The sequence below is a fragment of the Mastigoproctus giganteus genome, chromosome 8, assembly GCF_048544385.1.
Source record: "Mastigoproctus giganteus isolate SK-2022 chromosome 8, ASM4854438v1, whole genome shotgun sequence".
NCBI classification, from domain to species: domain Eukaryota; kingdom Metazoa; phylum Arthropoda; class Arachnida; order Uropygi; family Thelyphonidae; genus Mastigoproctus; species Mastigoproctus giganteus.
In genome coordinates this window covers 161,160,727-161,282,622 of record NC_143582.1, presented here as the reverse complement: position 1 = coordinate 161,282,622, position 121,896 = coordinate 161,160,727, and the positions used below count along the sequence as shown (strand labels likewise).

At 36.8% G+C, this 121,896-nt stretch overlaps 2 protein-coding genes across 2 annotated transcripts; one reads left to right on the top strand and one right to left on the bottom strand.

Moving 5' to 3' along the window:
* The first annotated feature begins 16,492 nt into the window (after positions 1–16,492).
* Positions 16,493–89,076, top strand: eIF3k (eukaryotic translation initiation factor 3 subunit k). The gene is made up of 8 exons (XM_090379855.1): positions 16,493–16,719; positions 28,421–28,519; positions 41,187–41,307; positions 50,508–50,582; positions 67,615–67,681; positions 76,321–76,398; positions 85,429–85,554; positions 89,045–89,076. The coding sequence occupies exons 1-8, from the start codon at positions 16,667–16,669 to the stop codon at positions 89,074–89,076; spliced, it is 651 nt and encodes a 216-aa protein (XP_090235981.1). The 5' UTR covers positions 16,493–16,666.
* Positions 89,077–110,776: 21,700 nt separating this feature from the next.
* LOC150081964 (tRNA-specific adenosine-34 deaminase catalytic subunit ADAT2) lies at positions 110,777–111,439 on the bottom strand. Its single transcript, XM_090380383.1, has one exon. It carries the CDS (start codon positions 111,248–111,250, stop codon positions 110,777–110,779), a length of 474 nt encoding a protein of 157 aa, XP_090236509.1. The 5' UTR covers positions 111,251–111,439.
* Positions 111,440–121,896: the final 10,457 nt, after the last annotated feature.

Here is a 121,896-nt window from a genome sequence, read left to right as displayed (position 1 = left end):
CGACCATTCGTGTCATCCTGAGTGCCTGGCACTCAGTAGTTGACCGATTTATTTACTTATTTTATTCATATTTTTCTGTATTTATTTGAATAATTAATTTATACTTAATAACCTTGTTAATATACCAAATTTGTTGTTCTTATTCCAAAAACATTACTACGAAAGTAACATCAGGAAAAGTTTTTTAGCATACTTTTCATATCCTTTTAATTTTCAATTTTTCGTGATAGTAAAGAATGAATACCGGCACCTATTTTTTTACAAAAAAAGCACTGGTTATTTGTGTAACCTTTCGAACCCCCTTTGTGAATTGGTGACGTTTGTGAATTGGTGATACATTTGTACACCTCCCCTGAGTCCAAAAAAAACTCTCATAATTATGGCTAATGGTTTGCTTTCTTCCTTTGCTTCCTCCTTTAATATAACTAGATAGATCTCATCCATCCCAGGTGCCTTTTTTATGTTTAACTTCAATTTCTCCTCCACTTTGCTCGCAGTTATTACAAAATCACTTAGCCCCTGTTAAGGGTTTGATAAACTTCTGGCACTCCCCCTCATAGAATAACTCCTCATGTGTGAGTGTAGATGCAAAATACTCATTCAGTTTATCAGCTACCTGAGCACAATCATCAATAGTCAACCTATCTATGTTAAGTGGTCCAATCTGATTCATCCCTTTCCTTCAAGAATTTACATAAGTAAAGAACTCTTTGCTGTTTTTCTTTGCATCCTTTGCCAAATATTTCTCGTAATTTGCCTTTGCCTGCCTAACCTCCTTTATGATATTATTACAGACTAGTTTATATCTGCCATAAGCTTCTGTGTCATTTGATACTTTATATGCATCCCATACATTTTTCCTTCTCTGCCACGAGCCTCATTAATTCATCTAACATCCATTTAGTCCTAAACCTTGAACAGTATTTCTTAGTTGGAATGAAAAGCCTCCTAAATTAAGTTCCTGAAGGCTTCACTTTTAGAATTCAATGTTGGTAACATCGTCAGTTGATCCCACTGTACAGAATTTAAACTGTTTGAGACCCCTTTAATCCCTTTACAGCAAAAGCCCTTGCCTTTATGGTATTAACATCTTTAAGTAAATCCCACATCAGTACATTGTGATCACTGTCACCCAGTGGTTCGTTTATCTGCAAATTTGTAATGCACGAATAATCACCGCTGATAATCAGATCACTCCCTGTGGTTGCCTCTCGAACATGTTGCTCTAGAAAACTGTCATCCAATAAATCCACAAAAGTCTTGCAAGTGACCACACAAGTTCCAGTCAATATCTGGAAAGTTAAAATCCCCCATTATAAGACATTTTGATTTACTGGCCATTTTATTTCTGTGCACAATTGCTCATTATATTCATCAGATTCATTAGGACCATAACACACCTTCTCTCATGTTTCCTTTACTAGTGCTTATGTCACATTAGACTCAACATTGCATAGTCCACCAACATCAATTGGATGAACTTCCTTAGATTTTGTGTTTCTTAACTAACAGCATAACCCCTCCTCCCTCCCTCCCTCCCTGTCCTGTCTATCCTTTCTATACAAATTGTACTCCCCAAATTCCAATTCTCCACTGCTTATATCTGTGTGACACCACTCTCTGATATCCCAACAATATCTGGCTTTGATGTCTTGACTGGCAGTGTCCATTGATTACCACTCTCTGTCTTCTCCCACTCAACCATCCCTTTATCCATAGCAGCACCTTTCCCTTAATGCCATACTGCTCCAGTTTATACAGTAGTCTTCCATGTGCAACAATCTCAAAAACTTTCCTAATATCTAAGTAAAAAAAAAGGTAAACTGCAGCCATTATCAACCCCCACTGCAGGATGAAAACCTCCTCAACAATTCATGCTGAGGGGGGAAAAAAATCCAAGTATCTGCTATCAAAATATTTTTTTGCATCCAGTTACTTTGTGGCCACATCATACTATCCAATCAAATTTGTCAGACAAGACTTCCCCTTAACAAACCCATGCTGTGTCTGAACTATAACTGCAGTCTGGTCTAGCAGACTGCAGTTATAGTTCAGTCTGGTCTGATCCTGCATTGCTTCTTTAACCAGTGACTCAATTATTTTCTCTGGAACAGAATTTAAACTAACAGGTCTAACATGTAGGTTAGTGCAAATGCATCATTTTAACATAGCTATCTACCAAAGTAGTTAAATTAATTAATTTAACCAAAACAATGTCAATTTAATTAATTTAACTACTTTGGTAGATAAAATGTTAAAATGATGTATTTGCACTAACTATGTTAGTGCAAATGCATCATTGGGTTGTTAGTGCAAATGCATATAATTGGGTTGTTACTATTGCAACACCAGGGTACCTGCCCACCCACCGAAGAAAAGCCAACAAGCTTTGAACTGGTGCCGTCTGGGTGGTGGTATCCGCTGAGAATAAATAACAATAGTCTTCTCCATTGGTGAAGTGTTATTTATTCGAGGTAGTACGATACCATGGCAACTTGTTGTAAAGGCAGTCACAATATGAGATATAACCAAAACAATGCCAATTTAATTAATTTAACTACTTTGGTAGACAGCTATGTGAAAATGATGCATTTGCACTGACCTACATGTTAGTCATTCTACCTCGTAGCATGAGGCCTTTTCCCCTAAATACTTTATAGACTAACTAGTCTGTAATTACTCGTGTCACCCTTTGATCCCCTTTGTGAACTGAAGACACATTTGCACATCTCCAGTCCATGGGGACCTCCCCAAGTCCAAGGAAGCTCTCGTAATTATGGCTAAGGGTTTGCTTACTTCCTTTGCTGCCTCCTTTAATATAACAGGATAGATCTCATCCACCCTGGTGCCTTTCTTATGTTCAAGTTCAAAAATTTCTCCTCCACTTTGCTCTCAATTATTGCAAAATCATTTAGCTTCCTACAAGAGTTTGATAAGCTTCTGGCTTCCACTTCCCCACAGAATTCCTTATGTGAATGTAGATGCAAAATACTCATTCGGTTTGTCAGCTACCTCAGCAGGATCACTAACAATTGAACCATCCATATCAAGTTGACCAATGTGATTCAATCTAGAGTCTATATTAGTAAAGAAGTCTTTGCTGTTCTTCTTTGCATCCTTTTCCAAAGATTTCTTGTAATCTGCCTTTGCTTACCTAATCCCCTTTGTGACTTGATTACCCACTAGCTTATATCTATGATAGATGTGTCACCTGATAATTTATGTATTCCATGCATTTTTCTTCTCTGATACAAGTCTCATCAGTTCATCTGACATCCATTTAGGCCTAAACCTCGAACAATATTTTTATTTGGGACGAAAAGCCTAGTAGCTTCTAAAATTGCATCCCATTTAGAATTGCTGTTGGCAACATCATAAGTTGGTCCTATTGTATAGAATTTAAAATATGTTTGAGACCACTATAGTCACCTTTACGAAAGCAAAACTCCTTCTCTTCACCCCTGATGGTAGTTACTTGGAGTAAATCCCATGTCATCATGCTGATCACTGCCGCCTAGTGTTTCCTTTATCTGCAGATTCTTAATGCATGAAAAATCACTACTGATAAATCGGATCAAGAGTATTTCTCCCTCTGGTTGCCTTTCGAACATGCAGCTGTAGAAAATCATCCAATGATTCCACAGAAGCTTTGCTAGTGTGTGAGTGACCATCCCAAGTTCGAGGCAATATCTGGGAAGTTAAGAAGATCCCGTTATAAGGCAATATGATTTACTGGCCCACTCTATTTCTCTGTACAGTTGTTCATTGTACTCATCGGAGTCATTAGGCCCAGAGGTGAATTGCGTAAAAAAAAACAGTATCAGAACGCTCGTTCTCCAGAAGACTATATGATAACAGCACATTGACTATACAGTAACTGAAACAGACTTCAGACTCACGGTTTACAGAAAAACCAGTTCTAGCGTTCAGCTCATGACGAATCAAAATGAAGGGTTCGCGCACATCACAGTATATCATTCGTTGGATCTCTTTAACACATTCATTGCAAAATTTATATTTTTGTTTTTAAATAAATTTTCAAAGAAATATATTAATTTTAAAGATTACTATTAATATATATTTTTAGTATCTACGGGTAAAATAGATATTTCTCCCTCCTCTGATTATGCCATTGTTTCATAATATTACGTATATAAATTTAATAATTTTCTATTATGACATTTAGAAAAAAAGTACCGGAACGTTGTTCCAGTCCGAATACGCCACTGATTAAGCCTATAACACGCTCAATTTTGATTTCCTGGTGCTTATGTCACACTCGTAAGTATGAAAGCTCTATTTAGCTAGAACATATATGTCCATACTTTACCTTAGGGGATCAATATCTTTGAACCCGGTCCTCTCTTCTGTGGTCCGTCTTGTCAGATGAAAAAAAGAAAAAAAGTAAAATCTTTCCACTGTGGAAGTCTAATAATGCCTACTAACATCAATCTATGAATATCTGTTTATTATATCGTCATTACAGAGTGTTTAAGCAAAATTACACAGTATTAGCCGCTAGTGCAAGGAAGCCACAATATTTTGCAGCATCAGCAATAAAAAGTAGATAAGAAAACACGAGTTATACCCTTCTATCTTCATTTAGGTAACATCCTCTTGACCTTTAAATTTCTTCAAATTCTCAGCCTCTTCTACTTGCTAATGCTACTTGTTCCAGCATTCAACAACTCGCCGGCTAAAAGAAAAGTCCTTACAATCTAGTCCAAGTCTGTCTCCCATAATTTGAATTTATGACCCCTAGTTCAGGAATTCTTTATGGCAATGAAAATTTCACCTTCATTGATTTTACTAATCCCTCATATGCGTATAAACCTGAATCAGGTCCCCTCTGAGGAGCCTGATAGCCAAACTCCAAAGCCTACATAACTGAAATTTTTCTCGTACGTCATTTTTCACATGACGTATAAGGACAAGGAAAATTTATTTCTGATTTAGCACAGAGTGTGTTCAGCTTCCACAACAAACTGAAACTATTCGAGGACCTTGTTTCTAAAACCTTCACTCATTTCACGTGTTTGGGTAAAACTTTGCAAAGTCTACTTGGATTTGAAATAATAACTAGAGATTATGCATGCAAGTTACATTGACTTGCAGGTGAAATTGATAGATTTCGTGATTTAAGAGTAACCATCATTTGCATTTTTTTGGAAAATCCTTTTCTTTTGGCATTATGAAGAATGGCTGTCCCGTCTAACCGCCAATTGCTGGGGATAGCAGCTGTAGAGTAGGAGCTCCAAGAGGATGAAAGATTGAAATACTAAACGGAAGTGGCTGCTCGTCTATTGAGTTTTGGAAGCGGGTTCCAGAACAAAAATATTCTAAAACAAAAGAGTGCGCACAGAGATTAATCTTTATTTTCGGTACGACATATTCTTGTGTCTTTGTATTCAACACTTAAATTTGTTAAAAATAAGTATCGGTCTGTTTTGACTAATGATCATTTAAATGAGCTTGTACTGCCCTAACAAGTCATCAACCAAACTTTCAGCGGCTAACTGCTGAGACGGACAACACCCGTAAAGAATCGCATCGACAAACAAACCTAATATGTAAATATTTAAGGGTGAACTAAACAAACATTTGGAGTGACGGGATAGATGAAATGGGGAGATTTTTTTTGGCTAATGCTGTATAAGCTTGCTTTCTTGCATTATATGCCTCAACTAATGCTAATGCTAATATCTTCTGTGAAGTACTGTCTATCAGAATTTGTATTTTGAGAAATTTGTGTACCTTTTTTATGTTTTTGAGAAAAAAAAAAATTGGAATACGAAATATGCATACTTAAAAAATAAAGTTATTATTTTTAAACTTTAATCAGTGTTATATATAAAATTTTGATATAAATAAAAAAATCAAATATATCAGCATGAGAGCTGCAACACAAGCCTGCGTGAACCGCATGTGGCTCGCAAGTTGCGCTGTGGCCACCGCTGGTATATGCCATCAAATCCACGAACATTACTTGTCTTTATGCTCGAAAGTTTTTTCTAATACACAGTCATCTGTAATTTTTCGAAATTATTAATTTCATATGGTTCAGACTCACTCTCACAGCCCCTTCACAGAAGGGTTTTTCACCAGTAAAGACCAATATGAAGTACCTATTCAATTCATCAGGAACCTTAGCTGGTTTATCAGACTTAACCACATTGTGTGTGGGAATCTGATAAACCAGCTGAGGTTGCTGATGAATTCGTTTTCCCCTTTGTATTTACATACATGAAAAACTCTGTATTCCTATTCTTTGCTCTCTTAGTCAGCGATTTCTCATACTCCGCCTTGGCCTCCCTTACCTTATCTGTGATACTACACTGGTGTGCAAAACTTAAGGACCAACACTATTTGTAAAGGTTGCAACCACGAAATCTTTACTTAAGTTACTCTTTACTGATAAGAGTAGATTCAGTCTCAGCAGCGATTAGGGATGTCAGCTAATCTGGCGAGAGGTTGTCACACGGTATCATCCCGCAAACACTACTGAAAGGGATCGATATGGCGGTTGAGGTGTGTCGTCTAGGGAGGCGTTATCTTGAATTGACGTACACAAAATTTAGGTGTGCCAAGCCTATACGCACTATATGTGAGTCCATAGGGGCTAACATCTAGTGAGTATGGGCTTGGCACACTCAGGGTCCTGAGCTAGATATCATCATTCTTCTCTTTCTTGTTGGTGATTCCTCTCTCTCTCTCTCTCTCTCTCTCTCTCTCTCTCTCTCTCTCTCTCTCTCTCTCTCTCTCTCTCTCTCTCTCTCTCTCTCTCACAGGGTACTCAGGATTTTTTTTTTTTGGCTGGTGCAGCATAAGCCTTAGGCTTTCTTGCACCATATGGCTAATCATAATAATAATAATAAACATTGTTATAAGTATGGACATGCGGTGCAAAGCCTGCATCGACATTAGGGGTGGCCATATCTCCTACTGAGGGCCACGTCTTCCCTTTGTTCCATCTTTGGCTGTGATGTATCTGTATCATGGCAGCCAGTGCTATGTTGTCATTTTTGAATAAAGTCCCTTTGTACCGTTTTGTTTCCGTTGTTGTGTCTGTGTTGTTTCCTTCATTTCTGTACCTCGCGAGGTTCCTTTGGTATGCTTTTCCCATATCTGGGCCACTCCTATGAGAAGCTACAGATGAAAACATGACTAGTCCTTAAATTTTGCACACCAATGTATTACTGATCGAATTGTAGCTTTTGTGGGCTTCAGTACTTTTTTATCCCTCTCTAACTTCCCCATGCTATATTTTTTTGCCCTATTAAACTGGCTAGCTCCATATTCAATAATCCCGGCATCCTCCTCACACACACAAGGTTTAGGCATAAATAGAAACTGCGCCAAGCCAGCCCTAAAATTTGTGGGACACTGGGGTCTGTGCAAAACTTATACCAGGTTTTTTGTAATAATGATTTATTAAGTTTTTATATTTTCAAATTTTACAGTATTCAAATTTTACAGCTCTTGTAATGACGGTAATTTGGTTAACTAGACATTAAGATGGCGTTAGGCTCGTTGATAGGAATGCAGAAAAGGGGCAGCTGTTATTTAGACAATTTGAGCGTGGGGCCCTATTCGACAGACCACTGAATATGCTTGTGGCCGGCTCTGAACTGCACCACTAGTACAAAAGTTCCAGAATGGTTGTGTTTTGCCTGTTACAGCCATTAATAGTGGCACAAGGGGTGAACATGAAAAACATTAAACAAAAATTAGTGAAGAAACCAATTGCTAAATAACTAAATATGAATATAGAATACGAATTAACATATATAAATAGAGAGAGTAGAGGTGGGACCGCTAGTCAATTTGAGTCCGCACAGTAGCACAAGGGTATCGTCACCCTCCTGTCAACACTTGGTAGAAAAGGCGCGATTTCGAATTCTATCGGTGACGCGAGGAATTTTAATGGGATTTTTTTCACTACATAGCCGAGTTCGTCGGTCTCAAGCTTAGATAGAAAGGTATTACCTCGATAAACAGGTGTTTCCTTAGCAAAACAGGCAAGTCGACCAAAGAACGCACGTAACTGACAGACATAACACATACAGCACGGCATATGAATATAAATATTCGGGTGACCTAATATAATAATTTGTTTTGGTTTTTAGTCAATTTGAGAGCTATTTATGACTGTGTAAAAGCGTTTTCGGAGAACTCTGTCAGATTTTATTTTTAGTGATTAGCATAGTTAAATCAATGTTAAGAATATTTTCATCTTTAATCATTTTGAAAGGAATGTGGCGTTCCACTGTCAAAAATCTGTTATTGATGGGATCAGGGAAGGTTTACTTCTAATTGATTTGCAGCGAGCATTCTATCCAATGGGGTTCACGTCTCTGGATAATCTCTTTCCAAATGATAATGTTTGGCAAGGTCTAAATTTTTCAATAAATTGGAAATATTCAATTCGGAATAACCTAGGAATTTAACTGTAAACGATCTGGATACTATTGCGGATACTATGAAAACCTGTTTAAAGTTATATTTAAAGAATGTCCAAATATTCTTTAAAGGTTTGGACATTTAAAGATGCTAAGAAAAACAGCAAGGATTTCTTTACTTATATAAACTCTAAAAGGAAGGAGATTAATCTGATTGGCTACTTAACATCGATGGTTCGACTGTTGATGATCCTGCTCAGATAGCAAACAACTTGAATGAGTATTTTGCATCTACATTCACACATGAGGAATTATTAAGGTTTGAAAATGGCAGAAGGTTATCAAATTGTAGCAGGATACTTAATGATTTTGTAATAACTGAAAGCAAAGTGGAGGAGAAATTGTTGAAGTTAAACATAAGAAAAGCGCCTGGAGTGGATGGGATCTATCCAGTTATATTAAAGGAGACGGCAAAGCAACTAAGCAAACCCTTAGTCATAATTATGAGAGCATCCTTGGATTCAGGGGAGGTTCCCACGGACTGGAGATGTGCAAATGTATCCCCAATTCACAAAGGGGGATCGAAGGGTGACACGAGTAATTACAGACCAGTTAGTTTAACTTCTGTTCCGGGTAAAATAATGGAGTCACTTGTTAAAGATGCATTGCAGGATCATCTAGACAAGACTGCAGCAATAATTCAGACACAGCATGGGTTCGTTAAGGGAAAGTCTTGTCTGACAAATTTGATAGGATATTATGATGTGGTTTCAAAGGAACTGGATGCAAAAAATAATTTTGATATCATATATTTGGATTTCAGGAAAGCTTTTGACACTGTGGCGCATGGAAGACTATTGTACAAATTGGAGCAGAATGGTATTAAGGGTAAGTTGCTACAATGGATAAAACGATGGTTAAGTGCGAGAAGACAGAGGGTGGTAATCAATGGGTGCTGCTCTTCGTGGACTAATGTTATTAGTGGAGTCCCACAGGGTTCGGTGTTAGGTCCACTGTTGTTTTGTATATTTATCAATGATATTGATTAAGGTATATCGGGCTTAATGTCGAAGTTTGCAGATGATACAAAGGTTGGCTGGGTTGTTAATGACAGTAATGGCAGTGTGCTACTGCAACAGGATCTAGATAATTTGGGCAGATGGGCTAAGAAGTGGCAACTGAAGTTTAACCTTGACAAATGCAAAGTACTGCATATGGGTAGAAGTAACCCCAGAGAAACGTACCAACTGTGTGGTACTACACTTAAGGTGGTAGAAAATGAAAAAGAACTGGGAGTAATTGTACCTGGGAGTAATTGTGCAGTCAGATATGAAGTTTTCTGAGCAATGCCAGGGCAGGTCATGGGGTTTTATCAATGATATATAGGAATTTTGCTAGCAGGGAGAAGGGGGTGATTGTCCCTCTGTATAAGGCAATGGTCAGGCCACGCCTTGAGTACTGCGTACAGGTCTGGAGGCCTCATTTTAGGAAGGATGTAGATTTACTTGAGCGTGTACAGAGAAGGGCAACAGGATTGGTGAGGGGAATGAAGGGATCCTCTTACCAAGAGAGGCTTAGTAAGTTCTGCAAATTGCAGTGGCTGGAGACTAGACACCTGCGCGGTGATCTGATTGAGGTGTATAAGGCCTTGAATGGGTTCAGCACGCTGAATTCTGATGGGATCCTTCCACTTGTTCAGATTACGAACCTAAGGGAGCATAAATTCAAATTAAGAAAGGACAGATGTAGAAAGATGTGCGGAAATTTGCCTTTATCCAGCGGGTGGTTAATTGCTGGAACAAACTTCCATCTGTCGTTGTGGAAGTTGACAGGTTAAATAAATTTAAGGAGGAACTGGACAGGCATTTGGAGGGAATGGTGTGATTTTTTTATTTTATTTATTTATTTTATTTTTATTTTTATTTTATTTATTTTTTTTTTTTTGGCTGATGCTGCATAAGCTCATAGAGTTGCTTTCTTGCATCACATGCCACTACTACTACATTCAAAGGAAGAAAATTTTTAGAAGTATTGCACAACACTAGACCTGGTAGAGAAGACATATAAACGTTGGATTTAATCATTGCACTGAAGTATTAAAATCGATTAGAGGAGATCATTTTGGGTCTTGTTTTAGAGACAAAATTGCTTTTGTGAATTAATTAGCCAAGTAGGTCTGTTATGGTTGATGTATGGTATTACATGCATTAGCACCAATACCAGGTTGGATTGTGCATATACCCTAGAGCTAGGCCATATTGCACCGTATATATAACAAGACTGTAAATCGTGTTTTCTGTTGTCGATTTTCCTGTTTGCTGCTCTTAAAAAAAAAAAAAAAACTTTTTCACCCGGTGTGGGGAGGGCGGTAGTTATACGCGCTTGCTACTCGCGACAGTACCATACATTGCAATGGCAGGGTGGTAAATTTTGAGTTAAAAAAAAAAAAAAAATCCTAAATCTTTGTGATAATGAGATAATGAATTACGGGAATCACTTCGGAATTTAAAGAAGTCCAAATTGAAAATGGAACAGTTGTTTGGGTGAGGGATTCACGGGTTCGTTGGTAGGATGTTTTTCTCCTGGAAACTCAAGTTTTTCGTACAGTAAACAGGAAATCGACCAAAGAACATATGCTCTTTGTAGGCAGTATAAATAGCATATAAATAGTATAACAAGGATCCTATTGTAGGATTCTTGTTGGAATCGGTGTTAACAATATCAACCTGTTTTTTTTATAATTCACTATATTCTTCTGAGGCCGTATTGCTCTTTGTATACTGTCTACAAATTGCATGTGTTCTTTGGTCGATTTCCAGTTTTCTGTACGAAAAACCTGAGTTTCCAGGAGAAAAAAAACCATCCTACGAACGCCTGAGACCAACCAACTAAACCACATTGCGAAAAACGGCCCATTAACAATTCCTCATCGACGCAACTCGAACTCAGGTCTTTTCCACCCAGTACAGGATCTACGGCGATTCTATAAACTGTTCTCAGTGCCGGATTCTTGCCCGGGGCGCCATTCTTTAAGCGGTACCAAAAGCAGAAGAGCAAAAAAATATATATCCTTAGTAAAGAACGCCGAAACATTTTTCTGCCCTGGGCGTGTAAATACCCTGGTCCGGATCTGATTGTGCTAATCGCAAGGGTAGTAGTTTTATTACTTTCACCAACCAGGAATACCATAGTGGGAGCGATCAGTAAGCACAGGAAAGAATTGTTCAGATAATTTGTAAGAATGCATCGTTCAAGTAATTTAAGGATGGAAGAGAATATACGAGGGGAATTTGAAAAGGTTGTGGTCTGAGTATGAAGGGTTTATTTGACGATCTGGTAACATATTGCTTTTCAACATAAACGCCTTTAGGGTCAATGCACTTGCCACCGATACTTCAACGCATTGATTCCAGCAGCGAAGAAAGTTTTCTCTTGGGCCTCCGGCAAGGCGTTCATTTGAGCAGTGATGTCACTGTCGTTGGGAAAATAAATGCCAGTCAGCTTTTTTTTCCAAATTAGCAAATAAGAGAGTCCGATGGCACTAGATCTGATGAATGTGGTCCAAGATTTTAAAGCTGCGCTCATGCTGCAATGCAGTTATGGTAATGACAAACTTGTGAGCAAGCACGTTGTCCTGGTGTGGGAACAGCATACAAGAAACAAGACTCCTTGGCTGAGTTTTCCTTGGCGTTTGGCTTTGATGTTTTCACACAAACGCCTCACAAGGTCTACGTCGCATGCCCTTGCAAGCAAATATTCTGGATATGCTTGAAAACAATGCAAATTTTCACAACTCTTATGCGACTTTTATCTGCTGTCAACAACTTCGGGAACTATCTCGCTGACACCTTTTTCATAGTGAGAACCTCTGTTATCATGTGATCCACACCTTCAGATGACATTCCCAAGTAGCTGACAATGTCTCTCGTTGAGCTCTCATCACAAGATCATGTACACTGTCAACAACTTCTGGGTGATATAAGTTGCAGGTCTTCCCCAGTGTGGGTCACCTTCCACGTTCTTCCTCCCGCCTTTAAATTCTCCTAATCATTTCTTAACCATGGAACAGTAAGGGGCATCCTCCCCAATGAAGCAATCATATACTCATGAATTTCGTTTGTTGATATTGCCTCTTTTCCATAATATTGAATTAATAGCATTAGCATTAGCATTAGTAGAGGCATTTGATGCAAGAAAGCAAGCTTATGCAGCATCAGCCAAAAAAAAAAAAAAAAAAAAAAGTAACATAAATAAATAAAAATAACCACTTCCACTTCACCCCTCTGTTCGTTCGAAATACCTGTCCAGCTGAGCCTTAAACTTATTTAGGCTATCAACTTCCACGACAAGGGATGGAAGTCTGTTCCACCCACCCGCTGGCTAAAGGCAAATTTCCGCACATCTATCCTACATCTGTCTTTCCTCAATTTGAATTTATGCCCTCTCAGGTGATTTTTCTGAGCTAGAGGAAGAATCCCATCAGCATTGAGCATGCTCAAACCATTCAAGGCTTTGTACACCTCTATCAGATCACCCCGCTGGTGCCTAGTTTCCAGACACTGTAATTTGCAAAACTTAAGCCTTTCTTCGTAAGAGAACCCCTTTGTCCCATTCACCAATCTAGTTGCCCTTCTCTGTACTCGTTCCAGCAGCTCTACATCCTTCCTGAAATGAGGCCTCCAGACCTGTATACAGTACTCTAGGTGTGGCCTGACCATTGCCTTATACAAGGGAATAATCACCTCCTTATCCCTGCTAGAAAAATTCCTATATATCATTGACAATACACCATGAGCTACTCTTGCAGCTCGTCTGCACTGCTCAGAGAACTTCATATCTGCCTGCACCACCACCCCCAAGTCCCTTTCATTCTCTACCACTGTCAGTGTAGTACCACAGAGTTGATACGTTGCTCTGGGGTTGCTGTTTCCCATATGTAGTACTTTACATTTGTCAATGTTAAACTTCATTTGCCACCTCGAAGCCCATCTGCTCAACCTTTCCAAATCCTGTTGCAGCAGCATAGTGTCAGTAGTGTCCTTGACAACCCTGCCAACCTTCGTATCGTCTGCAAACTTGGACATTAAGCCTGATATACCATCATCAATATCATTTATAAATACAGAAAACAATAAAGGCCCCAATACTGAACCCTGAGGGACTCCACAAATAACATTAGTCCACGATGAGCAGTGTCCATTGATTACCACTCTGTGTCTTCTCCCCCTCAACCACCCCTTTATCCATAGCAGCAACTTGCCTCCAATGCCACACTGCTCCAATTTGTGCAGCAGTCTTCCATGTGCAACAGTATCAAAAGCCTTTCTAAGATCCAAGTATATAATATCAAAGTTATTCCCTGCATCCAGTTCTTTTGTGACTGCATCATAGTATCCAATCAAATTGGTCAGGCAAGACTTCCCCTTAACAAAACCATGCTGTGTCCTAGCTATAACTGAAGTCTTGTCTAGATGATCCTGCAGTGCTTCTTTCACCAGTGCCTCCATTAATTTTCCGGGAACAGAAGTTAAACTCACAGGTCTATAATTACTTGTGTCAGCCTTTGATCCCCCTTTGTGAATTGGGGTCACATTTGCACATCTCCAGTCAATGGGTACCTCCCCTGAGTCCAAGGAAGCTCTCATAATTATGGCTAAGGGTTTGCTTACCTCCTTTGCTGCCTCCTTTAATATAACTGGATAGATCCCATCCACCCCAGGTGCCTTTCTTGTGTTTATCTTCAACAATTTCTCCTCCACTTTGCTCTCAGTTATTACAAGATTCTCTAGCTTACTGCTAGGGTTGAATACACCTCTGGCATTCCCCTCGCTGAATAACTCCTCATATGTGAATGTCGATGCAAAATATTCATTTAGTTTGTTAGCTACCCGAGCAGGGTCATCAACAGTTGACCCATCGATCTCAAGTGGACCAATCTGATTCATCCCCTTCCTTCTAGAGTTTACATAAGTAAAGAACTCTTTGCTGTTTTTCTTCGCATCCCTTGCCAAGGATCTCTCGTAATCTGCCTTCGCCTGCCTAACCTCCTTTGTAACTTGGTTACAGATCAACTTGTATCTATCATAGGCGTCCGTGTCACGTGTTAATTTGTATGTATCCCATGCATTTTTCTTCTCTGCCATATGCCTCATTAGTTCATCTGACAACCATTTAGGCCTTCTTCATTCATACAACTGTTGATTGCTGTCTGTTTGCGTAGCACAGTGGTATCGTCACCGTCCTCCCCACACCGTGTGGAGAAGGTCGACGTTCGAATCCCATCGATGACGCGAGGAACTTTAATGAGCTTTTTTCACTCCTTGGCTGAGTTAGTCGGTCTCAAGCGCAGATAGCAAGGTTTTTCCCTAGAAACTGAGATACACGCAATTTACTGATATAACATATGTACAGGTATGTATAAGAAATTATGAATGGCCCTAATTTAATAGTTTGAGAGTTTTTTTTTTTTTTTTTTTTTTTGTAGGACCTGCACATCTACGAGGGTAGCACAGTCGTATCGTCACCGCCCTCCCTACATTCATATGCGACTGGTGGAAAAGGCACCGGTTCTAATCCCGTCGATGACGCCAATAACTTTAATGGGCTTTTTTCACTCCGTGGCTGAGTTAGTCGGTCTCAGACGTAGATAGACGGTTTTCCTTCCCAGAAACTGGGTTTTTTTTATCCAGCGAAACAGGCAAATCAACCAGAGAACGCGCATTTACAGATACAATACATTTATGGGTATATAGAATCAGTTCTGAGTGATTTTAATAAAATAATTTGAATTTTTTTGGAGGACCTTACCCTGGGGGGGGAAGTCTGGTCTTTCTTCGATTTTGGATGACTTTCTTCCATTGTTCCACTGTCCACTGGCGACTTTCTCGGAACCACTGAAAGGATATTTTTTTCTGTTTTTCTCTGGAACAAGTTGCTTCCGAATAGGCAGGTCGCTGCCAATGTCCAATTTTTTCAGTTCCCTGTACATGGTATGGGTTGAATTTGGGCAGTTCTGTACTTGAAGTCAGGTGTTCTTTGTTGCTCACTTGATATCCTATTTATTCGTACACTCCTTTTTAGAGTACGAAAGCTTTGCTCATGAATTATTATTTTCCTGCTACATTTAAGTCTTTGAGATGCAGAATAAACTCTTGCTTTGAAGTGATTAAGAATCTCTGAGATGGATGCTTTTGAGGAACCAGTTATGTCTTTCATTTCTTGAATCGTGGCGCTTGCTAAACGTGTAACCACGATAAGACTTTTTTCAAAATTGGACAGATCATGCGTTTTCCCCATTCTGATTTCAGATTACTGATTCGAACAGTCTATGTAGTCTTTATACTCAACCAGAACAGTTCACAGTTTTCTTTGCATATATATATATATATATATATATATATATATATATGCAAAGAAAACTGTGAACTGTTTTATATATATATATATATTTTTATATATATTTATATATATATATATATATTTTTATATATATATATATATATATATATATATATATATATATATATATATATATATATACACACATTTATTTGTATTTCTTCTGTCTGTGACTATCTTAATGGAAAGGTTCGTTTTTGTTTGTCCAGCGTGTGTGGATTCAATATGGCTTCAGTTTCCGATGTCCCTAAAATCCTACAGTGACATATAACGAACTTTTTTATTATGGGCTTTTTTCACTTCATCGTGGAGTTAGTCGGCGTCAAGAGAGGACAGCATGGTTTTTTCCCTCGGAAACTCTTGTTTTTTTTTTTTTTTTTTTTGTCGTGCGAAATAGGTTAACCGACCGAGATCACGAAATTTATGGTCATAATACTCTGGTAGGACAGCTCATCTAATAGGACAGCTCATTCTTCCTAAGGATCAGAATATGAAATAAGTAGAATACGTAATAATGGCATTAATGAGCAATCACGTCTTGTACAACCGTAGTGCTAAATGTACTTTAAATTAATATTTCTTGTCTTTGTTCCTTTTTATTTATTTATTCATCGGCGTGATTGGGCTTACTTATCATGTTTTTATACTGGGTATGAAAACAAAACATAGCTAGCTTCAGATGGCTCTTTAACACATTTCCAGTGTACCACGTGGTAAGCTCTGCGTGAGAAAGTTAAAAAAGTTGGTAATATGAGGGTTGGCTGGATTTGCTTTCATTACGTGTTGTAGTTTTTCATTCTGTGAGAAATTTAAAAGGCTATTACTAGTAAGAAGTTTAGTTAGAATTTCCTTGCAATTTCACACTTGGTATGGCTGAAGCAATGAGAGCGACAGTTGCAGCAATGCTGAGGGGTATTGACAGGTAAGATGGCGTTTTTGTCACGTAAATAATGACATTTATCATCTATTTTCAGCTATTTTTTAAGTTGTGGTAACCGGGAGCGGTCCAGGTTTGGCAAATTGCTCATTTCCCCACGTTCAAAATAACGTTAATTTTTTACTGCAACATGATGATTAAAGCTTAATGACTTCCCCGAATACCGCTTTATGCCCTCCATTTAGAAAATCCTAGGGCTGCTACTGGTGACAGATTTGAAACAAAGAACGTTAATACTTGATTACAGTTACATTACACTTTATAAAAAATATGAAACAAAGAATTGGGTCTTTTTATATAATTCCGATCTGTCTGAGCTGGATTACACGCAATTGAATTTACTCAGGATGTTGATGCGAGAAAAATATGTAAAACAGCTTTTCACCCAATAGTTGTGAAAAAAGTCTTTACATGTTTCTAAGTGCTGGATGGAAACCTCCTTCAACCCACTGCTGGATGGAAACCTCCTCAACAATTCACGTTCAGGGAAATGGACAATAATCTGCCACGCTGGTCCAGTGTGGGTTGGCAGATTGACCGTATGGAGTACGGTCATGGAGTATTGTCAATGATATACAGGAATTTTTCCAGCAGGGATAAGGAGGTGATTATTCCATTGTATAAGGCGATGGTCAGGCCACACCTAGAGTACTGTATACAGGTCTGGAGGCCTCATTTCAAGAAGGATGTAGAGCTGCTGGAATGAGTACAGAGAAGGGCAACAAGATTAGTGAATGGAACAAAGGGGTGCTCTTACGAAGAAAGGCTTAAGTTTTGCAAATTACAGTGTCTGGAGACTAGGCACCAGCGAGGTGATCTGATAGAGGTGTATAAAGCCTTGAATGGTTTGAGCATGCTCAATGCTGATGGGATTCTTCCTCTTGCTCAGAAAAATCACCTGAGAGGGCATAAATTCAAATTGAGGAAAGACAGATGTAGGATAGACGTGCGGAAATTTGCCTTTAGCCAGCGGGTGGTTGGTTGGTGGAACAGACTCCCATCCCTTGTGGTGGAGGTTGATAGCCTAAATAAGTTTAAGGCTCAGCTGAACAGGTATTTTGAACGAACAGAGGGGTGAAGTGGGTTTTTTTTTTTTTTTTTTTTTTTGCTGATGCTGCATAAGTTTGCTTTCTTGCATCAAATGCCTCTACTAATGCTAAAATGCTAAAAGTTTGACCCATGAGGGTAGCTCATATGTAAATAGCAAAAGTTAAAGAAGCAAATTATTATTCAAATTTGTTATAACGATTTTCATTATTTTTCAGCATGTTCTCCTCGTAATACATGTCTTCAATCATGAAACTAATGATTAGAGAAGAATCTACTACCAGTAGACCAACATAAGGGTCCAAAAAGTTTATGGCTATTTCAGAAGGGTAAAAATCGTAGTAATCTAGAATTTTAGTATGGAGGGAGGTGAAAAATCTTGACCTAAAATAATGTAACTTTTTTATAGTGAACATTATGTATTTAAATATGGATTAATACATATAGTATTTAAAAAGGATTTTATTTGTCATAACTTTTTCTCACATTTCCTAAACTATCTTTAAAACAACAACCCACTTCAGATTTAAAGCAGCAGAACAATGGGATGGGGTGTTTAAACCTCCACCACCTTGGCTGCATTTGGAGCCAAGTCAGAAATAAAGGGCTGGTATTACTTATAAAGTTCTTAAATGCTGTCAGCAGTTGTGCAGGCACTGTGGGGACAGATGTTGTTGGCCAGATATAAACCCTTATAGAGATCCACCTTAGATATCCAGGTTTTGTTCTTGATTACGGTTATGAAATGGCTAGTGGTCATGTTACTTGTATGAAGCCATGCTTCATACAGTAACATTAGCAGCAATCCTTCATGTAACTCTCCAAACCGGCAAACTGACCACAGAGTATGCAGTTTGCAAGTGCAATATATCCAAGCCTTAAGTTGATTTGGTGGGAAAACAATAATAAATAGTAATAATTTGTTATTATTAAATAAAATTATTACTTAAAAAAATTATTAAATAAAATAAAAAACTAGATTTTCAATTCTGTGTATTTGTTGGAAAGTCTCATTTTAGGAAAGATTGCAATTTGCTTTAAAGGGTACAAAAGATGCCTCATTTCTGCCATTTCAAGTTATAAATTCAAAAAGATATTCTTACGGGAAGAGATTCAGATTTTGGGAAACAAAGTTTAGAAATTTTTATAAGATTGTGTGGGTGGGGGGGGGGGGATCTCAATGAAGAGCATATTTTCCTGTTCTAGACTAACACAGCCAAGGGGGTATAGATTGAAATTAAGAAAAGATAATTATAGACTGGGCACAAGAAATTTTGCCTTTAGCTAAAAGATAATCAACAATTGGTAAAAGTTATTATCTAGCTTTATAACGTAATAGAGCTTATATAGATTTAACCTGGCACCTTTCTCATAAATATCAAAAAAAAAAAAATAAAGGTAAACTGCAGCCATTATCAACCCACTGCTGGATGGAAACCTCCTCAACAATTCACGTTGAGGGAAATGGACAATAATCTGCCACGCTGGTCCAGTGTGGGTTGGCAGATTGACCGTATTTAGCAGTCAGGGGCTTGAACCCCGGTCTACTCAAGGAGCATGTGCTACTGCACTCCCGCTCCGACCACTGGGCTACGGAAACCATACAAAAGTTTACTTGCATAGTTTTAGAAATGAACAGTTATGTTTACTCAAAAGTGCGTCAGAATTCTACAGGAGAAAAACCTGTCATGTTGTGCACCACTGTACTGTTGAAATTTTGCACACATTAGCATTAGTAGAGGCATATGATGCAAGAAAGCAGGCTTATAACTGTCCAGCTGAGCCTTAAATTTATTTAGGCTATCAACTTCCACAACAAGGGATGGAAGTCTGTTCCATCAACCAACTGCCCACTGGCTAAAGGCAAATTTCCGCACATCTATCCTACATCTGTCTTTCCTCAATTTGAATTTATGCACTCTCAGGTGATTATTCTAAGCAAAAGGAAGAATCCCATCGGCACTGAGCATGCTCAAACCATTCAAGGCTTTATACGCCTCTATCAGATCACCTTGCCGGTGCCTAGTCTCCAGACACTGTAATTTGCAAAACTTAAGCCTTTCTTCGTAAGAGCAACCCTTTGTTCCATTTACTAATCTTGTTGCCCTTCTCTGTACTCCTTCCAGCAGCTCTACATCGTTCTTGAAAAGAGGCCTCCAGACCTGTACACAGTACTCAAGGTGTGGCCTGACCATTGCCTTATACATGGGAATAATCACCTCCTTATCCCTGCTAGAAAAATTCCTGTATAGCATTGACAAGACACCATGAGCTATTCTTGTAGCCCATCTGCGCTGCTCAGAGAGCTTCATATCTGCCTGCACAATTACTCCCTTTCATTCTCTACCACTGTCAGTGTAGTACCACAGAGTTGATACGTTGCTCTGGGGTTGCTGTTTCCCATGTGTAGTACTTTACATTTGTCAATGTTAAACTTCATTTGCCACCTCTCAGCCCATCTGCCCAACCTTTCCAATCCTGTTGCAGCAGCATAGCGTCAGTAGTGTCCTTAACAACCCTGCCAAACTTTGTATTGTCTGCAAACTTGGACATTAAGCTTGATATACCATCATCAGTATCATTTATAAATACAGAAAACAATAATGGGCCCAACACTGAACCCTGAGGGACTCCACTAATAACATTAGTCCACGATAAGCAGTGTCCATTGATTACTACTCTACCTTCTCCCCCTCAACCATCCCTTTATCCATAGCAGCAATTTGCCTCCAATGCCACACTGCTCCAATTTGTGCAGCAGTCTTCCATGTGCAACAGTATCAAAAGCATTCCTAAGATCCAAATATATAATATCAAAGTTATTCCCTGCATCCAGTTCTTTTGTGACTGCATCATAGTATCCAATCAAATTGGTCAGGCAACACCTTCTCTTAACAAAACCATGCTGTGTCTAAGCTATAAGTGAATTCTTGTCTAGATGATCCTGCAGTCCTTCTTTAATCAGTGCCTCCATTAATTTTCCTGCAACAGAAGTTAAACTCGCAGGTCTATAATTACTTTTGTTTATTGTTTTGTTTTGTTATTTGTTTTGTATATTTATCAATGATATTGATGAAGGTATATCAGGCTTAATGTCGAAGTTTGCAGATGATACAAAGGTTGGCAGGGTTGTTAATGGCAGTGTGCTACTGCAACAGGATCTAGATAATTTGGGCAGATGGACTAAGAAGTGGCAACTGAAGTTTAACATTGACAAATGCAAAGTACTGCATATGGGTAGAAATAACCCCGAGAAACGTACCAACTGTGTGGTACTACACTTAAGGTGGTACAAAATGAAAAAGACCTTGGAGTAATTGTGCAGTCAGATATGAAGTTTTCTGAGCAATGCAGACAGGCTGCCAGGGCAGGTCATGGGGTTTCGTCAATTATATATAGGAATTTTGCTAGCAGGGAAAAGGAGGTGATTATCCCTCTGTATAAGTCAATGGTCAGGCCACGCCTTGAGTACTGCGTACAGGTCTGGAGGCCTCATTTTAGGAAGGATATAGATTTACTTGAGCGTGTACAGAGAAGGGCAACAAGATTGGTGAGGGGAATGAAGGGCTCCTCTTACCAAGAGGATCTGGATTAAGTTCTGCAAATTGCAGTGGCTGGAGACTAGGCACCTGCACGGTGATCTGATTGAGGTATATAAGGCCTTGAATGGGTTGAGCAAGCTGAATGATGATGGGATCCTTCCACTTGTTCAGATTACGAACCTAAGGGGACATAAATGCAAATTAAGAAAAGACAAGATGTAGCACAGATGTGCAGAAATTTGCCTTTAGCCAGCAGGTGGTTAATTGCTGGAACAAACTTCCATCTGTCGTTGTGGAAGTTGATAGGTTGAATAAATTTAAGGAGGAACTGGACAGGCATTTGGAAGGAATGGTGTGATTTTTTTTTTTTTTTTTTTTTTGGCTGATGCTGCATAAGCTCATACACTTTCTTTCTTGCATCACATGCTACTACTACTACTTGTGTCAGACTTTTATCCTCTTTTGTGAATTGGGGGTCACATTTGCACATCTCCAGTCTATGTGTACCTCCCCTGAGTCCAAGGTATCTCTCATAATTATGGCTAAGGGTTTGGTTACTTCCTTTGCTGCCTCCTTTAATATAACTGGATAGATCCCATCGACCTCAGGTGCCTTTTTTGTGTTTATCTTCAACAATTTCTCTTCCACTTTACTCTCAGTTATTACAAGATTATATAGCTTACTGCCAGAGTTGAATACACCTCTGGCATTCCCCTTGCTGAATAACTCCTCATGTGTGAATGTCGATGCAACATATTCATTTAGTTTGTTAGCTTTCTGAGCAAGAACATCAACAGTTGAACCATCGATATCAAGTGGACCAATCTGATTCATCCCCTTCCTTCTAGAATTTACATAAGTAAAGAACTCTTTGCTGTTTTTCTTTGCATCCTTTGCCAAAGATTTCTCGTAATCTCCCTTCGCATGCTCTAACCTCCTTTGTAACTTGGTTACAGACCAGCTTATATCTATCATAGGCTTCTGTGTCACATGTTAATTTATATGTATCCCATGCATTTTTCTTCTCTGCCATATGTCTCATTAATTCATCTGACATCCATTTAGGCCTAAACCCTGAACAATATTTCTTAGTTGGTATGTAAAGCCTAGTAGCTTCCAAGATAAGTTCTTTGAATGCTTCCCATTTTGAATTTGCTGTTGGTAACATCATCAGTTGGTCCCACTGTATAGAATTTAAATACTGTCTCAGACCATCGTAGTTGCCTTTACGAAAGCAAAAACCCTTCCCTTTACCCCTGATGGTAGTTACCTCTTTGAGTAAATCCCACTTCAACACACTGTGATCACTGCCACAATCAGAACAAGAGTATTATTCCCTCTAGTTGCCTCCCCAACATGCTGATATAGAAAACAATCATCCAATAAATCCACACAAGCCTTGGTAGTGTGTGAGTGACCAACCTACAAATTCCAGTAAAAATCTGGGAAATGAAAATCCCCCATTATAAGACACTCTGATTTACTGGCTCACTCTATTTCCCTGTACAGTTTCTTATTATACTCATCAGAGTCATTAGGCCTATAGCACACTCCTTCTCTCAATTTTGATCTCCCTATGCTTATGTCACACCAAACTGACTCGACACTGCACTGTCCAGCGATGTCAACTGGCTTCACTTCCTTGGATTTTATGTGTTTCTTAACTAATAGCATAACCCCTCCTCCCTTCCTAACCTGTATATCCTTTCTGTACACATTGTACTTCCCAAATTCCAGTTCTGCATTCCTTATATCTGTGTGACACCACATCTCTGATATCCCAACAATATCTTCTTTGGTGTTTTGAGCAATACCTCAAATTTATTTACCAAACTCCTAGCATTGGTGTAAATGCAAGTATACATGCACCTGTTCCTATTCTTAGCTAACATAACACAACCCATGCGTTTACTTGTACCGCAATGACTCCCAGCAGTCTCTGAAATATCCTGCATCTTGTTTGCCAGTGACTCTTGCATTGCTTCTAGAAGCAATGCAAGAGTCACTTTCACCTCTGCCAGTGGCTGCTGTTAATCTATTAGTCCTTGTATCCCCCCCTCCCAAGCTAGCAATTTTCCGACCCACCTAACACTGCCTCGATAGCATCAGCAAATATTCTTGCACCCTTTCTATTTAAGTGTATCCCATCCCTGTAAAAGCAGTCTCTCCTGTTTCCAAGTACAGACCAGGCTGAAATATTTTTACCCCTTTAGCCTTGCACAATCTTTCCAGGGCCGAATTGATCGACAAGGCTCTCATCATATACTCTCTCCTATCGTGTCTGGGCAGAATTGCAAATTGTTTCGAATTCAACCCTAATTCACTGCTTTTTTTCAACAGTGACCTGTACTTGTTAAGTAATTCTGCTGGTCTCCTACTCTTATGAACTTGAAAATGAAAGTGACCAGTTTCTCATATAATTTAATAAGCTAGAAGCATTGATAAACTTTAATGCTTCTAGTTTATTAAATATACAGTATGAGAAACTGGTCAAGTTTAAAAAATTGATTTTTCCAGTGGCATCAAAGGGCTAGTATGCACTGCAGTTGTGGCATGATATGCTACTAGTCAAAAGTGAAGGAGAAAAAGCATGAAACCAAAAGATTAGGTTTTTGAGGAAAGTGAAATTTCTGTTTTCCAATGGGCTACTATGTTTTGTGTATTTTAGCATAACTATTAGACCTTTAACCTTTCTCTTCTAGTGTATGTACCATCTATCACCCAATTCTCAATTTAGTTCCTCTTCCCATCCTTCTTTTGTTGTTGCTATAGTTAAATACACGTTTCCTTCGTATTTTATTTGTAACTGGCAACTGGAAAATCTAACTTTATAAACTTCTACATGTATAATTAATAGTTACTTCTGCTGATGTAAAAACTGGTATGGTATCTACTTAGCATAAATTTTAATTAAAAAATAGTAAACAAAAGGAACTAAAAACAATAGGCACATTGGTACCTGTAAATTTTATCTACTGCACGTTGCCAAAATATAGCCCAAGTAGAATATGTAAATTAAGAAAATATTAATAGTATCATAAGCCAATAAGAAGCGAATACAAAGAAAACCAGTATTTAACTAAAGCAACAAAAGGAGCAGTGGTGTGGGGAGTTTAAATTCAGAATAGGGTGTTGCAGAAGGAAGATGTAGCAAAATAATTTAGATTGAATACCAATTAACATAAGTTCAGTATTGCCGTAGGATGGCACCAGATGACATCTACGTGAGACCACTACTGCAAAGCAACTAATTTAAAGTAGACTGACCATTAAGCAACACTGTCAGAAGATCACAAAGCTAATGATGGTCATTAAAATTGCTATATTTCAAATGTTAAGCAAGCAAATCAGTATATTGCTAATCAGCCCATCAGTGCAACAAGTTTGAGTAAGAGTGTAACTTATTGTGATTATTATTAGTAATAGTAGTGGCAAATGATTTGGTAATAACGGATAGCAAAATGGAGGAGAAATTGTTGAAGTTAAACATAAGAAAGGTGGATGGAATCTATCCAGTTATATTCAAGGAGGCAGCAGAAGTAAGCAAACCCCTAGCCATAATTATGAGAGCATCCTTAGATTCAGGGAGGCTCCACTGATTGGATACATGCAGATGTATTCCCCAATTCACAAAGGGGTATCAAAGGGTGACACGAGTAATAACAGTCCTGTTTTCCACAGAAAATAATGGAATCACTTGTTAAAGAAACATTGCAGAATCATCTAGAGAAGACTATAGTTATATTCGTACACAACATTAGCATTAGTAGAGGCATTTGATGCAAGAAAGCAAGCTTATGCAGCATCAACCAAAAAAAAAAAAAAAAAACCCTCCATTTGTTCCAAATGCCTGTCCAGCTCAGCCTTAAATTTATTTAGGCTATTAACTTCCACAACAAAAGATGGAAGTCTGTTCCACCAATCAACTATCCGCTGACTAAAGGCAAATTTCCGCACATCTATTCTACAACTGTCTTTTCCCCTTAAACACGGGTTTGTTAAGGGGAAATGTTGTCTGACCAATATGATTGGATACTATGATGTGGTCACAAAGGAACTGGATACAAAAATTAATTTTGAATCCTATGCTTGGATTTCAGGAAAGCTTTTGATACTGTTTCACATGGAAGACTGCTGTAAAAATTGGAATGTTAGGTGTTAAGGGCAAGTTGCTGCTATGGATAAAGGATGATTGAGTGAAAGAAGACAGACGGTTGTAATCAGTATCCTCTTCATGGACTAATATTACTATTAGAGACCCCCAGGGTTCTGTGTTGGGCCCATGGTTGTTTTCTATATTTAGCAATGTTATTTTTAAATATAGAAAAAAATAAATTAAGCCTGATATGGGTATATCAGGCTTATTGTCCAAGTTTGCAGTTGATAAGAGGGTTGTTAATGACAGTATGCCTGCAACAGGATTTAGAAAAGTTGGGTAGATGGGCTGAGAGGTGGCAACTGAAGTTTAATATTGACAAATGAAAAGTACTGCATATAGGTAGTAGTAACTCCAGAGTAACATACCAATTGTGCAGTACACTCAGGACATACCAATTGTGCAGTACACTCAGGATAGTGGAGAATGAATAAAACCTCAGGGTAATTGTAAAGTCAAATATGAAGTTTCTGAGCAAAGAAAGGAAGGGGAGATCCCATTAGCTGCTCTAGCAGACAGGCTGCTAGAGCAGCTAATGGGATCTTGTCAGTGATATACAGGAATTTTGCTAGCAAAGATAAGTGGATTATTATCCCTTGTATAAGACTATGGTCAGGCCACACCTTGAGTACTGCATACAGATCTGGAGGCCTCATTTTAGGAAGGACGTAGAGCAGCTGGAATAAGTACAGAGAAAGGTAGTGAGATTGGTGAGGGGAACAAAGGTTTGCTCTTACCAAGAAAGGCCTAAGTTCTGCAAATTGCAGTGTCTGGAGGCTAGGCACTTGCTGGGTGATCTGATTGAGGTGTATAGAGCTTTGAACAGTTTGAGCAAGCTCAATGCTGATGGCATTCTTCCTCGAAAGAGATTATGCCTCCTTAAGGAGGCATAAATTTTTATCAACTTTCACGACAGATGGATGCCTTTAACCAACAGGTGGTTGATTGCTGTTGGTGGAACAAACTTCCATCTGACATGGAAGTTGATAGCTTAAATAAATTCAAGGAAGAACTAGACAAACTTTTGGAACGAATGAATAGGTGAAATAGGAAAGGCTTTTTTTTTTTTTTTTTCTCTAATTTTGCTGATTCTGTATAAGATTGCTTTCTTGCTGTGGTTGGTTTTTATTTCCAATTACAATGATATTTCATGCAGTTTGACCTTGGTTGCCATCACAGTAGACTCTCGATTTTCCGGGATAGATGGTAAAAAACAAATCCTGGATAATCGATTTCCCGGTTAATCCAAAAATACAAAAGTCCCCGACATACATAAGAGATACGTTCCACGACTTTTTACATAACTCGGGAATGACTAATAACGTATTGCTACTATATTATTATTGACAAATCTGAATTCTGTGTGAATTTTTTTCCTTCTTCTTTCTCTTTTCAATGTTGAATGAACTAAGTGTCACAATGGATAAAGTGGAATACAGAGCAGTGATTCCATTCCTCTTTTTTCAAGGTAAAACACCCAGAACAATCCACGAAGAAATGGTCACTGTTTATGGAGATGGCTGCCCACGTTACAGTGTTGCACGTTGGTATAAACATTTCAAATGTGGAAGAACCTCATTCGAAATGTTTATACCAACGTTTCAAGTGAACCTCAGTGTATGATAAAGAAATTCCAAGATGCCTAGCAACTGCTGTAACAAAAAGTTGAAAAAATTGAGGCATTAATTCTGAAAAATCACTGTATTAGCATCAAAGAACTAGCTGCAGTGTTCCAAATTAGTGCAAGGTCTATGAAGAACATCAATCAACAGTTGAGTAAGGTGTCTGCTAGATGGGTTCCCAGACTTCCGTTCCCTAACTAGAAGGGAAAGGGCACAATGTATACATGAAATGTTGTCTTTGTGTCAGGAAAGCGAAGAGTTTTTTCACAGCTTGTCACCATGGATGAAAGTTGGATCCGAAACTAAACAAATGTCAAAACAATGGAAACATACAGTATCCCCCTTCCTAAAAAAAAGCAAAGGTGCAACTAAGTGCTGGCAAGGTGATGCTTTCAGTTTTTTGGGATCAGTACAGTGTAATATTAACAGATTACCTTCAAAAGGGCTATATTGTGATGGCGAAGTATTATTCCTCTCCTCTCCTTATAAATTCCTCTCCTCTCCTTACATTCTGCTATAAAAGAAAAAAATATGGGGAAAGCTATCAAAAGGTGTGTGCCTGCTCTACATAATGTTCCTGCACATTCCTGACATGCTGCAGTGAGGTGTGCTCACAAATGTGGGTTTGAAATATTGATGCATCCTGCTTATTCTCCCAACTTTGGACCCTAGGATTTCTTCCTCTTTCCTTCCTTAAAGTTCTTTCTTTGTGGGAAAACACTTTGCTGCTGATAATGAAGTAATTTCTGCTGCTGAGTTGTGGTTTCAAGGACAGTCAGAGGACCTCTACAAAACTAGCCTGCTGAAGTGTATTGAGATGTGGAAATAATGTGCCATTTTGTCTCGTGACTGTGTTGAAAAAGTCCAATAAACTTTTTCAACATAGTCTTGTGTTTTCAACCTTCTATCACAGTTACTTCTGGATGAATACAAGTATTTTTTTTTGAACCCCACCCACTCCTCACTTGTATAATGAGCTTAATTACTAGATAGTAATTAAGTTTATTATACATTTTAGTATTGGATATTATTATAATATAATATTAGCTCTCATTGCTTTACTATAAAACTAACTCCTGCTATTCTGGTTTATGGATGATAAATAAAGGCTTGAAATCGTAAAATATCACACAATTTCACACACAAAATATGTACATCAGTCACATGTTTAATTGTGTTATTGTGGCATTAGAATTGCTTGGGTAGTCTTATAACCAAATATGGTAATACTTTTGATCATGTAGTGCATAAAAAATGCATATACATGTTTTATACAGTTTTGTATTTCTTGATTATAAGATTTGTTTTTTAATATGTAGATATAATCCAGAAAATTTGGAAACACTGGAAAGATATGTTGAAGTTCAATCGAGAGAGAATGCTTATGACTTGGAGGCAAATCTTGCTGTGCTAAAACTGTAAGTAACTTACACCTTGTTGAAATAATTAACAAATACAGTGTATTGAATGTTATCTTTATTTGATACAATATATAGAATATGCATGCAAAAAAAATTACCATTGTTAAGGTAGATCACTCTTTCACATTCTGCACTGTCATGAATGATAAAAGGTATTTTGAACACTAAATGCTACTGCTGGGTCAGGCTTTCCCTGCTTGACCAAACAACCAGCATATTTAACCAGCCATCCAAAAAAGATGGCACAAATGTTAACACATTTAAATGTTTCTAAGAAACTCATTTATTAGTTTGTTTATATACAAATGTTATGAATTTTCATTCTTGGAGTCTTGTGAAACATTCTTATTTTATCACATGTTTAACATCCTTCAATTTGAAGTTCCTTTAAGCCTACACCAACACTTGTAATTATTTGATGACAGCTCTTTCAATTTCATGACAGAACTGATTATTCAACTCTGTCATGAAATTTAAAATAGTTCTCAAGTCCATGAGTATAGTTGGTTTTCTGTGGAACAGTTTCTCTTTCAGGAAACTCTACAAGAGAAAGTCATGGGTTCAGGCTTAGACTCAAAGATGGCCAAAAATAATTGCAATTGTGATCATCAAGATAATTGTATGACAATATGCAAGGGTCAAATACAAGAAAAAATCGAATACTATGTTACTATGTTTGTAGTATGTGGCGTGGTGTATCTTGTATAAAGAACTGTGTATCCTCTCTATTACTTTACTCTTTCATTCCAACTCTTCCTGCTAGAAACCATCACTTCCTTTCTCAAGGGCTAAGCTGTACCCTAGACTAGGCAAGATTCTGAGTGGCCGAGTTAGATGTTGATAAACAGTAGCTACCTGAAGGGCTTGCCTTCCAAAACCGTAGAGTAGAAAAATGCCATATAAAACAGAGTGGATGTCCATGCCTTCTTCTGGCAGGGATGGAAACTAGCCAGTAGCTCTCCCAGTGATTGCTGCTGGATGATTGCTAAGAATCCATTCATACAATACAAAACACTGCACTAAACATGAAACTCGTTCATGTTTAGTGTGGTGGAATTTTGAACCCTACATAACATTCACAAACTAGCTTAGCAGTGTTCATGCTTCTTCACAATGTCATTTGGTGGATTTGTGGGAAACCCCTTGTAATACTGTGTACCTGTGAAGCATATGCAGGTACTTCTGTTAACAGTTTAGTTGAAAGAGGGCCCAATTAAACTGTGGTTTGACAGAGCTGCCAATGTGGTCACTTTCCATCTCTGGCTCCTTTTCTTGTGAAGCTAGCAGTGAGATTTTGTTGCCCTCTGCATGTAACGAATTAAAATATTATCTGCATATCATTTTTGGGAAGTTTATGCAGAATTGTAATCTATATGAGAACATTTTTTAAATCTATTTTGAATTCCATTCATTGTGGATGGAACGTTGTGATGTTTAAGTTCATGAGCTGCTTTTCTTATTGACTTTCTTGGACTATGCTGCATTGCAACTCTGGGCTTCAACATTTTCTGGAGAAAGAACACTATCTGCATGAGGTCATTTTTGTCGTTACACTTCCACTTCACACTGAAGGGATAAACTAAGTATCATTGATTTATGAAAGTGCCAAGTGAGTTTGAAAAAAAAAAAAAAAAAATAGAGATCTCTGCTTGTTTACTGTGGGAGCATGTGAGACTCACAAGCATGTAAAGTACCATAACTTACACCAATGAGCCAAAACATTATGATCACCTACCTAATATGATGTTGGTCCTCCATGTGCAGCCAAAACAGCTCGTACTTGGAGAGGCATGGATGCCTTAAGGTGCTCTGTGGCCTCTATTACCTGGGTAGATATTGCACAGGGACCAATACAATTTAATTATGGTATACCTTTAAAACATTAATACTTTGAATGTTTATATACCATTAAAAAAGTACTCCACAAGGAAGATTCCAAGTGAATGAATAAGGAAGTTGCCAGATTACTTGAGCAGAAAGACTGCATGGAAACGTTAGAGCAATAAAAAAATACTGAAGCCTATTACAGCTAAAAATTGATCTGTAATAGTGCCACTGAAAAGGCTGGGGTAGCAAAGGCAGATTATGAGAAATCGCTGGCAAAGAGTGAGGATAAAAATTTCTTCACATATATAAATGCGAAGAAGAGAAGGACAGATCAGATCAGATCAGATCCTTATGTAATGCACGTGGGATAGTATTAGATACCCCCAGCTGAAGTTGCAAATGAACTCAACAGTTACTTTACATCAATATTTATAGGAGAAAAATCCTTTGTGTCAATGAAGCATTAGTTGAGGCATATGATGCAAGAAAGCAAGCTTATACATCAGCCAAAAAACAAAAAAAAAAAAAAAAACCCCATCCCATTTCACCCTTTCGGTCACTACAAATGTTTGCTTGTTCAACCTTAAATTTATTTAAGCTATCAACGTCCATAACAACAGATGGAAGTCTGTTCAAGCAATCAACTACCTGCTGGCTAAAGGCAAACTTCTGCACATCTGTTCTACAACTGTCTTTCCTCAGTTTGAATCTATGCCCCCTCAGGTTCTTAATCTCAGCAAGCGGAAGTATCCAATCAACATTGAGCCTGCTCAAACCATTCAAGGCCTTATACACCTCAATCAGATCACCTTGCAGGTGCCTAGTCGCCAGATGGTGCAACTTGCAGAACTTAAACCTATCATCGTAAGTGCATCCCATTGTTTCTCTCACCAATCTTGTTGCCTTTCTCTGTACTTGTTCCAGCAACTCTACATCCTTCCTAAAATGAGGCCTCCAGACCTGTACGCAGTACTCAAGGTGTGGCCTGACCATTGCCTTATACAAAGGGATAATCACCTCCTTGTCTCTGCTAGCAAAATTTCTATATATCATTGACAAAACTCCATGATCTGCTCTGGCAGCACATCTGCACTGCTCAGAGAACTTCATATCTCACTGCACAATTACCCCCAGGTCTTTTCATTCTCCACCTCCCTGAGTGTAGTACCACACAGTTGGTACTACACTCAAATGCAAAGTACCCATATGCGGTACTTTGCATTTGTCAATGTTAAACTTCAGTTGCCGCTTCTCAGGCCATCTGCCTAACTTTTCTAGATCCTGTTGCAGTAGCATACTATCTTTACTGTTATTAACAACCCTGCCAACCTTTGTATCATCTGCAAGCTTGGACATTAAGCCTGATATCATTGATAAATACAAAAAACAACAATGGGGCCAGCACCGAACCCTGGGGGGGGACTTCACTAGTAACATTAGTCCACGTAGAGCAGCGTCCATTTATTACCACTTTGTGCTGTCTCCCACTTAACCTTTATCCATTGCAGAAACTTTCCCTTAATGCCATACTGCTCCAATTTGTACAGCAGTCATATGTAGCAGTATAAAAAGCTTTCCTGAAATCCAAATATATGATATCAAAATTATTTTTTGCATCCAGTTCCTTTGTGACCACATCGTAGTATCCAATCAAATTAGTCAGACAAGACTTCCCCTTAACAAACCCATGCTTGTGTCTGACCTATTGCTGCAGTCTTGTCTAGGTGATCCTGTATCAACTCTTAAACAGTTACTCCATTATTTGCCCCGGAACAGAAGTTAAACTAACAGGTCTATAATTATTTGTGTCACCCTTTGCACCTCATTTGTAAATTGGGTTTACATTTGCACATCTTCAGTCCATGGAGACCTCCCCTGACTCTAAGGATAGTCCCATAATTATGGCTAAGGGTTTGCTTACTTCCCTTGCTGCCTCCTTCAATATAACTGGATAGATTCCATCTGCCCCAGGTGCCTTTTTTTTTTTTTTTATGTCTTTTTTTCTCGTCCACTTTCCTTTCAGTTATTACAGTCACTTAGCTGCTCGTTAGAGTTTGAACAACTTCTGCCATCCCTTTCCCTAAAGAATTGCTCATGTATGAATAACTGTCTGAGACCTCTGTAGTCACCCTTACAAAAGCAAAAGCCCTTCCCTTTATCCTTGACGTAGTTATGTTTTTACTTAAATTCCACATTAGTACACTAATCACTACCACTCGGTGAATCTTTTTACCTGCAGATTCTTAATGTATGAAGAATCACTGCTGATAACCAAATCAAGGATATTGCTTCCTCTTGTTGCCTCTCCAACATGCTGCTTAAGAAAACGATCATCTAAGAAATCCACAAAAGTCTTGCTAGTGTGTGAGTGACCAAACCGCAAATTTCTGTCAACATCTGTAAAGTTAAAATCACCCGTTATGAGATATTTTGATTTGCCTTCCCACTCTTTCACTGTATAGCTGTTTGGGGTACTCATCACAGTCATTGGGCCATTAACACACTCCTACTCTGTTTTGTTTTACCAGTGTTTATATCACACAACTGAATCAACATTGCACCCACCACCCAAGTTAACTGGGTGCAGTTCCTTAGATTTAATATTCTTCTTAACTAACAGCATAGTTCTTCCACCTCTCCTGTCCTTCCTGTATACGTTGTACTCCCATATTGAAATTCAGCATCACTTATGTCTGAGTGGCAATGTCTGCTATTCCTACAATGTTCTGTACACAGAGTACAATGTCTACAGGAAGGATAGACAGGACAGGAAGGGAGGAGGGGTTATGCTGTAAGTTAAGAAACATAAAATCTAAGGAAGTGCATCCAATTGATGTTGGTGGACAATGCAGTGTTGAGTCTGTTTGGTGTGAAATAAGCACTGGGAAAGGAAAAAATTAGAGTAGGTGTGTGTCATAGGCCTAATGAATCTGACAAGTATCATAAATAATTGTGCGGAGAAATAGTGGGCCAGTAAATCAGAATGTCTTATAATGGGGGATTTTAACTTTCCAGATATTGACTGGAACTTGTGGTTTGGTCACTTGCACACTAGCAAGTCTTATTGGATGATTGTTTTCTACAGCAACACGTTAGGCAACCAGAGAGAGTAATACTGTAGATCTGGTTATCAGCAGTGATTATTTGTGCATTAAGAATTTGCAGATAAAAGAACCACTGGGTGACTGTGATCACAATGTATTGATGTAGGAATTACTTAAAGATGTAACTACCATCAAGGCTAAAGGGAAGGGCTTTTGCTTTTGTAAAAAGGTGACTACAGTGGTCTCAGACAGTTTAAATTCTGTACAGTGGATCAACTGATGATGATGTTACCAACGTTGAATTCTATATGGGAAGCCTACAGGGACTTAATTTTGGAGGCTACTAGGCTTTTCATTCCAACTAAGAAATACTTTTCAAGGTTTAGACCTAAATGGATGTCAGATGAATTAATGAGGCTCGTGGCAGAGAAGACGAATGTATGGGATGCTGCAAATAAAGTATCAGGTGACACAGAAGCCTATGGCAGGTATAAACTAGTCTGTAATCAAGTCACAAAGGAGGCTAGGCAGGCGGAGGCAGATTGAGATATCTTTTGCAAAGGATGCAAAGAAAAACAGCAAAGAGTTCTTTACTGATGTAAACTCTAGAAGGAAAAGGATGAATCAGATTGGACCACTTAACATAGATGGGTTGACTATTGATGATCATGCTCAAGTAGCTGACAAACTGAATGAGTATTTTGCATCTACATTCACACATCAGGAGTCATTCAGTGAGGGGAGTCCCAGAAGTTTATCAAATGCTAACAGGGAGCTAATTATTTTGTAATAACTGAGAGCAAAGTGGAGGAGAAACTGTTGAAGTTAAACGTAAGGAAGGCACCTAGGATGGATGGTATCTATCCAGTTATATTAAAGGAGGCAGCAAAAGAAGTAAGCAAACCATAATTATGAGAGCTTCGTTGGACTCAGGAGAGGTCCTCATGGACTGGAGATGTGAAAATGTATCACCAATGCACAAAGGGGGTTCAAAAGGTGATACAAATAACTACAGACCTATTAGTTTAACTTGTGTTCCAAGGGGAAATAATGGAATCACTGGTTAAAGAAGCATTGCAGGATCATCTAGCAGTAATAGTTAAGATATAGCATGGGTTTGTTAAAGGGAGGTCTTGTCTGACCAATTTTATTGGATACCATGATGTGGTCACAAAGGAACTGAATGCCAAAAATAATTTTGATATCATATACTTGGATTTCAGGAAAGCTTTTGATACTGTTGCAAATGGAAGACTACTGTACAGATTGGAGAGGGATGGCATTAAGAGTAAGTTGCTACAATGGATAAAGGGATGGTTGAGTGGGAGACGACAGAGAGTGGTCATCAATGGACACTGCTCTTTGTGGACAAATGTTATTAGTGTAGTTGCCCAGGGTTCGGTGTTGTGCCCATTGGTGTTTTGTATATTTATCAATGATATTGATGAAGGTATATCAGGTATAATGTCCAAGTTTGCAGATAATACAAAAGTTTGCAGTGTTGTAAACGACAGTAATAACAGTATGCTACTCCAACTGGATCTAGATAAGTTGGGCAAATGGGCTGAGAAGTGGCAACTGAAGTTTAACATTGACAAATGCAAAGTACTGCGTATGGGTATCGATAACCGCAGAGAAACGTATCAACTGTGTGGTATTACGCTCAGGGAAGTGGAAGGTGAGAAAAACTTGGGTTTAATTGTGCAGTTAAATATGAAGTTCACTGAGTAGTGCAGATGGGCTGCCAGGGCAGGTCATGGAGTTGTGTCAATGATATATAGGAATTTTGCTAACAGGGACAGGGAGGTGATTATCACGTTATATAAGACAATGTTCAAGCCACACCTAGAGTACTGTGTACAGGTCTGGTGGCCTCATTTTAGGAAGGATGTAGAGTTGCTAGAATGAGTACAAAGAAGGGGAACAAAGGGGTGCTCTTACCAAGAAAGGCCTAAGTTCTGCAAATGGCAGTGCCTGGAGAGTAGGCACCTGCGAGGTGATCTGATTGAGGTGTATAAGGCCTTGAATGGGTTGAGCAAGCTGAATGCTGATGGGATTCTTCCTCTTGCTCAGACTAAGGATCTGAGGGTTGCACAGTTTCAAATTGAGGAACGATAGTTGTAGAATAGATGTAGGGAAATTTGCCTTTAGCCAGCGAGTAGTTGATTGGTGGAATGAATGGAGGGGTGAAATGGGAGCTTTTTTTTTTTTTTTTTTTTTTTTCCTGCATAAGCTTGCTTTCTTGCATTGTATGCCTCTACTAATGCTAATGCTAAAATATTAAACAGTGTATAATGAAAAAAGCAAACACAATGAAGTACCCATAATACACCTAAAAACTTTTAACTGAGAAGTTTCAAATGTGTGACAATCTAGTTTTCTGAATGGTACATATACTTTATATGCAATGTGCATTCAAATTATATGGTCTCCAGATTTTTTTCCCCTCATAAAATAATTGAAGTATACACGTGGGACTGCTAATTAGTTCTGAATGTTTATAATACTTAAATGGTGTCCTTCACACATCAAAAAGACAATGTCAACTTGTAGGAAGCACTACTCACACGAGATGCTGCAGTGAACGGATCTTTCTTTTCGATTGTCAAAATGGATAAGACGTAGGTTCCACTCTTCAATCCAGAAATGAAACAGTCTGTCCAATGGAAGCACACTGATTCACCTCTGCCCAAAATAGTTCCAATGTTGTTGCAAGTGCAGAGAAAATGATGTTTGCTGTTTCTTGGGATGTGGATAGAATTATCCTTACACAAAATTTGTGCCCAGGTGTACTAAGGTGACAGGAAACTAATGAAGAAGTTCTGAAGAAAATGTTTCTCCCAGTGCTTCAGAAAAAAATGCCCACATGGACTGAATCACGTTTGTTTCCATCAGACAATGCTTCACATTTTGTTCTGGAAATGTGCAAAATTTTTAAAAAAACAAGAACATTGAGTTATTCCACATCCTCTATTCTGGCCTGACCTTGCATTTAGTGATTTCTGTTTGTTTTCAATGATGAAGGATGCGCTTCGTGGCAGAAGATTTTCTAGCTGACAAGCAGCTTCTACTGCCATTTACCAGTGGGCTGAACATATCTCCAAAGAAACCTTTGCTGCCATCTTCATAACTTGGAAGAACAGGTGTGAAAAATGTCTGCAGCTTCCGGGAGACTATGTTGAAAAGTGAGGCAAGTGTCACCTCTGTATCTTTTATACTTTATGAGAAATAAATTTGGAGACCTTATAATTTGAATGCATCTTATATATCATTATCCAACTTTATTCTTCCTTGTTGATGGGAAGCAGAAATTGAATAACGTTCTCCATAGCTCAGTTACATTTAATACAGTACACACTGCCTGTTTGACTTGCCAAACAGGCAGTGTGATTAAAAAGACAAATATAACTGTAATAAACACCTGAGAAAAGTTTGCTACGATTGTTCAGTAGCCATTAAAAAATATATATTCTGCAGATTTTTCATTTCTAGTGCAGTTCATAGATTATTACAGTCCAGGTATGATTTCCTCTTTCAGTTTAGAAAGAAATAAAGGTTAATAAAGAAAATTTAATTTATCAAAAACTAAAAAAACTAATATCAGTGAAGATTTATTTTTCAAGGAAAATTAATAAATATACAGGATAGAAATTTCTCTAATTCATGTTGCCTGTAGAGTTGAAAGTCTACGCATATGATCCGAAACAACATCCTCTTGTCAGTAGATTAGTAGAGGCTGCCTTAAAAAAAAAAAGAAGCTGCCTCACAATTATTAAAGAGCAAAGAGAGAGAAATCAGAGACAATACATCACAACTATCAAAACACATTGGTGGGTGACTAACTGATCCTATGCACTAGGTGCAACATTTATGGCAAACTTTACATTGTTTTATACATAAGGTAAAAAAGAAAAAAAGTTAATGTAATTCTATCAGTGTTGTGGTGATTTGTGCATTGATATGATCCAGTGAAGTGTTTGACCTCCAAATATTTATGGACTTGGAGTAGAAGCTGTATAACTTTATAAATAAATTTGGTAAATTGTAGACTTAGTTTTGTGGCCAGCTAACTTTATATCATGAGTTCCTAAGACCAAAGCATGTTTCCTAACAGCACTATCGTCTGGCTCCAAACAGAATTCTTAGATATCAAGTTGCCATTTTTGGAAGTATTAAGTTAACTTTAACTTAAATATTAGTGTATCTCTGTATCACCAAAGATAAAGAAATAGATGTTTTGCAGCATCAGTTGTGTTGATATCAGTGTTAAAACCCACTAGAAGATGATATGGAAGAAGAAAGAATTGGTGTGCAGTAGTCCTTTGAGAATAGCTAAGTACACAAGGAATCTTGAAATATAACAAATTATCCCAAATCATGCTTGGCATTTTAACAATTTCTTGGCAGTGCTTAGGGTGAGAGGTTATTCAGTCAGGTTAAAAAAAAAAAAAAAAAAAAAAAGCAAAAACATGCTTCAGATTTTCCCTTTCTAGTGATGCCTTAGAAGCTCTTGACAGCTCAGTCTAGATAGCAGGGCCATATTTATAAACAACAATTTGATTCAACATTTCTGAAGAGGGCAAAGTCTGCGATAGTATACTTCTTGAAGCAGTCATAATCATTAGTTGTGTAACAAACAGAAAATTCCTAGTTAAGTTAATATTTGAAAGCATACTGTACTGATGAACAATACTGTGGCTGTATTTTAATATAAAATGTGTATGTTGTTAGTGAAATTTAAATTCAGTCTGGATTTTAAAAATCTCCTGCTTGAAGTTATTCTATATGCAGATGTATCAGCGTTTTGTGCAGTACCCTGTATGTGGTGTTTGTAAGAATGAGGATTCCGAATCATTTACAATGTTGTCTGCCTCAGCGGTATCTCATGGAATTGGAACTTGAGCCCACTCCAGGGCTCAAGTTCCAATTCTGCATTTTATATAAAATGTGCTACTCAATTTTTGAAATTGGAAAGAAATAGTTTTAAATTATGCACATTGTTATTCCATTTTTTATTTTAACATTGTAATGGATATACTATGAATAATATATGTTTTAAAATTGCAAACTTATATTTTTAATAATAAATGTACATTTTATTTACAACTTTAAATGAGTTGTTTTCTTTGTGGGTTTCTTTATGTTATCCATAAAGGTTGCTACAGTGACTCTCTATACCACATTAAGATCATAGATCTCTTTTGGGAATTAAATTTTTGTTTTTTTCAAACTCTAATAGAGTTTGCAAGTGATCAAGGCTAACTCTAGTAAGGTGCTCTAACCTATTGCTAAATTATCATCTGTGGACCTTGGAGGTCTCTTGCTGCCTTTACATGCTTCTGTGCATCTTTCTGACTTCTGCTCCCTATTGCCCATCTACAATTCCAAGGTTTTTTGCATCATTCCTTGTGCTATCTTTCCATCTCTTCCTGGGCCTTCCCTTAGGCTTTCTCTCATCAAGATTCTCTTTGATATTCTGTTCCCTGGCATGCAGGATACATGGCCAGCCCACTGGAGTCTGTTGCTTTTGGTATAGTTTATTGTCAGAATCTGGTGTGTTTATGAATTTCTGTATTTTTTCTGATTCTCTGTCCCATAGCTGTTTGCTGCACATTCAGAATTCCGAGATCGCCTCAGATCCAAATCAGTATCAGAGACAATTATAGATTAATACCAGCATTAATAAAAAAAGTGCAGATTTTTTTCAATTTGGAAAAAAAGAAAAAGATAATGAAGACAAAAGAAAAAATTACAAATACTAATAAAATGATCCTTGCCAGCTAACAAAATGATAGTAAACTTTATTAGTTAAAACCTCCATAAATGTTTATTTAATTGAGAAACAAGAAGAGAATGAGACTCAGTATAAGGAAGGTAAGCTTAAAAATTGCAATTGCATCATTTTTTAACTCAGGCACTCAAGGCTGCATAATGGCAAAATCTTATAGGTGCCAGTGCAAAATTCAATTTCTATCCCCCCCCACCACCCCAGGATCAATATTGAAAAACATCAAAATTGAAAATTTATCATTCCTCCACTAAAGGATAATCTTCGCAACATAATGAGTGTTTATGCCCCATTGAGTGATAACAACAAATGCATGCCTCTACAGCCTATTGAAAAAATACAAGACAAAGGATATTTTTAATCTTCATTAGACAGGTATATTTCATAATTTGCTGCAATGCAGAGATGGCAGTAAAAACTGAACCAGCTTGTGATTAGAAAATTTTCCAAGTCAAGACATTTCAAAGTAGTTAACCAACTTCCATGCATATATGAAGCAATAAAAGTTGTTTGGCTTGCAATCAAAATTTTTCAGCATTGATTACTGAGAGTGGATAGAAGAATGGCTTCAGAAAAAGGGAACATTTTTATTACTGTTCATCATTGTATAGCACAATCTACTGAGACACAAATGCCAAAGAACATACATTCCAGTACCACTAATTTTATGCAGAAACTGGATTAAGGCATTATTTATCAAGAAAGCATGTAAAACCTGTATGATAAGGTATATGATCCTCAACATGGAAGGAGGGAATAATCTGAAGCCTGGGAATATCTTTGACACTATTCATAATGTTATTTCTAGAGGTGGTATTGCATAAATGGCTTAGTGAAGTAACAGCTTTATATTGCATCAACAACTTGGATGAGAATATCATTGGAAAACAAATGAATGTGGTGGAAAGTTTGGGACTTTGAAAAAACATTTGTATTTTGTTGAAGAATTTGAGAAGTTTGTTAAGGTGGATGATGCTAATGTTGCTACTGCAGCAATGTTAACATTAGAAGAGTTACTGATCACAAAGTAAAATGAAGTTTTTGTTGTTGTGTGATGAAAGTTAAAATCTGTGCTGTGCTGTACTTAAGAATGAAGTTGGATTCTTTTAAATTATTTTATTAGATTTAATTGGTTTCGTGTTTATTTTAATTTTAATACTGTGAATCCATGTTTGCTAGTTTGTAATACTAATTATATATTTTCATTTATATTGTTTATTTTTGCTTCTTATAAATAAATAAAAAAAAAAAAAAATATATATATATATATATATATATATATATATATATAAATATGTTTATATTTATATATATAAGCTTAAACTAATATTAATAGATACCGGAGGGCTTTGCCCCTTCGCTGCACTTGCTTCTTTTAATAAAATACTTACAGAAGCTTTCGACACTGTGTGTGTCTCTTCTTTTAGCTGTAATGTATTTTTGAATACATAAATACGTTACATGTGGAAATCAAGAATGGTACTGTGTGGCCATTATAAAGTGCATGCACAAGGTTTATCTGGCATGATTATGCTAAAACAGAAGGTTGTTTTACAACAGCAAAGCAAGCTTCTCTTACATATTTTAGTATTTATTATGTATTATCACGTAACCTGCATCCTTCTTCTCCCATTGGCTGAATAAATATCACTGGGGGGAAATTATTTTAATGTATAGAAAGATGTGCCATTGAAAATGGTCAAGTTTTGATGGACCTTGTTATTATAAATCTCGTTGCAAAACACAAAGCTTTAGGTCCCCTGAAAATTGAGATTCTACTGAAGTAATAAGCAAAATTTTTCAGGAGCTTAAAATAGTGTTCATGTAACAGGATACTACTGTTTCAAACACAATAAGTTCTATTTGGAATAATTGTAATTAAAAGATTAATTTTATTAGTCTGTTAATTAGAGACTAAATTATTTCAATATTTCTGCTAACAACTTTGTTAACTTAACTATAAATAATTAAAGAATAAATATGATTATAACATTTATTTCTGTAGCTATCAATTTAATCCTGCTTGCTTTCGAGAAGCTGTTGTGGTACAGATACTTCTGAAAGCCCTTACGAATCTCCCTCATACAGATTTTGTACTGTGTAAATGTTTAATTGATCAAGCACATGTATCCTTTGATAATAGAATATTTGTGAATATGTGGAGATTAGTATTAGCCATGTAGTACAAGGAAGCCACAGGCTTTTGCTGCACCAGCTAAAAAAAAAAAAAATAATAAATAAAATAAACCCATGTATTTCCCTACTCAACTAGATAAATATCTGACTTTTGAATTTCTTCAAGCATAATATTACATGTTGGTTAAAGAAAACTTCTGTAATCTAGTCCAAATCTCTTTTCCCCATTATGGTCCCCCATTAATTTCAGAAACATTCTGAATTTTTCCTTGTTAGGTATTGTTATCAAATACCTGTAGGACTGTATAAAGCATGATGATTGTGCTTTGATTAACATTAGGGACTTTAATGAATAACTTTAATGGACATATACAGGGTGATTCACTACCAGTGCGACACACTTGCAGGAGGTATAGGGGGCACAAAGACGAATCGGAATCACATAGCATCGCAGGGTCTGAAATGCCTTCGTCATGCAGTAGAGGACGTTGAACGGGAGGTTTCGTGAACAGCGATCCCACTGGAAATCAGCATTTGCGAACCGTTTCTGTTGAAGAAACCAAGTAGCAAAAGTCCTCCGGAGCGGATAATCCGCAGGCTCCAATGATTGGACATGTTGCAGATGGTATGAACTCATTTGGTTTGTTGACAGTATCTATCCTCCATACAGTGGATTGGAAAATATCCAATCGTTGGCCTATCGCTCGAGTACTCGTACTCGGATTGCCTTCTCCAAGATGTAGGACATTCTCCTCATTGTCTGGCGTCCTCGTTGTTCGCTCTCGATTGATGGTACCCCTCATGAAACAACCAGTCTCACATAGCCTTCTGTACACACGTGCGAAAATCGTATGATGAGGAGCACGCCTGTGCGGGAAACGTTCCTGGTACAAGCACAGAGCGGCGCGCCTGTTACAGTCCGCAGCTCCATACGCGAGGTGCATGTCGACCAGTTCAACGTTTGAATATTCGTCCATCCTACTGCCTCGGGAACCAGTTCGCAAATGCTGACTTCCAGTGGGATCGCTGTTCACGCGACGTCCCGTTCAACGTCCTCTACCGCATGACGAAGGCATTTCGGACCCTGCAATGCTATGTGATTCCGATTCGTCTTTGTTCCCCCTACACCTCCTGCAAGTTTGTCGCACTGGTAGTGAATCGCCCTGTATACCTAGTTAAATCTATGAGGTATGCATAGGTTAAGTTCATGGTAGAGATTTTTTTAAAATATATATACAAAATACCTACAGTCTGGGTCTTTTTCAGAGGTCAACCACCCAGATTGAAAGGAAAAAATACAATGATAAGGGGTGCTCTCTTTCTGTGATAATGTTTCAATTTTATGAATTTTTTTTGATATGTTATAAAATGTATGCATTATCGTGTATCCAACTGAGAATTAATGAACTAAAATCCAAAATCAAAAATTTAACAAGCTTAACTTGTGTTAAAAATTTAACTTGTGATTTAACAACTCGTAGCTTGTGTTAAATCACAAGCTATGAGTTGACTTACCATGTCCACCCTAAAAACCATGTGTGGGCCTCGTTATATATGAAAGGAGATTCAGTGTAAGCAACCTCATGTAAGAATAGTATAAATTTTCTGTTTATACTCCGGGACGACCAAACGGTCAGAGGAGTTCACAAGATAGACAGAATATAAGAAACAGTACCGTATTTAGCAGTCACAGGCTTGAACCCCAGTCACTCAAGGCATGTGTACTTATGCACTCGTGCGCCTGACCACTAGGCTATGGCGGCCTTAAACAGAGGTTTGAACTGACAAGAAAGAAAAGGACTGCTTTTAGCATTACCCCGCTTCTATCATAACCGTTATCATAACAAAGGCTTGAAGAGTGAAGACCCCATATTGGACATGACAAGATGTCTGTTGCTGTGCATTAATATAGGCCATTATGTGAAATATTAATTTCAGGCATAATGAAACAGTGATAGCAAAGTGTCGAAAATTTCTAATGAAGCAGGAAAGAAAGAACTAGAACCTTATAAAGGCAATGAGATAGTAGTAGGTTTAGAAACAGTTTTTTCCTCCATCCTTGATAAATCTAATAATTTTGAAAAATGAAAATGAAGAGTATGTATAGTATAGCTGAAAGTGGGAGCTAAGATATTAGATAATGTTCAGCTAAGCCCATTCTGTAGAAGGACATTGATCTGAAGTTGCAAATTATGTGTGAACTCAACTATAGTGAATTTATGTATCATCTTAAATGATTTTCATTATCTTTATATTACCAAAGTTAATGAAAAAACAGAAATTTACAAATATATAGAAAACAGGAGTTAACAGAACATAAAACAAAGGACAGCACAAATTAAGTAGATACTAGAACTAAAGACTATAGCTATTTCAGCTGATAAGATTTAATGAAACATAAAACTTCAGAGTAAAAAAAAAAAACGAATAAGACATAGAACAGAGAAGGTATGGTTATACTTTTAAACTATAAAAATGAATGAAGGAAAGTGAAATAACCTAAAAAAGCAGTAGCCCAGATTGTAGAGCATACAATGACAGGCATTTTGTATATTATTTTGTCTATATTTTTTTAACAGTCTCTAAAATGAATTTACTTATGTATACTCCATAGATTTATTAACTAAGGTATGTCTATCAGTTATTCACTACTCTTCGTTAATGCTAACACATTTAGTCTAACATAAGATACTACGTACTTTACACTAATACTGTAATTTAGTGTACAGTATCATAATACTGCAGGATGGAAGCCTCCTCAACAATTCATGCATAATACTGTACACTAATACCATAGTGATTTTCACTATGGTATGGTATTAGTGTACAGTATTGCTACAGCAATGGAACTGGACCATAAATCCATATAATAAATATAAAAACTAATTAGTTAATCTTTATTGTATCATCATGAATCCATATAATCTACACCTATATCATAGGATGGCACTGACTTGATAAACTATACTTTTTTTGTAAACAGAACCAGTTTATGGTAGCTACAGTATAAGTGCACGCTGAAAAACATCATTGTGAAGGATGAGCTGCTAAATTAACAAAGGAATAAAAACAGTTTTTCTAAGTTGCTCTCCACAGGATTAAGGTCAGTTGCAATTGTTACACCAGTTCAGAGTTCTTTGCTACAGTATAATCTATTTTGTGCCATTTTATCTGAGCCAATGTCTTTAAATTAATTAATTTAAAGTTGGTTTATATTAAATCTCATCTAGCAGTGTTATGGTGACAAAACATAAATGGACAGAACTAAACTGGAATAAGTCTCTTTACCTACTTATCTACAATACTGAAAAACCAAGAAAAAAAAAAACATGAAGTGTGTGACATTGCAGTAATGATAAAAAAACAGGAAACGAATTCATGGTGCAAAACACAAGGAGCTTGAAACAAAACTTTTAAAGTGGTACCAATAAATGCGTGCATCTAATTTGCCAATATCGGGTCGAATTTTGCAAGGAAATGCAAATTATCTAGATCAGCAACATGGAAATGGTGTCTTAAAATGCAGCAGTGGCTGGCTCCAAAGATTTAAAGACAGGAATAACTTGGTTTCACAAAATGTTTGCGGCGAGTCTGGATTAGTCGACAAAGAAAGAGCTACAGACTGGTTGTGTTCTGTATGGTCCATTCTTGAAAAATATGAGGCAAAGGATATTTTTAATCTTGATGAGACAAGTTAATTTTATAATTTGCTGTTCAAGGAGAGTCTTGTCATGGTGGAAAAATTAAGTAAACAAAGGCTCACTCTTCTGTTATGCTGCAGTTCAGATGGCAGTACAAAACTATGCCCACTTGTGATGGGTAAGTTTTCCAAGCTAGGATGTTTTATAAAGAATCTAACCAACTTCTTTGTGATTGACACTATAGAAGTGCTTGGCTTATGGTCAAAATTTTTCAGTCTTGGTTATCAAAAGTGGACAGAAGAATGGCTTCAGAAAAAAAAAAGTAATGTTTTGATGATTCTAGATCATTGTACAGCACATTCTGCTGAGGCACTTAAGTTTACAGATATATGACTGTTGTTTTTACCTCCCAATACCACCGGTTTTATGCAGCCACTGGATCAGGACATTATTTATAGCCTCAAGAGAACAATTCGGCTGCAAATTGGAATGTTATCCGTAATCTTGTCATTGCTTGGAATAGTATTGCATCAAGTGTAATAATCAACTTCTTCAGAAAGAGTGGCTTTGGAGAGAATATCATCAAAAAACATGGTCCAGCAGATGAATGTAATAGCAACATTGAGGAATGGGGGAATTTGAAGGAGTATATGGATTTTGTTAGCGAATTTGAAGTTTTTGAAGGTGGATGATGAAGTTGCTACCACAGCAATGCCAACACCAGAAGAGGTGCTGAGCACCAAGCAAAACGAGATGGTCTTGTTAAGTGACAACAACAATAAGAAGCGTGCGCGCACACACACACACACACACACACACACACACACACACACACACACACACACACACACACACACACAGCCATGAATTGAGTATAATAGAGAATGTGTTGTAGTTAAAAATGCATATAGGACAAAAACTGCAAACAACACCAGATTCTTTCTTTAAATTGGATTAATTTATTAAAACATTAATGGGTTTGTATGTTTCCTTTTATATTAAGATTGTAGTTCTTTTTACTGTGATACTAAAATATTCTATATATCAAAATATATACTGTACAATATTTTCATTTCCGTTAATTGCTTTTTCTCTTAGTTTATCTTACAAATAAATTGTGGAGATATTGTGTCCACAAATTATATTGTGGAGATATACTTCATAACTGTTTTGTCATCATTACATCACTTGGGTACCCACCCGCCCACCGAAGAAGGGCTAAATAGCCCTGAAACAGTGCCGTCTGGGTGGTGGTGGTATCCACTGAAAATAAGTAACAACAGTCTTCTCCTTCAGGTGAAGCATTACTTATTTGAAGTAGTGCAATGTCATGGCAACTCGCCGTGAAGGTAGTAGTAGCAGTGGCATTTGATGCAAGAAAGCAAGTGTATGAGCTTATGCAGCATCAGCCAAAAAAAAAAAAAAAAAAATTACACCATTCCCTCCAAATGCCTATCCAGTTCCTCCTTAAATTTATTCAACCTATCAACTTCCACAACGACAGATGGAAGTTTGTTCCAGCAATTAACCACCAGCTAGCTAAAGGCAAATTTCCGCACATCTAATCTACATCTGTCTTTTCTTAATTTGAATTTATGCCCCCTTAGGTTCATAATCTGAACAAGTGGAAGGATCCCATCAGAATTCAGTGTGCTCAACCCATTCAAGGCCTTATACACTTCAATCAGATCACTGCACAGGTGCCTAGTCTCCAGCCACTGCAATTTGCAGAACTTAAACCTCTCTGGTAAGAGGATCCCTTCATTCCCCTCACCAATCTTGTTGCCCTTCTCTGTACACGCTCAAGTAAATCTACATCCTTCCTAAAATGAGGCCTCCAGACCTGTACGCAGTACTCAAGGCGTGGCCTGACCATTGCCTTATACAGAGGGATAATCACCTCCTTTTCTCTGCTAGCAAAATTCCTATATATCATTGACAAAACCCCATGACCTGCCCTGGCGGCCTGTCTGCATTGCTCAGAAAACTTTATATCTGACTGCACAATTACTCGCAGGTCTTTTTCATTTTGTACCACCTTAAGTGTAGTATCACACAGTTGGTACGTTTCTCTGGGGTTACTTCTACCCATATGCAGTACTTTGCATTTGTCAAGGTTAAACTTCAGTTACCACTTCTTAGCCCATCTGCCCAAATTATCTAGATCCTGTTGCAGTAGCACACTGCCATTACTGTCATTAACAACCCTGCCAACCTTTGTATCATTTGCAAACTTCGACATTAAACCTGATATACCTTCATCAATATCATTGATAAATATACAAAACAACAGTGGACCTAACACCGAACCCTGTGGGACTCCACTAATAACATTAGTCCAAGAAGAGCAGCACCCATTGATTACCACCCTCTGTCTTCTCGCACTTAACCATCCTTTTATCCATTGTAGCAACTTACCCTTAATACCATTCTGCTCCAATTTGTACAATAGTCTTCCATGCGCAACAGTGTCAAAAGCTTTCCTGAAATCCAAATATATGATATCAAAATTATTTTTTGCATCCAGTTCCTTTGTAACCACATCATAATATCCTATCAAATTTGTCAGACAAGACTTTCCCTTAACGAACCCATGCTGTGTCTGAATTATTGCTGCAGTCTTGTCTAGATGATCCTGCAATGCATCTTTAACCAGTGACTCCATTATTTTACCTGGAACAGAATTTAAACTAACTGGTCTGTAATTACTCGTGTCACCCTTCGATCCCCCCTTTATGAATTGGGGATACGTTTGCACATCTTCAATCCGTGGGAACCTCTCCTGAGTCCAAGGATGCTCTCATAATTATGGCTAAGGGTTTGCTTAGTTGCTTTGCCGCCTTCTTTAATATAACTGGATAGATCCCATCCACCCCAGGTGCTTTTCTTATGTTTAACTTCAATTTCTCCTCCACTTTGCTTTCAGTTATTACAAAATCATTAAGTATCCTGCTACAATTTGATAACCTTCTGCCATTTTCAAACCTTAATAATTCCTCATGTGTGAATGTAGATGCAAAATACTCATTCAGTTTGTTTGCTATCTGAGCAGGATCATCAACAGTCGATCATCGATGTCAAGTGGACAATCAAATTCATCCCTTTCCTTTTAGAGTTTATATAAGTAAAGAAATCCTTGCTGTTTTTCTTAGTATCTTTTGCCAAGGATTTCTCGTAATCTGCCTTCGCCTGCCTAACCTCCTTTGTCACCTGATTACAGACTAGCTTATATCTGCCATAGGCTTCTGAGTCGCTTGATAATTTATATGCATCCCATGCATTTTCTTCTCTATTACGAGTCTCATTAGTTCATTAGATAACCATTTAGGCCTAAATCTTGAACAATATTTCTTAATAGGTATGAAACTTTTAGTAGCTTCCACGATTAATTCCTTGAATGCTTCCCACTTAGAATTTACTGTTGGTAACATCGTCAGTTTATCCCACTGTACAGAATTTAAAAACTGTCAGAGACCACTGTACTCACCTTTACGGAAGCAAAAACCCTTTCCTTTACCCCTGATGGTAATTAAATCTTTAAGTAAATCCCACATCAGTACACTGTGATCACTGCCACCTAGTGGTTCCTTTATCTGCAAATTCTTAATACACGAATGATCACTACTGATAACCAGATCAAGAGTATTGCTTTCTCTGGTTGCCTCTTGAACATGCTGCTGCAGAAAACAATCATCCAATAAATCCACAAAAGTCTGACTAGTGTGTGAGTGACCAACCCACAAGTTCCAGTCAATATCTGGGAAGTTAAAATCCCCCATTATAAGACATTCCGATTTACTAGCCCACTCTTATTTCTCTGTACAATTGTTCATTGTACTCATTCAAGTCATTAGGCCTATAACACACTCCTATTCACAATATGAGATGTAACTTAAAGGATGCCACTATTGCAAATTTGCTAATCTATAATTGGCTGTGTATAAATGATGCAAGTGCACTAAGATATACATAGTCTTGCAAATAAAATAAAATCTTCAAAAAAATGTGTTATTCCTATTACTGTATTGCTAGACAGGGCTTTTGTTTTTATTATTTTTTATTTTAAATTAATTTATTTTTGATATTATTATTTATTATTCTTAGATTTATAGTATGTACCAATAAAAAAAAAATGCGGTAAACATTTTGACACTTAGGGGGACCTTGTTTTGTGTCAAAGTTTCAGTCATTGGAACTTCATATTAACAAAATTCGCTGTAATTTTATGTCAATTTTTTAAATTTGATTTTGTTTAATGGATGCTGAGATAGTTTTCCAGACATAAAAGAAGAGCAACAACAATAGGATCAAATGGAAGGTGACAATATAGAAGGAATTAGAGGACTGATACATTTGTGCTCAGACAGGTAGTAAGCACAAATGTATTGGTGGTCTTTCAGATGCAATACAAAATAAATTTTCTGCACTAAATTGAGGACATTGCAGAACATAATCAAAGAAAATGCAACAGACCTTACTGAATGTTTAAAATGAAATCAGTGTTATAAGTTTATGGTTATATTTTTAATATAGTATAATACTGTTCTGAGGCTGTCACAGACATTCAGATATGACAAGCTTGTCTTGCTACTTGGGAGTCTAAAACACAGGTGGGACTGATATTAATGTGAGTAAGTGAATTGAATTTTGGCAAAGTCCTGTTGTTCTGTGACAGCCAAATCTTCTGCTTGCACTTTCATGATGATTGAAATGTTAATAACCCAGAGTATAACCCCTGTGTGCAAGTCCTGAAATATGGCACCTGGTATACTGCAGGTAGCTATCCAGGTGTGAACCAAAGTAAATAGGTGTCCCAGTGTGTCATCCACACGAATGTGGTGTGGATGCCACACTGGGACACCTGTTTACTTTGGCCATTCCTGTGTTACCATGCATATTAGGTGGTAGATACTCACGTCACCTGGCACAATACCACCACTTTGTTTGTTGGAGGCTTGAATTGGTGGAACCCATGTTTAGTATCCAGAGGAAAGCTCCCACTACCATCCTATCTCTTCCATTATGCAGTATGGTTGATGTCTTTTGAAGTTGATGGACATCATGGAGAGATCCAATCTTCCTTTCATTTTGAGGGTACAGCTTTAAAACGGAGTCCACTAGACTGAACCTATTGGTAACTCTAGGAGGCTTCTGGATCAGCTAGTGTAGAGGTCTGCACAGGCCTGGGCTTGGCTCGGCTCAGGTACAAATAAACATAATGAATTGTCATTTTAAACTTTTCTGACTTTTCCGGGCTATTTCTTAAACACACACATATATATATATATATATATATTTAATCTTTTTTTAATTTATTTAAATTCCTAAAGGTTTTGTAGACTTTGCCAATGTCTCTGAAATTCAAAACATGCAGAATTTTTAATGAGAGAGAGAGAGAGAGAGAGAGAGAGAGAGAGAGAGTTGTGAATTAAATTTAGATAGTTATGATTGATTTTAAGTTTAATTTTTCAGTTGAGTTTGAGTCTTAATATTGACTCATCTTAGTAGATATATAAATGAAAGTTACATTTTCTTAACTTAATTGACAGTTTGAAAATAATACAATTAAAACAATAATGTACCTTCATGACTTGCTGGAAATGTGTCAGTTTAAAAAATTTTGGGTAAGTACTAAATTAGATTTTATATATATATATATTCTGATAATATTCTTATCAGAACAATAATATAAAGTTGAAAACAAAATTCCAAATATGCTTTTAACAGCATATTTAGATTTTTTTTTTTTCAACTTTGTCATCAAAAATGGTACCTTTTAACAGGTACCATTTTTGATGACAAACCATTTTACATAATTTTTCTTTGTTATATGGCACTTTTAATAAGGGATTATGAAGTTTATATTTTTAGCCTATATCTGAATTCTGCTAGATTATGGGGGGGGGAAAAATATATGGCATACATTTTACTTTAGTTTTTATATATATATATATATATATATAAAATATCAATGTGGATACACCATAGATAATTCTTAAGAAAAAATTGCAATAGTAATGTAGGAGGCATCATTTCCTCTGTATCTCATGTTGTGTGTGATTATCTTCGCAACTGGGTCGTCATCTCTCTCTCTCTCTCTCTCTCTCTCTCTCTCTCTCTCTCTCTCTCTCTCTCTCTCTCTCTGTGTGTGTGTGTGTGTACTTTGAAAGACACCCTGATTTTAGGAAGGTAGGTGGGTCACTGACTGCATGTTGATTGATTGCGCAGAGAGAGAGAGAGAGAGAGAGAGAGAGAGAGATGGAACATACATTACATTGTCTTGCATGTTGTTCAGTATCATTGTTGACTCTGAGTCTGATGGATGTTATTGTTATATCACTTCATTTGCATTCTTCTTTATACATATATATGTACATAAGTTAACATATTTTATATTTGTAATTATGGGTTCTAAAGAATTGAAAAGTGGAGTGAAAAGAAAACGCATTACTTTAACTATCATTAACAAGCTCAAAGTGATAGAACAACTTGAAAATGGTGTTCCTGGAGGAGAAAAAAAATTGCTGAAGAATTTGGTATTGGCCAACAGACTGTCGGATATTAAAGAACAAAAAGAATTTATAAAGGCATTTGCTTTAAAATTTGATGTAGGAGTGATAAAAGCAGTGTATCAAAGAAAAATCAAAATTAACACAACCACTATAAAAATAGTAACAGAACTAAAATATCTTGGAATGGTCTTTGATTCAAAATTAATTTTTTACCTCCATTTGATCTACTTGGCGAAGAAATTATGCAGGTATGATTTCCAGGATCAGTCGAGCAGACTGGTGACTCAAAAGAAAGACCCTGGCAATCATATACCGTGCAATGTTCCTACCTGTTATGACCTATGGAGCCGGTGCGTAGTTCATCCGCTCGGCCATAGTAAGAAATAGGAATAAATTAGATTCGATACAAAGGACAATACTTCTCACTATTACCAGAGCATGTCTACAGTAAGCACACCTGCACTACAGTTGCTGGCCGGAGCTCTCCCACTTTACCTGGAAGTAACCAAAAGAGGCTTATATTATAGATTTAAAAAGGGCATGCCCACAGAATTTCTGAGGATAGCCCTTGATACACCCAACACCTTCAATGATGAAAGAAAAAGAATAGCCACAAAGCTCCATGAGCTATGGCAAACAAAGTGGGAGCAGGAAACCAGAGGTCTGGTTACCAAACGGTTTCTGCCACGGGTGTCAATGGTTAGCCCAAAGCCACCTAAGTGGTACGCCCCTGGACTTTTTACAACATTTATATTGACAGGTCACGGCTCCCTAAAGGTAAAACTAACCTCCTTGGGGCTGATTGATACCCAAACTGCACCTGTGGCAAAAGTGAAGACTGGGCACACATTCTATATGAATGTATAATGTGTGACATCCCCATAACAGAGCTAATAGCACAGATTGGCCCCCTTCCCATGGGAAAAGAACATCTGTTCATCATAGAAGAGGAAAATTATAAAGCTTTTACATCATTCACACAGAAGGTATTCGAAATGCGCAGAACAATCCAAAGAACGGCAATTCAGCCCCTCCAGCAATTAAACAATAATGAATAGTTAAAATTGCCCAAGTTTCCCACCACGCCCAGACGATGACTTAAAAATTGTCAGGATAGCAGTATTCTGCACCCTGACATGACAAAACTCCCCAAGACTACCTTGCCATGTGTAGGAACCTGGGGCCCCACACCATGTAGGGAAGGAAGATGTACAGGCAGCCAGGGAAGCAGATTAGCTGAAAAATATCAGTAAGCTAGTAGCAAAGGGATGCAATGTAGAATGAAAGAAGAATGAATGAATGAGAATGAAATAGGCTGGGCACTGAGTGAACTAGGAATTATGGTAAAAGGGAATAAATGGCAGTTTTGGTGAAAGAGAGAGAGTGAATGGGAATGAGTGGAAGAGCAAATGTAATTGGCCGAAAGAATACAAAGTTAAAAATAACTTACATTACTTTATATATACTGTACTAACAAACATTTACTAACCACATAAACATTATCACTGCATTCTCCCCTGGCCTGCAAAAAAAAAAAACTTGTGGCTAGGCCTGCACCACAACTGAAGAATAACAGTAAGTTGAGGTGCCCAGGGAGTGCAGTGCAGAAAGTAAGAGTCGAATAAATGAGATGAGAGCTAGAAGAATGAATAAAAGTGTAAGCGTGTGAGAAAAAGAACACAAACCATAAATGCTACAGTTATGTACACTAACCCTAATTTTAATTAGTATATAAATTTACACTAAACATCATTGCATCCCAGCTTGGTGTGTGTGAGAAAAAGATGAATGAGTTGAGTGAAAAAAAATAAATAAATAAAAAAAAAATATATATATTATATATATATATATATATATATATATAAAAAACTTGGGGGGAAAAAAAAGAATGCAAGTAGAGTGAGAATGCAGATTATGAATGATGTAAATGTGTGTCTCTCCCACCCCTTTGCCTGGTGGGTTCCCCACTGCCAGCTAACATATCCCACCCCCGGAGTGGGATGGGCAACTTGACCATCGTACCGGATTTGACACTGCTTGGACATGAGACCGACGAAGACATTCTGCGGATTTGCTGCCAACACACCATTGGTGATCTGAACTGGGTACACTAACCCAGTTCCCTTTAAAACCCCATCTCCAGGCAGGGGATGGAGGAGACAGGTCTCTGTCTCCTCTCCTCTCCTCCCTGCCTCCCCCCCCCCACACACACACTTTGCCTGGTGGGCTCATCTCCACTGACCTCTTTGAGGATGCCTACTCTATCGTCCCTATTCTTCTATCTGTTTTCCTCCTAGTCTTCAGTCTTCCCCCTCTCACTAAACTGACCGAGTACACCCCTTAACAATGCCGCCAAATTCTAATCAATGTCTAAATTCTACCGGTTTCATGTAAATCTCTAAGACAACTAACAGTATTATCTTTCATCTAGCGTATAGCCTCACACGTCTAAATTTAATAATCTAAATTTAATAACATCAAAATTTTGCCCAACCTATTAGGCCTTTAACACATCTCTTTAGCATTCAACCCCAACCAGTGATTTCCTGACAGCAATCCCATTAAGCATTAATGTCAAATTAGTCACTGAAATCCCAGGAAACTAGGTGGCAGGACCTGCCAGAGCAATTTGTTGTGATACTGGATACACCTGGCTAGCCTCCATGTGGCGAGGTATGGGCAACGTCGGGCCCCACTAGGGGCCTGGCGGCCAATACGCCGGACAAACAATGGGCACAACATATCACATTGCACAGACATGGCCCACACACTTTCAAGTCTCTGGCTTGACAGTGTACTGCCGTCTGACACAAACATACTTTGTATCAAATAGACAGACATTAAAAAAGCCAAAAGAAGTGTTGCTGAAAGAAACTGTATTTAAGTGGTATTCACAGCAACGATCAAGTGGCATTGGCATACGTGGTGTAGAGCTAATGGCAGCAGCAGAAAAGTTTGTAAAGCATTTGAAATTGCACAATTTTACTTGCACTGCAGGATGGCTGTGGCGATATAGATAAAGGCACTATCACTAATAGAAAAATTTTTGGTGAACCCCTAAGTGGCAATGTTGAAGGTGTTGAGCCATTTAGAAAAAAATTAAATGAAATAATAATGCCATCAGATCTTTGTTATTCTCAAATATACAATGTAATGAATTAAAGTAATGGGACTGTTTTGGTGTGGTCAACCAGAAAATACACAAGCCTCATAAGCCATCAACACCAGGTTGGAAAAGGAGCAAGGAAAAGTTTTCAATACTTCTTTGTGCCAGTGCAGATGGAAGTCATAGGCTAAAGTCTGTTGTGGGTGGCAATGCTAAGAATCAAAGGGCTTTAAAAGACTGTATACCCATATTGCCTGTTGTCTGCAACAACTCTTAAAATGCTTGGTTCACACAAAAAATTACAAAGAATTGGTTCCATAACCACTTCGTATCCGAAATCAAGATGTACTAGAAAGAAGTGTTGTAATTTTCATATTACCCGATTAAAGCACTTCTAATCCTTGAAAATGCCCCTGCACATTCCGATGTTGAAAATGTTCAGTAGGGATGGTAAAATGAAGTGCTTGGCTTTGCTGCCAAACACAACTACCTTAATGCAGCCTATGGACAAATGCATCTTTATGGCCTGTAAGAGGCTCTATAAGTGCAGTGCAAGTTCCTTGATGGAAGGCAGAATGGATGAAGACAACCACACAAGAGAATAATGCTGAAAAATATCAAATCATACAATATCAAGTCTGCTATCTTCAACTGGACCAATGCATTGAGACTAAAAAGAAAACTTTAGTGAATAGCTTTGAAAAACTCTTGCAAAATGTGGATGGTGATATTGACTTTAAGGGATTAGAGGACTTCCAGATTGTGTTGAGGGCAGCTGGAGAAACTGAAATGACTCAAGAAAATATCCAACATTGGCTTGAACTGTAAGGAGATCCTGGATTTCAGCTTCTGACAGGAAGAAATTGCAGCACATCTTATTAAGAATTCTGCTGTGGAAGAAGAATCCGATAATGAACTAGATGAAGTACAAGCATCTACAATTAAGAAGAAACTTCTTAGCTCTGCAAGAGATGGCATTGATGTAGTAATCAATTATGTGGACTCTTCAACAAATAAAAAATTGCAGGAGTATTATGAACACCTAAGAACTGTGAGGGAGATCCTAATTAAAGAACAGCAGCAGGTCTGTTCAGACAAAACTTAACCTGCATTATTACATTTAAAAACAAGTACAACTTCTGATAAATGTATTGTCTTTTTATAGTTTTTAAATAAAGGCTCTACAGTGATATTTTATTATTTATTTTCAATAGCAATCATTAAATTTTCCATTTATTTGTGTTCTAAGTTTTTTTTTCTTTTATGGCTATCTTTTGCTTCACTAATCCAAATTATTGCTTAATCTGGGTGACCTCCCCCACCCAATTAATCTGGGCTCATCATCATCAGCCATTTTCAATCCACTGCAGGATGAAGGCCTCTCCAGCAACTTTCCAGTTTCTTCTGTTTTGTGCAATGGCCATCAATTTACTACTCACAAACACGTGAATTTCATCTATCCATCTCCATTGTTGTCTTCCAGGTTTTCTTTTAGCTCCTCTTGAGTACCATTCTGTTATTTTCTTAGTCCATCTGTCATCATGTCTTCGAGCTATGTGTCCTGCCCAAGTCCATTTCAGTTCTTTAGCTTGTCCTTTATTTGTGTTTGCTGCCTAATCCATGTGTTTCTCTCCTTATCTAACAGTCTGATTCCTAATTTTCTCTATAATTTGTTCCATTCTTCGCTGTGTACTTTTCAGCTTCTCTTCCATTCTTTTGGTGAGTGCCCAAGTTTCACTTCCATAAGTCGTGGTGGGGGGGGGGGTATACATTGGTTCATTATTTTACATTTTAGACGAATTGGGATATTGCTCCTCAGTATGTGACTATATTTCCTAAACACTATCTATCTGAAATTTATCCTTCTCTTGATTTCCAGCCATTTATCATTATTAGAGCTAATGACTTGTCCCAGATAAGTATATTAATCCACCTTTTCAATTACTGTTCCTTCACTGATTATATACCTTTCTGTGGCATACTTGTTCATCATTACTTTTGTTTTAGCCATATTCATCTTTAGTCCGAAATCCTTACTAACTCTGCATAACTGATTAAGATTTTCCTTTAATTTTGTTGGGATCACATGATCACAATGTCATCTGCAAATCGTAACTGGTTTAGGTACTCTCCATTTACATTGACTCCTTTCATTGACACCGACGTAATGTAAGTTTAGCCAGCTTATATAGACAGAAAAAGGAAAATTATATAGATGGCGGCACAGGTGCTGCTTTTTTTTGCATATCAACCCTCTATATAACTGGCTAGGCTTACATTATGTCGGTGGTGTGGCTCTGCTCTAGAGTGCTGTCTGTTCTATAGTTTATTTCTCTATGCATAATTTGCATAGCAGTGGTCTATGCAAATCCTCTGCATTTGTGGATTGATCGGAGGAGGAAGGGGTGGTTTGGTCCTTCGATCTGTTCGCCTTTGCGACGATTTGTCTAGCAATTGAAATGCAGCGATTCCATGACCATTATTGGCCACGTGGTCCTCCGTCGACATGGGGCATAATGGTCAGTCTATTATTTTGTTACTTTTTCTTTTAGTAGTTCGTTTTAGTCCCTTTTTGGTGATATTTCACGTCTCTTGGAACTGGTACCTTACAAGGGGGGTACCACTAAATTATTATATAATTGGCATCATTTTAAATTTAAATTGGATTTAATTGAACTCTTTCCGGTACGGTTTCAGTCTTGTTACCTTTACTTTCCCCCTCTCTGTTGATTTAATTTTTAACTTTTGCTCTACAGTTTTGCCTCTCTTCAGATTTCTTTATTAGTTTTCGAAGCCCCACTGACGTCAAAGGTCCTTTATGCAAACCATTCAGTTTCTGATATTCACGTAGTGCTGCATTAGCATTACTATTATTCTGGTAGAACAGTTTTACTAAAAGAGCACATTCCTTTTTTGTAAGAGCTATAATGGTTATTGACGGTGGCATTGGCCTTTCTGCTTTTATCTAACAGGATGTCATTTGCGTAAACAGTGTCGCTTGAAGTAAATGACAACTTTTACATATGTGCAGTGTCGTTTTTCCCCTGGTGGCGGAAATTTGAACAAATTTTATTTCTTCTACAAATTGCCTCCCCATATCCTAAATGACATACACACCGATTTTCACAGCGCCAACTCTGTTTTGACACTAGGGTCTCCTGAATAGGGAAACTCATTTTATAACCACCTGGTATATGCAAGGTATGAGCCAGACGTGTCTAGACTGAGGCAATAAAATTAATTTAGAATTACATTACATGTCGGCATTGTCCCCTTCAGAGTTTATACATCAATCCTAATGCTTCTTCCACTGTTTCAAGCATCTATGGAAAACTCTTTTGTGATCTGATACTGTCCAACAGTTTCTGCAGTTCAGCTTTACTCTCTGCAGTGTCTTTGAATCTTTCATTCTTTTAATTGGATTTTAATTTTTGGAAACAGGAAGAAGTTTCAGCAGTTTTAGCCAAATACAAAATGGTAACTGTCCCACAGTCACCATTTTGTTCTGTTCTTACTAAAAATTGCTGAACTGAAAAAGCCATGTGGACTAGTACATTGTCATGATGCAAATTCAATCCTGAGTGCCTCCATTTGTCTGTGCATTTTCTCAGAAGAAAATGCCCAGACAAAAATAAGATTCTCCACTTTTTACTCATTGACTAGTTAATGGTTTTCTCTGCACTGGTTGCTGGTCTGTCTCTTGCTTTGCAATAATGACTAATTTCTTTTTGTTATTGTGAATTCCTCTTTTTCTATTCCTTTTTTGTTATTTCTGTTTAGCACAATATTCTTCACTAATCAAAACACCAACAGATTTTTTGAATCACACTGCACTAGTTGTCATTGCAGCAAGCAAGACCCATTAATTTTGTAGTGCATTAATTTTGCTCTTGTCTCAATTGAGCCTGTTTTTGTTTCTATCAATTGTTTTAAGTTTCTTGGAGTTCATCTGAATACCATGTACAGATTTCTATAGTTAGTTTTCCAGTCACCATGCTAAACTCTGTACTCCAATTCTTTCGGCAGCATGGGATATGAAATGTGACAGGGTGCTTGTAGGTCAGCATATCATTATTAAAAAGTGATTTTTAGTCTATGTTCTTCCCCCATCCCTTATTTATTTGATTTTATAAGCCATGAGGTCTCAATCTAGCCACTCACTCCTTTCCTGTCTGGACAGAGTGATGGTCTCAGCATGTGTGAGCTCCTGCTCTGGATGATTACTGATGCTTCATGAGATTTTCCTTCTGTCAAAGTTTTGTTAGCATCAGAAAGTTGAATTCCTGTTTCATCAGTATTGCTGGCTGATACTACAATCATTATGCCTTGGATGCTGACCCCTACTACTGTTATCCTTCATTCAAACAAGACAGGTTACTTTTGTTTGTGCCACTGCATATCGGCATGCCATTGCAACTTTATAGTTTTCTGACTATTTTGATATGCTATGAGAAACTGTTAAGACTCAAAAATAAAAATGTTTCTCTCCATTATATACAGGGTGATTCACTACCAGTGCGACAAACTTGCAGGAGGTGTAGGGGGCACAAAGACGAATCGGAATCACATAGCATTGCAGGGTCTGAAATGCCTTCATCATGCGGTAGAGGACGTTGAACGGGAGGTCGCGTGAACAGTGATCCTGCTGGAAGTCAGCATTTGCAAACTGTTTCTGTTGAAGAAACCAAGTAGCAAAAGTCCTCCGGAGTGCATAATCCGCAGGCTCCATTGATTGGACGCATTGCAGATGGTATGAACTCATTTGGTTTGTTGACAGTATCCTCCATACAGTGGATTGGGAAATACCCAATCGTTGGCCTATCGCTCGAGTACTCGTACTCGGATTGCCTTCTGCAAAACATAGGACATTCTCCTCATTGTCTGGTGTCCTCGTCGTTCGCTCTCGATTCATGGTACCTCTCGTGAAATAACCAGTCTCACGTAACCTTCTGTGCACACGTGTGAAAACTGTATGATGAGGAGCACGCCTGTGCGGTAAAAGTTCCTGGTACAAGCGCAGAGCGGCGCGCCCGTTACATTAACTCCATACGCGAGGTGCATGTCGGCCAGTTCAACGTTTGAATACTCGTCCATCCTACTGCCTCGGGAACCAGTTCGCAAATGCTGACTTCCAGCGGGATCGCTGTTCACACGAACTCCCGTTCAACGTCCTCTACTGCATGACGAAGGCATTTCGGACCCTGCAATGCTATGTGATTCCGATTTGTCTTTGTTCCGCCTACACTTCCTGCAAGTTTGTCGCACTGGTAGTGAATCACCCTGTATATATATATATATATATATATACTCTTTAGAAATGGATCTAAAGTCCTTTATCATTGCAGTTTGCCACTTTTGCTGAAATTTTTGTAATTCTTCCACTTTGATCAAGTAAAGGGGCCTACCTGATTCATTCAGCCTCTTTTTTTTTTTTTTTTTTTCCCCACATATAAATAGAACTCTCTTTATCCACATTCTTAGCTCTTAGTGATTTCTCATACTCAGCTTTTGTCTGTCTTACTCCATCAGTAGTTTTGTTATGTATGCTTATAATTTTCATATGAATCATTCAAAACTACATGAATATTTAGCATAGTAATTAAAAAGAAATTTAACTGATTCATTCCATGATGCTCCTTCAATCTCAGAAACAGTGCATCAAAATCATTCTCCATTTAATTATAATATCAGAAAATGCATGTGAAATCGTAATAGTTAAAGTAACTACCTGTTTTGTCACAAACAAATCAATTGATAGATCCCTTGAGAAACCCAGCACGAATATCAGTGATAACAACATCAAAGAAACTAGAATCCACTGAGACAGCTTACGAATAGGCACATAATGGCCTTAGTAGCCAGTGTGCCAAAAAACAACCACATCTACAACAACTGAGGCAGCTTTATATCCGTTAAAGAAAATTTTCCCTGAAGCCAGATTAAAACTTTTCCCTGATAATGAATAAATATTATTCATTGTCAGGGACAAGAATGAAAATGACAGTATCCTTTAAAAGAGGGTTGATGGAAATTACTTCTGACATAGACCAACATGCATCAGACAGAGTTCATCTGAATACCATGTACAGATTTCTATGGTTAGTTTTCCAGTCACCATGCTAAACTCTCTACTACAATTCTTTGGGTAGCATGGGATATGAAATGTGACAGGGTGCTTGTAGGTCAGCATATCATTATTACAAAGTGATTTTCAGTCTATGTTCTTCCCCCATCCCTTATTTATTTGATTTTATAAGCCATGAGGTCTCAATCCAGTCACTCACTCCTTTTGAATGGATGACAAACATTAATAGTACTGTTGTATATTTTGGTAGACTGGTAGTCCAGTACCCAAATCTGATCAAATTTGAAATGTGGCAGAAGGATACATCATGTTGTGGAAGTTCCAAGTCTGTGGAACAATCAGCATTAGTAGTAACAGAATTTATTTTTATAGTTGTTAGTTTTAACCAGATTTATCAATAGATTAAAAATAATGTTTGTAGAGTATTCTTCTTCTTTTACGACATTGTAAAATCTTCTGGGAAGAAATGCACATTTTGCTTCTGCATCAGTTGAAAAATCAAATATTACCTTTTGATTACATTTTACATATTACATTTTGAAATACTTAAATAGCATATTGTGAAACGGTTTAAGCACAGAGTACATTGGGTTGGCACCTGATATAAGAGGATACAACCTGAGCACTCCACATGATATGCTACACAAGCAAATTTATTTCTCCAAAGTTTAATATTTTTGCACTCACCATTTAACATTTTGCTATATGACTAATTACAGGTGATTCATATTTTTTTTTTGACAAATATTCTGTCCCCCCCCCTTTGTGTATGGCACCCAGCTAGACAAAACAGTTGGACAGCAGTGCCTTAGACTAAGAAATTTCTTGCACTGTCAAGTTTTTGATCTGGTTTGGAACCTTGTTGAGAACCAAGATCAGTGATTTTAGAACCTTCTGTATTTTATCTGTCTTAGAATAAATAACAATTACCCAAATGGTTCAAAAATGTTTCCATGTAGTATATTGCTAATACACGATTTCCAATTTATAAGAGCAAAGTTGAAGTTCCTCAATGAGGCAGTCACACTTTCTTGTCCATTCAAATTGCCTGAAGAAAATTATCTTCCTTTTATAACAATCTCATCACACAGACTCAACATCATCTGAACTTCATCTAATTCTGGGAATAGTCTTTTTGCCTTCTGTAAGCCAAAGGCTTACTATATAAAAAAAAAACAACACTAGGGGGACGAATGCTACTACATCATGCAAATTTTGATGGACCTTTCTATTAAAAGGGGGAGGTCGGTTAAGGGCTCTAGGTATGCCGGGAAATCTACGGCATATATAATATGCCATAGATTTCAGAAGGAATAGCGAGTGTTAAGTGTTGGAATGGTGAGGAGAGTAGGATTAGTGTTAGTGTCGGAAGTAGTGTTGTGTTGGAGTTAAGAGTGTTGTTGGTGGAGTAGTGGTGAGGTAACAGATAAGACGTGAGGGTTAGTTAGAGGTAGTAACAGAGTTAATGCGGTTACTTACTTCAACCCTGCCATTCCTTTTATCATTGATGATAGCAGCGATAATTAGTGAGGAAGAGTTCTTAAGTAGTTAGGTCTTACAAAGAGTGTCCGTGAAGTTATTGGAGTTAGTCGGAAAGCGGCAAGCTGTTTGCTGAATTTCTACAAAGGAGAAATTCCCAGCCAAGGAGAAGGGTTATTCAGATAGTTGGGTTCGGGGCAGTCAAGAGGTCTCATGTTAGAAGCTAGAGGAAGAACGGAATTTAGAAGCCGGATAGTAGATGAAGAAGTCATCACAGAAGGTGTGGGAAGGTCAAAGCACTGATCCTAAAACATTGAATAATATAGCTCACTGTAAGTACTGTTTGATATTATTTCGAATCCTACTATTTGAACAGGAATGGCATTCTGGAGTCCTAAATTACTACTGGTTTATTAGCGTAAGGAATTGTTGGACTAATAAGTTTGAGATAGCAAGAAACCATTAGTGAGATTGTAAATCAAATTAGTAAAGTGAATATTCTAAATTGTTGTAATCGCTTTAGAGAAACTTCAAATAGGAAGAGTTGTAGATGTATACTTGTGTAAATCTGTTTGTTATTTAATTAAACTTAAGTTTATCAGAAGTTTTGTTCATTGTCTCATTCTTTCTCTAGCAAAAGATTATAGATGATCCTGAACTTTCTGATGCAGTTGGCGGCCCAAAAGTTAACTTGTGTTACCTTATTAAAAATTAAAGTAAGAATTCTCACTATAGATAAATTTACAGAAGCCAGTGCTTACAAATTTGGGCACCCGTCAGCACATTGTAAATAATAGTGGAGCATTACACTTCTCACAGCTTTTAGTTACAAGTCCCCCCCCCCCATTGACTCCCTGTCACTCCTTGTGTTTGCAACATTAAAATTTTCATTTCCTGTAGCTGATTGGCACTAGTTCACTTTACTATATTAGCATGTATTGAACAGGTAATGGTCAAAATTTTTTTATTTGACATTATTATATAGACATAGGGAAGTTTCAATTGGTCGGTGATGTTGACATTGAAATTTAAAAAGCATCCAGGTCGGTACCTTCTGGCAGTGAGAAGAGTATGATAAAAAAGGAAATAGGTTGTATAGACAAAGATTATTTTATTATTTATTTTTATTACTTTTTTGACTGGCACAACAAAATCCTAATTTTCTTGCATCTTTTAGCCACACTAATACGGTGATCTCCCAGTTTATGAACATCTGATTTATAAACTTTCAGTCATACAAACTCGTATCTTGACCTTTTGAACCTTTTCACAACTTCATAAAGTATCATCTTTTGAAAGTAAAATGGTAAAAAAAATTAAATATTTGGTGGTGGTTAAGTGTGAAAGCCATCCAGAAATTTTTTTTCACTTGCAATACACATTTTGTAGATTGTGTTGAAATTAAAAAAATAATAATAATAATAATTTGGTAAATTATTAAGAAAAAATTATAGAGATTATTTGCATAGATTTCTAATTTCCTTTATCATTTCACAACCTGAAGACTGAACATGGCATGTTTAAACCCAAAGATCCTGGAGAGGGTGTAACTATAGTAGAAGAGACCAACTGTCTCTTCTACTACAGTTGCATACAGTTGGTTAACCAACTGTAAGCTTGAACTAGAAAGTATTATTTTTACCATTATTTATTTCTATATAAATTACAATAACAACCATTCTCCGTACACAGCTATGGCGCGGAGATGGGGGAACCCCTGGTGCCATCACACAACTAACACACTTTACACAGCTATGGTACTGTCATGATTCACCCCACTCCAATGTTCTTATGTAATTGTATATTTCATTAACCCTTTGTAGAATGATAAGAGAAGTTTATCTCAGTATAGTACGTAGAACACTTCCATATGATACTCTCCAGAAATTAAAATGAAAAACTTACATTAGAGTAAAAAAATAATTAAAACTCAATTTAACGCAATTAAAAATGAGAAAAAATCTATCGACAATTTTTAACATCTATCGAAAACCTACAAACACTGGTATGCTTCTACATTATAACAGCTATCACCCATTCACCTACAAAAGATTGATTACCTTTAATCAATTTCTAAATGCCTACAAATATTCAACGTTGGAATCTCCTTTGGGCTCAGAAATACAAATATTAACTAGCAGATTCTTAACAGGGGTTATCCCCTTGCTACAATAAACTGAATTAGGGTACAAGCTAAGGATAGGATACAAAATACCACACCAACCAACAATAGTATATCAAAAAATACAGAAATTTATTTGTCCCATATGTTGAACAGAGGCACAAACAGCTTAACAGATTCTTTAAATATGCCGAATTTAAAATTGTGGCCAGGCCAATACGGAAATTGCACACTATACTGAAAAATCGCTCAGTCCTTTCCTCGTTCGCAACACAAATTAATGACCTGGGGTATACAACACTGTTACTTTATACAATACTTTGATTGCGACCTCAGTTCGTGCTTCTCGTTCAGCAGTGTCAGAATTAGCCTTTCACGCCATTAACGAAAAACACTTTTTTATTTAAAGAGGCCAAAATACTTAGTGTCAACATAATTATATGCGACTGTTAATTGCAGAAACCATAGAAATTAAATTACATGGAAATTCCATTAATGTTCGTCAGCCATATCTCATCTCCAATTCATGGGCTTTTTCGTGCATGCGTGAAGACAAATAATCCCTATTTAAGTTTCATACTTGCCCCATTCAGTAATTTTCATTCCTGTGATCACGACATACGATCGAAAAGCATTGTCAGCTTCAGAAAGGAAAATCGTTTTGCAATTTTTTCGTAAAATTCTTTTAATTTTCTTATTTTTAATTGCATTAAATTGATTTTTAATTGTGTTAAATTTGATTTTTAATTATTTTTTTAAAATTATTTGTTACTCTAATATAAGTTTTTCGATTTTTTTTTTTGTTTTAATTTCTGGAGAGTATCATACTGAAGTGTTCTATGTACTATATTGAGGTAAACTTCTCTTATTATTCTACAAATATTAATATCGACGTAGAACGTATTGAGCATTACAGCTCTGGTTCATACTATCTATTTCATTGACCCATACATATTTCAATAAAGATATCATTTTAAAATATACAGGGTGTTTCAGTTAAACGTTTCAGAACTTCTAAGAGGGGTAGGGTACATCCTGACAACTCGAAATCATATAGCAATGTGGGGTCGGAAATGCTTTCCTGAAGCTGTGTTGTACACAGAAGCACCATAAAGAAAAGAGACCGTAAGTGAGAAATCGTTTTAATAATACATGAAAAGAAGCAAAAGGTACATGGATTACCGTAGGTACATGGATTATCAAGTAGATAGGTCTAACCGGACCTATCTACTTGATCTTTCTGCAGCAAGTATTGCCACAACTTTTGAGAGATGAACAGATTTCTGCATCGACGCAACACACAATGTGGTTCCAACACGATGGAGCCCCTGCCCATTATAGCGGAGATGTTCGTAACTACCTGGATGTCACATTTGGTCAACAGTGGATCGGACGTGGTGGTCCCGTGCGTTGGCCTGCTCGGTCACCCGCCCTATCATGTCTTGATTTTTATTTCTGGGGTCATATGAAATCGCTAGTTTATGACACCCCTGTTGACAATGCTGAGGAGCTGGTTGCAAGAATCGCAGTAGCTGCCGAAGAAATTCGAAATTCGCCTGGAGTATTCCAGAATGTTCGGATGTCCATGCGTCGGAGATGTGAGGCGTGCATTGTAGCCCGTGGAAGAAACTTCGAACACTTACTTTAATCCATGTACCTTTTGCTTCTTTTCATGTATTATTAAAACGATTTCTCACTTACGGTCTCTTTTCTTTATGGTGCTTCTGTGTACAACACCGCTTCAGGAAAGCATTTCCGACCCCACATTGCTATATGATTTCAAGTTGTCAGGATGTACCCTACCCCTCTTAGAAGTTCTGAAACGTTTAACTGAAACACCCTGTATTGTTTGTACAATATATATTACTATTACAGTATATAAATTTTGTGGCTGTCCCAGTTGTCATGCATTTTTTGATGAGAACATTTTACTTTTTTGGAGCACATTCTCTCATATCTATTGGAAATCGCCACCCAAGATATGAACTTTTTTCTTTATAAAAACTACTTTTCAGGAATGTGTGCTGTTTGAAGATCAGCCGATTACTGTACTAGACATTAAATTTTGCACTTTATTGCTTTTTATATTATCAAACGAATTAAACACATTCTCTCCTGGTGCTTAATGTAATTGGGAGTTGCACACAAGGACTAAAATAAAATTACTTATGCCAAGTAAGTCAAGTATGTTGAGAAAAGCTTTTTCCCCATAAGCCTTGCAGAGTCCTTCAAGCATACAATCCCTCTGCCCATGTCTGGACAGAATTGCAGCCACAAGAATGTTAGCACTTCTGGGTTTCCTGAATACAAAACAAAAATAATGAACAACCTAAGGTTGGTAACGTATGCTGTGGCTACTGCTGCCTTCTATATTTGATTGTCACCCTGCCAAATGATGGGTCTAAACCAAATACAAAGATACAAATTAATTTTAAATTAAATCAATTGTGATAAGGTCATTAAGGCTTAATGACCGTAAGGATAATTAAGTGATGTTATGTCCATCTCAAAAGTTTACTATAAAGTCACACATGGTTGTGGGTTTCCTACCTTTATTTATTACAATCAACATTACTTCTGGCCTTCTGTGATACTTGTATAGATTTTACGAGTATACTGAGTGAAATTCCTCTTTTGCATATTCGCACAGTTAAATGCTTGCTTCTGAAACCTTTTTTGCAGAAAATGTAATTTAAATAATGTGATATAACCACACAATGCCATTTTCCTTCCAACTTTCAGCATTTTAGGTCTAATTTTGTGTACCATGACCTTTTATATCTCAATAATAGAAATGATATGCTGATTTTTCACTATTTTAGTATTTTCCTTTACTCTATTCATCACTTGTGTACAGCAGTTCAAAGTATTTACTCAGCACTTCTAAAATATCCATATCTGGCAATAAGTTTTATTGCCAGATTTTCCATCTTTTTTAATCATCCATTTTTGATTGAAATCAAAATGAGTAATTTAATTATTCACTTAGGTTTTTTTAACCTTTTTTGCATCAGAATTAATATTAAATATTGTATTATTATTGTTGGAATAGAAAAAATTAAAAAAGGACAGGAGTTATCTGTACAGTATTACTATGATGCTGGAAAAAAGCAGATTGTTAACCTTCTTATTTGATAGAAACCAAAAAACAATTCCTTCAAAAACATTTAGAAAAAATATTTACATTTAATTTTTTATTTCTTTGTGTTTTGAAAAGTCACCTGATTTCCTAATGTTGTTATTGAAGTGTTTGTGTGCTTAGAGCTAGATTAAATATATTATTCCACATTTATTATTGTAGCTGCATTTTGACAGCCGGAATCAATTTTTGATAAAATTATTCTTTATTTAGACAGAAATTGAAAATATACGTGATGTTGTTAATGGGACTACAGGCTTTGATGATTCCATTCGAAAATGTAAGTTTGCAAGTATTGCATTATTTATCGTAGGAAAGTGATTTTTTTATTTTTCCCTAATATTATACATGAATCTAATAAAATAACTCCTAGAACTTCTCACATATGACCAGCTCATTAGTAGCCCTTTGGCTTAATGCAAGTATAACATATAACCTATTAATGTGTAGCAGTTTTTGTTTATTGTACTTTATTTATCTATTTATCATGTTGTTTCTTGGATAACCGTACAGCCAGCAGTGTTTTTGATCCTATATAATATGCCGGATGACATACCTAGAAATTGATTGCTCTCTTTTCTTTTCCTTATTATGGTTTTTGTTTATTTGATTTAGCATAAGTCATCCTATCTTCTTGGTCTTCTGCTAATATCTACTACTAGACTTGCCTATGGGTCTCTAGTTCTTTTAATATTTTTTGTTTACCTCCCTTTTTATGTTATATATTCACTCATTAATAGGTTGTATTATACATAGTTTTATAATTTGCTCCCTTTTAGCTTTATCTCTTAATGCTTTATTTGTTGTATTTTTTCCATTGTTCAGTGGTGTGCTGGAGCCAGCTCATGCGAGCTGGTTGTTAAACTAACAAAATGGCTATAAACTGTAGAGTGGCATGCACTTCAATCCACAATGACTAGTGGTATTTGGACAATGAGCTTGTATATGGTGACACAGAAAATCCAGCAGACATGCTTATTTTGGCATCCTTTGTGCTTCCTTTTCTCCTCTCGGCCTTCTGGCTTAGATTGTATTGTAGTATTTCCCCTGAGCCCTTCCCTACATGGCAGCCTGTGTAGGGATTATCTCTGCTAGCAATTTTACAGGAATATTATTTCCAACAAACATCTGCTTAATTTTGCCTGTGCAGCAGCTTCTTAAGGTAATGACATTCCCCTGCTCGACATCTGTCAAAGATTTTGCATTTCTAGAATTGGCATGAATCTAAGGTCATTACCCTAAGAAGAAGCAGCTCAATCGCAACCATAAATTGGCTATGGATGCAAGAGCTTGACAAAAGTCAATGAAAACATTTTGTGAGAATCAATTGGATGTATGGAAATTACAATAAAAAATTAATATTTTATTGTTTGAAATTTTTGTATTTCAAATTGTTGTAAATCACTAAAACTTACAATAAATATACATACACATTCTTGGTTTTATTTTTTATTTTATTTATTCATTTTTTATCAAGCCAGTTAAAAATTCACCAGTGCACTACTGCTGTTGTTCCCCTTGTCTTAGTTATATGTTATTGTAGGTCTTATATATTTTAACTTTAGTATCTGGATTAATGTTTTGATTGTTCCAGATTATATTTAAGCTGGAACAATTGAATTTATATTTAATTTCCCCCCTCTCAATTGATTGTTCTTCTACTTAAGTTATTCCTAAACTATTTAACTGTTCTTAAACAGTTACTCTTCTAGTGTTTGACAATCTGCTGAAAATAGATGAACTTCATGAGATCTTGTTATTCCCTGATATTTTATATTTGTATTTCCCTGGTATACGTTTCACCCATGAGGGAGAACAGACTTTTCTCATTCATTTTACTCAAATCCTTCAGTGCCTTATGCACCTCAGTCAGATCTCTCATTAGATGTTTAGTTTTCAAAATTTGCAGTCCACACCTTCTAAGCTGTTCTTTCTATGTGCGTCACTTTGCACTCGTTGCCTGATTGCCCTTCTGTAAACCCTCTGAGGATGTTCTGTGTCAATTTCATACCTGAATACAATATCACAAATGTGATCTGATCATCACCTTATAAAGAGGAACAATGATGTCTTTCTTACTAGTACTAGCAAAGGTTCTGTAAATCATATAGAGGATACCATGTGCCTTCCTAGCTACCCGTTTACACTGCATGGAAAATTTTATGTCACATTGAATCATAATACATGTCTTTTTTGTCTTGGCCCATCTGTTAACCCTCTATGTGACTCCAATATTTTTGTTCCCCAAATGCATAAACTTGCTAAGATAACAATCTTAGCCGGCCAATAAAATCATCAGCAAACTTTAACAGCCTACCTTGGGTACCCTCGTCAGTATCATTTATGGAAAATTATAAATAGAGAACTCAACACTGATCCCTGAGGGGACCCTATTTGTCATGCATCCACCCTAAAGATTGACCATTTACACTTCAGTCTCCTACGTTTTAGCCTGCTGCAAGGAGGCCTGACATAGCCAAGTGGTCAGGAGCGAGAGTGCATAGCACGCATTCTTTGAGTGAACCGGGGGTTTAAGCCCGTGACTACTAAATACGATAAATATATTTGTATTGACGATTTATTGTAAACTCTACTGACTTGGTTGTTGTGCCGGAGTATAAACAGGAAATTTAAAGCAAGCTTATACAGCATCAGCAAAAAAAAAAAACACACACACTTCCCATTTCACTCATTCATTCCAAAAGTTTGTCCAGCTCCTCCTTGAATTCATTTAAACTATACACTTCCACAATGACTGATGGAAGTTTGTTCCAGCAATCAATCACCTACTGGCTAAAGGCAAATTTCCACATCTATTCTAGAACTGTAAAGCCTCAACTTGAATTTATACCATCTCAGGTGCACAATCTGAGCAAGAGGAGAATCCCATCAGCTTGCTCAAGCCATTCAAGGCCTTATACACCTCAATCAGATCACCTCACAGGTGCCTAGTCTTCAGGCGTTGCAATTTGCAGAACTTAAGTTGTTTTTGGTAAGAGTAACCCTTTCTTCCCCTCATCAATCTCATTGCACTTCTCCGCACTTGTTCCAGTAGCTCTACATCCTTCCTAAAATGAGGCCTCCAGACCTGTATATTTTTCTTGAAAGCATTTTTCCATTATAGTCTTCGTTTGCTGATGAGTTTTGCTTCTATTATTCTCCTTTTCTGTGTTTAAAGTTATTAATAGTTGCTCACAACATTCTAGTAAAAATTCAAATGTAATTTTGTCCCATGCCACTGACCTGAGCCAACTTTACTGACTTTCCTAACTCCCTCCACTAGCAGTTCCCCTGTATTCTTAATGCATCCTCATTGGCATTATCAGTAATTTTTATATCTCCTCTTATTAAGTAAATAAATAATGCTATGCCAAGAAAAAATTTCCCCCATAAACCTTGCAGAATCCTTCAAACCCTAGAGTTAATCCAAATGGCTTTCATCATAAATTCCCTCCTGTCTGTTCAGAAGTACAGCAAAATAACATTTTCTCCTATCGCAACATGACCTTATGTTTCAAATTTACACTGACATATTTTCAATAGATTTTTTTAATTTTTTTTATGCTACACAAATGGGCATACTGAATGATCCTCTGAAGAGGGGGGAAAAATTCTCAATGTGGTTTTAATTTTTGATCTATCATTGATTATTTTTTTGCAATGTTGTCCATGTTTGTTCTTATGTATTTGGAAATATATATATATATATATATATATATATATATATATATATATTTGAAACAAGGCTGCTAGAACTACTGAAGATACATTATTATAACTTTGACTTATTTTTAACATTTTATTATTACTTTGGCATGCCTACCAGAGTTTAGGAATCAATTGCATATATAATCCATAAAATACAGTTCACAACATGGATTACCTTTTTCAAACAGAAAATCTCTCTTACAATTTGTCATAAACATTGTTGCATAGAAGTTATTATTATTATTAGCTACATGGTGCAAGGAAGCCTGAGGCTTATGCTACACCAGCCAAAAAATAAAAAAAAAAAAAAGATTCACGAGTTACAGAGAGAGAGAGAGAGAGAGAGAGAGACAAAAGTAGAAGGGAATCACCAAGAAAGAGAAGAATGATGATATCCAGCTCAAAACCCTGGGTGTGCCAAGCCCATACTCACCAGATGTGAGCCCCTGGGGTTAATATGCACACTATCAACAACTTTTGAGGTGATGGATGTTGCAGGTCTTCCACAGCAATGGTCATTTTTTAGGCTATCCCTCCCATTTCTTAAACAAGGAATAGGAAGAGGCATCCAGTTCCAATAACCATATCCTCATGAATTGCCTTTCACATTGTTCCTTTTTCCCCAAAATTCTCTAGCATTCCCAAAACTAAAGAATTCCAGAACTAGTGGGGGGGGGATATAAATTCAAATTAGCATTAGCATTAGTAGAGGCATTTGATGCAAGAAAGCAAGCTTATGCAGCATCAGCCAAAAAAAAAAACCCACTTCCACTTCCACTTCACCCCTCTGTTCGTTCAAAATACCTGTCCAGCTGAGCCTTAAACTTATTTAGGCTATCAACCTCCACGACAAGGGATGGAAGTCTGTTCCAGCAGCCAAGAGTTCTGCAGCACTCCGTTGTTATGGAGTTCAGTTTATACTTAAACAAATTTCTGAGAATATTTGTATAAAAGTTAATGTCACTGCCATTGCCAGTAATATCGATAATCTTTTCTGTGTATATAAAACAGTAATTTTTTGTTATTATTGACAGTTTTAAGTTTGGTGTCGATATTTAACAAAGATATTAAAGTTGACAGGCAGTAACTACATTTCTACACCAAACTTAGATGAATTATGCTACTGGTTGAAAAAGTGACAGTTAAGCATTAATGCTAGTAAATGTAAGGAAAACTGTCAACAATGACATTAACAAAAATTTAGTATTTTTTTTTACATCCAGGAAAAGATAATGTGCTAATATCAGTATTATTAGCAATGCTATAATAGTTTAAATTTTATACAAATGTTATGCTTAGAAACTTTTAAGACAACAGAACTCTTTAATCTGTGCTAGTACTTCTGCAATACATTACCATCCAATTCTATATATTTTAAAGTGAAGGTGTGAGATTTTTTTTTTTTTTTTTGTTAAAAAAAAAAAAAATGTATATGTACAGGGTTGTTAAAATTAAAGTATCCCTATGCAGTATCCCTCATACCAAAGAGAAATTTGGACAACAGATACAATAAATAATGCGCTCATCATTTATTGATAAAAAAAATTAGTTACAAAATTTGTCACTGTATGGCACGTAAATATCTTAGTTACGATTATGCAAATAACGTAAGTTATTGCCACAACGCCACTACTCAGCTCTACTGTAATGAATAAAAGTAAAGCAGTCTCTTCAAAATCATACAGATGTTTGCCTGCACTACAGCAGCAATGCCAACATTGCAGGAAAAGGCACAATTAGTGAAGCTGTACTATCAGAACAGCAACAATGCAGCTGTGGCTATCAGAGAATTCAGGCGTCAGAAGCGCATAAGGCGTGGACCTATGACTGTTTGTGCTGTCTGCAAAATGATTGCGAAATTTGAAGCAACAGGACATCTTGGTGTTCAACCAGGTAGAGGTTGGATGAAGTGGACTCCTCTCAGTTTTATTTATTATTTTTTTTTACATAGACCTCACTTAGCTCAAATTTCATCTGGTGCTTAACAAGTGTCTGTTGCCTTGGAAATGGTCATGTTGGGAGGGGGGCTCGGTGTATAGACTGAATTGATTGCAGTCCCAATTCACAATGGCAGTTAACATCACTTTAATGGCTGATGCTCTGAAGTTTAATTATTTTTGTAAGAAAGAAAAATTCCTTGGACTGTTTTTCAGAATATAGTTGGTGAATTTGTTCTTAATTCAGGATTTGGTGGGTTTTAAATTTTCAGCTCAGGATCAGTAACTCTCTTTGTTTTTTTTTTTTTTTATGAAAACCCCAAACACGAAAGGTATCAAAACCTATAGTACTTAGTACTGTGCATGGGTTGGGGGAGAAGTATGGGGGGGAGGGGGATGCCGGCAACTTTGCTCTAGAGACTAAACATGGGTTTCACCACTTCGAGCCTGAACATGTTCAAAGATGTTCCATTAAAACAGTATAACTTGTAAATGGATGAACACACAAAAACATTATTGTATACATACTAACTACAAACTATTAGCAACATAGAGCCACCTAGTGCTGAAGTTATGAACTAAAAGCAAGGTCTTTCTGCTGCCTGCCCTCTTAATTTTACTATACAGGTCTAGCAGCCTGTTTCCTTAGGCAAGATATTTACTTGCTCAAAAGGGTACAAGGAATAGTTGTGAGTACAAAGAAATTTTTTTACAGGAAGAGATGAGTTCTGCAAACTAAAAATCTACATAGTGGATTTTTGCTTGAGGTGTTTTAAGGCTAAAATGGACTGAGAAAAACTTAATGATGAGGCACATTTTTTTCTTTTTAGAATGACATTTAAAGGGGGGGGGATAGAGATGCAGCGCAAGAAAATTCTTTGGATAAAGACCTCATAGTTGGAAATCTTATGAAAATTTAAAGGGGAATTAGTGAAAGAAAACTTTGCTTTCATATGAATTGACCATCCAGTAGCAAAGATTGAAGACTTTAGATGATAAGCTATCATCATCATTAAGTTTATTCATCACATAAGGGAACAAACTCAAATCGAAAAGGATAGCTGTAGGATTGATGTGAAAAAATATGCTTTCTGCCAGAGTAATTAATCATTGGAACAACTACCATCTGCTGTTGCAGAATTGGGTAGTTTGAATAAATTTCAGGAAAAATAAGACATTGTTAGTTTTTTGCTGTGCTGCATAAGCTTGCTTCCTTGCATCATTTGCCAGTACAATAATAAGTATGTTTTAATCTCTCTTGCTACACACATGAGGATAATACTGATAGCTGAGTTCAATATTTTTAAGCATTTGCTGGTTTATCTAGTCAAAAATGTTTATTTTTTATGAATTGTTTCATTTAGTAAACACAGACAATATCGGTTTCATATACAGCAGGCCCCCCGTTATAACGCGGTTCGCTTTACGCTGATTCACTATAATGCTGTTCTTATATTATAACCCGTATCTGACTATAACGCTCTTTTACAGATTACATTTTTGACATATTTAACGAAATCGTTTCATTTGATGGAGGCGATAGCTTGAAAATTGAATATCAAAACAGCATTAAAACGTTTCCCACGCCGACTTGAAAAATGTTCCCACGCTCAGTTAAATTTTCTCGCACGCTAATTTAATTGTAGTACAGTCACTTGTTACGTAGTTCTGAGATCAACATTTTAAAAAATGATCAAGTATATTGCTTGTAATATTTGCGTTATATGCATTTATCCGAAGACTGGTCATCACTCAGTACAGTATTAGACATCTTGCAAAATGGACAGTTTACTTGAACATTGTATCGTAATTAATGCAACCAATGCAGTTACACTTTCAAAGAGTTAATAATGGCTGATAGGAATGAAAAAGCAACAACGTCTGCGCAGTATGAAGACTATAAATGTAAGAAAGACTGAATTTGAAAATTAAATTAGACGTTTTGAAGCAAATCGATTCCGGTCAACGACAAGTAGATATATGCCATAATTTAGGACTTGCAAGTTTAACTGCAAGAACAATTATAAAAAAATAAAGAATTAATTTTAGCAGCGGGAAAGATAGCTGTTCCACTGCAAGCAACTAGGGCTAGGCCGGCTATTAGGATTGAAACGGAAAGACTAATTTTATTGAAGATAATATCCAGTGCAGAATTCAGTTAAGTTAAATATTATAAAAAAAAAAAAAAAAGAGAGAGAGAGAAAAAGATCAGCCAATATGATTATCTGAAGAAAACTCACTTAAAAAAAAAAAATGTAGAACCATTTAAATCTGGTAAGGGCTGGTTGAATAGATTTAAAATCCAGGGAGAAGCTGCAAGTGCAGATCAAGGAGCCGAAACTTCAAAAAAGAACCTGTTAAAATTATTGAAGAGGGGTATTGTGTTATACTTCTCAAAAAGTTTTTAACATAGATGAAGCAGGACTTTTGTGGAAACAAATGCCTAAAAGAAGTTTCATATTGAAAGAAGAAAAAGAACATGCCAGGTTACAAAGCGGCGAAGGATCGGTTGACTTTATTGTTGGGTGGTAACGCTGTGGGGGATTTAAAATTAATATCCCTTTTAGTTTATTTGGAAGAGGGCCAAAGTTCAATCCAAAATTGACACATTTTTCATAATTAAATTCATGATTTTAATTGGAATTTTAAGTTTAATTTTGATACGTAAATAGTTACCACATTATTATATACGTATGTAATAAAGAATATTTTGACCGACATTTGTGCATCTTTTCACTACCGTTTATTGATTAGGAAATATCCTATGGCACTGATGCAACTCACAAATACGCATTCCCATATGTTACCTTATGGGAATGCGGCGCTTGCTTAGTGCGAATTCATTTAGCGCTCTGTTTTTCCGGAACGAATTATCAGCATTAAGCGGGGGATCACCTGTACTGTTGTTGTATTATTTATTTATTTCCCAGGTAGATCTCACTACACTCATTATCAAGTAACTGTGAAGTTTCATCAACATTTACAATAATTCAAGTATGTATTGTTGGGAAAATGCGAGCAAGTTTGACAAACAAACTTGAATTATAAGTAATCAGATTACAGAGTATTTTTGTATTAATTTTTTTCATTTATTGTTACATGTTAGGGAAAATATAACATTAAAAATTATGTAGCTTATGAATTTTGGGTTATCAAATTTGAATTACGAATTCTTCTATTCTAATACTTGCCTGTATTGGAATTGTTTATTGATAGCTAAGAAAATAAAATGCAAATAGATATTTACATTGTATGATTCTTTGTTTATTTCCAGTTATTTGTCATGTGATTAATATCACATACCAACATATCGAAAAGTATGTTTTAGCTGAACAGCTGGGTTGCCACTCAGGTATGAGTTATAGAATTTTCACTTTAAAATAATGGACATCATTTTGTGATGTGTATATTCAAATAGCATGTAAGAATCATGTGATAGAGGCTGCCTGTTGTTTAACACTAAATAATTAAATATATGAAATAAGAATACAATGATTAAATATTAGGCCCTTATGTAATGGATCTGAGACAATCTAGCTGATGTTGCTAAGGAATTGAATGGATAATTCATATTGCTCTTTATAGACTAAAGTGCCTTCATAGTAAGGAAAAACTGTGGAAGTAAAGTGAGCAGTATATTAGCAACATTTAAAATATTAGCATAGTTAATATAGAGACAGGTGTCTTTCGTTGTAATGTCAACTTCTGGTCTTGCAGTGCAGTAAAATTTATTTATTTATTTTTTTTTAATTTTTTTTTTGCTGGCCTGCAGTTTGTGTAACAGAAGAAGTTTGTCTAACAGAAGATATATTGTGAATGATGTCACTGTCCTGAATAAGGTAAATGTTGGAAGTGATCACAGAATGGTAAGATGTACACTTGAAATAGATGTAGGAAAGGAAAAAACTGACTCGAGTAAATAATACAAAGGTCTTTGAGATAACAGAGAAGGGGAAAAGCAGTATGTACTGGAACTTAAGAACAAGTTTGAGCTTCTGCAGACTGCTCAGGACCAAGATATCGACGAGGAATATTACAACTTTCTGAAAGTGATAAAGTCCAAGAAACCTATAGGTAAAAAGAAATCCAAAGAAGAAAAAATTAGTCAAGAAACACTTGTTATGACGAACCGAAGACGACAAATGAAGAGAAACAAAAACACTGACAGGGAGAAAATTGAGTATACTGAGTTATGCAAAGCCATTAGAAAGAGGCTCAGAGAGGACATAAGAAGATTTAACACAAGAAAAGTAGAACAAGCATTAAAGGAAAACAAAGGATTTAAAATCAGCAGCCATGAGCAGTAATACAGAAAGACAAATGATACTGAATAGCGATAGTGTACTTATAAACAGCAGAGAAGGCATAATTCAAATAGCAGAAGATTACTATAGAGAATTATACAAGGAGCGAGGGAATGATGCGAGCAGTGGGGAAGATGGATTGCAAAGTAGCAACACATACGACATACCCAATATTCTTCCTGATGAGGTAGAACATGCATTGAAGAATCGGAAAGCCCCGGGGGAAGATGAAGTTACTGTACAGTTGTTAAAATTGGGAGGAAGAGACATAACACAAAAACTCGCAAGGCTCTTCACAAAGTGCATTAGAAAAGGTGTGATGCCTAAGCAGTGAAATAATGCAATCATAGTTTTGCTGCATAAGAAAGGAGATAAATCAGAAATTGGAAATTATAGACCAATTAGCTTGTTATCCCACATCTACAATTTGTTCACAAGGGTCATTACTAACAGATTAGAAAGAATACTTGATGAGAATCAACCGAAAGAGCAAGTTGGCTTTAGGACAGGATTCTAATCTCACAGCTAATGGAGAAAGCAAATGAATATAAAACACCATTATGCCTGGCATTTGTGGATTATGAAAAGGCATTTGACTCCATACAGCATAAGGCAATGTTTCGGGCACTGGAAAGACATGGCATAGATACCCCATATATTATGATTTTGAAGAAAATATATGAGAGTGCTACCTCCTTTATTAGACTAAACAGTAGCAGATTTAAAATCGAGAAAGGAGTTTGACAAGGAGACACAATATCTTCGAAGCTGTTTACTGCTGCCCTTGAGGAAGCTTTCAGAAGATTAGACTGGTCGCAGAAAGGAGTCAATGTGAACGGAGAGTACCTAAACCATTTACAGATGACATTGTGGTCATAAGCCACGATCCCAAAGAATTAGGAAAATCTTAATCAGTTATGCACAGTTAGTAAGGATTTTGGACTAAAGATGAATATGGCTAAAACAAAAGTAAGTAATGATGAACAAGTATGCCACGGAAAGGGAAATAATGATTGAAGGAGCAGTAATTGAAAAGGTGCAGTCATATACTTATCTGGGACAAGTTATTAGCTGTAATAATGATAAATGGCTGGAAGTCAAGAGAAGAATAAATTTTGGATGGATAGCATTCAGGAAATAGTCACATACTGAAGAGCAATATCCCAGTTTGTCTGAAATGTAAAATAATGAATCAATGTATACTCCCCACCATGACTTATGGAAGTGAAACTTGGGCACTCACCAAAAGAATGGAAGAGAAGCTGAGAACTACACAGCGAAGAATGGAACGAATTATATTGGGAATCAGACTGTTAGATAAGAAGAGAAACACATGGATTAGGCAGCAAACTCAAGTAAAGGACATTCTTATCAAAACTAAAGAACTAAAATGGTCTTGGGCAGGACACATAGCTCGAAGACATGATGACAGATGGACTAAGAAAATAACAGAATGGTACCCAAGAGGAGCTGGAAGACAAAGGTGGAGATGGATAGATGAAATTCATGAGTTTTTGGGTAGTAAATGGATGGCCAATGCTCAAAATAGAAGGAACTGGAAAGTTGCTGGAGAGGCCTTCATCCTGCAGTGGATTGAAAATGGCTGATGATGATGAGGTGGGATATTATGTATCCCAAGTTTGGATTTATATTCCAAGAGATATGACTTTTTTTTTTTTTTTGCTGGCTCTCAATTGCAATCTGCATGCTGGCTAAAATGTGCACATTGCAATTGATAAGTGGGATTGCTGGCTTCCCCCCCAGACTGTTAGATAAGAAGAGAAACACATGGATTAGGCAGCAAACTCAAGTAAAGGACATTCTTATCAAAACTAAAGAACTAAAATGGTCTTGGGCAGGACACATAGCTCGAAGACATGATGACAGATGGACTAGAAAATAACAGAATGGTACCCAAGAGGAGCTGGAAGACAAAGGTGGAGATGGATAGATGAAATTCATGAGTTTTTGGGTAGTAAATGGATGGCCAATGCTCAAAATAGAAGGAACTGGAAAGTTGCTGGAGAGGCCTTCATCCTGCAGTGGATTGAAAATGGCTGATGATGATGAGGTGGGATATTATGTATCCCAAGTTTGGATTTATATTCCAAGAGATATGACTTTTTTTTTTTTTGCTGGCTCTCAATTGCAATCTGCATGCTGGCTAAAATGTGCACATTGCAATTGATAAGTGGGATTGCTGGCTTCCCCCCCAGACTGTTAGATAAGAAGAGAAACACATGGATTAGGCAGCAAACTCAAGTAAAGGACATTCTTATCAAAACTAAAGAACTAAAATGGTCTTGGGCAGGACACATAGCTCGAAGACATGATGACAGATGGACTAAGAAAATAACAGAATGGTACCCAAGAGGAGCTGGAAGACAAAGGTGGAGATGGATAGATGAAATTCATGAGTTTTTGGGTAGTAAATGGATGGCCAATGCTCAAAATAGAAGGAACTGGAAAGTTGCTGGAGAGGCCTTCATCCTGCAGTGGATTGAAAATGGCTGATGATGATGAGGTGGGATATTATGTATCCCAAGTTTGGATTTATATTCCAAGAGATATGACTTTTTTTTTTTTTGCTGGCTCTCAATTGCAATCTGCATGCTGGCTAAAATGTGCACATTGCAATTGATAAGTGGGATTGCTGGCTTCCCCCCCCCCCCCCCCCCCCCCCCCGAGATGTGCGAATTTATTTTTTGCAGGCTCTTGGGTGTGGGCAACCTGAGAGCGGGCACCTGCCTGTTTTGCCCAACCACTGGTGGGTGCGGGATTTCCTGGTGCTATTTAGGTGCTAACTTAGAAGTAGATCGAGGGTTGACTCCTTGTGCCAGTGACATGGGTATTGGGTGGTATTTGCCGATATTGGTGGCTACCTCCTGATGGCAGAGAGGCCTGGTAAATTTACACTTACACTTCAGGCCGGTGTGATTAAAGATTTTTTTTTTTTTACATAATTGGTAGAGATGGGCAAATAGTCCTGGTGCCACTGTGAGACAGGTATACATATATGAAGTATATGGACCCCAGGTTAAGAACCCAATACAAACATTAAGTAGAACTCAAACACTAAAGAGCCTCAGGCTCTGGTGTTTATCTTCTATTTAATATTTTAAAATTTCTGGTAGTTATTGACTAATACAAATTCTGCACTGTGAGAATGCAATTCTTTGAAAAATAAAGATAATATGCTCAAAGAATTTATATCATTATGGTCTAAATGTCTTTAAAGATTCATGTTAGTTGCACTGATTCGTCTATTGATGTGACATTGTGTATTTGTCATGGTTGAGGGAAATTTCAAATTAAGTAGTTCATGATGCATTAACCACTAGCAATCATTGTGTGGCTACCTTTTGCAATTTTACAAGTTCTCAAATATTATTTATGAAACAAGTGTTTCAGTTTAAATCCATGAATTGAGAGAATTTTGATAATATTCTATGTGAACAATTGCCACTGGGGAGAAATGCTTTAAAGTGTACAAGAAGAAGTGTGCCCCGTGGTATGGAGTTGTGATCTCACAGTGCTCCGCACATCAAGATTGCTGATAAATATTTAAAGTCCTGGAAATTTCTTGTTGGATGGTGGCAAGATTCAGCCATCGTAGTTTCTTGTTGCCCTTCTCTGTACACGCTCAAGTAAATCTACATCCTTCCTAAAATGAGGCCTCCAGACCTGTACGCAGTACTCAAGGCGTGGCCTGACCATTGCCTTATACAGAGGGATAATCACCTCCTTTTCCCTGCTAGCAAAATTCCTATATATCATTGACAAAACCCCATGACCTGCCCTGGCGGCCTGTCTGCATTGCTCAGAAAACTTTATATCTGACTGCACAATTACTCGCAGGTCTTTTTCATTTTGTACCACCTTAAGTGTAGTATCACACAGTTGGTACGTTTCTCTGGGGTTTCTTTAACCTTTGTCAAGGTTAAACTTCAGTTGCCACTTCTTAGCCCATCTGCCCAAATTATCTAGATCCTGTTGCAGTAGCACACTGCCATTACTGTCATTAACAACCCTGCCAACTTTCGTGTCATCTGCAAACTTCGACATTAAGCCTGATATACCTTCATCAATATCATTGATAAATATACAAAACAACAGTGGACCCAACACCGAACCCTGTGGGACTCCACTAATAACATTAGTCCACGAAGAGCAGCACCCATTGATTACCACCCTCTGTCTTCTCCCACTTAAACATCCTTTTATCCATTGTAGCAACTTACCCTTAATACCATTCTGCTCCAATTTGTACAGTAGTCTTCCATGCGCAACAGTGTCAAAAGCTTTCCTGAAATCCAAGTATATGATATCAAAATTATTTTTTGCATCCAGTTCCTTTGTGACCACATCATAATAACCAATCAAATTTGTCAGACAAGACTTTCCCTTAACAAACCCATGCTGTGTCTGAATTATTGCTGCAGTCTTGTCTAGATGATCCTGCAATGCATCTTTAACCAGTGACTCCATTATTTTACCCGGAACAGAAGTTAAACTAACTGGTCTGTAATTATTCGTGTCACCCTTTGAACCTCCTTTGTGAATTGGGGATACATTTGCACATCTCCAGTCCGTGGGAACCTCCCCTGAATCCAAGGATGCTCTCATAATTATGGCTAAGGGTTTGCTTAGTTGCTTTGCCGCCTCCTTTAATATAACTGGATAGATCCCATCCGCCCCAGGTGCCTTTCTTATGTTTAACTTCAACAATTTCTCCTCCACTTTGCTCTCAGTTATTACAAAATCATTAAGCACACTGCTACAATTTGATAACCTTCTTCCATTTTCAAACTGTAATGATTCCTCACGTGTGAATGTAGATGCAAAATACTCATTTTGCTTTTGTTTTCAGGAAATTCAAGGTTGAAACAAAACCTAATTCAATGCAGATGTCAAGCTTTGGAGTGATAGACATAAAATGACAGCCTTTGCAAAAATTGTGCATTTAAAAGGCAAACTAAGTATCAGAGGATATCCTTTAACTTATTCTAGGAATGTTTAAAAGCAAATATTAGGGCCCCTCTTTGCTAAACTCAGAAGAATAATTTATGTTGAATGAGAGGTACATTGGAAGATAGACCCCTCAAAATTCTGTATGAATATCGAGGGGTACACTTGCCATATACTTATAAGACAGTGTGAGAGAGCCTTTAATGTCATAAGTATCAGTTCAGCAGTTAGGCTTCTAGGTCTCTTCCATGCTTGCAGATCTAAGCTATATAACCAAGAGAAATCTTGCTGCAGAGATATTAAAAATCTCTGTCCACAGTACAGGAATTATGCACAAATATCGATTGATAATGCAGGAGCAATATGACCCAAGTGCTAAAGGTGAGGCTACACAAGTTTATCCGTGATGTTAAAGATATCAGTAAGACATAACATCTCAGGGCATGCTCTGTGGTTTGTGGGGAGATTGAAAGTAGTACACATGTTATTTTGAATCATTCACCTAGATCTCAGTGCATACCTTCAAAGTGCAACCTACCTATTCAATGAAGATAATCTTTTTATCATGTCCGTATTGTTCAAAGTACCTCAGTACTCTGGTAGAACAGTGCTTCTCAAACTACTGAGATCTATGCTCTTCAGAAATGAAAAAAAGTTTGTGTTACTGTGCGTGTGTGTATATATATATATATATATATATGAACACTGCATTTTCTGGAAAGAAAATTCAAAGTTTTATGTTTAAAAAACTCCACTTTATTCTTGTTTTTACAAAAATATATAATAACTTTATTTATCAATCATAGAACAAATAATTTGATTAGTTCCAGAGGGTCATTTCGCAGACTCCAGTTTGGGAACCACTGCGGTAGAAGATTAAGATTGTTTGATTAGTAAATCCTGATATAATTAGGTTCACTGGATATGAGTCTCCCCTCCCCAGGGGATGGCTAGAAACTGTCATGGAGGTTTATCTAACATCTCTTGTAAGAGGCTAAAAATTAACCAATGTAAATGTCTTTGTTTGTAGTTATTTTTATTTCTGATTTACTATAATTTTATTTCCAATTTTGGAAGACCAGACTTTTCATTTTAACTTTATACACCTCGTTGTTCACCAGCTAAAAATATAGTGGTCAGTGCTTTTATAAGATATTAGAAAATAGTGTGTAAGTCCAGCTAGTGCTAGGTTTATGTACTACAATAAATGCATACCATTTAAGGCATTAACAAGCATCATTATATAGTAGCTGTGATAGAGCTTTGTACAGTTTTTTTTTTTTTTTTCTATACAGGCGGACATGATCTGTGCCCCCACTACCACATAGCTTGTATATATATACGCGTGTGTGTGTGTGTGTGTGTGTGTATATACATACAGTGGGTCCTCGTATAACACGTGTTTACATTACACGAATTTGAGCATACATGATCTATAAATAGGAGAACGATATCTTATATAACACGAACCGAATTCGCTTATGCACGATTCGCCTTTGTGTTTACAAGAAATGGCAGTCGAACGCAGAATCACCCCAACTGAACGCAACACGATAGGAACGAAGAGAAGATTCTGAAAATGTATTTATGTTTTTTAATATCAGTGAACAGGAAACACATTTCACCATAATAACGTAAAAACCAACACAATTCCAGCTATCGATATAATCGCAAATGCAATTAGATGGAGTTTACTACCAGTTTATAACAGATTCAACTGGAAATTGTTTTATGGTAGTAACCCCCAGAAATGTGCTTTAGTAAAATGTGAGGTGTTAATAGCGTATCTCGGCCTTTACGGTGTTGTTTATTCAGTTGCTACACACGCGCAGCTTTGTTTGTGTGTGTCAAGCGTGCCTCTTCGTTTTGTAATTGTGCTTTATTCCCTAAAAATTAGTAAAATACTTAAAAGGTGTGAAAAGGAAGCGTCCTGGTGAAGACACTGCAGATTCAGACAGAAAAAAAAAAGCAATATTGATAAACAGAGGTGGACTAGGTCAAAAATTCTTACCCAAGAAAATTTGTAGTGGCCTCACACTAGCGTTTATGGCCAAAATCACACCGGCCTCCAGCCCACCGGGATTTCCCGGGTAAGGCTTATGGCCAGTCCGCCTCTGTCGATAGAGAAAAAATATGAAATTGTGAAACGCTTTGAGCAAAATGAAAGACCATGTGATATTGCACGTGCTACAGACCGAAATGAGGCATCGCCGAGAATTAGAAAGAATGCAGAGAAAATAAAAACAACTTTCATAGCAGGAACAACACAAAGTGTAATTAAAATCCATTAGATTAAGACAAAAAGAATTGGAAAAGATGGAATGGCTGTCATCTGTTTGGATAGAAAATCAAACAAAACACAAGTTTGCTTACGATAGAAGTAAAAGCATTAGCAATATTTTATTACGTAATAGTCGTAATAAAATACGTAAGCATTTTATTTAGTATAATAAATTTTTATTACGTATTTTAATCGTTATAAAATACGTAAGTATTTTATAACGATTAAAATTACTCTATTATTTATTGTGTTTGGTAATGTTTTGGTTCCAAATGTGTGTTCAATCTTGGGTGGTCGGCACCTAACCCCATAGGGCCTGTTGTTTATATTGCACGGTTTTGCATTGCACGAGGGTTTCTAGGAACACAACTATCGTGCTATACGAGGACAGACTGTATATATATGTGTAAAATCACATTAATTTCCAGAAAAAATGTCCCCAAATTATATTTTAAAAAATAAAGTTTTGAAACAACTTCTACAGTTTAAAATGAAATAAATGGTTATCCCTTCCATTACATCTAACCCCATCCCCCAGTACATATCCAATTAAATTTTCTCTTGCCTTCCTAATTTTAATTCCTTCAATTATTAGTCTGTGTTATCATATTTTTCAGTGACCACATTAAAATTTATCTAGGTCTTGTTGAAGCAAGACTTTTGCTGTCCATTTCAGCCTTTTAATCCCTCAAGTGTCGTTTAACAAGCATGATAATCCATATGTTTAACCTTCTCAAGTGCTACCTTAGCCGATTTTTTATTATCTACAATGTTACAAAAGTACCAGTATAAGAGGGGGGAAAAACTTATTTTTCTTTCTTTCTCTAAGATTTACAGCTGAAACACTGGATGAATAAATATGACTGGAAAGATGTTGGAGAAGGATTGATTTTCATAGCCAATCAAGAAGAAAATATAAAAACAAAGAATATAACTGAGAAAATAGACTTCGAAAGTAAGTGAATCACTATTTTTTAATTTCCTTTGTTGAAAATATTAATTCTAAGTATGTATCGCAGAAGATTCCTCACATAACAAGCACAATTTACTGTGAAGAAAAGTACTTTAAAAACATTAAGCTGTGGTACATTATCAACCGTTACTCCTGTATCATCCTAACACACACACACAAAAAAATTTCTTCCCTGCACTAGAAAATGACGAGCAACAACAAAGCTTTTAATATGAATTATCTTTGCAGATGAGCCTGTACCCAAATGAGAATGGCAAAGTGCAGCATGTTTGCTCTCTGCTACTACCAATTGCCATAATGCAGAGAAAATGAAAAAACCTGTTTTTAAACAACATTTGACAGTCATGCAAATTAATGCAAACAAAAATGAGTGATGATTTAAGCAGAGTAGAAGTGGCTCTGAATAGAAGCAAACAAAAAGAAACCCAGTGAAATGTTTTAGTGTTCATAGACTGTACTTTGACCTTACACGAACATACTTCCCTTACTCAGAGGAAGGTAGAAAACAGTAAAAAATTTGAGTTTTTAACAAAATAAGCTGAAACATGAGACAGGTTCATATCAAAGAAAGGGCCAATGTGGATGGAAAATATAAGCAGCACACACCCCTTATATGTATAATCAGAATAAAAATAGACCCTCATATGACCACTTCTGACTTACATTAGGATTTGCCTGGGGGCTTCTCATTGGTAAACCCTGTTACGTCACTTAGGTGGCAAAGAAGGGGTAGAGTGGTTCTCTTCATGGCCCTTATTCTCCAGTCTTTTTACTCTCCCTCTTACAGCAGGAAGAGGCTTAGAGTGGAAGCAGAGAGTGCAAAGAATCTCTGGGTACAATTAGGCTACCATGCACAGAAACTGAACTTGGCCTGTTACACCACTCATCGGTGAAGATATGATATTAGAGCTGGAAACAAAATTAAAAAATGTGAATTAGAATATTGTCAGCTTGGCTGAAACAAGAAGAAATGAATCACTTACAAATTTATCAGGTGGAAAGAGTGAAGGTGGAGTTGGCTGTCTTGTCCCTAAAGATATTAAATATAACATTTTGGAATTTAAAGGGACATCGCGAAGGTGTCAAGACTACTAATCTGGATTTCTAAGAGGTACAAACTAAAGATTATAATAATATATGCACCAACATCGAGCCATGATGATAAAGAGGTTGAAGAAATGTACTGAAATTGAGACTTCTAGATGAACAGAAAAAACTCACTACACCATCAGTATGGGGGACTTCAATGCTAAGGATGGAAAGAGACAAAACAGCACAGAAATGAAGACTTGTGGAATTTACAGAATCTCAAGGAATGTCAGTGATGATTTTTTTTTTCCTTCCCTCAAGAAAAGGGTGACCAGGAAGTGGACATGCAAGAGCCCAAATGGATTACCAACTAATGAAATTGACTTCATCCTCACTAAAGATATAGGTAAATGTTGGAAGTGATCACAGCATGGTAAGATGCACCCTTGATATAGATGTAAGAAAATAAGGGGGGGGGGGTGGAACTGACTAGAGTAAATAATGCAGGTCTTTGAGAGAAGAGGAGAAAAAGCAGTGTGTACTGGAACTTAACAAGATTAAGCTTCTGCAGACTGTTCAAGACCAAGATATCGACAATGAATACGTTCTGAAAGTAATAGAACCCAAGAAACCTATAGGTAAAAAGAAATCTAAAGAAAAAAAATTAATCAAACACTTGTCATAATGAACCAAAGACAACAGAGGGTCCTTACAGACCCTGGATGGCTGATCCTTCCCAACCCACATCTATAGACATGCTCAGGTAATCATACAATTTATTTACCTATGAACCAAACCATACCTTAATTCTCTTAATCTTTTCCTTGCCAATGACCCTTTCAGGTACAGGGCTTGAACAGGTCTGCTGTTCAAGATACAAGTATTTCATATCACAATTGGCTTGTCTCTTTACAAAGCACTAGCAACAACTTCTGCCCATCTATCCTTCCACCTGGTTATGTTGTGATGGCTTTATTGCACCGTCATCTAAAGATAAAAACTAACGTCGCCATCTTACCTTCCCATTTTCTTCCTGAAAAGAAATATACGGCTGTTTATCAAATGTAGTATTATTCCTTGGATAGGCATTTTAGTGGAAGGCCAAGCACTTAATGCACCACTTCACAATGATGGTTTAAGCTATCTGTACAATAGTACCACATTATTATGTCTCTCTGGAAAAGCTACATACCTGATTAAAAAATAAAAATTATACAAACATGAAACTAATTTTATGTTAACGCTTTCACTGCTTCCTGAATGCAAATATGCAGCTTCAAGTTCCCATTCAAGTGGAAATCTAAAAGGTTTCCACTTGAATGGGAACTACCCTATGTTTAGAGCTTTTTCTTGCAATTTGGCATAAGAAACACCAGATATTTCTGTCAAGCAACCTTCACTGGGAACTGATTAATTCAGTTATAGTGAGAAGAAATCTCAGAAATGCTTCTGCTCTTTTCAGTCCAGGGTCAAGAAAGGTTGTTGGAAAAGCCAGCAGCAAAAGTGTTAACAGAATATTTTATAAACAAGCATTTTGGTTGTAGAAATGCTTCAAACTGTACTTTTTTTTTTATTAAACATATTACTGAAAATTTTGCTAGTTTACTTCTGTAAATAGCAACTTGCAGTATACAGTTTCTAGATTGGTAAATAAATCTGCTATACAAATAATATATAGACTAGTGCTAATTTGTTTCACTTCCTTAGCAAAAAAAACTTTCAAGCAAAGCCAAAAAATATTTCTCACAAACTTTATTATAAAAATAAGAATTTTTTTTCAATGTGTCAAATAATAATATTGCATTTCTTATATACTATATGTTTTACTTCTTAACACAGTACAGATTCCTTTTGTAATCTGTTTATAGCCGCCACCACCACCACCACCAGTGTGAATACTAGAGACCTCAGTTTGCATTATCTGGTTAATGCTTTTGCAGGTGTATTATATGTTTGTGACACATGGACTCTGTGCAGTATAAGTTTCAAGGGCACATCAGAGATGGTGCATCCATCTCTGCCACACACACACACACACACACAGTCTAGAAATTTTGGAATAAAAACTTACTGAGTGTTGATTGCCCAATTTGGGCATACAAAAGCTGAAATTCTTGGAAATCCTTTAAAATTTTCCATGCTCAGCAATAACAGTGGTTAGTCTCCACTTGACATGGTGTGGGAAAGTACTGAATTTGAGTCTTTGAGATGGAAGGAACTTATTGGCTTTTTTCAAACCATGACCACTTACTTGCCCTTGAATGAGTTAGTTTTTCACTAGAAAATGGACTGTACAATATACTGATGCTCCTACACTTAGTTTTGCCATGGCAAAAAAAACCCTAAATTTTCCAAATGCTATCAAATTATAAACATTTAAATATATTACATTAAATATACAGTAGCTCTGATTTATTAATGTAATCTCTGATTTATTTTTCAGGTATTGCAGCTATTATGGCCTCTTCTCGTTGATATTATGTAAAGCTATCTCAAAATAAATTTCCTTTTAATGAGTACTTATTATATAATTGTGAAACCATTTTTAAATTGCTAAAGGAGCCAGATTCAAACTTTTTATCTGGAGAGGAAAGGCTTATTTTAAAAAAAAAGCATTTGTAGAATAAGAGCAATTTACCGTAATATAACACGTAGAACGTTTCCATATGATACTCTCCAGAAATTAAAACAAATTAACACAAAATGATTACAGTAAAAAATCAGTTGAAAACACTTTAAAAAGTTTTAACATAAATTTTGCAAGACAAAAATAGTTTTTTCAAAATTTAAGTTACAAAGTGTTCTACGTATCATATTGAGGTATGTTTGTCTTATTCTTCTACAAATAGAGTGCATTGAGCATCATAACTCTGTTATATACTATTAAAAAAGGTATATAAAAACCACGGAAGAAAATAATTTTCTACATTTGTAAGAACAATAATCAGAATAACTTCCTCTGGTCATTACTACTTTTCATGTAATGAAAATTGATTCTCCCAACTGAATGTATTTCTGGTGCAGTCTCTATCACAAATGTGTTTCTGTTTACACTGATTATAAAAAAATTTTTGGGATTTTCTGACCAACCTGTACAGGTCTTGCTACACCCCCCCCCCCCCTCCAATAAAAATAAAACATAATAAATGAAGAAAATCCTGAACACTAGCTAGCCATAGTCTGAATGCCGCAGAGAAATTATGGTAGACTGAGCTGGAGATCACATATTATTAAAACAGACAAATATTCCTGTAGCACATGAGGTAAGTTGTTTGGATGACCTTCAAAGAAATAGACTAAACAAATGAACATTGAGGTAAGTTGTTTGGATGACCTTCAAAGAAATAGACTAAAGAAATGAGTGGCAGATATCATAGCTCAAATAATTGTGAAGTGTGGACATAATGTTAAGTTTGCACCCTGAATTATGCCATTTTATTTTATTTATTTATTTATTATTATTTTTTTTTACCTGCAAGGATGATTGTAAAAATTTCCAGTTGATTGAAGAGGTGGTGATTGTTTTCCTGTGAGCAATCCAGATGCCCACTCATTTGCACATTGTTCTACTTGCAGTGGCAGTCTTTCTAACAGGCTTATTCCTTAATGAAATCTTAGTTGGTTCCAATGTAGTAATATTCTCTGGCAGCAAATGATTGTGTTAACTGAGAGGAAAGTAGAAGAGAAATTGAGCTAAATGTAAACTAAACCTGAATTTGTTTAGATTCAATAATTACCCAATTCATAAAGGGGTGAAGTGAGTTACAGGCCTAGTCAAGGAAAACAATGGAATCATTGATTGGATATCATAGTGCAGAGACTGCTATAGATAAAGGGGTGGAGTTTAATGGGCACTGCTCTTCTTGGACTACTGTTATTAATGAAGACTGCTTAACGTCCAAGCTTGCTGACAATATGAAAGTTGACAGGGTGGTTACTGAGAATAATAAAGGTTTACTGCAACAGAAGCTGAGAAGTGGCCATTGAAGTTTAATATGGACAGTTACATGGTTAGCAATGATACCAGATTGATGGATAATGAAAAATACCTGGGGGTAATTGTGCAGTCAAATATGTTCTCTGAGCAATACAGATAAGACTGACAGGACAGCTCATGGGGTTTACAACTGAAATACAGGAATTTTGGCAATAAAGATAAGGTTTTTTTAGGCACCTGCATCTGATTATAGTGTTAATTGCCATCAGCATAAAACTGAATGCTGATGGTATTCTCACTCAGCATTTAAATTGAGAATTATGATTGCAGGAATTTGCCTTCAGCCAGCAGGTAGTTTGAATAAATTCAGGGGAAACCTAGACATTGTTGGAGGACAGGGCAGACAGCTGCTATGGGAAGTTACTTTTAAACTGATAAGCTTGCTTTCTTCTGGCATCTGCCACTACCAATGTGCCTGACATAGCCAAGTGGTCAGGGGCAAGGGTGCAGTAGAATGGACGGGGGTTAGAGCCTGTCTGCTAAATACGATTAACATTTGTATTGATGCTTTATTGTATAAATAGTATATGCGTAGGCACTGTGCCTAGGGCCTACAAATGAAGGGGGGAAAAGTAAAAAAATAAAAAGTTTTCAGATTTAAAAATAGTTGGTCTAGTTCTTCCTTGCATTTATTCAAACTACCCACTTCCAGAACAACAGATGGAAGCTTGTTCCAGCAATTGGCCTCCAGGATAAATCTTTCAAATTGGAGTTATTGCTATAAACCATTTGATACTATTATATCAAATGGTTTTTAGCAATAACTCCAATTAACAAAATTAAGAAATGAAAATTGGTGAAATAATGACTAGCACTTCAATCTACATGAAGGGTAATCTGCCTTTAATTTCTTAAAGAATTAGAGATTATTCTCGGACATTTTATAGTACTCCCTGTAAACTACTTCCATGACTGTAAAGATGTATAGACTTCATTTACAGAGGTGTTAATTTGATTACATGTATAATAAAACATGCAACAGATAGCTATCTGTTATATCTGTTAAAGATTAATTTTAGCAGTTTAAATAATTTAGATCATTTTACATTACATCTTTTACCAGTGACTCCATTACTTTCCCTTTGAATAGAAGTTAAACTAACAGATCTGTACTTACTCGTGTCATTGTTTGTTCTTCTGTGAATTGGGGATACATTCACATATCTCCAGTCCATGGGGACCACCCCTGAATCCAAAGATTCTCTCATAACTATGGCTAAAGGATTACTTATTCCCTTAACAGAACTGGATAGATTCACTCCTGGTTCCTTATGTTTAACTTCAACAATTTCTCTGTCACTTTCCTCTCATTTACTACAAAATCATTTATATCCCGGTTAAAGTTTGATAAACTTTTAGCATCCTCTTCCCTAAAGAATTCTTCATATGTGAATGTAGATGCAAAATACTCATTCAGTTTGTCCGCAAGCTGAGCATATTAAGCAGACCAGCCTGATTCATTCTCTGAGTTTGGTTAAGTAAAGAAGTCTTTGCTGTTTTTGTTTGCATCCTTTGCCAAAGATTTCTTGTAATCTGTCTTTGCTTGCCTAACCTCCTTTGTGACTTGATTACAGACTAGCTTATGTCTACCATAGGCTTCTGTTCACCTGATAATTTATATATGCATCCCATGAATTTTTTTTCTCTGACATGTATTTAGGCCTAAACCTTGAACAGTGTTTCTTAGTTGGTATGAAAAGCTTAGCAGCTGCCAAGATTAATTCCTTGAATGCTTCCCATTTAGAATTTGCTTTTGGTAACATCATCAGTTGGTTCCACTGCATAGAATTTAAAATTGTCCGAGACAACCATAGTCACCTTTATGAAGCAAAAACCCTTCTCTTTAACCCTGGTGGTAGCTACATCTTTAAGTAAATTCTACACCAGTAACGCTGTGATCACTGCAACCTAGTGGTTCTTTTATCGGCAGATTCTTATCTATTCCATATGTAATCATCTTGAGTTGAGCAATAAATGGATAACCCTGTATATTTCATATATTTATTACACTGGTAAGCTAAACAGTCTCTGTAATTAAGTTGCATTTAAAACTATGTTAACTTCAACTCAAATTCTGACCCTATTTTTCTGGGTTTTTTTAAACATCCATCTTATTTTTTTACATCAATGTTAGGTGCAGTACATATGGATTTACAAAAAAATTACAGGTAGTTTTTTTTTTTTTTTTTAACAATTGCATCAGCAATGTCACACGACCAGTGTGACATTGCTGATATAGCTCTTGTTGGCTTTCGCTAATCTTGAACAAAAGCTGGGCAGCCCCTGTTCTATATGCTTCTTCAAAAACACGATACACTTTGCTGAAAATGTATGCTCTACCCAGAAATTTAAAGGGGAGAAAAATTCACCAAACAGGTTTTGAGACTGCTTTTAAAAATTCTTACTAAAATGACATGCTACAAAATCAAATAAAAAGAACAATAATAAAAAAGCCAAACTCTATGAAAGTGAAGGCCCAGAATGTCCCATTTAACAACAGCAATAAAACTAACAATCTGGCTATTGCTCCCATTTGAAGATTAGGTTAAAGCAACAGCAGTGGTAATATAAAACAGGTATGGCCAATTGCACATTATTAACAGCATGATGCAACTGACCATACCTACCGTCATGCTATTAATGCAATACTATCCATAATACAATCCCATTAAAAAAAAAAAAAAAAAAGCACTGACACCCTGAAGTTCACACAGCCAAAGAGTTACCAGTCAACATTTTCATTGGCTGCTGTATAAGGCTAGTTTAACAACAGCATTTTTTTTTTTTCAATAATGCTGTAGGTAAAATATTACTATAAAGATGAGTTTTCAGAATAAAATTTCTTGGCCCATGACTTGCACCTAGGATTTTTGAATCCTTTATTAATCCATACATTCACAGCTTAAACATTTAATAAAAAAAATGCAAATTACAATCAAAGTCTAAGGTGGGAAATTGGATTATCATGCAAATGATATTGGGTTCTTATCAGTGCTGTAGTTGTAAAATTAGCAAAAGGTATATTCTATGAATGTTATGAAAATCAGAGCGTATACTGTGCATATAAGGTTTATTAATCAAATTCCAGAGGGTATACGGCATTTACCTGTGTGTGTATTAAAAAAGCTAAAACTGAGTATTGCCTGAGAATCAAATTCTAATGAATTTGATTTTTAAAATTTCAGTAAATATTTTCATAATATTTGGTTTTTCAAATCCTTTAAAAACCAGAAGGTATACACTATTGACCTAAAAAAAAATCCAGAGGGCATATGGCATATATTCTCCATTACAGCCCTGGTTCTTATGTAAGGACTTTCAAGAACCTCTGAATAAAATAGACATGAGAATTAGTTATACAAAAACAAAAGCTGATTGAAAATTTAAAGTGCAGACTAAATATATAAAAAAAAAAAAAAAAAAATTTGGAACAAGTTATTATCTAAAGATCATACATAAATATTCTTATTGGAGCCCACTGGACAGGAAATGTAGTTTGATTTTTTTTTTAAGTAGCAGGATAAAGTTTGCCAATATATAAAGCTGTCACAAAAAATTTGAGAGAAATGAAGATCACCTAATGGCAAATAAACAGACATACAGCTAAAACCCATTATAATGCAATGCAAACATATCTCCCGTTTTTCATCAATTGTGTTTTTAGTCACTAAAGATCAACATTTTGGATTCCTTATGAACACGTGGCAATATTTTCAGTTGTAACACAAATCAGCAATTGCATTATCTTTTGAATTCCATAAGAACAATAATAAACAACTTAACTTTACTGCACAGTATATTTTAAATAGTTTTTAAGATACAAAGTCTTACAACTACCTATTTCTCTGGACAAGAATAGTATGCAAAAATAAATTTACGAAGAAAGAAAATATTTCAGTTGGTGGGAGTGGGCCCGTCAGAACAATAGACTAAATAAAGCGTGGATTTAAAGGGTGCTCAAGGAGGTAGTCAGTATTGATTTATTCCCTGTAGTGTACTGCTACTTAAGATGCAGCATTTAGTTATTTTTGCAAAAGTTGGCTTGGGGTAATTCAAAAGTAGTATAGGTTCTGTGGTAATGGAAACAAAGTTGGTGTTAGTAACGTATGAAAAGAAGAAGTTTAAGAAATGACAGTGATTGGGTCTGTACAAATTAGGTGGAGATAGTGAAATAACACCTTACTGAAATTGTTAAAAAGAAACAGAATTGCAATGAAACAGTCAACCCTTGATTGTTTTTTTAGTAATGTCTACTTAGTAATTGAAAGAACACAAGAGTGCATTATGTTTTCCCTTTTCTCCTAAATTTTCAACCGTTTGTTAATTTCAAAACACAAATGTAACAGTCGATACAACCATGGAAAAGCAGTTTTTGTGAGCATTGATTATTTTTGTGACAAAAGGTGTGTGTTTATCATGTTTATGTAAATTTAACAACATGAATATTGGTTTTTTAAATACTTTATTGTACAGTGCATCAATAAAAGAATGAAACAATGCGATTTTTCTTAGACGTAGTATTGGAATTATTGCACAAAAAGAGACGAGCAAAATTGATAGTACATATGAAGTTTGAATGCCGAAAAATGACTAGAATTTTCTAACACGATCCTGCTTATAGTGCATTGTGATTCTTTGGACCCTGACTGTTGCTAATATATAGCTGGGGGAAAAAAGTATAAGGAGGAATTTGATCACTAATGCTTCTTCACATCGTGGAGAAAGCTAAAGGACAAAAGCAGCATTCTGGCCACAGAACACAAAGCATGGAAAATGAAACAGAAAATGCATGGCCAGAATATAAATATCCAAAGCATACTCATAGTGAGGAATAAAGTATTTGATATTTCAAAACTTAAAATAGTATAGAATGCCCCATAATTACTCAAGTATAAATAGATTTTAAATTGATATTAAATTTCTTCAATTTTAAAATTTAATTTCATAATTAATGTCATAAATGATCAATTTTCAGGGTGGACCACTGTAACAAGTGGGATCTATTAGGGTTGGTCCCCTCCTATTTCTAATTTTCATAAATTATATTGATGAAGTATCCAAAGGATACTGTCAGTCAAATGATGATCTGGAGGTTGGAACGATGGTTAATAATAAGAGCCAAGCCACATTACTTCAGAAAGTTTTGGATATTGGTTGCACGTATGGTTTGAAAAATGGCAAGATAAAATTATTCTAATTTATATATTTAGATAATTCTAAATGTAAGGTTATGTATTTAGTGAACAGAAACCCTGAATTTATATATAATATACTTATGTAAACTCTAGAAGAAAGGGGATGAATCAGATTAGTCCACTTGATATCGATGGGTCAACTGTAGATGATCCTGCTCAGGTAGCTAACAAACTAAATGAATATTTTACATCGGCATTCACACATGAGGAGTTATTCAGCGAGGGGAATGCCAGAGGTGTATTCAACTCTGGCAGTAAGCTAGAGAATCTTGTAATAACTGAGAGTAAAGTGGAGGAGAAATTGTTGAAAATAAACACAAGAAAAGCACCTGAGGTGGTGGGACCTATCCAGTTATATTAAAGGAGGCAGCAAAGGAAGTAAGCAAACCCTTAGCCATAATTATGAGAGCTTCCTTGGACTCAGGGGAGGTACCCACAGACTGGAGATGTGCAAATGTAACCCCAATTCACAAAGGAGGATCAAAGGCTGACACAAGTAATTATAGACCTGCGAGTTTAACTTCTGTTCCAGGAAAATTAATGGAGGCACTGGTTAAAGAAGCACGGCAGGATCATCTAGACAAGACTTCAGTTATAGCTCGGACACAGCATGGTTTTGTTAAGGGGAAGTCTTGCCTGACCAATTTGATTGGATAGTATGATGCAGTCACAAAAGAACTGGATGCAGGGAATAACTTTGATATTATATACTTGGATCTTAGAAAGGCTTTTGATACAGTTGCACATGGAAGACTGCTGCACAAATTGGAGCAGTGCGGCATTGGAGGCAAATTGCTGCTAAGGATAAAGGGGTGTTGAAGGGGAGAAGACAGAGAGTGGTAATCAATGGATACTGCTCATCATGGACTAATGTTATTAGTGGAGTCCCTCAGGGTTCAGTGTTGGGTCCATTATTGTTTTCTGTATTTATAAATGATATTGATGATGGTATATCACGCTTAAAGTCCAAGTTTGCAGGGTTGTCAAGGACACTACTGACACTATGCTGCTGCAACAGGATCTGGAAAGGTTGAGCAGATGGGCTGTGAGGTGGCAAATGAAGTTTAACATTGACAAATGTAAAGTACTACACATGGGAAACAGCAACCCCAGAGCAACGTATCAACTCTGTGGTACTACACTGACAGTGGTAGAGAATGAAAGGGACCTGGGGGTGGTTGTGCAAGCAGATATGAAGTTCTCTGAGCAGTGCAGATGGGCTGCAAGAGTAGCTCATGGTGTATTGTCAATGAAATATAGGAATCTTTCTAGCAGGGATAAGGAGGTGATTATTCCCTTGTATAAGGCAATGGTCAGGCCACACCTAGAGTATACAGGTCTGGAGGCCTCATTTCAAGAACAATGTAGAGCTGCTGGAATGAGTACAGAGAAGGGCAACAGGATTAGGGAATGGAACAAAGGGGTGCTCTTACGAAGAAAGGCTTAAGTTTTGCAAATTACAGTGTCTGGAGACTAAGCACCAGCGAGGTGATCTGATAGAGGTGTATAAAGCCTTGAATGGTTTGAGCATGCTCAATGCTGATGGGATTCTTCCTCTTGCTCAGAATAATCGCCTGAGAGGGCATAAATTCAAATTGAGGAAAGACAGATGTAGGATAGAAATTTGCCTTTAGCCAGCGGGTGGTTGGTTGGTGGAACAGACTTCCATCCCTTGTCATGGAAGTTGATAGCCTAAATAAGTTTAAGGCTCAGCTGGACAGGTATTTCGAACAAACAGAGGGGTGAAGTGGAAGTGGTTTTTTTTTTTTTTTTTTTTGGCTGATGCTGCATAAGTTTGCTTTCTTGCATCAAATGCCTCTACTAATGCTATAAGCTAGAGAGAAAGAAGCTAAAAAAGTGGTTGAAGACACAAAAAGAAAAAAAAGACAGGTGTTACAATTCAATCTGGCACATCATTTTCCATGTACAAACAGGTGGCTGGGTAGGCACATAGCATCCTGTCCATGATTTATAGGACATTATTATCCCTCTATAAGAGACAATAGTTACAGCATTTGGAATATCGTATTCAGTTCTGGAACTGAAAAAAAAAAGGTTTCTAAACCCTCTCCATGAGTTCATCTAGAACTTATGGAGAGGGTTCAGGAAAGGGCAACCAGATTAGTGATAAGTGCAGATCGATGAACTTACCACTAATTTTCTGAGAACAGTTCAGAAGACACGGAGTGCAAAGTCTGACAACTAGTCATTGTGGGAGAGAACTGATTGAGCTGAATAAAACACTAAACAGGCTGAGTAAAGTGAATGAAGAATGTCTTTTCTCTATCGACCATAGCGCCTCCCCATCAACGAAGAAGTGTCCAGATAATAATGGCAAAGTAATGGAAGGTTTCAAAATACACACATTAAAAATAAATACACTTGTGGGTTTACAGTAAAATCTGCATCAATTTCTATGTAGAAGGTTTCTTTATTATGCTTATCTGTTAATTAAACAATGATCAATAATATATTGTTGGGAATTTCTTTGGATACTTCATTTTGGTATTGTTTATGCAATATAAGTTAGAACTCAATGCTGTTGACAACAACACTTTAGGCCTAAAGTGTGTTTAGTTAACTGCAGACTAGTTTATACTTACTGTAAGTTTCTGTGTCCCCCCCCTCATAATTTATAATCATCCCAAGCATTTATATTCTGTCACTAGTCTCATCAGTCCATCTAACATGGACTTTGGTCCTTGAACAATATCTCAAAATCTTAATAGCTTCTGATTACTTTCCCATTTACAAGTGTTAACATCTTCAGCTGTTTCTTCCATTGAAATGAATTTTAAAAAATTCTAATACCGTTATAGTCACCTTTAAGAAAGCAAAATCCCTTTCTGTTTACCCTTGGCAGTGATTATATCTTTAATAAGTTCCACACCACCTGCTATCTACAATATTTAGAGTCACACAGGCTTGAACGACAGTCCACTCGAATGCATATCCTTCTGCACTCTCAGACTTGGCCACTCAGCTACATTGGAATACCACTGCTACTGACTGAAGCAGTCAGAATCATCTGAAATTTGTTCTGACTGCAAGTGTTACTTTTCCTCTTCTTGGATATTGCCTAATTTTCTGCATTTTAAAAACTATACACAACATTTTGTCTGATATAGTTGACCTGAATTCTGTTCTGTTCTTTTTGAAAAGGCTAAAAGTGTGCATTCTGAATTACTGTGAGCAATGAGGATAGACCAAACAAATTTAGATATTTTGTCATACTTAAATTCCATCCTCTATCCACTCCACAAACACTGGCTAACCTACTCCACTTCACATCAACATGTCTATTACAGTAATGTCTAAAATATCCATCTAAAGAGTTGTGAACTGCTTCTGAACTTGGAACATCTAAAATAGAAGAATTAACCTGGAGCAGGTAGCTAACAACAGATACATTGCTCATATTTTATCTTCTGGTAAGTTGCATGGTTGCAATATACTTTTTTTTTCAATAGCGAAAAATTAGAAGAATTAATCTAATACATTTTAGAAAAACTAGTTAAGGTTACAAATCACAAAAAAAAACAACCTGCCTACTTCCATCCATTACAAAACAGGACCCAAACCACATATCAGATACATGTTCAGCATACACTGTCTATGGCAGGAGTGGCCAACTTAATATGTGATGCAATCTACCTTTTTCCTTCAAAATGCACCGCGATCTACCATCTCAAAAATTTCAATGCACAAGGTGCACAAATCGAGGGATGACTGTATATTTAAAATTCGTTGTGATTAACCGAAATTAAATCCGCGATCGACTCGTTGGCCACCCCTGGTATATGGCATTAAAGATGAGAAGTCACCTAACAATTACTTTCAAGCCTATAATTGATATATTCAGTGGGTCCATATTTGAAAAACATATCATTTGACTGAAATACAGAAAAAAACAAATGGTCCATAAAACTGTAAAGTTTTATGGACCATTTGTTTCAGATTTACACAAATCTGAAAATTCCAAAAACTTGGTAAGTATACATATGATATAACCTTATACAATCCTTTTGCTACCATTTCTGTATATACTACACAAAATTAAAAATGCTGTGTAGTATTGTTGATTTTGGTCAATAAATGTGATATACAAACAGGGCCAATTAATTTTTTTTTTTTTTTTCATATGATGTGAGCAATACACGAAGGAACCAGTTTTTTCCTTCTTCCTTCGTGAGGTCCAATCTGAGAGTACAGCACCATCATATTATCCAAGCCCGAGGCAGGATTTGAACTTGCGACCTTTGGGTTGCCAGGCAGGCACTTTACCCACCCAGCTAGCCCGGTCGGTGCCAATTAAGTAACAAGACTGCATGTGCTCTGCATTTAGTATTAATGTAAGAAACCAAAATAGTACGCGATTAGATCTGCTAGAGTGTGCTCTTTCCAGCGAGTGCAAGCTGAAACTTGTCCGGTAGGTAGTTCATGATTAATGACGGAAACAGTAACAGTAGTTTTGTGCATGTCGTCAGAAAATTGAAAATGGAGCAAAGAACAGTTATCAAATTTTATTGTAAATTGGTAAAAAGTGCCACAGAAACTTTTGACAATTTAAAAAAAGTTTATGCTGATGAATGTTTGTCTCGGCTAAGCGTGTTTGAATGGTTTATTCATTTTCATAAAGGAGGCAAGTCGCTACAGGATGATGCCCAACCTGGCCGACTGATCTCTGTTTGAACACCGGAGAATGTCACAAAGTTTAGAAAAATTGTGATGGAAGACAGATCAATTTCAACGAGGTTGCTTGCTGAGATGATCAGTAGCAATAAGGAATCTACGAGAAATTCTAAAGGATTTGAGTAAGAGAAAAATTTGTTCCCGTTTTGTACTGCATCATTGAGTTTTGAGCAACGAGAAAAGAGAGTCGAGTGTTGACAACGAACCAACGTTTTTGAGTAGAATCATTAAAGGTGATGAGAGTTGGGTATTTCAATATGATCCCGAGACAAAAGGTCAGAGTTCAGAATGGAATTTGCTGTCCTCTCCCCGCCAGAAAAAAGTGCAAGTGAAAACCATGTTGATCGCCTTCTTCGATATTGAAGGCATTATCCATCAAGAATTTGTGCCTCTAGGGACAACAGTCATGAAAAAGTTCTATGAGGAGGTGTTGAAGAGGTGGGATCAAATTCGTCGGGTGAGATGCAAAATGGTCAAATTATCAAGCAATTTTTGGCAAAAAAAAAAAAAAAAAAATCTATTAGTCATTGATTTCGCGTCCCAAATGACAAAAAAATCTATTCGTCATTTGGGACGCGATATGGGAAGATCGAGTGCATCCAGGAAGCAGCAACCGACCAGCTGAAAGCGGTACCAGAAGAGGAGTTCCAAAAGTGTTTTAAAAACTAGTATAAAAGATGTAAACAGTATGTACACATCAGAGGTGATTACTTTGAAAAGATATAACCTTAGTTTACCGTTATTCTTTTTTTTTGTAGTAGCGTCAGCATTGTTATTTAATTGGCACAAACACATATGTACACAAGGACTGGTACGAAAGTAATGCCTCCTAATTTAGTATAGTATCAATTAATCAAAAATATTTATTAATCTTATTAAATTCCATTGTGACCCAGACTAGAGCTGCGAAGCAAGGACACAGACTAGCGGAGAGTGCTGTGACTCGGAGGAGTAACGAAGGGGGCGATTCTACAACACATCAGTCTCAAAAAATGTGAAATGTTTGCTGAACTTTCTAAAACGAGACATGATCTAGCCAAGGAGGATGTCTTGGTGTGCGCTAGATGCCTAGAGTGTCAAGAAATTAGGTGCCAATTCAGTGTTCTGATGACATCTATGAGAGCTTGAGGTTAGGATAAATGCCATTGAAGAAATTAATGAGGGGCCCATAGAGCTCTCAGCTGCCCAGCTCAACGGCAGAGCTCACTCCTGTGCATCAGGCAACAAGGGCAATCACCAAGGCAAAATACGCTGGTCCCAAAAGGAACTAGTTATTGTAGGTGACTTTATTGTCAAGGGGACGGGGAATATACTATGCACGAAGGATAGGTGGAACAGGACCAGGGTATGTCTGCCAGTGGCAAAAGTTGTTGACATTGAAGAGCCAACTTTTAAGAGCACAAAAGGTGATATTGTTGTACACTTTGGAACTAATAACATTAAGAGTAAGAGATCTACAGATTTACTGTATTTGACATGCTGTTTTTGATTATGTTACCAACGTTGAATTCTAAATGGTAAGCATTCATGGACTTTATCTTGGAAGCTACTAGGCTTTTCATTCCAACTAAGGAATACTGTTCAAGGTTCAGGCCTAAATGGATGTCAGATGAATTAATGAGGCTCGTGGCAGAGAAGAAGAATGTATGGGGTGACACAGAAGGCTATGGCAGATATAAGCTTGTCTGTAATCCAGTCACAAAGGAGGTTAAGCAGGTGAAGGCAGATTACCAGACAACGTTGGCAAAGAAAAACAGCAAAGAGTTCTTTACTTATGTAAACTCTAGAAGGAAAGGAATGAATCAGATTGGACTGCTTAACATAGATGGGTTGACTATTGATGATCATGCTCAGGTAGCTGATAAACTGAATGAGTATTTTGCATCTACATTTACACATGAGGAGTTATTCAATGAAAGGAATGACAGAAGTTTATCTAACACGGAGCTAAGTGGTGGAGAAATTGAAGTTAAACTTAAGGAAGGCACCTGTGGTGGACAGGATCTATCCAGTTATATTAAAGGAAGTAAGCAAAACCCTAGCCATAATTATAAGAGCTTCCTTGGAATCAGAGCAGATCCCATGGACTGGAGGTGAAGGGGGTTCACAAAAGGTGACAAGTAACTATAGGGAAGTGTTAGTTTAACTTGTATTCCGGGGAAAATAATGGAGTCACTGGTTACAGAAGCATTGCAGGATCATCTAGACAAGAATGCAGTAATAGTTAAGACACAGCATGGGTTTGTTAAAGGGAGGTCTTGTCTGACCAATTTTATTGGATACTATTATGTGGTCACAAAGGAACTGAATGTCAAAAATAATTTTGATATCATATACTTGGATTTCAGGAAAGCTTTTGATACTGTTGCACATGGAAGACTACTGTACAAATTGGAGAGGTATGGCATTAAGAGCAAGTTGCTACATTGGATAAAGGACTGGATGAATGGGAGACGACAGAGTGGTAATCATTGGACACTGCTCTTCATGGACAAATGTTATTAGTGGAGTTCCCCCAGGGTTCAATGATATTGATGAAGGTATTTCAGGATTAATGTCCAAGTTCGCAAATGATACAAAAAATTGGCAGGGTTAACAACAGTAAGCTACTCCAGCTGGATCTAGACAAGTTTGGCAAATACACAGAGAAGTGGCAACTGAAGTTTAATATTGACAAATTCAAAATAATGCATATGGGTAGCAATAACCAAAGACAAACATACCAACTGTGTGGTACTACACTCAGGAAAGCGGAAAAAGACCTGGGGTAATTGTGCAGTCAAATATGAAGTTTGCTGAGCAGTGCATATGGACTGCCAGGGCAGGTCATGAAGTCTTGTCAATGATATATAGGAATTTTGCCAGCAGGGACAGGGAAGTGATAATCCTGTTATACAAGGCAATGGTCAAGCCACACCTAGAGTACTGTGCACAGGTCTGGAGGCCTCATTTTAGGAAGGATGTAGAGTTGCTAGAATGAGTAAAAAGAAGGGCAACAAGATTGGTGAGGGGAACAAAGGGGTGCAAAAGAAAGGCTAAAATTCTGCAAATTGCAGCACCTGTAGAGTAAACATCTGAGAAGTGATCTGACTGAGGTGTATAAGGCCTTGAATGTGTTCAGCAAGCTGAATGCTGATGGGATTCTTCCTCTTCGTCAGATTAAGAACCTGAGGGAGCACAGATTCAAATCGAAGAAAGACAAAATAGATGTGCAGAAAAAAGTTCAAAATAGATGTGCAGAAATTTGCTTTTAGCTAGTGGGTGGTTGATTGGTGGAACAGACTTCATCTTTTGCTGTGGAAGTTGATAGCCTAAATAAATTTAAGACTGAGCTGGACAGGCATTTGGAACAAATAGAAGGATGAAATTGGAGGGTTTTTTTTTTTTTTGGCTGATGCTGCATAAGCTTGCTTCCTTAAATCATATGCCTCTACTAATGCTAATGCTATTTTTTTGCTTTCAAATGTGGTGCCATAGATCATTCCATATGTCACTGAGTCACTTGAGGTTTCTAGTTTCACCGTACTGAGTGGCACTGTGATTGGCCTTGTGCGTGCAGCACACAGATACTTAAAAATGGTAGATGTTACAGATATACATATCAAGCAAAGAATGGTGATTGAATTTCTTACAAGGAAGAAGTGATGCCTATTGAAATCCATATGCATCTCAAAAATGTTTATGGCGACAATACTGTAGATGTGATGTTGTTGTTTGGGTTTTAGGAGCATTAGCAACTAAGGCCATATTGCTCCAGGGATATGCAGTGGTCATTCCCCGACCTTTCCGCATCCTCCGTATTTGGTGGTCATGGGCTTGAACCCCCGGTCTAATCAAGAAGCATGTGCTACGCACTGCTCCTCCTGTGTAGATGTGAGTATAGTTAGATGTTGATTAAGACACTTTAAAGAGTCTTACTTTAAGAAGGCTGTCTTTTTCTCTTTAAGAGGAAACACTATTGCCATGACTTCTGTTGGAAGTCATGGCAATAGTGTTTTGGGCAAAGATGGGGGGGATTGCTTGTAGACTTCTTGGAGTGTGGCACCACAATCAACTCAGATTGATATGTGGAAACGTTGAAAAAGTTGAAACCTGCATCCATAGAGTTCAACTGGACAAAAACATTGATGAGGTTCTTCTTCTCCATGACAATGCATGACCCCACACCAGTCTGCACACAATGGAGGCCATTGCAAAACTGGGGTACACTGTTCTTTCTCATTCCTCTCCTAACCCAGATCTTGCACCTTCTATCACCTCTTCAGCCCCCTGAAGGATGCACTCCGTGGAATCCATTTTGCGCTTGATAACGAGCTTAAGCAGTGTTCACGAAGCTCTCTGGGGCAAGAGTAAGGACTTTTACAGGATTGGAATACAGTAACTCACCCACTTACATAATACTTGACTTACACAAATTCGACTTTACGTAAGTTTTTGTCAGCCGGTGCAAACTGAAAAAAAATATGGAAACTTATTTTGCATCTGTAGGGATAAATGGAGGCATGAAAATATCGTAATGTGAACCCAATAACCCTTTTTTTTTCTTGTAATTCGTTCTAAGTCTTTGGAAGTTCAAAATATCGCTATATTACTAAGCTATTTGTCTCTCTAAAAGGTCATATTTATAATGGAAATTGCACTACCCTTTCATCATTATCACGTCCCCATTATAAGAATCAATTTTGAACACCTTTTGTGATATTTTTCTAAAGCACGTTTCTGGAGGTCATGACCATAAAATAAAAACAATTTGCACTTTCTGGTTTATTGTGTTTTCTGTTAGTGCATCTAATTATAAACGGGTAAAACTCTATCTTATTGCATTTGCGATAATACCGATAACTGCAATTGTGTTTGTTTTTATGTTATTATGGTGAAATGTGTTCCCCTTCACTGAAATCTTCAATCATATAAAAAACAAATTTTCAGAAACTTCTCTTCATTCCTGTGCACTCCAATTCGGGTCCAGAATAAGAATAGTCAAATGCATATTACTTTGTTTGCCAGAAGCAACAACTGATGATATTACCAACAAATAGATTTCAAGGGTAGTAAAGAGTTATTATTCATGTAAGGACTAACAACGTTAAATAAAAACGAACACAACCTGACCTGTTGGATAAATATAGGAAATATTTATGCTGAAAAAGCACTGCGAGTTAGGTCAGAATGCACGTGTGTCTGCAATTCTGTCCAGACATGATAGGAGGAATATGCTAAAAGCCTTGTGGATTAACTCGAGACTTGGGGGAATCTGCAAGGCTCTAGGGGTGGAATTTTTATCAGCATGGCCTGCACTTGTAGGTAGAAGGAATCTATTTTGTAGAGATGATATTCATTTGAACAAAGGTGATGCAAGGATTTTTTCCACTATCACTGAGGACACCTTAGGGATTCAGGAAACTGCTGGTTGGAATGGGGGGAGGGTAATATAGATCTGCATTTATCTAACGATATGGATCAAAGTAATGCTTGCACTCACCTCAAGAATTCTTGTTTGTTGCCAAGGATATATATGGATGAGAATCTTTACATGCAAATGGAATGGGCAAGCAAACTCAAATGGCTTATTATGGTTGGCTTCAATTTGCCCCAGATTGATTGGAATAAGTGGGAGTGAAATTCACCATTGGGAAAAAATTTTCTAAATAAGATAGTTATTATTTGTACTAACATATTGGAGATAATATAGAGGCAAGAATATTCTTGACATCATTATTCATGAACTTGATGACATCAAAGTACTTAAAATACAAGAACCACTGGCAGGTAGTGATCATGCAGTCATCAGTCGGAAGATGTTGCAGTAGTTAAAAGATAAAGGCAAAGGTTTTAATTTCAGAAGAGGGGACTTTGACAGTTTAAGGCACTATATGGTATCTATTAATTGGGCGGATTGCAGAATGAGGGTGAATACACTTCAATTATGGATTACCTTTAAAGCAAAAATCACAGAAGTCATGAATACATACATACCATTAAGAAAATACAGCAGAAGGAGAATGCTGAAATGGATGAATGCAGAGGTGGCTGGTCAAACAGAGCAGAAAAAGATAGTATGGGACAGTTACAGAGTATTGAAAAGTACTGAAGCCTACAACAGCTACAAGTTTGATAGTAATAGTACCACAGATAGCGTTAGAGAGGCCAAGGCTGCGTATGAGAAAGAACTGGCTAAGAAAGCAAAGAATGGGAACAAAGAATTTTTTGTGTATGTGAATACAAGGAAGAAAAAAAATCAGGTCAGACCCTTGTGCACTGGGTGTGGGGGAAGTCTTAGACACCCAGCTGATAACGCTGATGAATTGAACAAGTACTTTGCATCTGTCTTTACTGAAGAAAGATGCTTCACACTTAAAATAGGCTGTGAAAGTGAGGCTGAGTCATATGAATTTAGTTATTTCAAAGTTACAGATTTATTGGAAAAACTTTCAAGCATAAAAGCAAGTAAGGCTCTTGGAGTTGATGGTATAAACCCAGTAATTTTGAAGGAAGCCACCAGGGAGTGGCTTGAAGGCATCTTTGGGCTTGGGAGAGATTCCTTTGGATTGTAGAAATGCCAAAGTATCACTGAAACAAAGGCAGTTCTAAGAGTGAAGTTGGTAACTACAAACGGTTAGTCTGATTTCTATGGTAGGGAAAATCTTAGAACTGATCAAGAGTGCATTTCAGGGACATTTAGATAGATATGGCATTCTGAATATACAAAAGGAAACATGTTTAGTAAACTTAGTAAGCTATTTTGTCACAGTTACTCATCAGTTAGATGTAAGGAACAATTTTCACAGAGTGAGGGACTCAGTCCCTCACGAGCAGTTACTGTATAAGCTGGCACATGTTGGGATTACTGGAAAAATTCTAAGATGGACTACTGGGTGACTGCAGGGCAGAAGGCAGAGGGTTATGATCAATGGATATTCTTCAGATTGGCATAAAGTCAGAAGTGAGGTCCACCAAGGATAAGTTCTTGGACCACTGTTGTTTCTGATTTTCATAAACATCGACAAAGGGATAGAAGGCTTGATGTTGAAATTGTAGTGACATAAAAATTGGTAGGGTGGTTAATGATCAATACCAAGCAGTGCTTCTTCGAGATGACTTGAATAGGCTGCAAGAATGGTCAGAAAAGTGGAAAGTGGAAGCTATGTTTTAATGCAGCAAAATGCAAACTTGGGGAATATCAACCCCAAAGAAAATTATACACTTGGTGGGATTGAATTAAAAATAGGAGGAGAAAAGGGATCTGGGAGTTACAATAAGGGCAGATATGAAGTTTTCTCAGTAGGGTAAACAGATAGCCAGGAAATCCCATGGTATCCTATCGATGGATTTATCAAACATTATCCTGTAACAATATGGAGATCATAGCCCCACCATTTTTCAGATGACGTCTCCATACTCGAGTATCAAACATTATCCTGTAACAATATGCCTGGTTGCTTAGCTTTGTAGCCCACATGAGGAAAGTCCATATATGTGGGCTACAAAGCTTAGCAACCAGGCACCTCAGAGGTAACCCAAACAAAGGCAGAATTTTCACAGTTATAGAGAATTCCAGAACTTGGGAGCATAAATTCAAATTACAGCGGAAGACGTTTAGACTAGATTGCAGCAAGTTTTCTTTTAGTCAGCAAGTAATTGATCAGGAACAAGTTGCCATTGCAGGAAGTCGAAGATATCAGTTTGAATAAATTCAAAAAGGAAAGCAAAATTATTTGTTTCCCTCCTGATATAGGTGTCTTCCCTACATGTAAATTGATGGGTGACATGGAAGCATATGATAGATATAAGCTGGTCTGTAACCAAGTCACAAAGGAGATTAGGCAGGCAAAGGCAGATGAGAAATCCTTGGCAAAGGATGTAAAGAAAAACAGAAAAGAGTTCTTTACATATGTAAACTCTAGAAGGAAAGAGATGAATCAGATTGGTCCACTGGATATTGATGGTTCAACTGTTGATGATCCTGCTCAGGTAGATAACAAACTAAATGAATATTTTGCATCTACATTCACGCATGAGGAAGGGGAATGCCCGAGGTGAAGTAAACTCTGGCAGCGAGCTAGATGATTTTGTAATAACTGAGAGGAAGGTGGAGGAGAAATTGAAGATAAACATAAAAAAGGCAACTGGGGTGGATGGGATCTATCCAGTTATATTAAAGGAGGCAGCAAAGGAAGAAAGCAAACCCTTAGCCATAATTATGAGAGATACCTTGGACTCAGGGGAGGTACGCAGACTGGAGATGTGCAAATGTGACCCCCAATTCACAAAGGAGGATCAAAGGCTGACACAAGTAATTATAGACCTGTGAGTTTAACTTCTGTTCCAGGAAAATTAATGGAGCCACTGGTTAAAGAAGCACTGCAGGATCATCTAGACAAGACTTCAGTTATAGCTCTGACACGGCATGGTTTTGTTAAGGGGAAGTCTTGCCTGACCAATTTGATTGGATAGTACGATGCAGTCATAAAAGAACTGGATGCAGGGAATAACTTTGATATTATATACTTGGATCTTAGAAAGGCTTTTGATACTGTTGCACATGGAAGACTGCTGCACAAATTGGAGTAGTGCAGCATTGGAGGCAAATTGCTGCTACGGTTAAAGGGGTGGTTGAGGGGGAGAAGACAGAGTGGTAATCAAGGGACACTGCTAATCGTGGACTAATGTTATTAGTGGAGTCCCTCAGGGTTCAGTGTTGGGTCCATTATTGTTTTCTGTATTTATAAATGATATTGATGATGGTATACCAAGCTTAATGTCCAAGTTTGCAGATGATACGAAGGTTGGCAGGGTTGTTAAGGACACTAATGACAGTACGCTGCTGCAACAGGATCTAGAAAGGTTGAGCAGATGGGCTGAGAGGTGGCAAATGAAGTTTAACATTGACAAATGTAAAGTACTACATATGGGTAGCAGCAACCGCAGAGTGACGTATCAACTCTGTGGTACTACACTGACAGTGGTAGAGAACGAAAAGGACCTGGGAGTAATTGTGCAGGCAGATATGAAGTTCTCTGACAGTGCAGACGGGCTGCAAGAGTAGCTCATGGTGTATTGTCAATGATATATAGGAATTTTTCTAGCAGGGATAAGGAGGTGATTATTCCCTTGTATAAGGCAATGGTCAGGCCACACCTCGAGTACTGTATACAGGTCTGGAGGCCTCATTTCAAGAAGGATGTAGAGCTGCTGGAACGAGTACAGAGAAGGGCAACAAGATTAGTGAATGGAACAAAGGAGTGCTCTTACGAAGAAAGGCTTAAGTTTTGCAAATTACAGTGCCTGGAGACTAGGCATCGGTGAGGTGATCTGATAGAGGTGTATAAAGCTTTGAATGGTTTGAGCATTCTCAATGCCGATGGGATTCTTGCTCTTGCTCAGAATAATCACCTGAGAGGGCATAAATTCAGATTGACGAAAGACAGATGTACGATAGATGTGCAGAAATTTGCCTTTAGCCAGTGGGTAGTTGGTTGGTGAAACAGACTTTCATCCCTTGTTGTGGAAGTTGATAGCCTAAATAAATTTAAGGCTCAGCTGGACATGTATTTCAAACGAACAGAGGGATGAAATGGAAGTGGGTTTTTTTTTTTTTTTGGCTGATGCTGCATAAGCTTGCTTTCTTGCATCATATGCCTCTACTAATGCTAATGCTATTAGTGAATGGGTTACTCTTACGAAGAAAGGCTTAAATTTTGCAAATTATAGTGTCTGGAGATTAGGCACCTGCGAGTGTATAAAGTCTTGAATGGTTTGCACATGCTCAATACTGATGGAATTCTTCCTCTTGCTCAGAATAATCATTTGAGAGGGCATATATTCAAATTTAGGAAAGACAGATGTAGGATAGATGTGCGGAAGTTTGCCTTTAACCAGAGGGTGATTGGTTGGTGGAAGACTTCCATCCTCTGTTGTGGAAGTTGATAGCCTAAATAAATTTAAGGCTGTGCTGGACAGGTACTTAGAATGAACGGAGGGGTGAAAGAGGAGAGTTTTTTTTTTTTTTTTTTGGCTGATACTGCATAAGCTTGCTTTCTTGCATCATATGCCTCTACTAATGCTAATTTGTATTTTCTTATCTATTTTTTTTGCCCACTGCAACAAAAGCCTGTGCTTCCTTGCACTATATGGCTATTACTACTCTTACAGTAATAGTAATCAGAGGATTTCTCTGCTTTCTAAGTCTGCTACATGAATAAAAAAAGTACTTTAAATATTTTTATTACACTTTTATTAGTGAACAGTTTAAGAAATATTTTATTTTACTGAAGGAAAAAACGAAACTACATTACTCTTTTTTAATTGGAACATTTGGATTATGACCCTGATAAAAAAATTTTAATAGTGAGATAGCTTCTTTCCTATATATATTTTTCTTCATTTTCAAATCTTCAGGATAGTCTACTGATATCTTCAACACTGGAAGAACTGAGTCACAACCACCAAATCGATCATTTGCACAAACATAATACAACTGAGTAACATTAAGACTCTTCAAGGCAGCTGCACACATAATACACGGTTCAAGATTTACATAAACGTTTAAGTTTTTAAAAACTTCATTACTGTCTTTATTATTTTCAGTACACCACAGCAATACTTGATCAATACAGTTCATTTCTGCATGGGAAACTGCATTTTTTGTAATATTTACAGAATTAGCTCCTTCTGCAATGATATTTCCTTCATATATCATAATGCAACCAACAGGAACTTCTCCTGCATGTAATGCACTTTTAGCTAAATGAAATACTTTATCCATGTAAGAAAAATCTCAAACTTTTTTTCAAATGATCAAAAGCCACAGAATGGTATAGAGCTAGATCCAGAAACACAAGGATGAATGCAGTCTACTGTGGTGGGCTTCCCAATCACTAATTGAATACAACATTTTTAAAATTCAAGCTCAAAGCTTTTCACTAGAAAAATATATTCAAAAATATTAAGTATACCTTGTATTTTCCTTGGCCTATTTTTATTTTTTGGTATCCTGTTAAAATAAAATAATGGGTAATATGGGTAAAAAAAAATACTTGCTGAAATTATTCGTGAAGAAGTCACCTAAACAGGATCCTGACTGATAGAGACAGATGTAATAAATGGGAACACTTTCATGTCACCTACAATTAAAACAGAACAAAAAAAATTATATATATTTATACAGTAATTTTCTATAACAGCACATACAAGAAATCTCCACAATAATCTACAATACAGGCATGTAAAGGTGCATACCAAAATGCCATGCAATTTACAGTTTAAAAAAGAGCATTGGTTCATCCCTACTTTGCTGTATTTTCCAGCAATCTTTCCTCTTTCTCCACATACACAATTGTTACCACTGTTAATACCTAATCAGTGAAACAATTTGCAGTTTGTTTACAAGTCTAGAAAGAAGCACTTCTAACTGCATATCCATTTAGAAAATGCAGCCCCAGAGTAATATATACAAAGGGTACTAGGAAAGTTTTGCAATATGACGCAACAATGAATCACAGGAAGCTGCTTGTTGCTGCATGTTCATACGTGCATAGTAGCTGCTGCGCCAAGTCGATGGTCTCAGTTATTCATTAGTAGTGAGAGTGTAAAGTGCTTGCGATGGCATCGTGGTCACGAAATGAGATAAGGACAGTTTGCGGTATAATTTCGTGAGTGGTTTAACCATAGACCAGTGCTTAGAAGAAATGACTCTTGCACTAGATGATGATTGTCCACATCGTACAACGATATTCAGGTGGTATAGAGAATTCCAAAGGGGAAATTTCACTCTGGAGGATTCTGAGAGGCTGGGAAGGCCACAAACGTCAGTTACGGAGGAAACGTTACTGCTGTGAGGAAAATGCTTGACGAAAACAGGCGAGTGACCTACCAACAGATAGAGGATACTTTGGGCCTAAATGCACCAGCAATTCGTTCGATTCTGCAAGATCATTTGCACGTGAAGAAACTTTGTTCTCTCTGGGTGCCGCATCAACTGACTGAAGAGCAGATGACACGATGTGTGACTTGGTGCCGGGAGATGTTAAAAAAGTTTGATAAGGGACAATCTCGGTATGTGAACAACATCGTGACAGGTGACGAGACTTGGCTGTACTATTACGATCTGCCGACCAAGGCTCAAAACAAAGTTTGGGTCTTTGATGATGACGACACACCCGTAATTGTCAGAAAATCCCGATCTGTAAAGAAGAAAATGGTAGAAAATGTATTTTTCAAATCGAGTGGAATTGTGGAACGTGTCGTTTTGGACACGCAGAAGACAGTCACAGCTAAGTGGTATACTGAACAATGCCTGCCTAAAGTCATTGGATCTATGAAGAACCTGCGGCCAAAGTCAAGAATGGACACCTGGTACCTCCATCACGAAAATGCTCCAGCTCACCGCACCAAAGCCTGCACCGAATATTTGACCACGACAGGACTGAAACGTCTCAAGCACCCTCCCTACAGTCCAGACCTTGCTCCCTGCGACTTTGCACTGTTCCTGCATGTGAAAATGAAGCTAAAAGGGAGGCAGTTTTCCAGTGATGAGGACCTTCTACGGGCTTGGGACAACGAGTGTGCTTTACTCCCTAGTGAAACTTGGCAGAACTGGTTTAAAGATTGGTTTCGGAGGATGGAGAGGTGTATTGAATGTAGAGGAAATTACTTTGAAAAAATTAAATAAACAAAGCTGTATTGCAAAACTTTCCTAGTACCCTTTGTATATATGTTTTTTACCTTTAAAAAAAAAAGTGGCAATAAAAGTAGTTTTCATTCCTACCCTTATAAAAAGTCAGGCCAACACTTGCCTAACCTCCTATTAAAAATTGCACGAAATACACCAGTACAAAAAAAGGACAACTAAAACATAATTTAAACTTATTTACTTCTTTTTTTTGGTGAACAGCTTATGAGGAAAAAAAAAAAAAAAAAGAGAGAGAGAGTAGTAGTATAGAATTGTGAGATGCATCTCATAACTTCACTTTTCAGTAATAACAGCAGTTCACTTCAAAGTTAACCTGAAAGAGAGTAAAGATGGAATTCCTATTGTCACAGAAACTTAAAATGTAACACAAAGCTGAATGAATTGTTTTCTTTCAGGACCCACAGAGGAACAAATGCTTTCCACTAAAATCCCATTGACAGAAAGACTGAATTAATTTGTGAGCTAAGTTAGACTGTCGAAATAAGTTAAACAAAAAAATAAATAAACAAACATTGTATTAAATAATCAGAAACAGTAAAATCATTCCTTATACAAACCAAGAATAAGTGGGAAAAAAATTAATAATAGAAAGAAAATGAAAACATATTTTTGAAAAAGTGGTATCCTTCCCTAAAGGAAATATGGACCACCCCTCAGAGGCTCACATTTGGTGAGTATAGGTTTGGCACACTCAGGGTCCTGAGCTGGATATCATCATTCTTGGTGATTCCCTTCTACTTCTGGCTGGCGCACTCTCTCTCTCTCTCGAAATTTTTTTTTTTTTTTTTTTGGCTGGTGCAGCATAAGCCTCAGGCTTCCTTGCACCATATAGCTAATAAAAATTGACTAACAACCACAAACAAATGAACTTGTAGAACCTGTACTTAATATTTTTAACCCCAATATTCCCATAACCAAAGAAGCTATTCTAATTAAAGAGGTAAAAAGTCAGCTGATTACAACCAAAAGTGAGATAAATGCTCTTTGAAATGCTATCAACAACTGGAGTGTGCAATGACGCATCATGGGTAATTTAATAACAATAGCTCATACCACTGCATTACTTCAAGGATATAGGAAAGGAAACAGATAAAGGTCAAAGGAAAACAAAGGGGACAGTAGAAATTTTGCACTGCTGTGTTTCATTAATAGCTTGGAGGAGAAAATATTTGTCAGACAAAAAAAAAAACAAAAGGCAGAATATATTTGAAAAGGTTTTGCTTGGAAACCTGGGTGTGTAACCACTTGGTCTGGTTTGAATAACAAAGTTACATTCACATGAAAGAGAAAGGGGGTTAGGTTCATATGATAAGTTTATGACTACAAAAATCAAATTTACATGAAACATGTTTAAGATTCCATTCCACAGATAAAAAGTGCAGTCCTGTAAATATTTATAGATTTTGTTAGTTGCTCTTATCACTAAAGTTTGACTTATTTCCACTTAAATTATCTGATGCTAGGGTATTATCAAATTCTGGGTAATTCCTGGTTTTAAAAAATGTATTACTAATTCTGAGCCTTTTTTTTTTTTTTTTTTTAAATTACTACAGTAAGAGTGTATTAAGTTCATTAGAAGTATTCAAAGTGAGGCTAAATAAGCAGATTTATGATAAGATGATTTGAGCATGATGATTTAGAATAAAAGTATACAAAGTGAGCCATTAGGCAAAAACGAACCAATAAACGCTAAGATAGCCTGAGTTGGTTTAATGCATTGTACCCTATAAGTAAACAAATGATTAATAAAATAAAAAGTAAAATAATGATGAGGCTAATTATTGATAATAGGATACATTGAAGAGGGCTAGCACCATTCAATATATCCAATCAATAATTAGCAAGCTATCTGTTTCTGTTTGTTAGCTGCTAGTTTAGCTAGGTCCAAATGATCAGAATTAACAGTAATCTATAATCAAATTTTAACAGCCATCTATATTCAAATATAAATTTAACAGCAAACTGGCAGAATAACAGCTAGCCCAAAAGACAGCAGTGAAATACATAATACAGAAAGTGAACGCCAACAATAAATTATGTTGGACGTGAAGTATTTGAGCTATATACCTGTGTAATTATTTTTTTTTTAGTTATTTACCTGTGAAAATGGAAAGGTTTATGCTGAATTCAGGCAAAAAGGAAGTAAGAATAGCACCTCAATTTCCCTTGAATTACTCTGATATATTTGAGGTATAAAATTTAGGGTTAGCAAGCAAAAAGCAAAGAAAATAGCTTCTAATAAAGGCACATTGGATATACTGGGAGCATAATTGCCCATCCCTTTAGTAGGGATCCTGGTATTTCGGTAGGAAATCAAAATAATATACATAAGACAAAGCTAGATTATAATAAAAAAATAATGCAATAATGGAATACCAGTTGTAGAATATTTAAGAAATAATGAAATATCAGTTAGCATTAGCAGAGGCATATAATGCAAGAAAGCAAGCTTATATAGCATCAGCCAAAAAAAAAAAAAAAAAACCATTCCCATTTCACCCATCCAGTCACTCCAAATGTTTGTCTAGTTCTGCCTTGAACTTATTTAAGTTGTTGACCTCCACTGCAACAGATGGAAGTTTGTTTCAACTATCAACCAATAAAGGCAAATTTCTGCAACTGTCTTTCCTCAATTTGAATTTATGCCCTCTCAGGTGAGTAATCTGAGCAAGAGGAAGAAATCCTATCAGCATTGAGCTTGCTCAAACCATTCAAGGTCTTATACACCTTAATTAGATCACCTTGCAGGTGCTTAGTCCCCAGAAGCTGCAATTTGCAGAACTTAAGCCTTTCTTGGTAACAGCAACCCTTTGTTCCACTCACCAAACCTTGTTGCCCTTCTCTGTACTCGTTCCACCAGCTCTACATCTTTCCTAAAATGAGGCCTCCAGACCAATATATAGTACTCAAGTGTGGCCAGACCACTGCCTTATAAAAGGGGACAATCACCTCCTTATCCCTGCTAGCAAAATTCCTGTATAGGAATTTTGCTAGCTAGCCCAAGACACCATGGGCTACTCTTGCAACCTGTCTGCACTGCTCAGAGAACTTCATATCTGACTGCACAATTACCCCAAGTCCTTTTCATTCTCCACTACCCTGAGTGTAGTACCACCCAGTTGATATGTTAATCTGGGGTTATTGCTACCCATATGCAGTACTTTCCATTTGTCAATGTTAAACTTCAGTTGCCACTTTTAAGCCCATCTGCCCAACTTTTCCAGATCCTGTTGCAGTTGTGGTGTATTAAAGAAATAATGAAATACCAGTTGTAAGAATATTATACTTGTTGCTAAAATACCAGATATGAGGATAATTCAACCTTTCAGAAATAATAAAAAACATTTCTGAAATAGTAAATCAAAAGGAATAAATAGGATGTGAATCTTACCACCTGATCCCAGTAGAAACAAGGCCAAAATACATTTTTAACCCGTAATGTTACCCATTATAAAACAAAGAAAGACAGTAGTGCCCCTCAGTTCAAGTAAATATATTAAATAAATACTTAAATGATTGAAAATTATAGAAAATAGCATCCTTTACATTTCTGAACTTATCAAGATTAATAACCAATGAAAAATAATAGTTCGTTCCCAAAATTAGGATGAAATGTCAATATCTCTCTGTACATTAAAAAAAAAAAAAATGTTTTCCTCCTAGTGATATTTATGCGACATTGAGAATGCCGCATGAGGGGGGTAAGCCAATGGGAGAAGAGGGATGCAGGTCACATTGTACAAGTGGGTAGGGCAATTATGTCACTACAAATAATTACATGTCACTACAGTTAAATAATTACATAGGTCATTTCCTGATTAGATATCAATCAGTGCATTGACAGGTGTCTGGAATCCATGATGTTTGATTTGCTAACATAGTAATTAACACAATGCCACAACCTAGTTGGCAATCACTGACTCCGAGAGAAAACGACGCTATTAGGAGGCTGCATGGAAATATATTGAGAAAAAATGCCAAAAGGTGAACTGACTCTGGCCATACATTTTTCCACACGAATTTAACATTGATGGTTTTACTTCTTTCAGCGATAAAGCTATGATTCTGATACAGTCCACTATTGAGAAATGTTTCCATGCCTCCATTACTTCAATAGATTTGGAATCAATTTTTTCCAAAATCCATTGTAACGATTTTCTGATGGAATGAGTTTTAAAGATGGATATAATACCTTGATCTAACAGCTGAATGAAAGAAGTTGTATTAACCCAGTACAACTGTGGCAGTAGGAACATAACTTCAACGTTTGGAATCTAGATTTTTCCACAAGTTCAACACGTACAAGTTCAATAGCACAGAACGTAACACAGGAATTTCCCAACAAAATAAAATACAGAGATTTCTCAATGATTTTTTTTTTTTGACTAGTGAGTCAAAAGTGGAGATTCAAAAAGAGTAGAAATGTTGAAAAATTACATCCAACATAATAGCAGGGTTTTCCCCGCACAAAAGATCAAAAATACCCTGTTATGCGATATTTACCAAAATTCTCTAACCATGTTAGAGTGAAACCGTGTTATACAAGAACTGTGTTGTGCGAGGATTGCCACAATTTGTCAATTGTGTTAGAGCGAAACCGTGCTGTAGAAGTACCATGTTACATGGGGGTTGCCTGTATTAGGTAAATACAACTCGCTAAATTTAAGTTGGAAACAAGTGATACTTTAGCAATAAGATCTATAAAAAACTCTTCACAAGCCTGTAATTATTTTTTCTGAGGAATGAAATCTTAAAACATGTTTCATATAATATTTATAATCATAAGAATAACAGGCACCTCCGTAGCCAGATGGGAAGGAGCAACAGTGCGTAGCACACGCTTCTTGTTTAGACCAGGGTTCAAGCCCATCACCACCAAATATGGAGGATGCAGAAAGGTCAGGGAATGACCACCGCATATCCTGCAGCAATATGGCCTTAGTTGCTAATGCTCCTAAAAACCAAATAACAAACAATAAGAATAACAGATCATAAACCCTCAGGTCTTTTTTGCCTTTAGTGTAGTACTACACAATTGGTATATCAATCTGGGATTCCTGCTACTCATATGCATTACCTTGCATTTGTCAATATTAAACTTAAATTGTCGCTTCTGAGCCCAAAACTTAATTTTTCCAGATCTTGTTGCAGTATCTTATCCTGATTACTGTTATTAACCACCTTTAGCAGGGTAGTTTAATAACAGTAAAAACTTAGACATAAGACTGATATGCCTTCACTGACATCAGTAATAAATAATGAAAACAATAAATGCCCCACCACTAAAACTTTGGAGACTATTAATAAGATCAGTCCAAGAAGAACAATGTCCATTAATAACCACTCACTGTCTTCTACCACTCAACCATCCCTTTATCCATAACAGTAACTTGCTCCAAATGCCACACACTGCTTCAATTTGTACAGAAGTCTTTCATGTGGAACAGTCAAAAGCTTTAGTAAAATCCAAGTACATTTTCATATCTCAAATCTTTTGTGAAAAAGAGACATCTGCACATCTCAAATCTATAGAGAAACCCCAAATCCAATCATACTCATAATTATGGCTGAAAGTCTGGTTACTTCTTTTAATATAATTGGATAGATAATATCAGCCTCAGGTGCCTTGTTTAATGTTAACTTCAAAAATTTCTCTTCTACTTTCTTCTCAGTTATTGCAGAATCATTTTGCTCCAGTTATAACCCAGTTTACTCTTTTGTATTGCCATCTGTAAAAACTTTTTCACAGATAAATGTAGATGTAAAATATTTTAGTTTTTCAGCAACCTGAACAGGATCATCAATACTTATGCCATTCATATCCAGTAGGGCACTGTGATTCAATCCCTTTCCTTCTTAACATAAACAAAGAATTCTTTGCTACATTTCTCTGCATTCTTAGCCAAATACTTCTCATAGCTTGCTAACCACTCGACTGCAGACTAGTTTATATTACTAAGTTTGATTTATTTAGGAACTTTGTTTATTATATCAAGAGGATTTAAAAAGTAAACTTTTTCCCTCACTCTGCTGAACTGAAAAACAAAACTAATAACATTTTAAGTCAATATTTTTCAGAGTAACCTCCTGATTTACAAACACCATGCCTTCCTAAAAAGTAGTCCGTAATCAGGAGCAATTTTCCAATAGATATAATGCTATAACAAGAGGATAGATTCCAAAATATAAATTGTTTCTACCAATAACATGTGAAAACGATTGAAACATAAGATTTACATAAGATATATCCTAAGAACAAAATTTAGAACTTTTTTAAAAAAATAAGATTTCAAAATATCTTTACTGTAATATCCAGTGGAGGTGGATTGCATCTGAGAAGCCATGCTTGTGACAATGATATATGCGAGAATACATTTTTTTCTTGGGTGAAAACAGCCACTACAGCACTAAATATAGCACAATTATTGTGGAGTTGTGTTTAGAAAAGTATTGGTATATATCACAGTATTGGCTGGCCAAGCTACATAAAAATACAACTTCTTGGTACATTTTCCAGAAACAATTTATGAAGGTGATGTTACTGAATGCAAAATGTAGCTAAAATGATAGGGCAACAGCAAGATTATTTTCAGAGATATCCTCACAGATCACAAATATTACATCTGCAAATATGCATGTTGTGAATCACTTTATGCTAACTGGAAGTGTGATGCATAAAAAAAGAATACCAATGTGAATTGAATTTGGTATGTGTTCACATAGACAATGTTGTGGCTTCCTTCCTGTCACATCCAACTAGCAGTGTCTGTGAAACTTCTTCCACAGGTTCGATCAAGCACACGCAGATTTGGAGAACCTTTCAAAAGAACAAACTGTGTCCCTATCAGTTGTAAAACATCTATTTGTTTTTACAACAAGGTTTGCACAAAGATGATGATACAGAATACTTGGAATTTTGTAATTTTCTGTTAACCAAGGTCCCAGTTTCCTCAGCAGTTTAATGGATAGGAGCCCATTAGGGAGAAGAGTGTGTGTGTGTGAGAGAGAGAGAGAGAGAGAGAGTCCATCACTTGTAATAGCTTCATCAACAGACAATTCCGACTACTGGACTCATCCATCAAAACTCTTACTGTTCCAGAAATACTCATTATCAGGTGAGATGGTCTGTCTGTCTGTGGTGTGGCACATAGGGAAATGAGTTTGTCAGCCCAGTTTTTCTTGAAAGCACGCTGACTGTGGTGAAATATTATCAATTACTTTGTATTAATGTATTTGACTGGTTAAAAAGTTCTGTAAACAAAAGCCTGAAGTCTTTGGTTCCAGAATGGTGGCACCCCACAGCACAAAATTTTGAAGTACAACAGCATGTGTATGATGCATATTTAAAGGCCAGTGTATAGGATATGGTGTGATGTGTCTTGGCACCATGCTCTTCCAATCTCACCCCTTTACACTGAGTTTTCTTAAAGCAAAAGTGTACAAAACATCCATTGACAATTCAGATGATCTAAAAAGAAATTTTAATGTATGCACTAAAATCAACAGCATTATTTTAAAGAATGTTCAATCTAATTAATTACATAGCTAAAAGCCTGTATTGTAACAAAGGAATGTCAAACTGAATTTATAAATAACATTTAAGCACACATTGTTTTTCTTTTAAAACTATGATGCCTATTCATATGTTACCAACAAATGTTAAAAGGGAAGCATTCAAGGAATTAATCTTGGGTGCTACTAGGCTTTTCATACCAACTAAGAACTGTCAGATGAACTAATATACTGTCAGATGAACTAATGAGATTCGCAGCAGGGAAGTAAAATGCATGGGATGCATATAAATTATCAAGCGACACAGAAGCCTATGGTAGATATAAGCTAATCTGTAATCAAGTCAAAAAGGGAGTTAGGCAGGCGAAGGCAGATTACGAGAAATATTCGGGAAAGTGTGCAAAGAAAAACAGCAAAGATGTCTTTACTTATGTAAACTGTAGAAGGAAGAGAATGAATCAGATTGGTCCACTTGATATCGATGGTTTGACTGTTGATGATTCTGCTCAGGTAGCTGGTAAGCTGAATGAGTATTTTGCATCTACTTTATATGAGGAAGTCTGTAGAGAGTGGAGGCCAGGAATTTATCAAACTAACAGGAAGCTAAATGATTTTGTAATAACGGAGAGCAAAGTGGAGGAGAAATTGAAGTTAAACATAAGAAAGGTACCCAGGGCAGATGGAATCTATCCAGTTATTATTAAGGGAGCCAAACTTCAGTTTTATTAAGGGAGCCAAACTTCAGTTTTATTAAGGGAAAAGTAAGCAAACCCTTAGCCACAATTATGAAAGCATCCTTGGATTCAGGGGAGGTCCCCATGGAATGGAGATGTGCAAATGTATCCCCAATTCACAAAGGGGATCAAAAGGTAACATGTAATTACAGATCTGTTAGTTCAACTTGTTCAGTGGAAAATAATGGAATCACTGGTTGAAGAAGCAATACAGGATCTAGACAAGACTGCAATTATAGTTCAGACACAGCATGGGTTTGTTAAGGGGAAATCTTTTCTGATCAGTTTGACTAGATACTAAAATGTTGGCACAAAGGAGATGTATGCAAAAAATAATTTTGATATCACGTACTTGAATTTCAGGAAAGCTTTTGATTCTATTACATATGGAAGACTGCTATACAAATTGGAGCAGTATGGCATTAAGGGCAAGCTGCTACTATGGATAAAGGAATGGTTGAGTGGGAGAAGACA

Bases quoted from the DNA above. Each gene is read 5' to 3' on its own strand.
- LOC150081964 (XM_090380383.1), bottom strand. From the start codon at position 111,250: ATGGATAAAGTATTTCATTTAGCTAAAAGTGCATTACATGCAGGAGAA.
- eIF3k (XM_090379855.1), top strand. From the start codon at position 16,667: ATGGCTGAAGCAATGAGAGCGACAGTTGCAGCAATGCTGAGGGGTATT. The intron at 50,583-67,614 runs GTAAGTACTAAA...TTCTTTATTTAG, and splicing joins GTCAGTTTAAAAAATTTTGG to ACAGAAATTGAAAATATACG. The intron at 67,682-76,320 runs GTAAGTTTGCAA...GTTTATTTCCAG, and splicing joins TGATGATTCCATTCGAAAAT to TTATTTGTCATGTGATTAAT.